This window comes from Staurois parvus, unplaced genomic scaffold (genome assembly GCF_062004578.1).
Source record: "Staurois parvus isolate SC_StPar_1 unplaced genomic scaffold, SC_StPar_1.0 ptg000445l, whole genome shotgun sequence".
Taxonomy (NCBI): domain Eukaryota; kingdom Metazoa; phylum Chordata; class Amphibia; order Anura; family Ranidae; genus Staurois; species Staurois parvus.
The window spans coordinates 5,759,305-5,882,287 of record NW_028318241.1 but is presented as its reverse complement, the minus strand read 5'-3'; the positions used below and the strand labels follow the sequence as shown (position 1 = coordinate 5,882,287).

The 122,983-nt window shown below is 43.3% G+C and overlaps 1 long non-coding RNA gene across 1 annotated transcript; it reads left to right on the top strand.

The window, feature by feature from the left end:
• The first annotated feature begins 1,312 nt into the window (after positions 1–1,312).
• On the top strand, positions 1,313–71,946 carry LOC149453642 (uncharacterized). Its single transcript, XR_016314413.1, has 3 exons — positions 1,313–1,430; positions 11,690–11,841; positions 71,566–71,946. It is a non-coding gene; the product is annotated as an uncharacterized LOC149453642 (long non-coding RNA).
• Positions 71,947–122,983: the final 51,037 nt, after the last annotated feature.

Here is a 122,983-nt window from a genome sequence, read left to right as displayed (position 1 = left end):
GGGCCCTGGTGAATGGCAGCCTGGGACTTAGACTCCGCGCCCTGAGGGACTTCGGTCTGTGGGTGGTGGTTGTCGTCAGCCAGTGCGTTACATTGTTAGGCCTGCCTGTCCGTTCCTCGGCTCCTGCCCTGACACCTCCACAAAGATGGCGGTGGCTATAGACAGAATGGGCTACAGGATAATAAACTGAAGAAAATGTAAGAACAATTACATGACTCTCTGGATTATCCCCATGTGTTTAACTACTTCCCATCCGGCCCACAGTCGATAAACAGCCAGACAGGAGAGCTGCCGATGCGGGTGGATGTTTCTAAATGTCCCCTCGCATCCATTGCCTGTGCACACTCCCTGTGAGCTCCTTCGTACACAGCGGAGCACCGATTGCTGTACGGGAACTCTGTGTGAGGTCCGATCATGTGATCACTGATTGGCCAATCAGTGATCACATGAATAGTAGTAAGCAAGATGTCACTTTCTGACATCATTGCTTACTACTTGTGAAATCTGAGAATGATAACAGAAATCACATGGTACAAGGCTATTCACAACAGCCTTGTACCATGTGACAAGCTGTGACCAATCACAGCTCGCACAGTATTTCTCAATGGCTGCAGGAATGCAGCCAGAGAGAAGGAGACATGATTGCTTTTACACCCATAAAGGCTGTATAAGCAATCAGTGTAAAAAAAGAAAAAAAAAAATCTTCATCACCCCCCACAAGTAGTACAGTGTCACTATGGTGAGACACTGTACTGCTAGGGTGACAGTATGTAAAAAAACCCACAAAAAACATAAATAATAATATTAAAAAAAAAAAAAATTTAAAGAAAAAATTTGAAAAAATTTAATTTTTGGTTAGAAACTAATTTGGGTTTTTTTTTCACTAAAAAGATAGATGAATACATTTTGGCCAAGATTTATGAAGAAAGATTATTTATTTGTACAATTTTATAAGAAAAACACTTTTTTTCAACATTTTTGGACTTTTTCATTTAACAAATAAAAATCCCAGTGGTGAATAAATACCACCAAAATAAAGTTTTATCTATACTAAAAAATTGATATGGGTACAGTGTTGCATGACCGCGCAATTGTCATTCAAAGTGTGATAGCACTGAAAGCTGAAAATTGGCCTGGACAGGAAGGGGGTGAAAGTCTCCGGACCTGAAGTGTTTAAAGGTGCATTTAATTCTGGTATTATGCTTTTAGTGGCTTAGTTGTATTGCATCTAAAGTGGGTTTAGGAGGTGGATTAAATAATAGAATCACTGCTTCCAGGCAGCAAGGTACCATGGGATATGTAGTCCTTAGAAGCTAAAAGCAAACAGCCGAGGAGAAAGAAGCTGCAAAGCATGCAGGAAATCCAGGAAGCTGTGGAAAGAGATGACCAGCAGACAGGAAAAACACACAACATAAATGGAGATTTTTCAGGTAATTTTTTATTGGATTGTCAAAAATAACACATTTTTGTATTGTTATTAAAATGCTGATGTTCTAAAATAAAAGTGTATGCTGTGTCCATAGATTTTTTTTTAAACTAACCACTTGACCTCCGGAAGGTTTTACCCCCATTCATGACCAGAGCATTTGCTATTCAGCACTGTGCTACTTTAACTGGCAATTGCTTGGTCATGCAACACTGCACAGAAATGATTTTCTTTTCTTTATTTTTTTCACACAAATAGAACTTTTGATTTGATCACCACTGGATTTTTTTGTTTTTTTAAATAAAAAAAACCCAACAAATTTAGAAAAAATATCTCAAATTTTCTACTTTCTGCTATAAAACATATCTAATAAAATGGGATTTCTTCATAGTGTGCATTAATTGGTTTGCATTAAAGTTATAGCGTCTACAAACTATGGTATATATACTGAAATTTACACAGGTTTTACTTTCTGACTGCCTATCACATTTCTTGAGGTGCTAAAATACCAGACTGTGATAGTGTTGAGGGCAATCAAAGGGTTAAGTGTGGATGGATATAGTGTGGTGGGAAATCTGACTGTAGCTGGGAGGGACACTAAGTGACACTAATACAGTTCTCAGTAAACAAATATTTACACTGTACTAATGCCAATGGTGACAGGACAGTGAAAGGGTTAATTGGAGGGTGACCAAAGGATTAAATGTGCCTAACCAGGAGTTTGCAAGTGTAAATGTGCTGATTTTACTTACACAGGTCTGGCTTCTTCTCTCTGAGAACAGAGAGAGAAGAACCAGCCAGAACCTGTGTCTGTGTTTACTAACAATGACACAGATGATGCTGTGATTTGCTACAGCTGATCAGCAGGTCCAGGGCACAGGGCACAAATCATTGGCCAGGCCATGCTGCCAAACTTGTGCTGTAGCGAATCGCAGCACAGATGGGGCGGGAGGCACACGTGCCTTATACCCAGTAGAGTTTGAACACACGCATGCATGTAATCCAGCTCAGCTGCAATGCCTGCCCGCAGTATATTTACATCCACAAGTGGTTAAATCCTTCCATTTTTATTAAATACCTTATTTTAGACCAAGCAATGTCATCACTGGGTCCCTGTGCTTCTTTATACAATGCAGGGAGATCATGGCTGGTGGGAGGGGCCAGCAGGGTGCTATACATAGTTTCCCGAAGATGTCACAACACCCTACCTCAGTACTCAGTTAGCCCTGCAGTGTGCTGGCTTTTGGGAGCAGTGATGCAAACATAAAAATGCCTACATGGGTGTCAGTCTGGAGGAGTGTATGCTCTTAGTCAGGCTGTATTTGCAAGTAGGTAACGCCTACATGTGATGATGAGCCTTTACAACTGCAAGAACTCAAATCCAGGCTAGCGGTGCGGGTAGGGCGCACACGCCTCCTACCCGGAAATGCAAAATCATATATATATACATGATTTTGCGCACCCCTGTCGCCCTGTACAGTATATTTACTATAGGGCAGCAGGAAAGTGGTTAAAGTTGTTGTAAACCTCAGATATGAAATATAAACAAAACATATGCCTCTATAGTGCAGACTTGTCTCAGTCCAGAGCACTAAGTACCATTTCTATCTGCAGCTTCATTCCTCTTCTATCAGCATCAGTCGCGTATGACACGTTTTCCTGACACCAAGGCAAAAAGATGACAGGAGGGACCTCCAGCACTGGCCTATAATTGACAGCCTCAGCTCTGTTCCTGTATGCTGTGTGCTGTTCCTTCTCTTTAATCAGCTCTCTGCCCCCTGCTTTCTGGAAGCTCAGACAAGCGCTATAAATTCTGCACTTTAAACATACAGTCGTGGCCAAAATGATTGGCACCCCTTCCTTTCTGTCAGACAATGCACCACTTCGCACAGAAAATTGTTCCAATTACAAATGTTTTGGCATGACACAAAAAAGTGGAGGAACAAAAATCCAAATCTGACACATTCCACGCAAAACTCCAAAAATGGACTGGACAAAATTATTGGTACCTTCTCAAAATTGTAAGAAATAATTGCATTCCATAGTTACATAGTTAGTCTGGCTGAAAAAAGACAATAGTCCATCTAGTTCAATCATAGAAAAAAAAAAGTTATAATCCTATACCCACAGTTGATCCAGAGGAAGGCAAAAAAACCCAGCAAAGCATGATCCAATTTGCACCTGCTGGGAAAAAAATTCCTTCCTGATCCGCCAAGAGGCAATCGGATATTCCCTGGATCAACTTTACCTATAAATGTTAGTATCCAGCTATATTCTGTGCATCTAAGAAACAATCCAGGACTTTTTTTTAAAGCAATCCACTGAGCTGGCCAGAACCAACTCTTGAGAAAGTCTATTCTACATTTTTACAGCTCTCACTGTGAAGAAACCTTTCTGTGTTTGGAGATTAAATTTATTTTCCTCCAGACGTAAAGAGTGCCCCCTTGTCCTCTCTGATGACCTCAGGGTGAATAGCTCTACACCAAGTTCACTATATGAACCACTGATGTATTTATACATGTTGATCATATCCCCCCTTAATCTCCTCTTCTCAAGAGAGAATAAATTCAATTCCTCTAATCTTTCCTCATAGCTGAGCTCCTCCATGACTCCTATCAGTTTGGTTGCCCTTCTCTGTACTTTCTCCAGTTCCCCAAAGTTCTTTTTGTGAATTGGTGCCCAAAACTGAACTGTATATTCCAGATGAGGTGTTAGCGGGGTAATATGATATCTCTCTCTCTGTATTTCAATGGTTTTTATTAATTTTAAACAGTATAAAACAGAGGCAACAAAACACGCCCACGCAGGGGCTATCAATTGCACTGATAAAAAAAGCAAAATAGAAAAACCAGTGCTCTAACGCCAACAAGGCAAAAGGTACGCCCATGCAGGGGCTGTCAATGGCACATAAGTTACAATAACATTAATGTAAGTCTGACTATAACAAATAAAGGCAGCTGTCCACTGTCACACCGAAAACAAACAGAGAAAGGAAAAAAACAAAAAACAAAAACAAAGAGCAGGGGTCCAAAAGCGCCAATACCGAACGCCATTACATCCCCAGACTAGCCGGGGGGAACGTGGGAAAGGCATATTGCAACCACGGCTCCCATATTTTCAAAAATTTACGTTAGGAGTCATTTCAGATACTCGACATCTGTTCGTTGAGCATCATAGTCGTCATACGATCCCACACCCCCTGAAGAGGGACAAACGGACTCTTCCAGGCCTGAGCAATTTTTCTAGTGGCTGATAAAAACAAATAGGAAGCCAACTTCTGCTGGTGAGCCAAGAGGCCCGGTATGGGGCAATGAAGCAAGGCATACCGAGCATCCCGGCGTATGGAGAGATGGAACAAGGTGAAAAGGAGGCCAAACACACGAGACCAAAAACGAAACAGTCTCGGGCATGACCACCAGATATGCAATACATCGCCACGATGGCCACAACCCCGAAAACATTGATCAATACAGGCACTGTTAACCTGGGCCAAACGAGCCGGAACCCAATACCAACGAAACAATACCTTATAGGCTGCCTCCAGCGTGGTCGTATTGAATGAGCATTTAGCTATGAGTGACCAGGCCTTATTCCAGTCCTCTGGATCCACAGCCACTCCCAGGTCACGCTCCCATTGAACAACATATGAAAGAGAAGTATGCGACGAAAGTCTGTTCAGAGCTGCATAAAGAAGGGATATAAGGCCCGGGGCACCTGGACGCTGCTGGCAAAGCTGTTCAAAGGCAGATTTCTGGTACGGGAAAGCAGAAGTGCCCCGCAGCGAGAGCAGCCAGTGCCGCAATTGAAGGTATCGGAAAAATTCCGCCGGGGGAACATCTCGGGACTCCCGAAGAGAATTCCAGGTGGGGAAGGAACGAAAAATCAAAAAGTGTCACACCTGCAAAAAACAATTAGCCACCCACCAAGAAAACACCCTTGGGTGATCTAAACCCGGTGGGAAAAGAGGGTTGTTAATAATTGGGAGCAAAGGCAGAAAGGGTGACATCAGGCCACTGGAGTAACGTACCGAGTCCCAGACTTGTAAGCCATGGAGCAACATTGGACTCAGTGCCATAGGGTGCAGGGCAGGGGGAAGTCATAGAAGCGTCGACGGTGCAATAGGGGCACAATTAGGTAGTTCCAGCAGGACCCAGAGAGGAACGTCAGAGGAAGCGTGCAACATAGACAGCGGGGCAATCTGGCTCGCCTGATAATACTTAGTTACATTAGGCACCCCAAGACCACCCTGGAGTCTATGAGCAAAGAGCGTATTTCTGGAGATTCTGGGGTGCTTATTGGCCCAGATAAAACTCATAAACTTCGCCTGAAGCAACCGAAGAAAATCAGGGGGAACCCACACTGGGAGGGTGCAAAAATAATAGGAACGCATAAGAGAAGATAGAGAGCTAAGCAATGGATAATAATTTGCAGCAAACAGGGAGTCATAGGTGGGGGTCAAGCGAATAACTAAGTATTCAAGAGAAGAGGGAGCCCATTTGTAAGGCAAGTGGGATTGTAGGCACGAAACCAAATCTGAAGCCAAAGTAATATTGAGAGCGACAGTCTTATTCAAGTTAATACGGAGACCCGAAATCAAGGAGAAGCGCTCAAGAACCCATTGCAAATTAGGAAGCGTCGTCAGAGGATTAGTAAGAGTCAAGAGGGCATCGTCCACAAAAAAGTTCAGCTTAAACTCCTGTCCCGCGTATGGAACCCCCATACATTGCAATCGGTCCGGAGCGCTAAAGCCAGCGGCTCAAGCGCCAGGGCAAAGAGCGCCGGGGACAGGGGGCAACCCTGTCTCATCCCTCGCCCAATAGGAAAGGTATCCGAGAAATACCCAGCGTATTTAACGGAGGCCGAATGAGAAGAATACAAGGCTTGAATCCAAGAAAGAATAGAATCCCCAAAACCCCAACGAGACAGCACAAACCGCAGATATTTTCAGGATAGAGAATCAAAGGCTTTATATATGTCTAAGGACACTAAGAATCCCGGGATTTTCTGCTGTTGCAGAAAATGTATAAGATGGACCACCTTACGAACGTTATCACCTGCCTGCCTCCCAGGGTCGAACCCTACTTGGTCCCTGTGGACCAGGCTACGCAAGTATTTATTGATGCGAAAACTAAGGATCTTGCCCAATATCTTCAGGTCTTCATTAAGAAGAGAAATGGGCCGGAAGGCTTGCGGTTCCTATACATCATCGGTCGTCTTAGGAATCATGGAGATATGCGCTCTAAGCACATCTGGAGAGGGCAAGGAGCCCTGTCGTAACTCATTAAAACAGTCAGCCAAAAAGGGCGCCAACAGGGCTGAAAATTTCTTATAATAGAGACCGGAGAAGCCGTTGGGACCTGGGGCCGCTGTGGACCGTAAAGATTTGATAGCTTGGAGCACTTCCGGTACGGTGACTCTGGCGTTGAGGGCCACCTGTGCTGCCTTGGATAATCCAGGAAGTTGGAGATCTTGAAAGAATGCCTTTGCTTGAGCCACAGGGAAGGGATCTGGTTTAGCGTAGAGGCGCGAAAGGAAGTCTGAGAAACGGAAAACAATCTGCTGGGGATTAGAAGTACAGCCACTTGTGGGAAGTCGCAGTCGGATTGGTTTATGGGGTTTCCCCATAGAATTGAGTTTCCTGGCCACCATTGGACCTGGCTTATTAGCACAGGAATAAAATTTGTGTTTGGTCCAACGCAGGGCCCGTTCCGCCTCCGAAGAGGGAAGTAGATCCAACTCTGCCACCAGAGCGTCCCGAGCGCGTTTATGCGCCGCGGATGGAGATGACTTCCAACGAGCATCTGCAGAGGCCAGGAGAGAATGAAGCTCAAAATAGTCGGCGCTCCAGCTCCCGCTTCCAGACCACCGCCAGTTGTATAACATGACCCTGCACCGTGGCCTTATGCACCTCCCATAGTGGCACTGCCGAAGAGACCGATACTGAGTTTTCCGTGAGGTATGTTCGTAAAAAAAATTCTATTTGTTGGCAGGTAGTCTGAGTGGTCAATAAAAAGTCATTGATGCGCCAATGAAAAGGGCGCCAGTCTGACCCAGAAAGGGCAAGGAGGAGTACCAAGGGATCATGGTCCGACCAGGGTGAGGAGGGAATAGTTATCTGCCAGACCAAGGGAAGCTGCTGAACATGCATGAATATATGGTCAATTCTACAAAAACTGTCATGTGGATTGGAATAGAATGTAAAGTCGTGTTCAGTTGGGTGAAGTTCCCTCCAGACGTCCGCTATCCCCGCCGTCCGCAAGAGAGAGCGCATACATTCCTCCAGCACTAAGTCATGACAAGGGGCCGCCCCCCGTGCGTAGCGCCTATCCAATGTGGAATCCAAGGTAACATTTGAATCCCCCAAAACAAGAAGACCCTTGGAGTGTCGGGAAACAATGGTGCAAAGATGCGAAAAGAATTTATGCTGAAAACGATTAGGCGAAGAGACAAAAGTAACCTCCTGGTCCCAGAGGGTGCCTTGCAGAAGCAAATACCTGCCCATGGGATCTGCTATATTCCGAGCACAGACAAAAGGGAGATTGCGTTTGAAAGCTATCAGTACACCCCGACGCTTCTCAGGAGCCAAGGCCGTGTAAAAGGTGGGATAGTGAGGTGAAAGATAATGTGGTGCGGAGGACTGAGAAAACCTGGTCTCTTGTAAACATACCACATCAATTTGTTGCGATTTGAGGTGATGAAACACTTTAGCCAGCTTCTGAGGCGAATTGAAGCCTTGCACATTTTGTGAATGTATATTCAAAAGGGGCGAGTCCATGGCGGCATCAGCGCAACACGCTCAGCAGAAAAAGCATAAAGCAGCCAACAATTTCCACTCCCAATGGCGATCGGACCATGGCATCCCAGAACCCTGCATAAAACAAAAACAAGAGAAAAAAAAAAACAAATAAAAAATAAAAGGACACAAAAAGTATATACAACAGTGCAATCGTGTCATGCCAATGGTGACGTGCATCTTACACTTGAAGGATACCAGTTAGGGGTGGCTCTACCATCGGACACATGGCTGCAAATTGAAACATAAAAAACATAAGCCCTCAGGGGGCAAAAAGGCAATAAGGCAATGAACATAATAGAACGAAGTCTCAGGAGCGAGAACCTCCGTTATGACCTCCCCATAGAAACCCGGAGAACCATGGGGGCCAACCCCCTCCCACCCAATCGGGCCTACCAGGTCAACCTCCCACCCTGGAGCCTGAGGGAACCATCACCCTATGCCAGCAACGAAGACCCGAATAACATTACTCGGACCCAAAATAGGCTGTGGCAGCAGAAAGTCATAATCCTTAAATCCAGGAGGAGACCCCCCCCCAACCAGGGATGGAACCCAAGGGAGCAAGCTGGATCAGACCCAACCTGGAAAGCTAACAAACCGGGAAAGCCCTAAGGGCCAAACTCACGGTTCCGTCAGAGAAGTCCATCTGTGAAACGATACGTGGGAGGTCCAAGATGCATCTTTAGCCCGGAGAAGAGCAGGAAGGACTTGATCGTGGAGGGGTCTGAGGGAGGGCCCTCTTCCTGTTGGACGACCGCTCCCGGATGTGGCCCGGAGAAAGCGGCCTCGCCGGGGATCCAGATGAATGAGCTGGGCTCTGATCAGCAGCTTCCGGCGAAAGAAGGTGTAAAGATTCCAGGAGAGAATGGGCCTCCTCCGGCATAGCAACAGAGTGACTGCGGCCCTGGTAGTTGAAGGTGAGGCAGAACGGAAAGCCCCAGGCATATTTAACACTGCGTTTCACCAGGACCGAAGTGAAGGGCTTCAACTGGCGGCGCTTCTGAAGAGTGGTCTCGGAGAGGTCCGCGAAGAGCTAGTAGCGATGCCCCTGGAAGCTGAGATCAGGGTTGTTTCTGGCCACCAAGAGGATAGTTTCCTTAGTGCGGTAGTAAGTAAACTTGATGATAATGTCCCTCGGGGGCCCATCAGGTCGTCTGGGGCCCAATACACGATGTATGCGGTCAAATTCGAGCCGGTCAATGGGAATAGCGGGCGTCAGCTCCTGAAAAAGAGCAGTAGCAGTGGAAGTGAGATCAGTGACCGTTTCCAGGATACCCCTTAACCGCAAATTGCTACGGCGGGAACGGTTTTCAAAATCCTCAACCGGAAGCAGCGCATCTGCCAATTCTTTCTTGAGGTCGCACAAATCCTGTTCGTGATTTTCAATGACCGTGGCCGCAGCGTCCATTTTATCTTCGAGATCGTTCGTCCGGTTACCCAACTCCCGAATTTCCCGACGGTCGGCCAGCTTGGAGGTAGCGGAGGACAATTCCGACTGCAGCATGAGTTTGAAGCGGTGCAGGAGCTCAGCATCCCGCAAGGATGGAGTGGGAGACTGCTGGGATGTCTCTGATGTCAGGTCTTCCATACCACCAGGATCGGCCCACCCGCGGGTAGCGACGGCGGGGGACCCAAAATCGAGGCCGAGGCTTCATTCGTGGCCTCCGGCGGGAGCCACAAACTCGCGGCCGGGGTCCTGGAAGCCTCCGGCTGCCGGCCCAAAAGCGAGGCCGCAGCTTCAGCCGCGACCTCCAGTGGGTAGGCTGGAAATTCCGGCACGGCCCGCCGGGTGCTGGAGGCGCGGGCGGCCGGCGTTTTCTTGCCCATCGGGGTATTGGAACGACAAGGGGCTAGGGAGAAAGCAGGGGGACCCCCCCTGAGGGTCAGAAATCGGCTGATGTGTCCGGCGGCCGAGGAAGATATCTAAAAGGCAGCCATCCTGGCTGCTGCTCACGAGCGCCCCCCGATATCTTTCTCTCTGGAGTCTATACCTCTTTTAATACAAGAGAGGATTTTGCTCGCTTTAGAAGCTGCAGCTTGGCATTGCATGCCATTATTAAGCTTGTGATCTACCAGAATCCCCAGATCCTTCTCCACCATTGATTCCCCCAGTTGTACCCCCCCTAGTATGTATGATACATGCATATTCTTAACCCCCAAGTGCATAACCTTACATTTATCAACATTAAATCTCATTTGCCACATAGTTGCCCAATTACACAGCGCATTGAGGTCGGCTTGTAAGTTGAAGACATCCTGTAAGGACGTTATTTCATTGCACAGCTTGGTGTCATCTGCAAAGACTGAAATGGGATTTTTAATCTCTTCTCTCTAAATACGATCTTTTAGCCAGTTTTCTATCCATTTACATATGGATATTTCCAAGCCCGTAGACTTTACCTTACAAATTAGCCGTGTGTGGGGAACTGTTTTAAACGCTTTTGCAAAATCCAAGTATACCACTTTCACTGCCACCCCTCTGTCCAAGTATACAATGTCCCTGGCCACCCCTCTGTCCAAGGTTTTGCTCACTCCCTCATAAAAAGAAATCAGATTTGTTTGACAACTTCTGACTTTCATGAATCCATGCTGTCTGTTGCTTAAAATATTTTTATCCAGCAAGAACTCATCTACAGTATGTGTTTTTTTATTAAACTCTCCAGTATCTTCCCAACTATAGAAGTTAAATTAACAGGTCTGTAATTAGTTGGTAAAGATTTTGACACCTTTTTAAATATTGGCACCACATTGGCCCTATGCCAATCAAGTGGTACTATGCCAGTCATTAAAAAGTCCCTAAATATTAGAAACAATGGCTTTGGAATGACAGAGCTCAATTTTTTAAGGACTCGTGGGTGTATGCCATCCAGTCCAGGTGTTTTATTCACCTTTATTCTGTCTAAATATTTTTGGATCATATCAATTGTGAGCCAATGTGGATCATCTGGAGCTGTGTCAATACCTTGCCCATTATGGACAACAGCTCCCCCATGCTCATTTGTATATACAGAGCTGAAGAAGGTATTACATAAATTTGCCTTCTCTTTGTCCCCAGTCACCCACTCTAGATTATTTTGTAAAGGGCCTACATGCTTGGACTGGACCTTTTTACTATTAATATATTTGAAGAATTTTTTGGGGTTGGTCCTGCTATCTTTTGCAATCTGTCGTTTGTTTTCAATTTTTTCAGACTTTATTTACTTTTTGCATATTCTGTTATATTCTTTGTAATGTTTAAACGATTATAGTGTTCCTTCATTTTTATATTGAATTAAAGCTCTTTTCTTATTATCTATAGCCTTTTTAATTTTGGCCGTAAGCCACATAGGTTTGATTTTTAGCCTTTTAAAGTTGTTGCCCATGGGAATATATTTTGCAGTGTGTTCCAAGTTTGTGATACTCCGATAATTTGTAATTAAACTCACCTGCATCAATTAACAGATCTTAATGTTCCTGTGCCCCCTGTGTAGAACATTGTCAAGAAATTTAGAACAGAAAGGCACTAATCTCCCTGGACGTGGACAAAATAGAAAAACTTGTTCAAAGATTGCAACGAAGGACTGTTCGAATGGTGGATAAAGAACCTCGATCAACTTCCAGACAAATTCAAGCTAACCTTCAGGTACAGAGTACAACAGTGTCAGCTCTCACTATATGTCATTATCTGAATGAAAGGGACTTTATAGTAGGAGACCCAAGAGGACCCTACTGCTGACACAGAAATATAAAAAGCCAGATTGGCGTTTGCAAAAACCTACCTAAGGAAGCCAAAATCCTTTTGCCAGTCACTTCACTTGGTATATATAAGGGTTTACAACCACTGTAAAGGGGTTATCTCACTTGTCCTGTCTGCTTACCAGAAGAGCTGCCACCAGGGGCTTTGGTGTTCAGCCATTTCCAGCCAGCTTTGATGTCTTGACAATCTTTAGATTTTGCATCAAATCCTTTACTAGTGGTGACAAGGACGAGTGACCACTATCCTTGATGTACAGAATTAGATTCCATTCTTTTTATAGATTAGAATATTGGTAGTTTTGGGGCTTTAGCTAGCACAGAAGCTTTGTGCAGTAGATGAATGCTCGAATGAAAGTGATGGTTTTTCAGCAGGAAAGCCGAGTGTCAGGGCTCCCAGGTATGACCAGAGGTGTGTGACTGAAGCAGGGAAACGCAGACCTCAGATATGTTATAAACAATATAATTTATTAACACTAACAGTACAAACATAAACGCAGTGCAATACTAAAACATAATACAGTGCAAACAAACCAAACCAAACCACCCACAGATAACAGTATATACAAGCAAGCGTCGTCAGGCAGGCCGGGTCAATATCAATTGGGCAGGTAGGTACAGGGGGAGCAAGCGGAGAATGGTCGGGGTCACAGGCCAGGTTCAGCAGGTAGCAAGCAGCATAGTACAGAGGGTCAGACAGAGGGATGGTCCGGGTCACAAGCCAGGGATCAGAACAGGTAGCAAGCAGCGTAGTACAGAGGGTCAGACAGAGGAATGGTCAGGGTCACAAGCCAGGATCAGAGCAGGAGAAGTCAGCAAAGGAACAGAAACAGGATGCAGGACAGATACAGGGCCCAGGACAAACACAACACCAAGGCAGAGTCTGTGGGTCTGGCCATCCCTTAAATACCCCAGCATCATCAGTTACAGGTGTTAGCTGGCTGCAAAGTTGAGTCTCTGATTGCAGGGAACACCCGCTGGCCAGCCCTGGTACTGCAGATCAAAAGGCAGGTGAGTCCCACCATTGCTGGCCAGTCCATTCCTAACAGTACCCCCCCCTCAAGGAGCGGCCTCAGGACGCTCCAAACAGTCCTAGCTGGGCAAAATGTTCCACCGCCCGGGTCTGGCAACTGGCGGGATATCAAAGACTGGCACACCGGGCAGGACTCCGGGCAGCGGCACACCGGGCTGGACTCCGGGCAGAGGCACATCGAGCAGAGGCACACCGGGCAGAGGCACACCGGGCAGGACTCCGGGCAGAGGCACACCGGGCAGGACTCCGGGCAGAGGCACATCGGGCAGGACTCCAGGCAGAGGCACATCGGGCAGGACTCCAGGCAGAGGCACATCGGGCAGGACTCCAGGCAGAGGCACATCGGGCAGGACTCCGGGCAGAGGCACATCGGGCAGGACTCCGGGCAGAGGCACATCGGGCAGGATTCCGGGCAGAGGCACATCGGGCAGGACTCCGGGCAGAGGCACATCGGATTACCAGGCGAAGCAGCAGGCAGCGGGCCCCCGGGCGGGGCGGCAGGCACCGGGCCCCCGGGCGGGGCGGCAGGCACCGGGCCCCCGGGCGGGGCGGCAGGCACCGGGCCCCCGGGCGGAGCGGCAGGCACCGGGCCCCCGGGCGGAGCGGCAGGCACCGGGCCCCCGGGCGGAGCGGCAGGCACCGGGCCCCCGGGCGGAGCGGCAGGCACCGGGCCCCCGGGCGGGGCGACAGGCACCGGGCCCCCAGGCGGGGCGACAGGCACCGGGCCCCCAGGCGGGGCGACAGGCATCGGGCCCCCAGGCGGGGCGACAGGCATCGTGCCCCCAGGCGGGGCGACAGGCATCGTGCCCCCAGGCGGAGCGGCGGGCGCCGGACCCCCAGGCGGGGCGACAGGCCTCGGGCCCCCAGGCGGGGCGACAGGCCTCGGGCCCCCAGGCGGGGCGACAGGCCTCGGGCCCCCAGGCGGGGCGACAGGCCTCGGGCCCCCAGGCGGGGCGACAGGCCTCGGGCCCCCAGGCGGGGCGACAGGCCTCGGGCCCCCAGGCGGGGCGACAGGCATCGGGCCCCCAGGCGGGGCGACAGGCATCGGGCCCCCAGGCGGGGCGACAGGCATCGGGCCCCCAGGCGGGGCGGCGGGCGCCGGACCCCCAGGCGGAGCGACAGGTCTCGGGCCCTCAGGCGGAGCGGCGGGCGCCGGACCTCCAGATGGAGCGATAGGTCTCGGGCCCTCAGGCGGAGCGGCGGGCGCCGGACCCCCAGGTGGAGCGACAGGTCTCGGGCCCTCAGGCGGAGCGGCAGGCGCCGGACCCCCAGGAGGAGCGACAGGTCTCGGGCCCTCAGGCGGAGCGGCGGGCGCCGGACCCCCAGATGGAGCGACAGGTCTCGGGCCCTCAGGCGGAGCGGCGGGCGCCAGACCCCCAGGTGGAGCGACAGGTCTCGGGCCCTCAGACGGAGCGGCGGGCGCCGGACCCCCAGATGGAGCGACAGGTCTCGGGCCCTTAGGCGGAACGACAGGTCTCGGGCCCCCAGGCGGGGCGGCGGGCACCGAGTCACCAGGCACAACAGTGGGCTCCGAGTCAACTGGGATGACCGCTGGCACTGGGTCAGACATTGGATCGTCTGGCTGGACAGCGGGCATCGGGTCACCAGGCATCAGGTCATTTGGCTCGACAGCGGGCACCGCGTCATCTGGCAAGGCAGTGGGCTCCGAGTCAACTGGTATGACCGCGGGCACTGGGTCAGACATTGGATCGTCTGACTGGACAGCGGGCACTGGGTCACCAGGCATCAGGTCATTTGGCTCGACAGCGGGCACCGCGTCATCTGGCAAGGCAGTGGGCTCCGAGTCAACAGGCACGACAGTGAGCACCGGGGCATCAGGTACCGGATTGTCTGGCTCGACAGCGGGCATCGGGTCACCAGGTATGACAGCGGGCACTGGGTCACCAGGCATCAGGTCATTTGGCTCGACAGCGGGCACCGCGTCATCTGGCAAGGCAGTGGGCTCCGAGTCAACAGGCACGATAGTGAGCACCGGGGCATCAGGTACCGGATTGTCTGGCTCGACAGCGGGCATCGGGTCACCAGGTATGACAGCGGGCACTGGGTCACCAGGCATCAGGTCATCTGGCAAGGCAGTGGGCACCGCGTCACCAGGCATTGGATCGTCTGGCTCGACAGCGGGCATCGGGTCACCAGGTATGACAGCGGGCACTGGGTCACCAGGCATCAGGTCATTTGGCTTGCCAGCGGGCACCGCGTCATCTGGCAAGGCAGTGGGCACCGGGTCACCAGGTATGACAGCGGGCTCTGAGTCAATTGGCACGACAGCGGGCACTGGATCAGGTACCGGATCATCTGGATCAACAGCGGGCATCGAGTCAACTGGCCTAATAGGATCGTCGGGCTGGATCAGTTCATCCTGCTGAGTAGCGGCATCAGGCTGAATGCAGGCATCAGGCTGAGGAGAGGCTTCAGGCTGAGGAGAGGCATCAGGCTGAAGAGGGGCATCCGGCTGAAGAGGGGCATCCGGCTGAAGAGGGGCATCCGGCTGAAGAGGGGCATCCGGCTGAAGAGGGGCATCCGGCTGAAGAGAGGCATCCGGCTGAAGAGAGGCATCCGGCTGAAGAGAGGCATCCGGCTGAAGAGAGGCTTCAGGCTGAGTAGAGGCTTCAGGCTGGTTCACCGGTTTGGATACTGGCAGGATGGTATTGGTTGGAAAGAATTTTCGCTTTTTTCTGGTTTTAATTACTGGAGCACTGCAAGTAAACGCAGGTCTGCAAACGAATGGAGCAGCTGGAGACAGAGAAAAACTGGAGGATGGAACAGGAGAGGGAGCAGTTGCTACAGAGGGCTTTTTTACAGGGTTAAAGGCAGGATAGGTGCAGCGAGTGGGAATAGGGTACTGACATGCGGTAGATAGCCAAGTATACTGGGCTGTAACTGGAGGAGCTGGTGGGAATACAGGAGTAGAGTTAGAAACAGGACTGGGTTTTTGTAAGCTGACTGAGGCTGGGTGCAACAAGTCTGTCCATGTCTGCAGTATGGGTTGAACAAAGCTGAGCTTACACAAAGTCTGTCTGGTCAATGACTGCACTGCGTTTATACAATCTTGCAGTGTCTGTGGTGAACATGTGGAATAACGCTCCAGAAAGTAACCCACATCATCCTCTAATAACCACACCAGGGACTCTACCTGGTCTGCACTAAATGGTGGCAAAAATTCATCCCTGCATTCGGGGGAACCAGATGAAACCAACTCTGCACAAACCTCAATCAATGGCTGCACCTCAGAGAACACTGTGCCCTGATCTACTAGAACATGAGCGAGCCGTATACATTCTAGCAATTCATCCCGGGTATACTCCTTCAGAGTTTGATAAGCATACTCCCTGTCATCAAACACTAGCAGATATAAATACTCAACCTCATCAAGATCCATCCTTCCCATCAACAAGCCAAGATGGCTTCCCTGTGCAGCCACTTCTGGTCAGGATTGGCCTTGGTGTAATGTCAGGGCTCCCAGGTATGACCAGAGGTGTGTGACTGAAGCAGGGAAACGCAGACCTCAGATATGTTATAAACAATATAATTTATTAACACTAACAGTACAAACATAAACGCAGTGCAATACTAAAACATAATACAGTGCAAACAAACCAAACCAAACCACCCACAGATAACAGTATATACAAGCAAGCGTCGTCAGGCAGGCCGGGTCAATATCAATTGGGCAGGTAGGTACAGGGGGAGCAAGCGGAGAATGGTCGGGGTCACAGGCCAGGTTCAGCAGGTAGCAAGCAGCATAGTACAGAGGGTCAGACAGAGGGATGGTCCGGGTCACAAGCCAGGGATCAGAACAGGTAGCAAGCAGCGCAGTACAGAGGGTCAGACAGAGGAATGGTCAGGGTCACAAGCCAGGATCAGAGCAGGAGAAGTCAGCAAAGGAACAGAAACAGGATGCAGGACAGATACAGGGCCCAGGACAAACACAACACCAAGGCAGAGTCTGTGGGTCTGGCCATCCCTTAAATACCCCAGCATCATCAGTTACAGGTGTTAGCTGGCTGCAAAGTTGAGTCTCTGATTGCAGGGAACACCCGCTGGCCAGCCCTGGTACTGCAGATCAAAAGGCAGGTGAGTCCCACCATTGCTGGCCAGTCCATTCCTAACACCGAGTCCCCTGAGCCAGTTTAAAGTGGTAGTAAACCTGGTCATTCCCAAAAAATAAACTTTTCCCCTGCAAGACAATGTCACGTGAAACTTACCTTAAAACAAAGCCCTCCAGCATCGCGCTGTCACCGTTGACAGGGTTTCCATCTTCACTCAGTCCTTCTCCCGGGTTCGCGGGCTCTGGCAACTTGAATGGCTGATCCACGATGATGTCACTCCCTTGCATGCACTCGGGAGTCGCTTTCTATGGCCCACAGCTCTGAAGGAATGGGCATATCGTTTCTTCAGAGTGCATGCACTGGTATTGCTGTATGGGTGCGTGCATGTTTAGGAGATATTTACAGTAACTGTAAGGAAAAATGTCTTATTAACTGGCACCCATTTTGTATAATGTCTCCATTTTATATGTGTGAACAAGTTAGTTTCCTTTTTACATGTCACTTGTAACAACTCTTTGTTTCATGAATTCAGTTTCTATTCTGTAGAAACGGAACTGCCTTATATGGTGGTCTTCTGTCATTTGTAGTTGCTATCTTTCTTATTAAGAGTACAATATTTAATTGGTCATTACAATATTTCATTGGTCATTCTGACCTTGTAAACACTGCAAGTACACATTAAACTTTCAGAGATTTAGCTTGCACATTTCGGTGTTTGGAGCTTCATTTCTCCTGAGCTCAGAGGCTGGAAATATCCGAGGACATATAAAGGGCTACTGACATAGGTTGAATCCTTGCAGTACCTACAGGTAAGCCTTATTATAGGCTTACCTGTAAGTACAAGTTAAAAAACAGACTTTACTACCACTTTAAATTGACCTTTTCAGGTTACAAAAAATCAAGTTCAAAGGTACCCAGTCGAAAAGCTTCTCTGACAGCCTGTATCTCCTGTCTTCCCCATGTATTCCTTGACTGCAGTCAGAAGTTCCAGAAGTGTAATGTCCACCCTTATACGCTGTGGTTCCTTTCTCAAACCCCAACATCATTACTAATTTAGTGGATTGAGGGTCAGAGGATGGAACCATGGCATGTCAACAGAACAGTCGAAGGCTAAACAGTTTTACCAAGGTCACAGTAACGGTATACATAAAAGGTAGGGGACTTGAGTCGACAGCAAAGTGGGTATATAAGCTCATAGATTTCAGAGACTTTTGATCTTAATCTTACTGTAACCTGATAGCCTCACTTTGAATTCTAATTTTTGTTTCACTGGTGTGCTCCCTTAACAAATCCCTCCATGAATGTAAAAATCTAAAGTACCGGTATATTCTACTCTAGTAGCAGATAAATTATTATAATCCTCTTCTATCAATAAAGCTGTATATCACAAAACAACACACGATCTGTTTTCAAATGCTGCCAAGTATGATGTATGCATCTCATATCCTTAAATCCTTACATATATGATATATTATTTACTAACCTGAGCTCATTCGTATTATTAGACATTTAGCTCACTGATTACTCATTTGTTTGTACACCTTCGTGTGTTGTGATTTAAATCTGGAGGGATTAGTTGCCAAGTAAAACTGATTAAAGCTATAATCACCCTTAGAGAATAACTTGAGAATTAAAAAATGGCAGATTGGCTCCCACAGCGAGTGTATTCCCATTGCTGCGTTCATTGCCGTAGGCTATGTGATCTTTTCTCAGGTTCTAAGTTCACCAGTGTGCCAAGTTACTGCAAGGAATAATATTCAACAGAGGCCAGAAAACAGTATGCACAGTTTATACTCACCTATATTTCTCTGTAACTCATACCAAAATCTGTCTGTACATTTGCAACCCTGGTGCAATGTAAAAAGAAATGATATGCAGTCTAAATCTTTGGGCACATGAAGAGCTTTGGGTATTGCTGCTATCTGAGACTTCCTGGGCCCACTGGTTGCTGTGATTCCCACAATGCCATGTCAATACTCTGTTCTATAGTGAAGTAGCAACCAGCTGGAGGAGCCCGAGTGGGAACCAACACAGGGGATGTGCTATCCAACACACTCATGACTGCCATTGCTCATAGCTGGGAACTGGTGTATTGAATAGTGCCCCCACTGGGGGCTGTGATTCCCCCTGCCATGTCACTACTGTGTTCCTTAGTGATGGAGCAACCAGTGGGAGGAACCCCGCTGGGAGCCACCACTCGGGATGTGTTAGCAAGCGCACTCGTGACTGTCATTGCTCAGAGCTTTTTGAAAGAGTTCAAAGATTTAGCACAGTGCAGACTGGAAAGGTAAGTATAAAACTGAGGTTCCTTGTCTTGAATGGCTTTGTATTTAATGCATCTTATTACCCCAATGTTTGCCTTCACTTGGCTGCACTGCTAGCAAAATCCTCATTGACAGAAGTGCTGTGTAATATTGAGCCACCACTCGATAAAAACATGAAACGACAGATATAAGGAGACTACCAATGTCAAACCACTTTCTACCCTATTCAAAATATAACATCAAACTTCATAGATTTTCTAAATAAACAATATGTGACCACTACGATTTATATTCCAGAACTACTTCATAGACTTGAGCTTTGTAAGTAATGTAGAAGCATTTTTGAAGTGCGGCATATTTAAAGATTGGAACTATTTTAAAGACTGGAAATATGCCATGGAGACCTAGTCTATAAATATGTTGCATTACTAGACTTTTTAAAGAAGAGTTTCTGTTCAGAGGTCTTAGTCAATGCCAAAAGCAAGTTCTGCTTGGCGCTAGGTCAAGAGACAAGAAGCATGAGGAAAGATCTCACAAAGAGGAGATTTGTATGATATTTCTTTTGTGATTCAGTCTCGCCAGCTAGGATTTATTATTCTTTTCTTTAGTACATTCCCAAAAAGGAAGAACATATAACATGAGAAATAACTGCTATTATATTCTAAAAAAAGCAGGATCCCTTTCTGGGAAATTAACCAGCATATGGGGAGGTGCAGCGTGGTTCGGCAGTAGTAGTCCGGTTGTAATCAAACTTGACACTTGTATTGAATAGAATGCCAAACTGCAAACACCCTGGGTATGAGAGAGCCGCTATGGAAAACACTCACCTGTCTAGTCTGGTCCCAAAGAGGGAAGGCTTCTTAGGAGATTGCAAATCCATAATCTGTCCCTTCTTGTCAGGAACCTTTTTCTGCCGCTAATTGCTTTCCCTGACAGATGAGGTATCTCTCCCTACTCTACGCACTTCACCAAAAGCATGCCAAAGCCCAGGGGCTCCTGGAATATGTATGTAGAATACTGAGCTTTGAGACATGTTGACGGGATAAAGATGCTCCTCGGTCTTTTGGTTCCTTTGGTGGACCCTATTGGCACTTGCGAGCACCCTCCGTGGTCTCTGCTGTTCCTTTCTTGCTTACGTCTTCCGTTTCCACCCTGTAGTTCTTTCTCTGTTCCTTCTTTCCATTTCCTCTCCCCCCTCCCTTCCCCTTTTTTTTTTACTTTTCTCTCTGCATCCTTACTGGGGCTGCGGTGGTTAAGTGCTCCCATCGGACAAGTGCAGGATGGATGACCTGGGGTTACACTTTTGAAAGTAACTATTTTGATTCATAATGGGACCTTGCAGGTCATGTTTTCTCATTGTCTTCCAGTCCCCACTGAAGCTCTTGGTCACTGGCCTATTTATTCTCAGTGCCGACCCTACTGACCCCAGTGACTTTATTATGTATGGGGTTTTTTTTCTGCCCATTCTCTGCTTACCCTTCTGTCATGCTAGTCTATATTTGAGTTGTACCTTTATTTCTATTCCCCCCCTTGCCACGAGTTGTTGGGGTACTTGTTTTGATTATTATTATATTACATTTTTAAATTATTATATTAAAATTTGTATTTTGAAAACTTATTTTTTCAATAAAAATAGATTGAACATAATGCCCGAGGGCAGGAGCTTATGAAGACCCTACTGATCCATGATGGTCACATGGATGCAGCACACCCAACCAGCATGGTGCTCCATGACTCAGGAAACTACAGACAAACCAGGACAAATCAGACTGTGGCAGCAGTCATTTGAGTGCCCCCCTACAGTGGAGTAAACAGATTGTACCTGCCCACACTCCCCCTCTCTTTAAGAGATGCTGTCCTCGGCATTGCAGCATAATAAAACAGCAACAACTAAATGATTGGGAGGTGAAGGCAGAACCAATAAACACAGTCAAAGAACAGTCCACAATTAGGTCACACAGGGTGGCGGTTCCCTTGGTCTTGAGCAGAGATACTTAACAGAGGAACATTGTCAGGTAGTGACTCGGGAGCCACAGGTGGCAGGGGGTCATCCACATCTTCTGATTTCCCTTCACTTGAGCCCCACACGGGGTCTTGCAACGCAGGGCTTGACAAATTTGCTATGGATCTAGGAGCCAGCTAAAAACTTTAGGAGCCATTTTTTGTAATCACTTTCCTACTGGTTACTTTCTCTCCCTTCTTGCCCAGGCCAATTTTCAACTTTCAGCGCTGTCACACTTTAAGCCCTGGTCCACATATGTGCGATCGTGCGGGCCACAATTTGCATGGGTATAAGAGCCCATTCATTTGAATGGACTCCCGTGCCCATGGTACTTAGGGAAGAAGTCCCTGCACTACTTTGGAAATCGCAGCCCGCACGGGAACCTAGGTTCCCAGTACAGTTACTATTTCCAGTGCGGACAGCATGCCACTAGAATTAATGGCACCCGCCTGCGGGTCCCGCATTCTTCTGTGTGGGTGGTGCGGCTGCAGGTATTTGTGCGGGTCCTGCAGCGGCAACACCCGCATAGATGTGAACCGAGGGTAAAGGACAATTGCGTTGTCATGCAAAACTGTACCCAAATTAAATTTGTATCTTTTTTTGAGACAGATAGAGATTTCTTTAATCGTATTAAATCACCACTGGGGTTTTTATTTGTGACTAAATACATGAAGAAAAGACTGAAAATTAAAAAAAAAAAAAAAAAACCCCTTTTTCTTCAAATAAGTAATTTTTCTTCATTGATGTTCGGTGATGAGGCTGCACTGATGAGGCTGCACTGATGGGGCCACTGATGAGGCTGCCCTGATAGGGCCACTGATGAGGCTGCACTGATGGGGCACTGAGTAGGCTGCACTGATGGGGCCACTGATGAGGCTGCCCTGATAGGGCCACTGATGAGGCTGCACTGATGGGGCACTGAGTAGGCTGCACTGATGGGGCCACTGATGAGGCTGCACTGACCCACCTCTCCTACTAATGTACAGCCCTGCATCTCCCCTAACCCACCCTTCACATTCCTGCCACTCTCCTCCTTTAACCCGCACTCACAGTGCCACTCCTCCCTACGTCCCAGTCTCACACACGTGCCAGTGACACCTGCAGCGTTGCGCCTGGCTGTGCTCCCCTATGCTATACCACTGGGGCTGACAATAGCCTGGGCGCCATGCCGTATTTTCTAGTCACCATGGCGACCTGGCTCCCAGAATTTGTTGAGCCCTGTTCCAACGGGTCAGTACTGTCTGCAGAACTGAAATGGGTAGCTGGCATGCCTGGGCTCTCGACATCATAGCTAGTAGCCTCAATGCTCTGGGGGTTCAGAGACTCAAGCACTAGAGGCGGCAGAAATCAGTCAGTGGAGGCCTCATGCCGTGGTGGACGGTCAGCAGAGCTGAATGCTTCCTGTTCATCAGCGGGTCTCCTGGAGCAATCACCACCCAGTGCACAAGGTCTCAGCATGTTTAGGTGCAACTGCTTGGGCCCCGCATAAGGAAAGGTTGCCCCACTACCGGTACAGGGTGCACTCCCATTTTGGTTTCAGCTGCTGCCTCAGGTGCATTTGGTGTTCTTTACCAACACCTGGTCCAGATGTTTAACATGATCTTCGAGTGTTTTGGAAAAGATGATATCATCAAGGTAGATTAGCACAGTCTCCAAGACATCTTTCCATTAGACACTGGAAGGTGCTGGGGGAATTTCTGAGGCCAACGGGCATCTAATTGAACCCAAACAGTCCCAAAGGTGTAATGAAAGTTCTTGGACTGGGACTTGCCAGTAGCCACTACCCAGGTCGAGGGTAGAAAAGAACTTGACTTGTCCCAGGGCCATCAACAATTCTTCTACCTGAGGTAGGGAGTAGGCATCCCGGTGAGTGCAGGCATTGAGTTTGCGATAGTCCACACAGAACTGTAGGCCACCGTCTTTCTTTCACACCAGGATGACTGGGGCAGCACAGGGACTCCAACTCTCCCAGATCACTCTGCTTTGCAGCATGTTATGGAGCAAATCCTTAACCTCCTGGCATAGTGCTGGGGGAATGTGACAATACCACTCCCAATGACCAGTGTATCCCCCATATTGATTGGGTGGTCAATGGCCTTGGTGAACCCATAGTCCTCTGGGCTGGTAGCAAACACTAGGAGGTAATTCTCTAGTGATTGGTGGAGCAGTCTCTGTTGTGGTAAGGAAAAGTCTTTGAAAGGAATGTTCAGCTGTTCCAGTAGTGACTTGTACTGAGCTTCAGGATTCTATAGCTGCCTGCAGAGGGGTACTTACAGGTTTCACCCCTAGTTGGGCCTCAAAGTGGCAGTGGAGAGGAACAGTGTAGAGGTCAGTGAGGACGGCATGCCTGGGTAATGCAATCGATGCGGTACCCAAATTTATTAGTTGTACTAAGACGTACCCCCAGTGGACCTTAGACAAGGTGCAGCTCATTAGCCACTCTCCTGGTGTCATGGGGTCCTTGCTGCGCTTGAGCATGGCAGTAGCCATATTAAAACCTCATCTGGAATATGCAGTTCAGTTTTGGGCACCAATTCACAAAAAAAAATTGGGGAACTTGAGAAAATACAGAAAAGGGCAACTAAACTGATACGAGGCATGGAAGAGATCAGCTATAAGAAAAAATTAGAGGAACTGAATTTATTCTCTCTTGAGAAGTGAAGATTAAAGGGGGATATGATCAACATGTATAAATACATCAGTGGTTTGTATAGTGAACTCGGTGTAGAGCTATTCACCCTGAGGTCATCACAGAGGACAAGGGGGGCGCTCTTTACATCTGGAGGAAAAGAAATTTAATCTCCAAACACGGAAAGTTTTCTTCGCAGTGAAAGCTGTGAAAATGTGGAATAGACTCCCTCAAGAGTTGGTTCTGGCCAGCTCAGTGGATTGCTTCAAAAAAGGCCTGGATTGTTTCTTAGATACACAGAATATAACTCTCGGGGGATCAGGAAGGATTTTTTTTCCCAGCAGGAGCAAATTGGATCCTTTGCAGGGTTTTTTCCCTTCCTCTGGATCAACTGTGGTGTAGGATTAGAACTTTTTTTTTTTTTTTTATATGGTTGAACTGGATGGACTTTTGTTTTTTTTCAGCCAGACTAACTATGTAGCTATGTAGTAGCCCCCAGTAACTTCCTGTGGGCCCCAACGGGAAATGACCAGGCCACCACTTGAAAGGGTGCTAGCAGTAGCTTTTGCTTAGGAGGCTTGCAGACCACCCTGTTCCAGTTGTTTCTTTGCTGCCTGCTGTTGGACCTCACAGGTCTGGAGTGCTCTGAGGCACACTGCTTGCAAACCAGAGCTTCAGGCCTGTCGGCCGGAACGTTTGTGTTTGGCCAGCAGGCAAGGTAAGTCCAAGTCTTTCCAAACATCTATGCCCAACACAACAGGGGTTGACTTCCTCTCCAGACTGTGGCTGCACTTGTTTGAGCTCTCTCTACAGTGGAGTAAGCAAACTGCAACCGCCTGCAAGTATTATAATCAGTAATAAAGTAGGTAATCGGAAGCAAAGGAACTAATACAACCAGCATATAACATAGGTTTATTTTAAATGTTTGTACTATATGTAGCTGCATGGCAGTATGCAAGCGTAATAAAAGTACATAGGTTAAATGCACAAACAAGTATCATCAAAAAAGGCCTGGTGTCATTGTGTACATATACCTGGGTATATACTGTATATTTATTAATAAAGATACCTCTAAATGAATGTTGCAGCAAAGTTCAATTGCAGGGGCCCCTGAGGTTGATCGCAATGCATTGTCTGTCTTTGTGTCAGAGAGCCGAAGGCTAGATCAGCAACAATAGGTAGATCCTCCAACTGTTGTCCAACCAGCCTGGAACACAGATTCTAACCAACAGAACCTGTATTGTGTAACTGGAGCTGAGAATTGGCATATATTCTTTGCCTATTAGTCCCTAGTAATTTTCTAATCTGTCATGCAACCGGACCACGAACTGCCAGAAGTGGCCATTGGATGCCTAACTTGGCTGCTATAGCCTATGCCGAATGTTGGACTTTTTTCCCTTATTTATAAGTGATCACATATCCTCTGATCTCAGCTGCATAGAGAGGTGAGGGTGGAGAAACTACAGAACACTGGTCTTCCCAGTGAATGGCTGTGCAGGGAAGGGGCCTGTCAGCGCAAGTCTGATCATTGAAGGAGAGCATGCTGAGTTCCCAGCACAGCCAGAAACCTGAACACGCTGTGCTCTGTTGCCTAGTGTGGTCAGTTTTTAATATGAAAGCAGAAGGACTGGCAGAAACACCAGGTATTCCACACAAAGGAAGCAATACAAAGAAAACAGGGTACTTTTTCATCCTAGAATATGGTACAGCAGGCACATATCAGGAATATTAAATACTGAGTTGATATAACTATTAGAACATAGGAATGCTTGCCTAATAGTCTCTGCTTCTGGCCAGGGTGAAATACAGGAGCACCTGTGTGTACAAGGTCATGTGGCTGAATTCTCTGTGTCTACGTCCTGGAAATTCCCCTTTATATAATATCACCGTCCTCCAATCGCAGTTTCTGACCCAGCTAGCTTTTTTTCACAAATACAGACAGTAGAGGGCAGCAGACCCCTATGAAGGTTGCAAAGATTGTTTAGCTCTAGGTTTTTGTTCAACTACTTGCTCTCCGGAGGATTTACCCCCGCCCCCCCTCCCCCCGTTAATTACCATGCCATTTTTTGGTCTTCGGCACTGTGCTATTTCAACTGGTAATTGCGCTGTCAATGCTGTACTCAAACGAACTTTGTGTCCTTGTTTCACACAAATAGAGCTTTCTTTTGGTGGTATTTGATCACCAATGGGTTTTTTATTTTTTGGGATATAAATGAATAAAGACCGTAAATTTTGGAAACAAACTATTTTTTACTGTTGGTTATAAAAAATATGTAGTAAACTCAAAGTTAGCTATAAATGTAGACCAAAATGTATTCTTCTACATGTCTTTTGTAAAAAAAAAAAGTCCCAATACATGTATATTAATTTGTTTGTGTGAAAGTTATAACGTCTACCAACTATGGTATATTTATGGAATTTACGCAGCTTTTACTTTCTGACTGCCACACATGATCACATTTCTTGAGGTACTAAAATGCCAGGACAGTACAAAACCCCCCCAAATGACCCTTTTTTGGAAAGTAGACACCCCAAGGAATGTGCTGAGAGGCATTTTCAGTTCATGGAACATTTTACTTTTTGCTAAAAATTTTTGGAAAATTAAATGTTTTTTTTTTACACAAAATTGTCAGATATAATTTTTGAAAAAAGAAAAGAAATAATACATTTTCATTTTCTTTCTTCATTTTCCAAAAACTTTTGGCAACAAATGAGATCTGCAAAATACTCACCATGCCTCTTAACAAACACCTTGGAGTGTTTACTTTTCAAAAAGGGGTCATTTGTGTGTGTGGGGGTGCTTCTAATATCCTGGCATTTCAGGGACAACATTAGAAGCTTACGCCACACATCGCCTACTCATCTAAACGCTTGAAAACCAAGCATTTTCTGACACTTTTTGTTTACAAGAAAAATTGTTGGGTGTTGAAATTTTTTATGTCACAGTATTTGTGCAGTGATTTTTAAAACGCAAATTTTTGGGAAAAATACACTTTTTAGAATTTTAAAGCACAAAAACACAATATATTGCCCAATTGTTTGATGGAACGGTGACAAATTACGTACATTTGTAATTTCCATGGGCAATGCTTTAAAAGCCTTTACAGGTCACCATTTTATATTTACACAGATCTAGTGCTAGAGTTACTGCCTTCTATCTGACATTCGCGATGGCACCTCACATGGATGGTGCAATCTCTGTTTACATACCACCATGGGACCACCGCTTGCTTTTGCCTTTGCACGCAAGCACGGGGATGAAAGTGGGGGTGAATTTTTTTTAAATTATTTATTTTGCTTTTTTTAAATTATTTTTACACTGTCTCTTTCATTTTTTTTGATCACTTTTATTGTTATCACAGGGAATGTAAATATCCCTAGTGATAGCAATAGGCAGTGACAGGTCTTCTTTTCTGCAAAATCTGGGGTCTATTAGACTCTAGATCTCTCTTCTGCCCTTAAAGCATCTGATAACATCAAGATCGGTGTGATCAGATGCTTTTCCAATTTCAAAATGGCACTGTTTATATCTGGCAAAACGCAACTGATGAAATGCTCGTAGCTTCCGGTCTTTTAGACCATAGAGATGATTGGAGACATTCCAGTCTCTTATTAGCTCTATTGTCAGCCAATGGAAGTGCCAGCTGCATTTTTGGGTTCCCCAGTGGGACGGGAGAGCCCAAGAAAACCTTGAAACGTGTCGGAAGGGCGGGGGAGTCTGCTTTACTGCTTGTAAAAGCGATCCAGCAGTTAATTAGCAGCTAGGATTGTTTTTATATGAAAGCCGACCGCCAGTTGAAAGAAAATATACAAGGATGATGCCTGTAACTGCAGGAATCATCCCGGTATAACTACTCAAAGTCCAGCGATGTACCAGTACGTTGCTGGTACTTGTTGGGCATATATCTAACAGCAGAGAAAACAGGCATATGATGAATTGGGACTGTGGACCAATATGACCGCAATTAATTATTTTTTGTATTGCTCATGTTGAGAGTTAGGCCCAAAAAAGTTTTAAATTCAGAAACTGTGATAGGTTTTGCATGCGAATTGTCTGGCAAGAGCTAAATTTCAGAGGGCGGTGATGTATTGTGCGTATAAATTGCTTAGGCCCACAATCAATTGATACAAAAACATAGCAGAGGGGTTAAACGACAGTTCTGGCAGTGAACGGGGCTGATCCTACTAACACTGCATTTTTGGGGACACTATACAAAGGAGGCACTAGTATAGTTCTGTTGGTGATCAGTATATTGATCTGTACAAACATTATACTAGTAATGGCGGTGATCAGTGACCTCTAGTGTGAATGTGATAGTGTGCGGGCAATCTAATGCTAGCTGACCCTGGCTGGGAGGAGCGCTAACTGACCCTGACACTATCTGACGTTGCTAGTGGCAGTAACACAGTGATCAGTGAAAAATTCTACAGGTGAAACTCGAAAAATTAGAATATCGTGCAAAAGTTAATTTATTTCAGTAATGCAACTTAAAAGGTGAAACTAATATATGAGATAGACTCATTACATGCAAAGCAAGATAGTTCAAGCCGTGATTTGTCATCATTGTGATGATTATAGCTTACAGCTCATGAAAACCCCAAATCCACAATCTCAGAAAATTAGAATATTACATGCAATCAATAAAACAAGGATTGTACATAGAACAATATCGGACCTCTGAAAAGTATAAGCATGCATATGTACTCAGTACTTGGTTTGGGCCCCTTTTGCAGCAATTACTGTCTCAATGTGGCGTGGCATGGAAACTATCAGCCTGTGGCACTGCTGAGGTGTTATGGAAGACCAGGATGCTTCAAAAGCGGCCTAGCATGAAGTGCTCAAAAATCACCTGGTAGACGGCTGCGTTGACCCTGGATTTAATGTACAGTGGACCAACACCAGCAGATGACATGGCTCCACATATCAACACAGACTGTGGAAACTTCACAATGGACTTCAAGCATCTTGCAGTGTGTGCCTCTCCATTCTTCCTCCATACTCTGGGTCCTTGGTTTCCAAATGAGATGCAAAAGTTGCTCTCATCAGAAAAGAGGACTTTGGACCACTGAGCAACAGACCAGGTCTGTTTTTCTTTAGCCCAGGTAAGACGCTTCTGACGTTGTTTGTTGTTCAGGAGCGGCTTGACAAGAGGAATACATTTGAAGCCCATGTCCAGGATCCGTCTGTGTGTGGTGGCTCTTGATGCACTGACTCCAGCCTCGGTCCACTCCTTGTGAAAGTCCCCAACACTTGTGAATGGCCTTTTCCTGACAATTCTCTCCAGGCTGTGGTCATCCCCGCTGCTTGTGCACCTTTTTCTTCCACACTTTTCCCTTCCACATAACTTTCTATTAATGCGATTTGATACAGCACTTTAGGAACATCCAACTTCTTTTGCAATTAACTTTTGAGGCTTTCCCTCCTTATGGAGGGTGTCAATGATGGTTTTCTGCACAACTGTCAGGTCAGCAGTCTTTCCCATGATTGTGATTCCTACTGAACCAGGCTGGGAGACCATTTAAAGGTTCAGGAACTATTTGCAGGTGTTATGGCTTAATTAGCTGATTAGAGTGGGACACTTTGAGCCTAGAATATTGCACCTTTTCACAATATTCTAATTTTCTAAGATTGTGGATTTGGGGTTTTAATGAGCTGTAAGCCATAATCATCACAATTATGACAAATCACAGCTTGAACTATCTTGCTTTGCATGTAATGAGTCTATCTCATATATTAGTTTCACCTTTTAAATTGCATTACTGAAATAAATGAACTTTTGCGTGATATTCAAATTTTTCGAGTTTCACCTGTATATACTGACACTGTACTAATGGCACTGGCTGGGTGATGGGTACATCGCTGGTCCTGTAGCTGTCGCTCGTCCGCAGTACATTGCGGGTGGCCTGAAAGTGGTTAAACAGGCAATGGATGCTGGTCTGTTTTTCTTGAGTTTTTGGGGTTGATTTACTAAGGGCAAACAGGCTGTTTATTTTGCAAGTGAAGTTCCACTTTACAAGTGACTTTGCACCAGAGCTTACTGAATGCGGTGATGTTCTGCTGAACACCATCATTCAATCATTTGCATGCACAAAATGCCTATTTTTCTGCATGCGATTGGGTATTCTGTGCAAAGTGAAACTTTACCGCATTCACTAAACTCTGGGGCAAATTTCCTTGCAAAGCTAACAGCCTATTTGTCTTTAATAAATCAATTACTTATCCTATCTGAATTCATTTGCCATGACTATGCTCTCAAATTGCACAGAACCACTTGAAGGGTGTGATGTCTATAAAAGTACTAGAGAGCAGCATCAAAACAAAATGGGTGAGGTGACAAACAATCCCACAATCTGGGCATAAATTGCTGTACTTCCCCTATCATATGTGATTCCTATATCATCAGTGCCACCAATTGGCCATAATGCAGTATTTCCCTGAGAAATACCTCAATCAAGAAAAAAATGAATTATTGCCACTAGATGATGCTGACAAAAAAGGAATAGAGGAAGTATTTTATTTTTTCCCCTAATTGTGCAAATGTTTATCACATCTGTACAATTAACGTTTTATACATCGACCACTAAGAGTATTCAGGTGTGTTAGGTTCTGCATTCTATGTGTCTCTTGTAAGATGGAAACACAATCTCTCTTGGTCAAGGCTGCTGCTGAATAGCAACAGAATTACTGATACTAGTAATGGCACACTTTTTATGTAAAGAAATATTGCTATTGGATTTGCATATGTGTTTATGAGGTTTTGATTTGCCTCTTGCTCTCCTTTAATGTCGGATTTGTAGATTACCACTTTAGATGATGCTATTCTAACAAACATAAAAGATCTAGAGTTCTGCTACAGACATTCAGGGCATAGAGGCTCTTTTATATCTCTCTAGCTGGGCATGTTTGGAATGATGCCTTTCACATCAATGACATGTTGTATGATCCCAGGAGATTAGAGAAGCTAAACAAGGTCATGTCTAGTCAGCATTTAAATAGACAGGCAGGACATACCAGCAGCAGAAGTTTCTGAATGTTATCCTACACTTCATTCATTTTTTGTCTGCAGAGAATCTTCTGGGGCTTTGAGTTGTGTATTACTTTTTTTTCTTAAAGGGAAACTACAGTAGGTTTTAAGTATATGTTTGGTTTATTATTGTAATATTTATTAGAAAATAAATATTCCTTTTTTCTGTTTCTATGGAGCTGAATTACCAATAGACCAATATTCAAAGAGACTGAGCAGTTGCTACAGAACTTGGTAAATGAGGTAAAGTTTTACTTTACAAAGAATACCCAATCACATGAAAAGAAAAAAAAAACAGTATTTTTGCTTACACGTGATTGGAAGAATGAAGTCAGCAGAGCTTCCCCTCAATCACTAATCTCTGGAGCAACTGCACTTGCAAAGTTCAGCATCTATTTGCCTTTAGTAAATCAACCTCTATTTGTTGTTCCATATTCTAATGGTAGTATATCATATAACGATGTGTAAATTCTCTTTCTAATGGTTATTTCTAAATGACTATTATTTCCTGCATAAAGCAAACCTGTAAGTTCAAGCTACAGCAAAATAAAGCAGGAGCCCTTAGTGGCAACACATTCTGTTAGCTTAGCACAGCCTTTCTCAGCCTTTATAGCACAGAGGAACCCTTGAACTAATGTTCCAGTTTAAGGGAACCCCTGCTAATAATGTATCCACAACTTATGATGTTGTGATGGTTAGTGAGCAGAATGCCCCACTAAACATGTGTAGGCAGGTGCATACAATGTTCCTTGTGTATTGCATTCAAGTTGCTGTTTGGTAATGTAGGGGTTACAGGTTGTGGTGTGCCTGCTGTTTGGCCTGTGAAGTTTCCCATAGCAGAGGTATTTAAGCAAGAACATGTTGGGCCAGAGAGTGTTTGGAGACTGGTTATGGAAATGAGAAGGACCAGACATGATGTAGTGTTGCATCTCAGTGGGGTACCTCTCAGCAGGACTTTAGAAGGAAACTTAGTCAGCCGAATTACCTTTGGTTGGGAGCCATTACAAGCTAAATAGGCCAGATCCTGCCAAATGTTAAAGAGGAACGTTATCACCTTGAGACTGGTTACATTGCTATGTACGCATCTCACAGAAGTGAGTACATCCCTCACATTTTTGTAAATATTTTATTATATCTTTTCATGTGACAACACTGAAGAAATGACACTTTGCTACAATGTGACGTAGCGAGTGTACAGCTTGTATAACATGTAAATTTGCTGTCCCCTCAAAATAACTCAAAACACAGCCATTAATGTCTAAACCGCTGGCAACAAAAGTGAGTACACCTCTAAGTGAAAATGTCCAAATTGGGCCCAAAGTGTCAATATTTTGTGTGGCCACCATTATTTTTCAGCACTGCCTTAACCCTCTTGGGCATGGAGTTCACCAGAGCTTCACAGGTTGCCACTGGAGTCCTCTTCCACTCCATGATTACATGACGGAGCTGGTGGATGTTAGAGACCTTGCTCCTCCACTATCCATTTAAGGATGCCCCACAGATGCTCAATAGGGTTTAGGTCTGGAGAGATGCTTGGCCAGTCCATCACTTTTACTCTCAGCTTCTTTAGCAAGGCAGTGGTCATCTTGGAGGTGTGCTTGGGGTTGTTATCATGTTGGAATACTGCCCTGCGGCCCAGTCTCTGAAAGGAGGGGATCATGCTCTGCTTCAGTATGTCACAGTACATGTTGGCATTCATGGTTCCCTCAATGAACTGTAGCGCCACAGTGCCGGCAGCACTCATTCAGCCCCAGACCACGACACTCCCACCACCATGCTTGACTGTAGGCAAGACACACTTGTCTTTGTACTCCTCACCTGGTTGCCGCCACACACGCTTGACACCATCTGAACCAAATAGGTTTATCTTGGTCTCATCAGACCACAGGACATGGTTCCAGTAATCCATGTACTTAGTCTGCTTGTCGTCAGCAAACTGCGGACTTTCTTGTGCATCATGTTTAGAAGAGGCTTCCTTCTGGGAAAACAGCCATGCAGACCAATTTTTTTTTTTTTTTTACTTTTTATTTCATACTTATACAAACAACATTAAATCATCTTTCAAAATATACTTTTTTCTTTTCTCCCCTAAATGAATACATACATTCTATAACCCCTCCGTCTCCCACCAACCACCCATCCCTGCCCATCCCCCCATCATTGTCTTATCTTTCCCTATCTGTATCCATTTCTCCATAACTTGTTATTCTGACCAATCTCATCGTGATTTCTTAGGCTACCTCCTTTACTTTAATTAGTTCTGTATAAGATTCTGCGGTTTTAAAATTTAACCAAACACTCCATATTCATTAAAATATTACCATCATATCCTCTTCTAAACTTCTCAGTTCTTCCATTCTGAAAATGCCTTCCACTCTATCTATCTGTTTAGTATTGCACTGCGTTTATGTTTGTATTGTTAGTGTTAATAAATTACATTGTTAATCACATATCTGAAGTCTGCGTTTCCCTGCTTCAGTCACACACCTCTGGTCATACCTGGGAGCCCTGACTTTACACCAAGGCCAATCCTGACCAGAAGTGGCTGCACAGGGAAGCCATCTTGGCTTGTTGATGGGAAGGATGGATCTGGATGAGGTTGCGTATTTATATCTGCTAGTGTTTGATGACAGGGAGTATGCTTATCAAACTCTGAAGGAGTATCCCCGGGATGAACTGCTAGAATGTATACGGCTCGCTCATGTTCTAGTAGATCAGGGCACAGAGTTCTCTGAGGTGCAGCCTTTGATTGAGGTTTGTGCAGAGTTGGTTTCATCTGGTTCCCCCGAATGCAGGGATGAATTTTTGCCACCATTTAGTGCAGACCAGGTAGAGTCCCTGGTGTGGTTATTAGAGGATGATGTGGGTTACTTTCTGGAGCGTTATTCCACATGTTCACCACAGACACTAAGAGATTGTATAAACGCAGTGCAGTCATTGACCAGACAGGCTTTGTGTAAGCTCAGCTTTGTTCAACCCATACTGCAGACATGGACAGACTTGTTGCACCCAGCCTCAGTCAGCTTACAAAGACCCAGTCCTGCTTCTAACTCTTCTCCTGTATTCCCACCAGCTCCTCCAGTTACAGCCCAGTATACTTGGCTATCTACCGCATGTCAGTACCCTGTTCCCACTCGCTGCACCTATCCTGCCTTTAACCCTGTAAAAAAGCCCTCTGTAGCAACTGCTCCCTCTCCTGTTCCATCCTCCAGTTCTTCTCTGTCTCCAGCTGCTCCATTCGTTTGCAGACCTGCGTTTACTTGCAGTGCTCCAGTAGTTAAAACCAGAAAAAAGCGAAAATTCTTTCCAACCAATACCATCCTGCCAGTATCCAAACCGGTGAGCCTGCCTTCCGTGGTTCAGCCTGAAGCCTCTACTCGGCCTGAAGCCTCTACTCGGCCTGATGCCTGTACGCGGCCTGATGCCTCTACTCGGCCTGATGCCTCTACTCGGCCTGATGCCTCTACTCGGCCTGAAGCCTCTACTCGGCCTGAAGCCTCTACTCGGCCTGATGCCTCTACTCGGCCTGATGCCTCTACTCGGCCTGAAGCCTCTACTCGGCCTGAAGCCTCTACTCGGCCTGATGCCTCTACTCGGCCTGAAGCCTCTACTCGGCCTGAAGCCTCTACTCAGCCGGACGCCGGCATTCAGCCTGATGCCTCTACCCAGCATGATGAACTGATCCAGCCTGACGATCCTATTAGGCCAGTTGACTCGATGCCCGCTGTTGATCCAGATGATCCGGTACCTGATCCGGTGCCCGCTGTCGTGCCAATTGACTCAGAGCCCGCTGTCGTACCTGGTGACTCGGTGCCCACTGCCTTGCCAGATGACGCGGTGCCCGCTGGCGAGCCAAATGACCTGATGCCTGGTGACCCAGTGCCCGCTGTCATACCTGGTGACCCGATGCCCGCTGTCGAGCCAGACGATCCAATGCCTGGTGACCCGGTGCCCACTGCCTTGCCAGATGACGCGGTGCCCGCTGGCAAGCCAAATGACCTGATGCCTGGTGACCCAGTGCCCGCTGTCATACCTGGTGACCCGATGCCTGCTGTCGAGCCAGACAATCCGGTACCTGATGACCCGGTGCCCACTGTCGTGCCTGTTGACTCGGAGCCCACTGCCTTGCCAGATGACGCGGTGCCCGCTGTCGAGCCAAATGACCTGATGCCTGGTGACCCGATGCCCGCTGTCCAGCCAGACGATTCAATGTCTGCCCCAGTGCCCGCGGTCATGCCAGTTGACTCGGAACCCACTGCCTTGCCAGATGACGCGGTGCTCGCTGTCAAGCCAAATGACTTGATGCCTGGTGACCCGATGCCCGCTGTCCAGTCAGACGATCCAATGTCTGACCCAGTGCCCGCGGTCATACCAGTTGACTCGGAGCCCACTGCCTTGCCAGATGACGCGGTGCCCGCGGTCGAGCCAAATGACCTGATGCCTGGTGACCCGATGCCCGCTGTCCGGTCAGACGATCCAATGTCTGACCCAGTGCCCGCGGTCATACCAGTTGACTCGGAGCCCACTGCCTTGCCAGATGACACGGTGCCCGCTGTCGAGCCAAATGACCTGATGCCTGGTGACCCGATGCCCGCTGTCCAGCCAGACGATCCAATGTCTGACCTAGTGCCAGCGGTCATGCCAGTTGACTCGGAGCCCACTGTCGTGCCTGGTGACTCGGTGCCCGCTGCTCCGCCTGGGGGCCCGAGACCTGTCGCTCCGCCTGGGGGTCCAGCGCCCGCCGCTCCACCTGGGGGTCCGGCGCCCGCCGCCCCGCCTGGGGGCCCGAGACCTGTCGCTCCGCCTGAGGGCCCGAGACCTGTCGCACCGCCTGGGGGTCCGGCGCCCGCCGCTCCGCCTGGGGGCCCGAGACCTGTCGCTCCACCTGGGGGTCCGGCGCCCGCCGCTCCGCCTGAGGGGCCCGATGCCTGTCGCCCCGCCTGGGGGCCCGATGCCTGTCGCCCCGCCTGGGGGCCCGAGGCCTGTCGCTCCATCTGGGGGCCCGAGGCCTGTCGCCCCGCCCGGGGGCCCGGTGCCTGCCGCTTCGCCTGGTAGCCCGATGTGCCTCTGCCCGGGGTCCTGCCCGATGTGCCTCTGCCCGGAGTCCTGCCCGATGTGCCTCTGCCCGGAGTCCTGCCCGATGTGCCTCTGCACGGAGTCCAGCCCGATGTGCCTCTGCCCGGTGTGCCTCTGCCCGGAGTCCAGCCCGATGTGCCTCTGCCCGGAGTCCAGCCCGATGTGCCTCTGCCCGGAGTCCAGCCCGATGTGCCTCTGCCCGGAGTCCAGCCCGATGTGCCTCTGCCCGGAGTCCAGCCCGATGTGCCTCTGCCCGGTGTGGCTCTGCCCGGTGTGCCTCTGCCCGGAGTCCAGCCCGATGTGCCTCTGCCCGGTGTACCGCTGCCCGGAGTCCTGCCCGGTGTGCCAGTCTTTGATATCCCGCCAGTTACCAGACCCGGGCGGTGGAACATTTTTCCCAGCTAGGACTGTTTGGAGCGTCCTGAGGCCGCTCCTTGAGGGGGGGGTACTGTCAGGAATGGACTGGCCAGCAATGGTGGGACTCACCTGCCTTTTGATCTGCAGTACCAGGGCTGGCCAGCGGGTGCTCCCAGCAATCAGAGACTCAACCTTTCAGCCAGCTAACACCTGGAACTGATGATACTGGTGTATTTAAGGGATGGCCAGACTTGCAGACTCTGCCTTGGTGTTGTGTTTGTCCTGGGCCCTGTATCTGTCCTGCATCCTGTTTCTGTTCCTTTGCTACCTGTTCTGATCCCTGGCTTGTGACCCTGACCATCCCTCTGCCTGACCCTCTGTACTCCGCTGCTTGCTACCTGTTCTGATCCCTGGCTTGTGACCCTGACCACCCCTCTGCCTGACCCTCTGTACTACGCTGCTTGCTACCTGCTGAACCTGGCCTGTGACCCCGACCATTCTCCGCTTGCTCCCCCTGTACCTACCTGCCCAATTGATATTGACTCGGCCTGCCTGACGACGCTTGCTTGTATGTACTGTTATCTGTGGGTGGTTGGTTGGGTTTGTTTGCACTGTATTATGTTTAGTATTGCACTGCGTTTATGTTTGTATTGTTAGTGTTAATAAATTACATTGTTAATCACATATCTGAAGTCTGCGTTTCCCTGCTTCAGTCACACACCTCTGGTCATACCTGGGAGCCCTGACACTATCCAATCCACCACTCTCGTAACCTCTGCCACTAACCAAAATTTTGGTATCAAACCCTTTGCTGCACTGATTAAATGGTACAATACTTTATTCCTGTTTACTTCCACCATGGGCTCAGAATAGTAGAATAAGCATTTCAGTGGGTCCCCTTGAATATCTAACCCACATATTTCCTTGATATAATACGCTATTTCCCTCCAATAAACCTGTATCCTCGGGCAACTCCACCAGATGTGTTCCATATTACTCCACATCCTCTCTAGCACCATGGGGAGCTTTTCCCCTTGCTGCTTATGGGTTATACTCGGTGTTAAATACCATCTCGCCAAGCATTTGTAGTTCATCTCTACTGTGCACATGTTTATTACCTTGTGTGTTAGGTTCAAAATACTTTCCCTTTGCTGAGGGTTGATTTTTATTCCTAGTTCCCTTTCCCATTTACTTAAATATCCAGGGGGCTCTACATCATCTAAGTCCACAAGGATTTTATATATCCTAGAGGTGATGTGTTTTGGGCTTAATTCAGCATTCATTAGTTTTTCAAACAGGTTCATTTCTCCTACATCCCTAAATGGTTGTGGTAAATTTGCAACGAAATGAGACAACTGGTTATACTTCCATTCATCTATTCTAACAAATCCTTATTCTTTTTTAAATTCTGAAACATGCATAATCCCCTCTTTTATAATATCTTTCAAGCGTGTGTTTTTATCCTTTATCTATCTTCCACTTATTTTACCATTTCCTGGTGCACAAAAATCTGTTCCCACTAGTGGTATCAATAGTGAATTAAATTCCCATTTTTCCTTATTGTGTAATCTGTCCCATGTATCCAACACTATCCTAGTCAATTTACCCGTTTCTACATCTAATGTACGAAACCCGTGAGGTATCCAAATAATTTTATCTAATTGTGATTTACTTAATTCCCCTGCTATCTTTACCCAACTTTTCCCTTGTGAATTAAAAAACCAATCTATCACCCGTGACAATATTACAGCTGTATAATACTTCTTTATATTCGGTAACCCCAGTCCTCCATTTGCTTTTACTCTGCATAACACTTAATAACTAATCCTAGGCCTCTTATTTGCCCATATGAACTTAGTAATCATCTTTCTAATTATTAGAATTATACAGAATTTTTGGGAGTATCACCATCTTGACTAAATTAATTCTTCCAATCCATGATGCCCCCCCTTTTACTAGTCTTTTCAGCTCGTCTTTTATTTCATTTATCAGGGGAATATAGTTTATTTGGTATATGCTTTTTACTGAAGTCGTTAATTTTATTCCAAGATATCCTATTTCGTTTTTCCTCCAGGAAAAAGGGAACACATTTTGTAATCTTTGCTTTTCTGTGACTGCAAGATTGATATTTAGGATTTCTGATTTAACCAGGTTTATCTTCAAGTTTAATACTCTTCCATATTGTTTTAGTTCTTTTATTAAGTTGGGCAAAGTTGTCCTAGGGTTAGCCACGTAGAACAGCATGTCGTCTGCATAAGCAGCGACTTTGTGTTCCATATCTCCTATTTTTAACCCTTTTATGTCATTACTTTTCCTCATCCTCTCCAGTAGTGGTTCTAATGACAACACGAACAACATGGGGAAGAGGGGGCAACCCTGCCTAGTTCCATTATTTATCCTGAAAAACTGGGATAAGGTTCCATTTACCTTTACCGCCGCCGATGGGTTCTTATATAATCCTTTTATCCAATTCATCATTTTAGGTCCCACCCCCGATTTTTCAAGCGTGTCAAACATAAACCCCAGTTGACAATGTCAAATGCCTTTTCCGCATCGATCAACAATAAGATCGCAGATGTTTTTTCCTTTTTAGCTTTTTGTACCAACTTCAAAGATCTCAGACCATTGTCCATCCCCTCTCTCCCTGGTATAAAACCCACCTTATCTAAATGCACCCATTCGGACATCAGATCCTTCAACCTTGCAGCCAGTACTTTTGCGTACAATTTGGTATCAACGTTTAGCAATGAAATCGGCCTATAGCTTGCACACTGAGAACTATCCTTCCCGTCCTTCAAAATGAGGGTGATATAAGCCTTGAGGGATTCTTCCCTCATTTCTACTCCCTCTCCTATCACATTCATATAGTTACATATTTTGGGAACCAATATCTCTTTAAATTTTTTTCAGGTATCTTAATGTATACCCATCTGGCCCAGGACTCTTACCTACTTTCGTATTTTTTAAAGCAACTTTAATTTCCTTGGGGGTGTTCAGGTTTTTGAGATTTTCTAGTTTTTCCTTTGCTATATTTGGGAGCTCCACCTCACTTAAATAGTCCTGTATTCTTTTCTCCTCCTCCTCTTCACTTCCCCCATACTTATCCTTTCTTACATTATAAAGTTCACTATAGTAATTATGAAACCTCCTAGCAATATCAGATGTTTTAATCAAATTCTCTCCCTTCCCATCACTAATTTTTTCAATAAAATTCCTCGCCTGTTTATTCCTGAGTCTTCTCATTAAATATTTTCCTTATTTATTCCCCCATTGATATCTTTCTTTAGCCATTCTATTAAATATCCTCCTAGAATCCTGTTCCATCAGTTCTTTCAACTCATCCCTTTTTTGTATTATCTTCTGATAATTATCCATCCCCTTTTCCTTTTTGTGAGTTTGTTCCAGTTTTTGTAGCTCTTCTATGGCCTGTTTTATTTTTTTTCCCCCTTTCCTTCTTCTCTATGCCTATGGAAATCAATATTCCTCTGATGTAAGCTTTATGTGACTCCCACACTATTGCCTCTGACATTCCCTCGGTCTCATTTATCTAAAAAAATTGTTCCATTTCCCTTTTTATTCTCTTCTCCTCATCAGGATCCTGTAAAAGCGAATCATTCAAGATAATGTTTTATCTTCTCCACTCCCCATTTGAAACCTCATTGTGACTGGGGCATGATCTGATAATGACATAACTTCAATCTTAGATCCTTTTACTATCTCCAACTGTCTATGCTCCACCATTATATAATCCAATCTTGCATATGTACCATGGGCATGTGAGAAGAAGGTGTAATCGTTTTCCCTCGGATGGTTTATCCTCCACAAATCAACCAACTGATATCTATACAACACCCCCTTGAAAGACTTAAGACTCCACTCTCCTTCTCTCCTCCCCTCAGATGACACATCCCATCTGGGATCCAAACATAGATTAAAATCCCCCACATCGACCATGTTCCCCTTTTTAAACTCCATGAGTTTCCTTAATGTCCCTTCCAAAAATCCCGCTGGATTTTTATTTGGGCAATATATTTTAGCGAGTGTATATTCCTTTCCTAATAATTTCTCCCTGATAAACAAGAATCGACTTTCCAAATCTTCCATTCTATCCTAAAATTGGAAATCAACTTTTGCTGAAAAACCAATTGCTACTCCTTTTGCCCCCTTTACAGGTGAATCCGCATATATCCATGTTTGATAATGCTTTGAATATAATTTCACATTTATATTTCTAGTTAGGTGAGTCTCTTGGAAGAATATTATGTCTATTGAGTATTGCTGGACCTCACTCAAAATCTTATGTCTTTTGCTGGATGAGTTTAACCCTATCACATTAGAGGTCATAAACTTAATCTCATTCATACCCTCTGTTCTTTTTTTCATCTGTTCCTTTTGCTTCCTTTCCACTTGAATACAGATAATTACTATTAAACCCCTTCTCTACCCCATCTCCTCCCACCCCCACCCCCCAACCCCCCTCCCCTTCCCCCCTCCCCAACCCTCCCCTCCTCCTTCTCCTCCACCCCACCCCCCAACCCCCCACCCCTCTGGCTAATCATAAGCCTAAGAATTTGACTAGAAGTATTCCCCCTAGCAATTCCTTGATTGGTGTGAGACTCGCACCATGACCACCTCCCTTTCATCTGTATAGATGACATCTCTAATTGTCAAATAGTCATGCGCTGAGCCTACCGGACTGCCAGCCTGCTCTAATCCTCCCCTATCCCCTTAATCATCAGCACAAGGGGATATAAACCAATGAGGAACTACAAAATTCTAATGCGGCCCAGTGGGCCACTGGACGGAGAGGGTGGAACGAACCCCCCCCAAGCGCCAGGGGTGGGGGGCCTCTATGTATCCCCACCCCTCCCCCCATCTCTATCCCATAGCCCCTTCCCAGCATTCACTTCTAAGATCTACCTCCTATTTACTAATTACCCTCTACCAATTGCCCTCTAACTGGGGCCCGGGTGTCTCTTTCTCTAATCCCCTCAAACCACCCCTCTATGTTAACTTTCTGTAAGTCCAATTTTTCACAAAAGTCATTGTAGTCTTCTGGGAATCTCAATCTTGCCGATCTTCCATCTCTCCATCGACCAAACAAGAAGGAAATCTCCAACTATATCTGACATTTTTCTCTCTCACATGGATTAGAAGGGGTTTAAGGGCTCTCCTTCTAGCCAATGTCTCTGGGGAAATATCAGCATAAATTTGTATGACTGAATCTTTAAATTTTATTTCCGGAAAATCCTGCAACCCTTTCCAAATCTGGTCCCGATCTCCAATATCCTGAAATCTGGCTATCACATCTCTGGGTCTTTCTGCTGATATACCCTTTGGCCTTCTGACCCTATATACTCTGTCCATTTTTATACCATCTGTTGCCGGTCTTCCCATAATTGGGTTGCAAATTCTTTTCATTTTCCCCAGCAAGTCTTCCTCTTGTCCGAAATACCTCTAAACCTCAAATTAGTCCTTCTACTGCGGTTCTCCTGATCTTCCATTTTAAATAATACTTCTCTCATTTCTAATCGCTTCTCTTCTATTTGCATTTCTAATCTCTCAATTTTTAGTGTGTGTTCCTCTACTCTTTTCTCTGACTCCTCCAAATGGGACAGTACATGACCCAGATCGCCTCGGAGGTTCTCGATCACCTTCTTCACAACCATCTCCAATTTCGTGAACATTTCTATCAAATCCTTTTTTGAAAGGGTATGTACTGAGGACCCTTCCTATTCCACTTTTCTTTGTTCCCCTCTCCTCTCTGAAATTGGGTTTCCTTTTCTTGGACCTCCTCCATATTACCAAGTGACAGTCTTGATTGATCACCTCTCATGTTTATAGAGCACTCGCCCTGGTTATCTTGATTTTGCGATTCTGGACTTTTTTCCCCCTGTGCCGGCATATTTTTTTTATCGTAAGGGAGTTTGCACTTGCTTGGGGTGTTTTAGGGCCACCCCATTTAGTTGGTTTACTTCTCATTTTCTTTATAGGATTCCAGTTTAATTACTTATTTGTTATTTTGGACTGGGGTAGGCCTTCTATATATATATAATATAAGTCTACTATATAAGACTAACTTGGATCATCTGTATTGAATTTGCGTAAATCTGCTATATACAGCTAATACGTGTCTGCTGTATAGTACTTGAATTAAGTCAGCAATATATAACTTGATGCAGATCAGCTGTATACAATTTGATGTGCGTCTACTATTTAAAGTTTTGTGCAGATCTACTATGTAACACTAGACGGAATTCCACTGTATAGACCTTGGTGCAGGCCACTTGTTTGGACTTCCATATGAATCTGTTGTTTGGAGCTCAGTGTGGGTCTGCTGCGTTGTATTTAACAAGAGCTTGCTATTTATGGCTTAGTACAGGTCTGCTGTATAAATTTTGGTGTGAGTCTGCTGTTTGGAGCTACAGTATGTGCGGATCCACTGCATAACATTTGGCGTCAGTCAGCTGTATAGAGCTTGTTACAGGTACGCTGTACATACTTTGGTATAGATCTACATTTAAAAGCTTGATGTGGGTCTACTGTATGGTTCTTGACAAGCATCAGATGTAATTAAATATCAGTAATTAGACTTCCACCTGCACCAACCGACATTGGTAATACAGTTCTCAAACAAATGTACCCAGTGTGCTGGGAAATGTCTGCAGCAACCCTTAATCACCCTACACCAGGAAATCTGCACCAACCTTTTTGTATATGTTTTATTTTATATGCCCGGTGGAATACGAGATAAATTTGGGAACTGACCATATGTCCCCAGGCTCCGGTCCCACTGCTGCTGCTCCCTTCCCTTTCTAACCTGTGACCGTCAGTCCTCCGGTCCTCAGGCAGTATCCGGGGCAGCTGTGGGTCCTTCCGTATCTCTCCAGGTCCTTGCTTCTTCTCTCTCCTTCCTCAGCCACTTCCCCTAGCACACCAGCTCCAGACTCACATGGGAGCGGACTCTCACTCCTCTCCCCCAGCACACCAACACCGCTCCCTTGCCGCACCACCATCCTCCACCGCTTCGGATCAGATGACACCTGGGTTCCGTGTCCTCTCACTCCAGGGAAGGGTAAGCTGTTTCTGCACTTAGGGCACAACACCTCATACTCCTTCTAGCAGGCCGGCGCCAGTAGCCTCCCAGCCATGCTGCTACGGCTTCCTGCTGCGGCTCCTCCCATGCAGACCAATTTGATGCAGTGTGCGGCGTATGGTCTGAGCACTGAGAGGCTGACCCCCCACCCCTTCAACCTCTGCAGCAATGCAGGCAGCACACATACAGTTGTGTTCAAAATAATAGCAGTCAGACATCACTAACCTGATCAATCACTGTTTTTGGTAGAAATTATATTTCTACATGGTAAATAATTTACTAGCAGGTGTAGTAGAGTAATAGAAATCCAACAGACCCAACAGTCATGACATGCATGCTGCTGATTCTGTGTAATTGAATCACTAATTGAAAGGGGCATGTTCAAAATAATAGCAGTGTGGAGTTCTATTAGTGAGGTCATTCATTCTTTGAAAAACAGGTGGTAATTATTGCCCTTATTTAAGGAAGGAAGGCAGCAAATGTTGTACATGCTGGTTACAGTGCATTTCTCTCAGAAATTCTAAGGAAAATGGGTCGTTCCAGACATTGTTCAGAAGAACAGCGTACCTTGATTAAAAAGTTGATTGGAGAGGGGAAAACATATAAAGAAGTGCAGAAAATGATAGGCTGCTCAGCTAAAATGATCGCAAATGCTTTAAAATGGCAACCAAAACCTGAAAGACATGGAAGAAAGCGAAAAACTACCATTCGAATGGATAGAAGAATAGCCAAAAAAGGCAAGGACTCAGCCAACAATCGGCTCCAGGAAGATCAAAGAAGGTCTAAAGCTACCTGTGAGTACTGTTACAATTAGAAGACGCCTATGTGAAGCCAAGCTATCTGCAAGAAGCCCCGCAAAGTCCCACTGTTGAAAAACAGACGTGCTGAAGAGGTTACAATTTGCCAAAGAGCACATTGACTGGCCTAAAGAGAAATGGCGCAACATTTTGTGGACTGATGAAAGTAAGATTGTTCTTTTTGGGTCTAGTGGCCGGAGACAGTTTGTCAGACGACCCCCAAACACTGAATTCAAGCCACAGTACACTGTGAAGACAGTGAAGCATGGTTGAGCAAGCATCATGATATGGGGATCTTTCTCATACTATGGTGTTGGGCCCATTTATCGCATTCCAGGAATCATGGATCAGTTTGAATACATCAGAATACTTGAAGAGGTCATGCTGCCTTATGCTGAAGAGGAAATGCCCTTGAAATGGGCCTTCCAACAAGACAACGACCCCAAACACACCAGTAAACGTGCAACATCTTGGTTCCAGAACAACAAGATTAACGTTATGGAGTGGCCAGCCCAATCCCCGGATCTTAATCCAATAGAAAACTTGTGGGGTGACATCAAAAATGCAGTTTCTGAGGCAAAACCAAGAAATAGAGAACTGTGGAATGTAGTCCAATCATCCTGGGCTGGAATACCTGTTCACAGGTGACAGAAGTTGGTTGACTCCATGCAACACAGATGTACAGCAGTTCTTAGAAACAGTGCTTATACAACTAAATATTAATTAAGTGATTCAAAGGAAAGCAAAATCTTCAAACATTTTTCAGTTTATATAGTGAATGTTTGAGTTTGTAAAGAAGAATACAAACACTGCTATTTTTTTGAACAGTCTAATATTCACTTTTCTTCAATTTTTTTAGAGGAACAACACAAATTTGATCTATTTTTCTTCATGTTTTGATTTGGAATAGAATGTGTAGTGTTCCCAATGCATTTGTGTGTATGGAAATAAAAGCTATTAGAAAGATTTTGAGCTTTATTCACTTTATTCAACACACTGCTATTATTTTGAACACAACTGTATGTCTATTTTCCAAAGACAACCTCTGGATATGACGCTGCACACGTGCACTCAGCTGCTTTGGTCAACCATGGCGAGGCCTGTTCTGAGTGGAACCTGTCCTGTTAAACCACTGTATGGTCTTGGCCACCGTGCTGCAGCTCAGTTTCAGGGTCTTGGCAATCTTCTTATAGCCTAGGCCATCTTTATGTAGAGCAACAATTCATTTTTTCAGATCCTCAGAGAGTTCTTTGCCATGAGGTGCCATGTTGAACTTCCTGTGACCAGTAAGAGAGTGAGAGCGATAACACCAAATTTAACACACCTGCTCTCCATTAACACCTGAGACCTTGTAACACTAACGAGTCACATGATACCAGGGAGGGAAAATGACTAAAGCCCGCTGTCAGCTGACATCACTCAGAGGTTTCAGACTGGGGAAAGATCCCGACTTCAAAGTCACTGAGGGCCTGAGCTAGCCACTCCCTCCCCCTCCACAGCCCAGAGCTCCAGTAAGCACTGGGGGGCAGAGGAGACAGCTATGACTGACAGTCCCACTCTCTGCCCAGAGTTGCTGTGAGAACTCAGCGATCAGCTGTCATGTGATCACCCTTAGAGCCGGTGGCAGACAGATGCAGGATTGGATTGATGCTGCATCCTCCTAGGTAAGTATAATGGGGAAAAAAAATAAAAAGCCATTCTTCTCTTTTAAGTGAATGTTCTGGTCTGATTTAATGGGAGTGCCGAGTGAGAGTGAAATACTACAGCATAATGGGACTGGAAACAAAGTGTACACCTTCATGTAACCTCATGGGTAACAGGCAATGACAAGTAAAAGGAAGGAGAAGCAGCCAGTTCAGTTGAGGAGGCAGTGATAGCTGATAACAGAGGTTCTGTCAGAGGGGTGGATTGGTGGCTGTATGGACTGCCTGTCTAGCAGCAGGGACTCTGAGTCAGGACATAGCAGAACAATCCTATGAAGAGGGCTTGGACCACAAGTGCGCAAAGCCTTGCGAAGTATACAGCAAAGTGACATTCCTGAGTTCGGGGAAGGAAAATGCTCTCTTATGTGTGGGGGACCAGAAAGTGTGGACCTGTTGCTGGTGGTGTCTGTGCCTAAAACCAGAGAAACTGAGCCTGCGCAGAGACCGGGGTGCCATTGCTGAGTCTGTTTTAGTCAAGGACTGAATCGTCCAGTGCTTATCTGTTCCTGTCCTAATTTATGACGCTAGCTTTGGAATGTGCGCACATTGGAAGAGACTCACGCTGACACACAAGTTCAGTCTATGAATACTTCTAGTTTATTATAATGAGAAAGTGAGCTTATATATGCAAAATGATGCAAGAGTCATGTGAGAACAGCATAAGCATTATATTAGTCTTTGATTGGTCATTTCCACACGAAAACAATCTCCGTCATGGTATAGGTGTGATCTTCTTCCTTATCTTATAGGAAAACAACATTCCTTTGTTACAAGTTGGCACGGTGGGAGGGGGTCTGTGTGTGTGTGAGCAGACATTTCTTAAGCAAAGATTTCTTATAGTACCACACAACATATGTATTAAAGTATAAAAGTAAATATTTATAAAACTTATAGAAATAGCGTATATATATATATATATATATATATATATATATATATATATATATATATTCAATAGGAAACGAAATAGGCATTTTGCCAAATCCATCCCAAGTCTATGCAGAAATCAGAGGGTGAAAAACCAGTATGCTAAGGACTGGAGTCTCTCTGGGTGAATTCAGGAGTGGGCTAACACCTGGACAGCAGAACTAAAGTGGCTGTAGTGTTGGCATTAGTGAGAGGCCACTGTTGCCATAGACCTGTTGCTGGTAGCAGAGACTAAGCACATAGGGACTGGCCATCCATCTAGCGGCATTTACCACTGCATGCAGACTTTACTGGGACTGCACTGTAGCTGGCTTGAAAACTAGGGCAAAAGACTGTCTCCTTAGATAGCCGCTTTACAATAACCTTACATGTTGTAAGAGGTACCTCTGTGGGAAGCCCTGAACTCTATTGTAGCCATTCATACAGAGTGCAGTCTAAGCAGTATAGTGTACTGGTTGCAGAAGAGTTATTGCTCTGTTGATTACCAATGCTGTTACTGTTATTCATGCTATTGCTTAATGCTGATTTGTTGATGTTGATGTTGATGTAGATTTGTGATTTGTAGGTACATATCAATCCAACCATATACAGTTGCAAGAAAAAGTATGTGAACCCCTTGGGATTACGTGGAGTTTTGCATGAATTGGGCATAAAATGTGCTCTGAACGTCATCTAAGTCACAACAATAGAAGAACACAGTCTGCTGAACATAATACTACACAAACATTAGCTGTTGCCATGGTTTAATTGCACATAACATGTAAACATTCACAGTGCAGGGAGGAAAAAGTATGTGAGGCCCTAGCTTAATGACTTCTCCCAGAGCTAATTGGAGCCAGGAGTGAGCCAACCTTGACTCCAATCAGTGTGATGATATTGGATGTGTTGCTGACAGCTGTCCTGCCCTTAAAAAACACACACCTGTTTTGGGTTTACTGGTTTCAAGAAGCACTGTCTGATGTGAACCATGCCTCGCAGAAAAGAGCTCTCAGAAGACCTACGATCAAGAATTGTTGACTTGCATGAAGCTGGAAAGGGTTACAAAAGTATCTCCAAAAGCCTTGATGTTCATGTGTCCATGGTAAGACAGACTGCCTACAAATGGAGAAAGTTTAGCACTGTTGCTACTCTCCCTAGGCATGGTCGTCCTGTAAAAATGACTGCAAGAGCACAGCGCAGAATGCTGCATGAGGTAAAGAAGAATCCCAGAGTGTCAGCTAAAGACCTACAGAAATCTCTGGCACATGCTAACATTTTTGTTGACACATCTACAATAAGGAAAACATTAAACAAGAATGGAGTACATGGGAGGACACCACGGAGGAAGCCATTGCTGTCCAAAAAGAATATTGCAGCACGTTAGAAGTTTGCAAAAGAGCACCTGGATGTTCCACAGCACTACTGGCAAAATATACTGTGGACAGATGAAACCAAGATTGAGTTGTTTGGGAAGAACACACAACACTATGTGTGGAGAAAAAAAGGCACAGCACACCAACATCAAAACCTCATCCCCACTGTGAAACATGGCGGAGGGAGCATCATGGTTTGGGGCTGCTTTGCTGCCTCAGGGCCTGGACGGATTGTTGTCATTGATGGGAAAATGAATTCCAGAGTTTATCAAGACATTTTGCAGGAAAACGTACGACCATCTGTCCGCCAAGCTGAAGCAGAGGATGGGTGATGCAACAGGACAATGACCCAAAGCATACAAGTAATTCAACAAAACAATGGCTGCAACAGCACAGAATACGCCTTCTGGAATGGCCCAGTCAGAGTCCTGACCTCAACCCGATTGAAATGCTGTGGCATGACCTTAAGAGAGCGATTCACACCAGACATCCCAAGAATATTGCTACACTGAAACAGTTTTGTGAAGAGGAGTGGTCCAAAATGACTCCAGATCGTTGTGCAGGTCTGATCTGCAACTACAGGAAACGTTTGGTTGAGATTATTGCTGCCAAAGGAGGGTCAACCAGTTATTAAGTCCAAAGGTTCACATACTTTTTCCTCCCTGCACTGTGAATGTTTACATGTTATGTGCAATTAAACCATGGCAACATCTAATGTTTGTGTAGTATTATGTTCAGCAGACTGTGTTCTTCTATTGTTGTGACTTAGATGATGTTCAGAGCACATTTTATGCCCAATTCATGCAAAACTCCACGTAATCCCAAGGGGTTCACATACTTTTTCTTGCAACTGTAGATCCCTATTCTAAGCTGTTATAATATATTGGCTTAATTGTCTAGAAAATTGTGTTAGACCTACTCTCTGCTAATTCATTTAACTACAGACGGCTATCTACTTTAACTTGTAGCAGTATATTGCATTCCTTGTTCAGTAACCAGTGTGGTGTTTGCTTCCTAATACTGAACCATAGTGTGTGCAGGATATTTACATTTGTGCTCTTAAAAGTAGTGCAATATCCTTTACTAAGCGGTTTCTGCATGCATACATCTACTGTTAACCTGGGGTGACATAGAAAACACCATCAGCTGTCAGTTGGTTTGGTTTAAAATATAATAGATTCCAAATTACCAGTCCTTATATGTGGTGGTTGCTTTAGTTTTAATTTTCAAGCTTAAAACATTTTCCATAAGAACAGAAATACCTGTTAATCTTGCCAATACTAATCTCCCCAACCCCCAATTTAATGGAGATGAACAAAGACAGACGTGTGTAGTCCAGGCTGCGTGATAATCATTCGTAGTGGAGAAATGAACGTGTAAGCAGGTTGCCTACTGTAGAGATCTTGTTATGGCTGCCCTAGCCAGGGGGAAGGGGTTAATGCTTTTGCTGCCTTCCTGGGCTAAGTTCACTGGCTTTTCTGGGTCCGGCCCACCTGTCCTGTGTGTTTACAAATAGGACAGGGGTTCGGATCTCAGAGCCCGGAGGGTCTCCAGTGAGTCACCTGAGAGTCTCCAGCTGAACTATGCTTGGGGAACCTCAATAAGGCTGACATGTAAAGGATCTGCTAGTACTTGTAGTCTGCTCTGAAGACACCGATTCATCAGAGCACCATCATCATGGATTACTACTCCTCTGGACTCGCCACTATTGGACTCTTCCTAGGTAGGTATGCTGGGGCAGCCACAGTTACAGTCAGTTGGGGAACAGACTTCTTAAACTAATATGCTGAAGTTTCTCAGTAAAGCCTTGGAAACATTGTCCTGCCTGGTCTGAAGTTATTCAAAAGGGGTGTATGAAAGTAATCAGCACACATACAGAGACATCTGGAGTTCAGGTCAGCTAAAGCACATTGGGGTATGAAGTCAGTCTCTGCAAGAGTTAACATGGTACAGAGGAGAGCAAGCAGTTGTCAGGAGTAACTAGAGACAAGTAACCTGTGTAAGCAGTTTGTCGTGGAGCATGAAACCTCTGCTAGGTGAAGCATACTCTGACAGCAAGGGTGGTCACTGCATTGGGCTCCCTCCCCAGAAGTCTGTCTCCGATAGCAATGGGAGCAGATCAGTGTCACAGAGGCTTTTGGCCTAGCCACCAGATATGGGACAGTAAGAGGAACAAAAAAATTGCATGAGGTCCACGATATGTGCACAACAGGACCCCATTCTGTGACTGGGAGTGAGGTGACAGAGATATGCTGGACAGGTGGAGTGAGCATAGGCTTGGCGTGTCCCTCCTAAATGGCAACAATTAGAGTTAAGGCAGGGGTGTATTTGCCACAAGGCAAACTAGGCATTTGCCTAGGGCTGCATTTTTCAGGGGGGGGCAGCACTGCCTCTTGGAAGAAGGATTGAAAGAAGGGACACACGCTGCATGGGGACCTGGTGGGCTCCGAGAGATGCTGTGGGTTTCATGACAATGTATGCACAGCCCAACTCTCATTCCTGGGGATGTCTGGAGCTGTGAAGGTGAGTGTCTTTCTCTCTCTCGCCATGGGGGATGGTGGCTGGTTTATGGGGGGCAGTGGTAGTGGAAGGCTCGGGTGGAGGACAGGGGTGCTCTTGGTTAATCAATGTCAGGCTCTTTCTGCGGGGGGAGGAAGGGGGTGGGGGGCGCTAATTTTTTGTTACCTTGGGCAGCACAAAACCTGAATACACCACTGGTCATACCCTCTAAACTTCCCTCCTGCACATAGTGCCCACTGTCACACACTCCCTTCTCACTGCACTACACTCTCCTGTACATACTGTGTGTTGTTACACTCCCCTGACTCCTGTCCTGCACATGCTGCTCTGTCATACCCTCCACACTCCTCTCCTCTACATACTGCTAGCTGTCATACCCTCTACACTACTCACTTGCACATACTGCCCTCTGTCATACCCTCCACACTCCTCTCCTCTACATACTGCTAGCTGTCATACCCTCTACACTACTCGCACAAACTGCTGTCTGTCATACCCTCCACACTCCTCTCCTCTACATACTGCCAGCTGTCATACCCTCTACACTACTCACTTGCACATACTGCCCTCTGTCATACCCTCCACACTCCTCTCCTCTACATAGTGCACACTGTCATGTCCTTCACACTCCTCTCCTGGATATACTGGGCATTAAGACACCTGTTTTATAGTTGTTATACTGTATCTAGAACTTTGATCATTCTTGAACAGGCACAACTTTTAAAGTACTGTATTACTGTAGTACTGTAATAATTATTAAAAATACGGTCAAAATTGAGCCTTGAGATACACATACAGCTTGTAGTTTACCTGCTCAGGGCTCCGTTTATCATCTAGGCATTGCCATTTTTGTCAGTAACCTGGGAACCCCTATTTCCAACCTGTTTGTAATGCTGGAGAGGTTTTCCCCAAACATACCCACTGTACCGCCTAGCTGTCTTTAACATACATAAATCCTTTTATATCAGAGAGGTCGTCCTAATAGGTTTTCTTTGCTGGCAATAAGATTTCATCCTTGGAATACATCAAAGAGAAATGATGCTGCACAATTACAGAGAAAACCCAGTGATATAGACAAAATTTTCTCATTTTAGCACAGCTGCAGTGTTAAATAGATAGCATTCAGACTAGGTTCACATCTCCGAGTTCCTACAGGCCGTGTTTTGTGTGGGCACGAGAGCCCATTTATTTGAATGGACTCCCGTGCCCTGGGACTTGCAGGAAAGACGTCCCTGCACTTCTCTGGAAAACGCAGCCCGCACGGGAACCTCGGTTCCCTGTACAGTTGCGATTTCCAGTGTGGGTATTAATGGCACCCACCCGCGGGTCCACATTCTTTTGTGCAGTTGGTCGGATTTTTGTGCGAATCTGCAGCGGCACCACACGCACAGATGTGAACCAGGGGTAACAGTTCACTAACTGCTTTTACCTGTTGCTCTTTAAAGTTGGGATTAGTTAAATAACAGGCCATGGGGTGGTCTTCTTGACTTGTGGCTGGGTGTCAGGCCCATCTCTATATTTGTGTCTCTGATTAACTTTCTGTTCTGGACACTGGTAATAATTGATAATAGTCTATGGATTGTAAATCTGAATTGGCTTACTTCCCACTTTTTTACCCTGACCTGGCTCTGGGCCATGATATGTCTTAGCACTTGTATAAATGGGAAAATGCAGCATACTTTCAGATCCATCCAGCTTGTATGTGCCATGTGTTTGGGATGCAAGAACTCTATGTAAGTTCCTTCTGAGATGCTTCTGGACTACTTTTACTCTGACCACCTTGTAGCCTGCTCTAAAACACTTTTGCATTCTATCTGACTTTTATGAGCAGCCCTGGCTCAAACGAATGGCTATGTACACAATCCTTTATGTTCATTTGTTATCAGTGCTGCTGGCCCCAGCTCTTGAAAACCAAAAATTTAACCATGGAGATCAGTGATGCTCTGCTGATCATGTGGGTGCCGCTCCTCTTTTAACAGAATTTTGTGATAATCGTCCAAGCTATGCCCTATCTCTCTATAGTGCAGACACTCCTATTATCAGCTTGATTTGAAAATGTATCCAGGATGTATTAGATGATGAATATTTTTGTTAATAATGTATATGGTGCAGGGGCGGACTGACCATTTGGAAACTCGGGCACTGCCCGAGGGCCCAGGGTCAGTAGGGGGCCCCATGAGATGACCCTGGTACCTTTTTCATAGGCTTTTTTGAGTTTGGGCAAGGACACAGGGGCCCCATGATCCCCTATTGCCCGGGGGCCCCATGAGTTGTCAGTCCGCCCCTGATATGGTGTTGACTAATATTAAACACTTTCACAGATAATGTTAGAACATTTTGTGGACAGGACCAAAAGTTGAATATTCTTTAAAACAATGCAGAATATCCAGTATTTGTCAATGAGGGCTTGTTCACACTTGGCTAAATGTCTAACTCTTACCAAATGCTGCTATAGCTTTAGTATAGGCATTGGATTGGTGTTAATAAGCTTTAGTATAGGAGTTAGACTGCCTTTTAACAAGCATTAAAAACACACCCCAAACGTCCTATGTGCAATTTTGAAGCGTTTTATAAGCATTTGACAAGTGTTAAAACCTCACCACAAACTAAATAAACTGTATTGTTATTAACGTGCCGCAAACGCCTGCCAGTGTGTTTGAAGAGCATCACCATAGACTTCAATGGGAGGCGTTGAAAGCCTTCAAACTCCTCCTGACTTGATATGAGGCTTCAATTTTGAAGCAACACGATGCTAACGCTTCATGTTTTGATAACGTGAACAGTGCAGTGTGCTGCCCATAGTATCATTTTCATTGGCGCTTGAGGGGCATTAAAAACACCCCTCAAATGCCTCTTTTCCATGCCAGTGTGAACTAGGCCTAACTATGAATGAAACCTTTCACACCGGTCCCTTTCCTAGAAGTATTTTATAATCTAATCTTCTCTGCGCAGTCACACAAGCACACACGTGCGCTAATGGTGTCAGTGGATTCAGTGGGCAGTCAGAGATTCACCTATATCTGCCAGCCAGACCCTGAACAAAGAAGTCCAGCTTAGGGAGAACAGGGGATAAAAAAAAGGATTGTCCAAATGTTTTCTAGCCCGTGTAAACACTACTTCATACTAGCTGAAGGCCAGCAGTGTCTGCAGTTATGGTAGTAGAACATACCAACTCCATGCAGATCGTGGATTGTGCTCCTATTAGGAGGTGAACCACAGCCCCAAAACTGCAGTGCCACTATGCTTGCTATTCCACTGTATAAAGTAGGATTTTAGAAAATAATACATAGCACAATTTTAAAATAGGAATTGTATTTTTCGTAAAGAGGAACTATACTCTGTCAATAAACATTAACTACTTTTAATCCTTAACTGCTTACCCGCCGCCGTATAGCAGATATACTGCTACACGGCAGCACGGGTGTGCAAAATCACGTATATACATGTGATTTTGCATTTCAGGATAGGGGATGCGCATGCCCTTCCTGTGCCCCCGTTCACGGCTGTGGATGTCAATCACCAGGTCCCAGCTGGTGATTACCCGCCGGCGCCTGGTGATTACCGACAATCACCGACAGGGAGGAAGACTGTTTTGTTTACAAACAGTTTTCCTCCCTGTCAGCTCGGGCACACTGCTCGGGATGGCTGTGCACAGCATAGCCATCCCGATCAGTGTGCTTACAGTGAAGCACACCCCCCCGCCCCCTAGTAAAACACTCCCTACACACAGTTAACCCTTTGATCGCCCCTCACATTAACCCCTTCCTGCCCAGTAGCACCGATCACTGTATTGGTGTCACTGGGGATGCCAGTGACACCAAGTTAGTTCCCCCCACCCCCAGTGTCAGAATGCCTGCCGCAGTCCTGCTAAAAGTCGCTAATCGCCGTCATTACTAGTAGGAAAAAAAAATACCAGTATCTATACCGCCATTTGTAAATGTTAGAACTTTCATGTAAACCAATTGATTTACACTTATTGGGATTTTTTTTTAGCAAAGACATGTAGCAGAATACACTTTGGTCTAAATCTATGATGAAATTTGATTTTTAAATTTTTTTTACTGGACATGTTTAACCACTTCCAGGCCGGACACTTTCACCCCCTTCCTGTCCAGGCCATTTTCAGCTTTCAGTGCTATCACACTTTGAATGACAATTGCACGGTCATGCAACACTGTACCCATATGAATTGTTTAGCATTTTTTTGAGACAGATAAAGCTTTATTTTGGTGGTATTTATTCACCACTGGGATTTTTATTTTTTTTGCTATGTAAATTAAAATGTCCAGAAATTTTTTAAAAAAGTGTTTTTCTTATAAAATTTTGCAAATAAATAATATTTCATCATAAATCTTGGCCAAAATTTATTCCGTTATATTTTTAGTAAATAAAATAACCCAAATTAGTTTATAACCAAAAATTATTATTTTTAAACATTTTTTTTACATTTTTTAATATTATTTTTTATGTATTATTTTTTTTTGTACATACTGTCACCCTAGCAGTACAGTGTCACCATGGTGACACTGTACTACTTGTGGGGGGTGATGAATTTTTTTTTTTTTACACTGATTGCTTTTACACCCATAAAGGATGTAAAAGCAATCATTTCTCCTTCTCTGTAGCTGCATTCTTGCAGCCATTGAGAACTACTGAGTGAGCTGTGATTGGTCACAGCTTGTCACATGGTACATGGCTGTTGTGAATAGCCTTGTACCATGTGACCTCTGTGATCATTCACAGATTTCACATGTAGTAAGCAAGGATGTCACAAGTGACATCTTGCTTACTACTCTGCATGTGATCACTGATTGGCCAACCAGTGATCACATGATCAGGACCTCGTACAGAGGTCCCGTCCAACGATCGGTGTTCCACTGTGCACCGGATCGTGGTGCTGCACACTCCCAGGGAGCGCACACAAGCAGGGTGCAGGGAGGCCGTTTATAAACGGCCACCCGACCCTGCACTGCCACCGTCCGACTGTTTATATACAACGGCCGGATGGGAGGTGGTTAATAACAAAAAGTGAAAAATATTTTTTTCTCAAAATTGTCGGTCTTTTTTTGCTTATAACGCAAAAAAAAACCACATAGGCGATCAAATACCACAGAAAGAAAGCTCAATTTGTGGGCCCCTAATCAGTCCCTAACCCTCAAGGAGCGTACAATCTAAGGTCCCTCACTCACATTTATACATACACATACTAGGGCCAATTTTAGACAGGATCCAATTAACATACCAGCATGTCTTTGGAGTACGGGAGGAAACCAGAGCACCCGGAGGAAACCCACGCAGGCACAGGGAGAACATGCAAACTCCAGGCAGGTGGTGCCGTGGTTGGGATTCGAACCAACTACCCTAGTACTACCAGGCAGAAGTGCTAACCATTTAGCCACTGTGCTGCCCACAATTTAGTTCCCCTTTAATGCCCTATTGAGCTTTCAGTTTAAACCAGGTAAATATATATTCTTACAATGTATCTGCTTTAAAAGGTAACCAAATCATGAGCTTGGTAAATCTGTCCCCTGCAAGCATGCAGCAGGGTAAGACCGTGGTGCTCAGTGTGCGAGCAGTGGTCTTTCTGCAGAGGTGCAAAATGCTCCCTGCTAAGTCAGACCCATAGGACTGCTTTTATCAAAGGTTACACTCCTTGCTGATTGGAAAACTCTGGTTGGGACTCAACAGGGGATGTGTTGGACCTCTGCAGAGAGACCACTGCTTGCTTACATAGAGCAAAGGTCCTTCTCTAGAGCATGCTGGCAGGGGACTACCTTTTCTCCTCATGCTGTGGCTGCTTTTCTAAAAAAAAAGCTTTAAGACTTTAAATACTTTTTGTTTTGATGGTCCCAGAATTTATTCAGCTGATTTAAGCTAAAAGTTTAGCGGGTATAAATAGGCTAGTAACTTCTTATTTACATTTTTCTGATGTTACTGGCACCACTATACCCTGATTTATTATGATCTTCCTATTCTGAGTGCACAAAAAAAACAATAAGATACAGGGGATTATGTTCATTCATGGACCAAAAAAAATTTAATGAGCTTAAGTATTCTACCATATATGCTTCACTTGAAAGTATGGGGGGGGGGTGCAACACCTCCCACACCGCTGCCTTTCAAATTGAAAATTCCTAGACACAAAAGACTCAACCCACAGGACTTCTGCAGACAAACAATCAGCCTGCAGTGCTCCACTAGGCACAAGGGCTTTGGCAAGAAGCCCTTTAATATCATTAAAGTGTTTATAAAAAAAATGTTCATTTTTGGCCATCTTTTTTCAAGGCCAGGCATCCACCCCCATGTCTGCAATGGAATGTGTTAATAATTTGCTTTGTGGAGATGAAAGGCTCTTTGATAGAGGAAGCATAAACAGATTTCACTCTGTCCAGCGGTTAAGATCCCACAAGAGAAGCTCTACAGGGCTCTGTAGTACAGTTACTGGATAATAGATATACACATATATCCCAACAGTTCCATTTAATGACTTTGCTCTTTGCTCATTTTGTTGTTCGCTCTTCATCGTGATACAGTGGTAAGGGAAGGACTTTATTTAGTATTATGATACGGAAAGCAATGTGGTACTATCCTAGCTATGTGCATCCTAAGCGTGGGGTGCCCCCAACGTGGATATTCACCTTCTTGTAACACAGACGGCACTAGGCCGGTAAAGTTAACCCTTTGCATTTTTAAATTATTATTATTATACAGTATATATAAAGCGCCAATGGTTCGCTCAGCGCTGTACATTACAAAGGGGGACAGAACATGTGACAGAACAATACCAATACAATGCAAAACATGAGGGGATCGAGGGCCCTGCTCTTTCGAGCTTACAATCTAGGAGGGAGGGGATAGTGGTACAGGAGGAGATAGCTGTGGGGGATGGAGTGGTAGGAAGAGTGGAGGAGGTCGGCAGGTTAGCAGGGGGTGGGGTAGGCTTCCCTGAAGAGATGGGTTTCCAGGGTGCGCCTAAAGGAGAGGAGAGTAGATGATAATCTGATGGGTTGGGGCAGGGAGTTCCAGAGGATGGGTGACACCCTGGAGAAGTCCTGGACCTGTTCTTTTCCAGGATCTCCTTAAGTGACACACTATAAAAAAAAGCTGCTTCCCTTTCCTAGAAGCTGGCTAAGCTGTGGAGCAGCTGAGTGGCTGTTCGATTAGAACTTTCTCCCCTTCTGCAGGCTAAAGCAGCATGCTCACTAAATAGTGCTTTGTGTGTTGCAGGCTTCTGACGTACAGCTGGAAACAGCAAATCAAAAGTTGGATCTATGCAGTATCTACTGTATTTTATAAGCACAGTTTCAGTTTAGGCAGGATTCAATTCTGAACTAATTTTCTTTAGACAATCAAAAATTTTGTGCGTTTTATTATCCAATGGTGCCACCATTGCTTTCGAAATTTGACCAACCAAGCCTTCAATTTTACCTTATGTTGCTACAGAAAAGAATTTTTGTGGCTGGCAATCTTCTTCCAGGTCACAGCTCATGCTCATTTCTTTTTTGATTATATTTCTCGCACGATTCTCCCATCATTAATTAGAAATTTGGTTGCTTTTCAAAAAATTTCCAACATGCCCGGTCACTCAAATTCAATGGCTACGCAAAAATCAGCTGATGCTGCAGCCCACCAAAGGTGCAAAATTCAAACTAAAAATTCTTAGTTATGATTTTCAAAGGAAAATTCTTTCAGAATTCAAGTCATGTATGGTTTACATTAGGCTATGTTCACACTAGCTTTGTCAGCAGGCGTCAGACAGGTGTTTGGGAAGAGTTTTCAACGCTTCTCAAACGCCTATGAAAATTCTGCACATGTTCACACTGAAGCGTTAGCATCACGTCGCAAATCTGACACCTCATGTTCAAGGGCGGACTGACCAATTGGAAACTCGGGCACTGCCCGAGGGCCCGGGGTCAGTAGGGGGCCCCATGAGATGCCCCTGGTACCTTTTTCAAAGGGTTTTTTGAGTTTAGGCAAGGACACAGGGGCTCCATGATCCCCTATTGCCCAGGGGCCCCATGAGTTGTCAGTCCGGCCCTACTCATGTTGAGTCAGGAGGAGTTGAAGCCTCCCATTCAAGTCTATGGTGACGCTCCTCAAACCCCTGGCAGGTGTTTGCGGGGTGTTTGCAAGGGGTTTGCGAGGCATTTAGGATGCACATAGCTAGGATAGTACCACATTGCTTTCCGTATCATAATATTAAATAAAGTCCTTCCCATACCACTGAATAACGATGAAGAGCAAACAACAAAATGAGCAAAGAGCAATACCATTTAACTTCATTATAGGCGTTTGTGGTGCGGTTTTAACGACTGCCAAACGCCTCAAAAACGCGCATAGGGCGTTTGGGGAGCATTTGATGAGCGTTTCAAGAGTGTTAAAACACTTCCCAAACGCCTGTCTAATGCCTGTCAAACACTATAGGGGTGTTTGGGAAGAGTTAAAAATAAGTCATTGATCAGCTCACCTGGTCTTTCAATTAATTCCTAACTTTCAGTGGATGGTGAACATTAGTACTCCCTCCAGTCATAGGAATAGTAGAAATATGAAATGTTTGTCAGTCCTTGAAAATAAGCAACCATCGATTAACATCATATCGGGATAAAACAAACATCACCGCTAATGCCATTTGGCCAATCCTTAAAGGATAAGTTCACGTATTGAAAAACAAAAATGCCCATTTTTTTGCAGGTAAAAAAATGTGCATTTATTTTTTTTTGGAGCCTGGAAAGCATTGCACAGTGATCAGCAGATCGCTGGTGCCATGCAGGACTCCTGCAAACTCTCAGTGTATCTGTGTGCCCATACATCCCATACAGGCAAGCAGGTAAAGTCTGACAGGAAGACCCAATGATCTATCACAGCACTCAGCAGCGCCGTGGTAGTTTATTGAGAACTACAAGCCAACAAACTTTGCAGCTTTAGTTGTGTAAGTTGTTGTAGTTGCGACTTGTGGCTCGTTCATTCACAGAACACACAGCCATGCTGTTTTCAAAAACTGACAGCTAGTATGAGGAACTTCTCCCCGTACTGCTGTCACAGGGAGGGGGGGATCAGGCAGCAGTGGGAACATGTTACATGTTCCACCCCAAAAAAAAAGTGGAACATCTAACATGTTCTCAAAAGTGAACTTTCCTTTAACCACACAAAGATGCCACATTCTCACTTCCTCCTAGATTGTCAGTCAGACAAATAAAAAATGGAAATGAATTAGCTTAGGAGAAATAAGAAAAACATATCACAAATATAAAAAATTCAAGATACCATACAAAGCATTATAAATAATGTAGCGCCCCTCTAGGTAGCTAGGGGGAGCTAGGTAGGTTTTCAGCTAGAGGCTGGATAGCAGCTTGGTGTGAGTCAGCCTGAGATAAGTCAGCCAGGTTCAATTTAGTTCAGGGCTGAGGGCTCTGCAGGTCAGTTCACTGATATCTCCTCCTTCTTTTGAAGCTTGAGAAGTTTCTAGAAGGCAGTGGGTGGGGGTGAGGAGGGGGCTGATCTGCATACTCAGGGGATTCTGACCAATGCCCAAGCAGGAGGCTTGGCAAGCGGTCAGGGCAGCCCTTAAGTATGGGAGAGCCTGGGAGAAGTGGATAGTGTTGGGTGGAAGATGGTTGTGTTTGAGCCGTTTCTGCATTGCGTTGTTTCACCTGCATTTTTGATGGGGTTTTTTTTTCTTTTTTTTTTTTAGTTTTCTTGTTGCTAGGCAGATAACAAAATGCATCATAAATGCACTACATGCTTTTCTGTAGTCTGAAGTCTATAGAACCAAAAATGCAACTATACTTGATTACATGATGTAATGTTGCACTCTGATGGCGACGCCTAATGTAAGGCGGCACACTGATGGGCACACCCTATTCGGACCTCGGCCAGAAGAAATTTTAGTGCCTGGACCACCTTGAATTTTAATTCGATACCTCTGTCCTAGGGGGATCTCTCAGTAGTTCCCTCCTACTCTAGAGTTGTTCAATGTACTTTGACAATCCCCATCTCCGTCCCTCACTGTTTAACCACTTGCCCTCCTGAGAATTTACCCCCCTTCCTGACCAGGCCATTTATTGCATTATGGCGCTGTGTTACTATAACTGACAATTGCCCGGTCATGCAATGCTGCACCCAAATTAAATTTACATCCTTTTTTCCCCAAGAATTGAGTTTTCTTTCGGTGGTATTTGATCACCTGTGCATTTTTTATTTTTTGCACTATAAAAAAAAAAATAGACTGACAATTTTGAGAAAAAAACTATATTTTTGACTTTTTGCAATTAAACATGTCCAGTAAAAAAATATAAAAAATCTAATTTTGTCATAACTTTAAAATGTATTCTGCTACATGTCTTTGCTACAAAAAATCCCAATACGTGTAAATTAATTGGTTTACGTGAAAGTTATAGCGTTTACAAATGGCAGTATATATACTGGGATTTTTATTTTTACTAGTAATAGTGGCAATCACCGACTTATAGCGGGACTGTGGCGAGCATTCTGGGACTGGGAGGAACTGACTTGGTGTCACTGACATCCCCAGTGACATCAATACAGTGATAAGTGCTAAAAAAAAGCACTGACACTGTATTAATGGCACGGGGAAAGAAGAGGTTAACATGAGGGACGATCAAAGGGTTAACTGTGTGCAGGGAGTATTTTACTAAGGGGCAGTGTCTGTGTGCTTCACTGTAATCACACTGCTCTGGATGGCTGTGCTGTGCACAGCCATCCAGAGCAGTGTGCCCGAGCTGACAGGGAGGAGAACTGTTAGTTAATAAAACAGTTCTCCTCCCTGTCAGAGATCTTTGCAAATCACCGAGATCTTCGAGTAACCACCAGCTGGGACCTGGTGATTGACAGCCACGGCCACGAATGGCGCACCCTACCCGGAAATGCAAAATCAGCATGAGCTTATAATGGGTCCAAATACATACACCTGGTCAGTGACTCGCTAGGTAGAGAAGGAAGGAGGAAAGAGAGTCTCAAAGCACTCTGTAAACCTGTCATTAGCAGCAATGATATCCTGATAGAATCCTGCTAAAGCTGGCCATACGCTGTTACTTTTTGTCATTTATATAGTAGGCTGAACACAAATGTAATGGCTGAAGGAATTCCCCCCACCAACACATTATGTTCCCACACTGGTACCTAGAGTTGTCAAAACACACTGATCAGCAGCTGCAGCCTAGAGGCTGTAGCCACTGATCGAGAACAGGTTTCAACAAGTCCCTTCAAAAGAAGTTGATCCAACGACTGACTTCTGTAGAGCAAGGACAGACATACACTGATCAAAATTCGGTCAGTCCCTGCTGAACCGACTGAATTTCAATCTGTGTATGGCCAGTTTAAGTCTGCATGTATAAGTGAAATGACTGTCAAAGTTGAAGTGCCTCCAATTAAATGTAGGCTTTAATCTTTTCACAATTCAGAATAATGTTTGATTCTGCCTGTTGCTGGGGAGTGTTTTCTAACAGATAGAGCAAGAAGAAAAACACATTGTTATGAATTATGAGCGTTTACTTCATCCTGGCAAATCACTAGAAGATTAATTGCCAGTGATATAGGCTAAGGAAGGAGATAAATATCCTGGGAACCCATCTAGACGTATCCTTAGCCTCCCAGGCTTGTCTTTGAGAGCATGTAGTATTAGATGGATACTTAGCCTCCCAGGCTGGTCTTTGAGAGCATGCAGTATTAGATGGATACTTAGCCTCCCAGGCTGGTCTTTGAGAGCATGAAGTATTAGATGGATACTTAGCCTCCCAGGCTGGTCTTTGAGAGCATGCAGTATTAGATGGATACTTAGCCTCCCAGGCTGGTCTTTGAGAGCATGCAGTATTAGATGGATACTTAGCCTCCCAGGCTGGTCTTTGAGAGCATGCAGTATTAGATGGATACTTAGCCTCCCAGGCTGGTCTTTGAGAGTATGCAGTATTAGAGGGATACTTAGCCTCCCAGCTTGTCTTTGAGAGCATGTAGTATTAGATGGATACTTAGCCTCCCAGGCTGGTCTTTGAGAGTATGCAGTATTAGATGGATACTTAGCCTCCCAGCTTGTCTTTGAGAGCATGTAGTATTAGATGGATACTTAGCCTCCCAGGCTGGTCTTTGAGAGTATGCAGTATTAGAGGGATACTTAGCCTCCCAGCTTGTCTTTGAGAGCATGTAGTACTAGATGGATACTTAGCCTCCCAGCTTGTCTTTGAGAGCATGTAGTACTAGATGGATACTTAGCCTCCCAGCTTGTCTTTCAGAGAATGTAGTATTAGATGGATACTTAGTTTCCCAGGCTTTTCTTTGAGAGCATGTAGTACTAGATGGATACTTGGCGTCCCAGCTTGTCTTTGAGAGTATGCAGTATTAGATGGATACTTAGCCTCCCAAGCTTGTCTTTGAGAGCATGTAGTATTAGATGGATACTTAGCCTCCCAAGCTTGTCTTTGAGAGTATGTAGTATTAGATGGATACTTAGCCTCCCAGGCTTGTCTTTGAGAGTATGCAGTATTAGATGGATACTTAGACTCCCAGGCTTGTCTTTGAGAGCATGCAGTATTAGATGGATACTTAGCCTCCCAGGCTTGTCTTTGGGAGTATGCAGTATTAGATGGATACTTGGCCTTCCAGGCTTGTCTTTGAGAGCATGTAGTACTAGATGGATACTTAGCCTCCCAAGCTTGTCTTTGAGAGTATGCAGTATTAGATGGATACTTAGCCTCCCATGCTTGTCTTTGAGAGCATGCAGTATTAGATGGATACTTAGGCTTTCAGGCTTGTCCTGGAGAGGATGTGGTGTTAGATGGTCCTTTACCCTCCCAGGTTTACCTTGGTAAGCACATGCTGCTAGATAGGTCTTTGCCTCCTGGTCCCTGCTCCTAATTCCCTAGGAGTGGAAGTGTGCCTATGCTAGGGCCTGGAAGACAAGACATTGGCTGATAAAGGGGAGCACCTTCATGAAGTTCACTCAAGTCTATTGTTGGGCTCAGCTTAAAGGCACACTATTCAAGATTGCTCAGCTTAAATACACAGCCTACAGGACAGGCTAATGTTACTTTTTTGGCAAAGGGAACACTACATTGCTATTTTTAGGGTATCATGTAGTCCCCAACTGTCTTTCCTGGTCTTTTAAGGAAATAGAATCTTCAAGCAAGGAAGAGCACAATGATGGCAGAGTAAAGTCATTCAACTGGTTGCCACTGATGGGTTAGTGAATACTTAGGGGCAACAGTAAGTTAGTGCAATGGCAGTTAGGCCAGGGGGGGGGACCAAGTTTTATCTCCCTAGGTAATTATTGCTACTTAAATTATTCAAAATATAAAACTATCCTGGGGTGCAGTAAAGAGACTGTGGGGTTGATTTACTAAAGGTAAATATACTGTGCACTGCAAATGCAGTTGCTTTATATCCAAGGGGAAGCTCTGAAGTGAGGCAAAGCTCTGCTGATTTCTTTCATCCAATCATATGGAAGCAAAAATTATGTTTTTTTTATATTTTCCTTGCATGTTCCCCTCAGATCTAGAGCAACTGTATTTTCAGTACTCTTCCAAGTGCACTTGGAGTGCACAGCCTATTCGCCTTTAGTAAGTCAACCCGTGTCTGATCCCTTTGCTTTGCAATGTTTCTATAATATGTTCTGAGCAGAAATCCTGAGGGAAGATTATAAACTGAGATGTAACACAGAGCTGCAATTACATTGAATATTAATGAATTAATAAACTAATCTGCACATGTTCCTGAACTTTAACTTCCCTTCTTACACAGAATATCTAAGCATGTGAAAACAACCCAAAGCAAAATGTCAGGAATAATATTTCTGAATAAAATTATTCTGCTGCGATACTGAAACAAATGTCACATTAGCTCCCTATTATGCAGTATTTCTGACTCTGTAATATATTCAAATTCATGCAACAGGACAATAACTGGCATTGAGCACAGAAACGCACAAAGTCATAGCATGACAAAAGGCACACAGCGAGATAGCGGGCCCATAGCCAGTGTGTTACTGAGAAAGTACAGTAACGCTGAACAAAACCGCTAGGGTTTTTTTTTCTTTACAGATGGCAGGGTTTCACTAACTTTTCACCAGGTGTGGTTTAAAACTGAATAGTTTAGGAATTTGGCGCTGAGAGGAGATAATAGCCAAATGGTATTAAAAGATAAATTAATAAAACACATGAATAAGAAACATATAAAATCAGTCCATAAAGTCCATGGTATTAACACTAGTGGTAGCAGCTCCCCATAGAGTGAAGCAGACTCTAAGAAAAACACAAGGGGGTGCCAACAAAGAAGAAATGTAATAAGGCGTTGATAATATGCCCTCAAGAGGGCCAGTATAGGGGCTGATGGTGTCCAGTGATGCCCGGGTCCCAGGAGAGAGTAGTGCATGATGGATTGTCGGCAGTGTCAGCGGTGGACGCCGTGACAGGTGCCGTAACCAGCGTGGAAAGCATGGAAGTCCGGAACCAGAGGGCAACCAATAGGAGATGCGAGGATGGGTCAGGTGATGAGTCAGGTGACGCGTTTCAAAGCTTCCGTTTTTTCTTTTAACCTGATTTAACCTGATTGGACAATGGGGCAGTCAATCTTTTATGGGGAATTATGTGGGTGGGGCGGATGCGGCTCAACCGATTCAGTCAACTTACACAGAAACGATTCATAGATTTTTACAGAAAATGTATTGTACAAGAGGATAGCGACATACAGAAAAAGATATATTGATTATAATAAAAAAGGCATATTAACATATGAATCTTATGAGAAGAGAATCATAATGAAAATCAATCTAGGTCACAGGGGTGGGCAACTGTGGCCCTCCAGCTGTTGTAGAACTACAAGTCCCATGAGGCATTGCAAAACTGACAGTTACAAGCATGACTCCCAAAGGCAGAGGCATGATGGAACTTGTAGTTCTCCAACAGCTGGAGGGCCACAGTTGCCCACCCCTGATCTAGAAGAACCGATTAGCAATATGCATAATAGCAACCAATGATTGATAGCACAGAACATAGCAGATCATAATAATTAGGATAAATTCTAATAGAATAATAACCAAAAGCAATATGAAAAAAACATAAAAAAATCATAAAAAAGGATCTACATATGGGATCAGCACCCAAATCATTGGGTAAATGATGCTAGTGTGTATGTGTGTGTGTGTGTATATATATATATATATATATACATATAAATATATATACATATAAAATGAGAACATTAAAAGAGTTTTAAAAACTAAGCAATTATAAATTATTAATATTGTGTGTAGGTGTGTAAGAATGGGACTTAGTTTATACAGTTAGATATAGATTGATCGTGTGAACAACAGAGATAATAATAAGAGACTGAAATTATAGAATAGTATGAACCTCAATCTCTTCATTTAACCCTTTTGGGGCTAACGTGTCCAACGTATGAATCCAAAAAGTTTCTTGTCTACATAATAATTGAAAGTGTTCTGCTGTGGAGTATTTATCATGGAATCAATTAGAGGTAAGCTCTAACGAGCAGGGCCCTCTGTTTCCTCTTGTACCAAATTGTATTGTAACTGTAATGTCTACCTTAATTTTGTAAAGCGCTGAGCAAACTGTTGGCGCTATATAAATCTTGTATAATAATAATAATTATCCATACCTGGAGGCCAAGGTTCAATTTATGGTGGTACTCGGAAAAGTGGTGGGGAACACTGTGTTTTGGATTAGCATCCTGCACAAAACGTTGGTGCTCTCCGAACCTCTTTCTAAGCATTCTATTGGTACGGCCGATGTATAGCAAACCACAGGGACAGGAGAGATAGTATACCACATAGGTCGAGGAACAATTGAAAAAGGAATTAATGGTGAAAGTTCTCCCAATGGAGTGGAAGGTTTTTTCGCTATGGGCGACATGTGGACAGGTTAGATATAACGGTTTGTTACATCAAAATATATCTGTTAATGGGATAAGGGTAAGTTGTTTCAAGATAGTGTTTTTATTGAGAGTTTTGATTTTGCTGGGTGCGATTTTGTTCTTGACACTGATCGCCCTTCTATAGGCAAATTTAGGTTGAGATGGGATAGAGGATATGAGATGTGGATCCTGGGATAGAATGGATCAATGTTTTTTGAAAACATATTCCATTATTTTATATGTTGACTGATACTGGGTCACAAATCTGATGGTGGATTCCTGAATACCCTTGGAAGTGACTGGTTCATCTGTTAAATCTGTTTAATAAAAAGAGTAGGCCACAGCGATTAGATTCAAGGGTTATCCTTTATCAAGAAATGTATTCTTGAGGGCAATACTTTTTTGTTTATAGTCCTCCAATTTAGTGCAGTTACATCTTAAGCGATGAAATTGGCTTTTTGTTACATTGCGGACCCACCCAGGGTGATGACAGCTGGAGAAATGGAGAAAGAAATTGCCTGCTGTCAGTTCGTTGTAATTTTTGGCAATAATGATGGAATTCAAATGAGTGAGTTGCAGATCAAGAAAACACAAAGAAATTGAATCTACCACAGAGGTGAACGCTAAACCAAAAGTGTTGGAATTGCAGAAGCAAACAAATTCTTGTATATGGGATTGGGGGCCATCCCAGATGATGATAATATCATCAATATATATTGGCCGTAAAAGACTAGATGTTCCTTGTAGGGATTGTCATTCCAAATATATTGATGTTCCCAGAGGCCCATTGTTAGATTAGCATAGCTCGGAGCAAAATGTGCTCCCATAGCTGTGCCTCATGTTTGTAAATAATAGTCTCCATCAAAAAGAAAATAGTTATGTTCCAAACAAAACTTGATGGCTGCAAGAATGAAATCGGGTGTGTTCTGTGACCACTTTGTCCTTTGAACACAGATGATCACAGATCGTGGTAAAAGGCCAATCATGGAAGCCCTTTACCATGTTATCAGCTGTGTCCAGTCACAGCTGATCACATTGTAAACAGACTTGACGGTTATCGACAGTCTTTTCCTCACGCGCTGTGACAGCCTGAGGAAAGGAGAGCTGGTAACCAGCAATTCTGACCAGGAAAATTCACACTGATAACCATCAGTGCCCTGATTATCGGTGCAGCCCCATCAGTGTCCGTCAGTGCCCATCAGTGCTGTCTATGAATGCCCATCAGTGCAGCCTATCAGTGCTTCCATCAGTGCTGCCTATGTATTCCCATCACTATCCCCTATGAGTGCCTCCTCGTCAGTGCCCATCAGTTAAAAAAGTTTAGTAAAAAAAAACTTTTTAAAGTGTAAAAAATGAATGTTCCACCAAAGCACACCCCCCCCACATGCACAAATATAAATGCATGGCTCTGGGGCGCCTACACATGAACATGTTGATTACGTTAGATGTTATAAATTGCTGTGCACTCAGGAGTGAGAGCAATAATTCTAGGGCCATTATTCATGGTTAAAGTGGTTATAAACTTCAGACATGAAATATGAACAAGGCATATCCCTCTATAGTGTGTACTTTCTCAATCTAGAGCACTAAGTGCTATTTCTGTCTGCTGCCTCGTTCCTCTGCTATCAGCCGGAATCACTTCTGACAAGTTATCCTGACACCAAGAAAAAAAAGGTGACAGGGGAAGGACCTCCAGCTGATTGACAGCCTCAGCTTTGCTCCTGTGTGCTGTGTGAAGGGGGGGGGGTCTCTTTCCTCCAATCAGCTCTCAGAGCTCTCCTCACTGATCTATGCAATTTTATGTAATTTTAAATTAAATTCTATGAAGGTTTAGCTCTCCACCCCCTGCTTTTCAGAACTGAGAGATCCTGTGTAAATTCTGCACTTTGAATAGATATAGGAAACAGACAGCTTTAGATAAACAGGTACAACTTATGTAGGTAGATTTGTTTTACCTCTATGTATCACCTGAGGGTAGTCACTTCATTGGTTCTATATGAGGGTTTGCAACCACTTTAACTCCAACCTGATAACATGTACGTTTGTCACCATTTCACAGACGCAAGCAATTTTAAGGCTTAACATGTTGGGTATCTGTTTAGTCGGCATTGCCTCATCTTTTATAATTTGCCAAAAACTTGGGTAATATGTTACTTTTATGTGTCCTGAAATGTTGTGTTTCAAACCCAAAAAGACATAAAAGGTTTGAACTACCACTATTTTACTCTCTAGGATGTCTGAAGAACCTTTAAAGGGCCAGTTCATGAAGGCTGGAAAGGTTTAATAATACACAACATTCCCGCCACCAGTGAGTCTAATGTTTGCTGCTCCCACCCCTGGAATCCTCAGCATCCAACACTTCTGGTTGTGTTGGATGCCTGTGTCTCCCACGCTGTGGTTCCATCCGCCACCCACTAGGTCACTAGGGTGTCCTTCAGAACTACAGGGGCAGACTTGTAAAATAGCAGCCATCAGGTGGAGTATGTGCAAAGCTTTGCACTAAATTTTTAACTTTCAGGTAAAAATGACAATGATAATTTACATAAAATACACAGATGTCTCATTTTAAAATACCTGCTGCTGAAACACAAATGGAAGCAGTAAATGTCCAAAGAAAAAAACAAGTAGCTTGTATAAGTTTTTTAATCTGTGATTCACTGTTTGGAAGAGAAAATAATGTCCCATAATGCTTTCAGCCTGCACAATACAGAGGTTGTGCCTTTTGGTCTGTCCTTCTTTTTTGATTGTGAGTTGCCACAATGCTCACAATGATTGTTGTACATCCCCTTCACATCAGCAGGGAGCAACTTCCTCTAATTAAAGTAAAGTAGATGTGGAGAGGACTGAGTGTTGGATGGATCTATGGTAAATATAATGGCTGTTATGTTGTCCAGAACAATACATAATAATCAGAGACAGGCGTCATTCTCTGCTGTAAGCTAAAGGCTTTATGAGAAATTTTTTATGCAATCAAACAGCAGGCACAAGTAAATGCTTTTTTCACTTTACTAATGTACAGTGAAGGAAATATGTGTTTGATCCCCTGCTGATTTTGAATGTTTGCCCACTCACAAAGAAATGATCAGTCTAAAAATCGAATGGTAGGTGTATTGTAACACTGAGAGACAGAATAGCAAAACATTCAAAAGAAATGCATGTCTAACAAATTATGTACTGATTTGCATGTTCATGTGGGAAATAAGTATTTGATCGCCTTCACAAAACACGACTTAGTACTTGGTGGCAAATCCCTTGTTGGCAATCACAGAGGTCAGATTGTCAACAAAGTGATATTTGATTGCTAATCAAATATCACTCTGTATTCATTTTATGTCTGCCTGGAGTGCAGTTTTAAAAGTGAAAAGACTTGCCTGTAAATCAAAGAAATAGTGAGTGAAGCACACATCTTTGCTTGCAATTGTAAACTTCAGCAATCACAAAAGTGGGTCTAAAGCCCCACATTTTTTTTCACGTTTTGGAGTGAATATGTTAAGGTTAAAATCTGTTTTAAGATTTGATTGTTGTCCGTGTCCCTCACTGGGGAGAAAAACCCTCTCTATTTGGCTTGGTATGTATTCTTGCTGATGGGAAATCCAAAATTTAACAATTGTCACCAGAACAGAAGGTGGAGGGAAATCTTCTAATGGGGATACCTGTTACTGGGACAATTAAGAGTGGATTCCCCCTCACTATTGAGAAATTTCCACTCACTTACTTTTGGATCTTTATTAAGTACAGGAAGTGAACTGACAACTCTCTAACAAACCACCGAACTTGTAGCTCAAGATATGGAGTGAAGACTAACAATACAGTACAATAAAGATACCCATAGGCCTAGGAGGTTGGCCAGACTTACAAACACAGTCTAATTACCTTCAGGTAACAGAATTAGGGGGTCAATACTTAAAAATTACAACTTGGTGTAGCCAGGTTCAATTTTGCTGCTATGAAGAGGAATGGGGGATGATCAGGAGATGAACATCGTTGGCAGACTTACACCATTTACCTCATAAGGGACTAATAGTAATCACAGCAAAGTATCTCATAGACAGGGTCCACTAGGGATGGGTGAAACTGAGACTTTCCATTTTCCTTGGTGAGAATTGGGTGATTTTGATGAAGCCAGAGGGAAAGGCCGAATTAATGTGGGCACAATAGGCTTTAAATGGCTCTTGAGAGTCAAAGTTCAACTATCCTGGACCAGACCTTGTGTCAAATTATCCCCTCATAAGCCTCATTGTTGAGCATTTTTGCTTATGGAAAATTTCACCAATGGTGAGATTGATATCTTTGAGGTGAGTTCACTCTATTCATCCCTAGTTGATTCCAGCAGGGTCCTGAGGGCTGCCTTCACCTCTGATTCACGTGATCCAATAGATGTATTTGGATGGGCATGATCCTCGCTCAGTGCAATTTGTTGCTAGTGATTGCTGCACATAGGGAACAATGGAGTGCAGCATGCAGTAGCGATTATTTGCTAATGGTAGCCCAGTTCCTCATTTTTGTGCAACTGATTGCTGCTACATCTAGTTGCATAAGTAGCGATCACTATCGATTAATCACAGGCAATTGCAGGCCATTTTAGTAGCACAATTGCACAAACAAAAATTGTCAACGTATACCCAGCCCTTCCCTGGAGAAGCCTGACAAAAGAAAATAGTATAACAAAAGCTCATTGGCCTAATGCACTTCCCACGCTAATAGGTTATTCTCATTTTCAGAGTAGCTAGAAGATAATTAAACACAACTCTTTGCCTTAGTGTCGGTTTAGGTCGTAGATGACGGTAATTAACAGTTTATAACTTTCAACAAATTTAATTGTGAGATAGAATGATTTACAGTTTTGTTTTTAACCAATCATACCGTGCTGTTTCTTTCCAACAGGTGTGCTGAAACCACCAACAAAGGCAGCCTTTGTTCTTCTGATTTCGCATTATGAACTCTTGCCGAAAGCACTGACGGAGACATGAGTTATTTAAATTATGAAAGAAAAGGGCAGACATCGGCATGGTAGTTAAGAGGTCAATGTTTCTATAGTTTGAACTTTTGCAAAAAAAAAAAAAAAACGATAGGCGTGAATAAGTACACTATGTAGAAATATATTCTTGGTGAAACTCAATGCAAAATGAACCAAAAATCTCCAAATGTTGTACATATGCAATGTAACTGCTAGCTAGATATAAGTTAACATTAGGTGTTATCATGCAATAGTTCATACTTGCCTAAAGATTAAAAAAAAACACTTGTTATGCATGAAGATAGACAAAAAAAATAACAAAACACGATAAATTCTTAATAAAGTATTCTTTACAGTGTGTCTCTTTTTCCATAATTTTTAGCATGTGATGGCTTCAGTATAGCTCTTACTTCGTATTGTAATGTTCGCTTAGAAGTAACTGAAACCAAAAGCCTTGGAGGATTGAGGCTATGTAAATTAGTTTTCCAAATTGCTATTATTATTTCATGAAGATAACTACAAAGCAATAAAATATAAATGACCCAGTGGGCAGCAGTAAAATGCCTGTCAATCTACTTTTCCCCGTCCCTGAAGAGAAGTGGCAACCTCTTCCCATCACCAGTTTTCATGCTGGAGTCATGGAATATTTTGACCTGAATAAATCACATTTTATTAGCACAAGTCCTAATTTCAGTTTTCTGCCTGTCTGGCCTGTATTTCTCCTCAGAGAGACTGCAAAACAAGAATGGTTATTCACACTAAATAGTTTATTTTTCCATGGTAAAAAATTGGAAATGATTTATGTTGAGATATATTATTAGGTTATCTTAACATCATGGTATTCAATAGAATACAACATTTTACATGGTAGCTTCAAAACAACAGCAATAAATACATGCATATTCTAATCCAGACATACATACAGTATTTATGCACTAATATACAAACATGTATACCTTACATACCCAATAAAATATAATGGCCATTGCAAATAATACACATATATTAAAAATAATACAAATATTATACATGTTAATAAGAATAAGGATACTTATACGAGGTGGTATCAAAATGTTTCGAGACTAGTAATGTTCCACACCAACAGATGGCAGCACAAGGCTGCACGCACAGTCACAGGGAGCACTGACCTTCATAAGTCAGTGTTCCAAAAGGCATCGTCCTGTGTACATCGGGAGCTGTGCAACTGGTGCTATTCTGACCACATGCGTTACCATGTCTGCTATTTCATCATGGACAGCAAGTTAGAACGAAGAGCAAACATGAAATTATGAGTGAAACTGGGCAAATCTGCCACAGAGACATTTGACATGATTTGGCACGTTTACGGCGATGCTGCAATGAATCGTTCAAGATGTTTTGAGTGGCAGCGCACTTCAAGAGAACATCACTGAAAGACGACGAGAAATCAGGAAGACCTTCCACAAGCTCAACCTCTGAAAATGCCTGAAAAGTGTGCATTAGCTTTAGCCTAGCTAAAGTCTTTCTCTCTTTTGCTTCCTATACCTACGCGGTCTTTGTTGCTTCTCTGGTAAGATGGTAATAATTCCAGTGGGTTCCACTGAGTGTAGGATCTCTGGGGTTATAAAGTTTGGACTTGTTGGAGTTTGATCTCTAACACTCATCAATTCGTCACATCCATGACATATATAATATATATGTATATTAGCTACCTGTTTTCAAGAGCACCAAGCTGCTGTGCCTGTCAGGGGAAAGGGAAATACACACTTATGCCACACCTTAAGCCATACTGTTTGCTACCACTTTGGAAATGACACTACATGGCCAAAAGTTTGTGGACACTTGACCATCACACCCATTTGAACTTGTTGATTATCTGAACTGCATTACAGTTGGTCCAACGGGGTCCCGCAGGGACCAATCATCAAAGAGGATGGGAGTATCATGGAACATATTGAGAGAGAGCCACGCTGCCCAAGCACCACCAGAGAGAGAGACTGAGCCACTGCTGGGGTACAGATGTGCTACACTACTGACCGGAGTCGCCAGAGCAACCCAGAGTGAGCGAACGTCCAGCCGGAGGGATCATTGCTGCAGTTTCGCTGAGTCTCGTGTGAGGGTCTGTAGGTCATTATCCACTACCGCTCCTAGGGACTGAGCCATTAGGAACTACCTAGCCAGCTACTCCGTAGCTTGAATATTGCCTGTAGGCCTCATTGACTGACTTAACGTGTGCTAACAAATTCAAACATGTTTGCTGCCAAAGAGTCAGGAATAAAGACTACCCCTAACCATAGCTGCCTCAAAACCCTATCCTGTTTGCTAATTAAAAAGGTATCATACCCCTGTCCATTCATTTGATTGCATTCAAAACTATTACTTGGGAAAAGCTTTCACCTGCTGTGTGTGCAATCCTGTTCAAACTGACATTTCTTCTACTCCGTACCAATAGATTGTATGTTTACCACTAAACTGGTGTGTGTCTATTTACTGATAATAGCCCACAGTCAGGGGTAAAGGTATAATTTGCTTGGAGTTGAGAACAGAGGACCCAAACTTGCCAGGCAGCTCCTTAGGGGGTGGCACTACATGTATATTAATTTTAAGCAAAGCCAAACTTTAGAAATACCAGTTGGGGTGGTTTGGGTATTTTTGTGTCCCTCATCTAGCAGGATTCTTTAGAACCTGTACCTGCCATTTTTTGGTGTCTGGTGCACAAGGAAGGGTAAGTCCACCCATATCTGGGCAGCACAGTGGCTAAATGGTTAGCACTTCTGCCTGGCAGTACTAGGGTCGTTGGTTCGAATCCCAGCCACAGCACCTCCTGGAGTTTGCATGTTCTCCCTGTGCCTGCGTGGGTTTCCTCTGCGTACTCTGGTTTCCTCCAACACTCCAAAGACATGCTGGTAGGTTAATTGGATACTGTCTAAATTGGCCCTAGTATGTGTATGTATGAATGTGAGTTAGGGACCTTAGATTGTACACCCCTTGAGGGTTAGGGACAGATGCGAATGTACAATATATATGTAAAGCGCTGCGTAAATTGATGGCGCTATATAAGTACCTGAAATAAATAAAAAATATTTAGGCTGTAACATGAAACATGGTCACATTCCTCAGCCCCCCACCCTCAAACTGCCTTACACTTGTACCTGAATCACAAGGTTCTTCTTCCCACTGTATTCTGCATCCTTTTGAATTTAGTGGGGCTGTGTGCGGCTCCATCCACAAAGCCATATCATCCATTCACAGAGATATAAAAATCTCATATGCTACTATGGCATAGGGACTTGGAGATCTCAACAGAGCACATTTGCAGTGACATCACTGTACTTGTAGTCCAATGATTACGGCCCCAAAATGGTAGGCCTGTACCTCTGTAAATACAGTACCCAAATCTAAGGGAAATGTTTTCAGGAGCATGTGCATTGGATACGTGATGACCTGATTGTGGCTGCAACGCTCTGCAGGCACCAATGGAGAAAATAAAAAATAAATGCCCAATTTTTCTTTTACCAATATGGGTACATTTAATAATTTTTTCCTAAAAATTAGGTTTACTGCATGTCCCTGAAGAGGACACACATCCATGATCTCACATTAGAAGAAAGAAGTGTATCCTTAGATTGCAGAAAGGGTTCTTTACTGTTAGGTCAGTTAAATAAAAAAGTGGAAAGCCTTTCCCAAGAAAGTGGCAGTAGCTAAGAGTGTTGAGAACTTCAAAAAGCTTTTAGATGTCTTCCTCAGAAAGAAGAATATATGGGGCTATAGGATTTGTTTGAGAATAAAAATCACACATGAATACACACATAGGTTAACCTGGAAGGACCTGTGTCTTTTTTTTCAGCCTTCTAAACTATTTTGAACTATGTTAAAAGGTGGACTATGCCTTTAAGTCCGATGGCTCATTGTACAGTACAGTACACAAGCACTCACCAAAGTATTTTTTCACATTGTATTAATTTAGTATAAAAGCGGTCTGCTGAGTCGATCTACATGTTGTTTGCCTTTTCTGAGGAAGTGGCATACTCCAGGCTAAAATTAGGCATTTAAACATGAACACTAGATGTGTGTTTGCTGCCAGAGCTTGCATGTAGTAAAGATTTAAGTGCCTATTTCTTTTCTTTTGTACATTGTTTCAAATAAATATTTATTACAAAAATAACAAAACAAATATAACATGCAATATTTTTAGAGTTGTATCTTTTCCAAGTCAAGTAAGAACACTAAGCTTCAATGAAAATAAAAAAAAACTGAGACAAAACAATGGAAATGTTTTTTGCACAACCACTACATTGAATGTTTTAGAACTGCACCAGCCGGACTTACTATCCTGATGGAGATCAGTGGAAAATCCTCATCCTTACTGTATTCTTCCATAGAAGGACATGTAGTCGCTCTGCTACACTGGAAACCTCAGGCAAAGCAAACCAGATGGGTGCTTATATATTTGTGCTTATATACATGTTTGTACAGCTTGCCAAGTTATTTTTCCATTTGTAGTAGCAGGAAATCTATAGCATATGTTGAATCAAAGTTGATTTGATTCAGATATTGAAATGCTAAAATACCATTTTGTTTTCTATTGTGGGATATACTTCATTATAATTATGTATTTTCCTAAAAATATAATTTAAACATTGAGCCTAAATATGGCAATATGTAACTGGTTTATGCAGAAGGAAATAATTAAATAACTAATGAGCCCCTGGCGACTGACTCCATTCCCTCTCTATTTCACTCTCTCCTTCTGGTCAAGGAGGATGTGTTGTACTTAGGGGCATGTCGGCATCATCTGCTGGCAGATATATGGCAGGACATCCCTGATGTCAGCCAACACTAGACATAAAACATGCATTGACACAGTGCCTGAGGTGTCTGTCACTTTCAGCTTTTTGGGAAATGTTTCTATAAATATCATGATCTTGATTAGGTACATCAACAGTATGACATAATAATAGGCTACCCTGTACTTCCTAGTTATCAGAAGCACATAAATGTCCAAAGGTGATTCCACCACTAGGGATATTTTCCTGGGTTTCACTTGTGCAGTTAATACATAAGGCCAGTATCCTCTGTTGAATAGATAGTTGAGCTCAAAATCCTAGTGAGGCATTACCAATATCACAAATAGTTGGAGAAAAACAATCTATATGTAACCTAGACTATAGCTGATAACTGCTGCAGAACCTCTTCCTTCGTTGCTGCTGTATTATCCTTCTGCTGCATGGACATGGTTAAACTGAATATTCATTAATGCAGAAGTGCAGCAGACATTTTTAAGAGAGATCAATTTGCAATTCTCATCTATGGAGTGTATCCAATGTAGGGGGCAAACACTTTGGCTGGGTTTGGGTTGATCCTGAAAGGACAGTGTTTGGCTACTGCAACAAAGCAGGAGGGTCTACAGGCTGCTGAGAAGAAGAGAGAGGGCAGTCTTAAAGCTGAAAATGTGTGTGGGGAAAAGACTGAGCTGCTGCTGCTGCTGGCTGAACAGATCCCTGCCATAGCTGACCACAACCAGGTGAGAACTCAGAGAAGCAAAGAGCCATAGAATCTTCTTCCTGAGAGGATAAAAGATGTGATTTGGATGCCTAGTAAGATCAGACTGTACTAGAGAGCACCCCAACCACTTGTAAGAAACAAAAAGATGGACTGCCTAAGCAGGACTGAGAGACATCACAGTAATTCCTATCCATGTTGGATGACTTGAACTGAATCAGGGCAAGTGTCCAGTAACCCAAAAGAGAGTGCCCTGGGTCTGGTAAGAGAATAACATTGCACAAGTTAATTTGTTTTCTGCTGGGAACTGTTGTACTTTTGTCAAGGTCTTCAATTCTGCCAAGGTTTTTTTTCTCTTTTTCATCATTCACTGGCCAATGGGATAGAATGAGGATTGTTATAACAAATTAGGACTGTCTTTATCTACTGTTGCTAGGTAACAAGCAGATCAGTTCTGTTAATTAGTGGTAGTCAGAACACTGCAGATGTTTAACCATAACTCTCAGAGTAAAGTGATTGTCTAATTGATTGTATTAGTACACCGGCTAATCCTATCAACTTTTGGGCTATGCTTGGCCTAGTAAATTATTTTAAATACCTCAAGGTGTGTTGGTAAGTGCTGGGTGAGTGAGGTGTGCCATCTTCAAGTGCGCAGAGAAATTACAAGACAATTCAGCGGCTCCTCTGGGGGTAGCACTATATAAAAGATGGTCATCAGGTATACCTCTAGTGTACTAGGCTAAATAGCCAAAAAGTAATGAACAAAAAAACATTGCACTCACAAACGTTTCATGTAACACGGGCCCATCAAGATTTCAGCATTAGAGGTATTTTCAAAAATGCTCTGGTGTAAAACACACTACCCACTGGATTTTCATGCTCAATACAATGTGCCCTTTAGGGTTGAAATACAAATTGGATATTAGTACAATTATATAGATCAGGGTTTCTCAACCAGGGTTCCATGGAACCCTAGGGTTCCTCCAGAGGTTGCTGGGGGTTCCTTGAGCAACAAGCAATATCTGCCTCTCAGATAGGTTCCCGCTGACACCATTGATATGTTTAGCTATCTACAAGGGGGTAATTCCTCTCAATGACCACAAATGTAAGGAACATTCTTCCTACTGACCATCACACGAATGTATCAAGAGCTGTAGATACAGTAATTTTTAGCAGGGGTTCCCCGAGACAAAAAATTCATTTCATGGGTTCCTCTGTGTTGAAAAGGTTGAGAAAGGCTGATATAGATTATATTTAGCATTAAAATTCCAAAAAGTTTCTTTTTTCCAAAAAAATTGCATTTGAAAACCCACTGCACAAATACTGTGTAACAAGAAAAATTACAACACCCACCAATTTAATCTTATAGGCCTCTACTTTAAAAATATATAATGTTTGGAGGTTCTAAAAAATGTTCTAGAAAAAAATGCTGATTGTTACATCTAAACAAAAAGTGCCAGAAAAGGCCTGGTCTTAAAGTGGATATACACCAGGGCTGGTGCTAGACTATTTTGCGCCCTAGGCAACACCAGCTACTTGTACCCCCCCAAAAAAAAAAAAAAAATGTAATAGAACAGCTTGTATGCAGTGGCATAGCGTGGGTTTTCAGTGCCTAGGGCAAGGCAAGTAATTTGCGCCCCTAACCCATGGACTGTTAACACTCCCCGAGTCCCTTCCACTAGTACAGTATTAAATTGTGGCTGCAGAAATACTGAGGGTTCCTCCACTCACAGCCTGAGCCTCAGATTGGCAGCCTTTTCTTTTATTATTGGTTGAATCCGAGATATCTCTTTGACCACAGTAGTCAAAGAGATATCATCTCAAATTCAACCTACAATAAAAGGCTGCGAGCTGTGAGCAGCTAATCAGAGGCTCAGGCTGTAAATAATGAGAAACCCTTATATACAGCAGAGCAAGCAGCCAATAATAACGTAAGGTAGGGGGAATTAAAGAAGAGATACCTGGGGAAGGGGGGAGGAGAGGGGAGGCCCTTCTTTCCTCATATTTTTACCCCCCCCCCCACCTGGAACCACGGGGGTTAAAAGGGCTCAGGATGTAAATGAAGAGGACTACAATTTCCAGTGCAACGTTTACTTTTGGGTTTAATACTGCTTTAAGTGGATAAAGTTATAAAAGTAATCCTGTTATACATCACATCTATAGGTAGATGATGGGAAGGAAGCAGTTTAATAAACAGGGTCTGGACACAGTGACAGTGCTTACTCACTTGGGTGGTCCCTGGGGGCTCATTGGCTCAGTCAGTGCTGGCTGTGCTCTGTTATAATGTAACAGAGACACACAGTGGTGTGACAAGTTCAGGCATGCTGGAGGTGGATGGACTAGTAAGGAGATCCCTTTCTTTCAGGACAGCTGCACCTCCCAAGCCAACTGTCATGTGGACATTGAGAAGAGGGAATGATCCAGAGGATGGAACTGTCATCAGAGAAGGGGGAGGAGAGGAGCAGGTGGATGGAGCCACAGGTTTTCCAGGGGCTCCAGGAGGGGAGGGGGATGGGAACTAATTTCTGCACCCCTCAAAATGTTGCACCTGGGGCGACTGCATAGGCTGCCCCCCCCATGCCACTGCCTGTGTGTTATCTGGTGCACCTCTGCCACCTTCTAGTCGCTGAGCTCCCTACACCTGGAGATACCTGATCTGATGGTTGGGAAGAGAGGGAGAAAGGGTCGGGGATTGGGCCAGGGGAGCACACAGGGGCAGCAGAAGGAAGAGGAAGCTGGACAGGAGGGGTAGCATTTACTAGAACTGTTCACCTATATTTTTCTTGAATGTCGACGGGAGAAAGAGAAGACAACATTCAGCTGCTACAAGAGGAAAATACTTGTGAACGGTTCTAGTAAATGCTACCCCCCCTGTCTAGGGAGGGTGCACTGGTCCCCTGAAGATATACCTCTGTTCTGATTAACGTGTCCAGGTTTCAGGCGGACTGAAACTTGGACACATGATTCAAAACCTGTCCAGGTGAATTCCAGACAGGTCTCCCCAGCTCCTGTGGAAGTAGAAGTCCAGCAGAAGCTGTTGGGGCACGCTGGGAGTTCTGGTTCCACAACAGCTGGTGGGTGACAGGCCCACTTTGCAGCTCATAGCCTGCCCCCAGCTCCCACTCTGGCAATGAAGATAGCCCATGGCCAGGTCTTCCTCCGCACATCTGTCACAGCATCTTCACACTGGCCCTGGACAGCAGTGATGTACGTGTGCAGAGCAGAAATATGTCCCTTGGGAGCGAGGCATGGGCATCTGAGTTGCCAGCCAGCTGCTGCCCAGGAACAGGAGGGAGTGCAGGTCACCGGGGAGAGCAGCACTGGCCAGTGCATGGTAGTGGGAATCCTGGGGAAGCTCCACCACAGAGACCTCCACAACTCCTCAGTCCAGGTTGAATAATGTGGCAGGGAGAGCAATCATAGGAACAATGCCCTGTGTGTCTTTCCCTCCAGCAGCTGAAAGCCAGCAGGAGAGGAGACACAGGGCATTGTTCCTATGATTGCTCCCCCCACACCGATCCCCCTCTCTGTCTTGCTCACAACTGGTTTTCCCTACTGTTCAGGCCCAATGTGTGCCCGGGCAGCCTACAGGAGGACTGTGTTACCCACCTATTGGCAGCCCTGAGCAGCAGCGATCAGGACACCAGAGCACCCTCCCTTCCAGCCAGGGTGATGAGCTGGGATCTGCCAGAGACTTCCTAGACAATAGTCCTACACTGGTCCTGTGCCCCCAGGACTCGGAGATGGACACTGACTCTGGGAGCCTGAATTGCGACTAGGAGGAGCAAGGGGTGAGGCAAGGGTTGGCTGCGCGCTAGGCAGGAGTGTGCCCTAGGCGACAGCCTAGTTTGCCTAGTGGGAGCACCAGCCCTGATATTCTGGCTCCTTCTCTCCACTCCCTCTTTCTGTAGGGGTCCCTCAAGGTTCTGTCCTTGGACCCCTTCTCTTCTCCATCTACACCTCCTCCCTTGGTCACTTGATAAACTCCCATGGCTTCAAGTACCATCTCTATGCTGATGACACACAATCTATCTTTATACTCCTCATCTCACCCCTTCAGTCTCCTCTGGCATACTACCCTACAAAGTGACATGCCAGCATGGATGTCACTCCACTTCCTCAAACTCAATCTTTCCAAAACTGAGCTCTTAGTGTTCCCCCCAGCCCGTGCCCCCTTCCCTGACTTCTCCATCAAGACCAATAATACAACCATCAGTTCCTCCCCTCATGCCAGGGTACTAGGTGTAATCCTAGACTCCCATCTGTCCTTCCAGCCTCAAATCCAAATCATGTAGACTTCACCTCTGTAACATCTCCAAGATACGCCCGTTTTTAACCTCGGAAACTACTAAGCAACTTATTCACTCCCTTGTTATATCCCGCCTTGACTATTGCAACGCCTTCCTCATTGGTCTACCTCATCGCAGGCTATACCCTCTTCAGTCTATCATGAATGGTGCTGCCAGACTCATCCACCATACTAACCGTTCTGTATCTGCCACCCCTCTCTGCCAATCCCTCCACTGGCTTCCAATTGCCCAATGGATAAAATTCAAAACATTAACAATAACATATAAAGCCATATATAACTCTGCCCCAAATTACATCACCAATATTGTCTCCAAATATCACCCAAACCGTACTCTCTGCTCCTTGCAAGACCTCCTGCTCTCTAGCTCCCTCGTCTCCTCCTCCCATGCTCATCTCCAGGACTTCTCCAGAGCTTCCCCATCCTCTGGAACTCTCTACCCCAATTTATCAGACTATCGCCTACTCTGCTCACTTTTAGGCGATCTCTAAAAACCTATCTCTTCAGGGAAGCCTATCCTGCCCTCAGCTAATAATGGAATCTTCTACTCCTCCTACCAGTCCATCCCCCACAGTTACTACCTTTTGTACCACTAGCCCTCCCTCTTAGATTGTAAGCTCCAAGGATCAGGGCCCTCCTAACCCTCTTGTATTGAACTGTATTGTTGCTGTATTGTCTCCAGGTATATTTTAAAGTGCTGAGCAAACTGTTGGTGCTATATAAATCCTGTATAATAATAATAATGATGTATGTATACATTACTTACTAACAGTGTGATGTGTCCCTTATGCTGCTGTCTCCTGGTTTCCTTGAAATCTTCTCTGTCCTCCCAACACCCACTGCAGTAATTCTTATCTCTTCCAATAAGACAAAAATGTTAACTACCCTTATAATGTAAAACTAAAGATTGGAGTGAAGCTTTAACTTCTAATCTTAACAATAATACACTAATGAAAATATATGCATAACCCAATGCCACCACCAGAACACTAATTTATTTAATGAGAATGTTCCACAACTGTATTGACAACCACAATCTCAGCAAAATCTGAAACTGCGATTCCACCCATTCCTTTATTTTAAATTTTATATTGTTTTATTAACCATGCTGAGCTTTTCACAGACAGCCTGGTGTCGGAGTTGGAATTTTATATGTCACACTGTGATAATACCTGATGAAAAGTGCTTCTGAAGTCAATTCTTTAACATAGTACATTTTCCCATAGCTGACTTGTTTACTAGCTATAGTAAAAGTAATGCATGTGTTAGCAGAAATGTTAATACTGTTAATGAGCTGGGAAGGAGCGTGATAAACATAATTTTCCAGAGCCTGGAAGCCATACTGGTTTGGCAGGTTACATCTGGATAGCTTGCCAAGTTTGCTATTAGATACAAAAATACTTCCAGCCACTGTAGGTGTTATATGGTTCTCTGGCTTTGAATTAAAGTGGCAAGCTCGTCAGAAGGGGAAATGTGTTTTAAATCTGGTATATTAGCCAATATATATATACAGTTGTGTTCAAAATAATAGCAGTGTGTTGAAAAAAGTGATTAAAGCTCAAAATCCTTCTAATAGCTTTTATTTCCATACACACAAATGCATTGGGAACACTACACATTCTATTCCAAATCAAAACATGAAGAAAAATATATCAAATTTGTGTTGTTCCTCTAAAAAATGTGAAGAAAAGTGAATATTAGACTGTTCAAAAAAATAGCAGTGTTTGTATTCTTCTTTACAAACTCAAACATTCACTATATAAACTGAAAAATGTTTGAAGATTTTGCTTTCCTTTGAATCACTTATTGAATATTTAGTTGTATAAGCGCTGTTTCTGAGAACTGCTGTACATCTGTGTTGCATGGAGTCAACCAACTTCTGGCACCTGCGAACAGGTATGCCAGCCCAGGATGATTGGACTACATTCCACAGTTCTTCTCTATTTCTTGGTTTTGCCTCAGAAACTGCATTTTTGATGTCACCCCACAAGTTTTCTATTGGATTAAGATCTGGGGATTGGGCTGGCCACTCCATAACGTCAATCTTGTTGGTCTGGAACCAAGATGTCGCCCGTTTACTGGTGTGTTTGGGGTCGTTGTCTTGTTGGAACACCCATTTCAAGAGCATTTCCTCTTCAGCATAAGGCAGCATGACCTCTTCAAGTATTCTGATGTATTCAAACGGATCCATGATCCCTGGTATGCGATAAATAGGCCCAACACCGTACTATGAGAAACATCCCCATATCACGATGCTTGCGCAACCATGCTTCACTGTCTTCACAGTGTACTGTGGCTTAAGTTCAGTGTATGAGGGTCATCTGACAAACTGTCTCCGGCCACTAGACCCAAAAAGAACAATCTTACTTTCATCAGTCCACAAAATGTTGCGCCATTTCTCTTTAGGCCAGTCAATGTGTTCTTTGGCAAATTGTAACCTCTTCAGCACGTCTTTTTTTCAAAAGTGGGACTTTGCGGGGGCTTCTTGCAGATAGCTTGGCTTCACACGGGCGTCTTCTAATTGTAACAGTACTCACAGGTAGCTTTAGACCTTCTTTGATCTTCCTGGAGCTGATTGTTGGCTGAGTCCTTGCCATTTTGGCTATTCTTCTATCCATTCGAATGGTAGTTTTTCGCTTTCTTCCACGTCTTTCAGGTTTTGGTTGCCATTTTAAAGTACTTGCGATCATTTTAGCTGAGCAGCCTATCATTTTCTGCACTTCTTTATATGTTTTCCCCTCTCCAATCAACTTTTTAATCAAGGTACGCTGTTCTTCTGAACAATGTCTGGAATGACCCATTTTCCTCAGAATTTCAGAGAGAAATGCACTGTAACCAGCATGTACAACATTTGCTGCATTCCTTCCTTAAATAAGGGCAATAACTGCCACCTGTTTTTCAAAGAATGAATGACCTCACTAACAGAACTCCACACTGCTATTATTTTGAACATGCCCCTTTCACTTAGTGATTCAATTACACAGAATCAGTAGCATGCATGTCATGGCTGTTGGGTCTGTTGGATTTCTATTACTCTACTACACCTGCTAGTAAATTATTTGCCATGTAGAAGTATCATTTCTACCAAAAACAGTGATTGATCAGGTTAGTGATGTCTGACTGCTATTATTTTGAACACAACTGTATATATATATATATATATATATATATATATTGTGAGAACTCGCATTAAATGGTAGAGCTTTTTTAAAGCACACAGCAACTCGCTTATTCTTTTTAAGGGCCTTTTTGCCTAATTTTATTTAATAGAAAGTTCCATAGCATAAGTTTCCCACGCAGGGGTGTTCACCATCAAAACAAATGAAACCATTCAGCCTCCTGGCTCTCTTTATTAGCCCTGCTGGTTAGCAGTACCTCTATTTATGTGGGTCTCCCAGACCCCTGGTTACTCCCAGCACACAGCATTGGACTCCTTGAATGCACAGCTAGCAGCACCTTGCTGCTCTGGCTCCCACCTCTCCTAGGTGGAGCCCTCTTGACTCCTGAGCAATAACCTCCTGTCTGCCGGGGTGGAGCCCAGAACCCTAGTCAGGTTGTTTTTTAAAGCCCTGCACACACCTGTACAATTAGTGTGCTGGTGGTTCATAAAATATGGACCCAGGATTGGAGATTTCATCCCTCCCAGATCACTTTGAAATCTCCAGGCTCCAGATCCCAAAACAGACTTTACGAATAAATGAGGAAACTGAAAAGCCAGGTTCCTCTGACTTAAATAAACCCTCTGGAGCCCCTCAACCTGTATGGTTGAGAATCCAGGGTTATAAGCTTTATTTTGACTGTCGCAGGATACCGCACTGCCACAATATACAGTGAGGAACAGAAGTATTTGAACACCCTGCGGTTTTGCAAGTTCTTCCACTTAGAAATTATGGAGTTGTCTGAAATTCACATTGTATGTGCATTCCCACTCTGAGAGACAGAATTAAAAAAAAATTCAGGAAATCACATTGTATGATTTTTAAAGAATTTTTTTTTCTTGTACTGCTGAACATAAGTATTTGAACACCTGAGAAAATCAGTGTTAATATTTGGTACAGAAGCCTTTGTTTGCAATTACAGAGGTCAAACGTTTCCTGTAGTTCTTGACCAGGTTTGCACACACTGCAACAGGGATTTTGGCCCACTCCTCCACACAGATCTCCTCTAGATCTGTCAGGTTTCTGGGCTGTCGCTGAGCAACACAGAGTTTCAGCTCCCTCCAAAGATGTTCTATTGGATTTAGGTCTGGAGACTGGCTAGGCCACTCAAGAACCTTGATAAGCTTCTTACGGAGCCACTCCTTGGTTATCCTGGCTGTGTGCTTCGGGTCGTTGTCATGTTGGAAGACCCAGCCGCTACCCATCTTCAATGCTCTGACTGAGGGAAGGAGGTTGTTGCTCAAAATCTCACAATAAATGGCCCCATTCAACCTCTCCTTAATACAGTGCAGTTGTCCTGTCCCCTTCGCAGAAAAGCACCCCCAAAGCATGATGTTACCACCCCCATGCTTCACAGTAGGGATGGTGTTCTTGGGATGCAACTCATCCTTCTTTTTCCTCCAAACACGACGAGTGAAGTTTAGACCAAAAAGTTCTACTTTGGTCTCATCTGACCACATGACTTTCTCCCATGCCTTATCTGGATCATCCAAATGGTCATTGGCAAACTTCAGAAGGGCCTGGACATGTGATGACTTGAGCAAGGGGACCTTCCGTGCAATGCATGATTTGAAACCCTGACGGCGTAGTGTTCTACCGACAGTGACCTTTGAAACTGTGGTCCCAGCTCTCTTCATGTCATTGACCAGCTCCTCCCTTGTAGTTCTGGGCTGATTCCTCACCTTTCTTATCATCAGTGGTACCCCACGAGGTGAGATCTTGCATGGAGCCCCAGTCCGAGGGAGACTGACAGTTGTCTTTAGCCTCTTCGTTTTCTAACAATTGCTCCAACAGTTGATCTATTTTCACCAAACTGCTTGGCAATTGCCCCATAGCCCTTTCCAGCCTTGTGGAGGTCCACAATTTTATCTCTGGTGTCTTTTGACAGCTCTTTGGTCTTGCCCATGGTAGTAGTTGGCGTCTGACTGACTGTTAGGTGGACAGGTGTCTTTAAAGAGCTCAGACAGGTGCTACTAAGTTAGATTAATGAGTGGAGTAGACGTGGACTTTTTAAAGGCACATTAACAGGTCTTTGAGAGCCAGAATTCTTGCTGTTTCTTAGGTGTTCAAATACTTATGTTCAGCAGTGCAAGACAAATAAATTCTTTACAAATCATACAATGTGATTTCCTGAATTGTTTTTAAAATTCTGTCTCTCAGAGTAGGAATGCACCTACAATGTGAATTTCAGACCCCTCCATGATTTCTAAGTGGGAGAACTTGCAAAATCGCAGGGTGTTCAAATACTTTTATTCCTCACTGTATATACACACACAATATGTTGTACTTCCAATGTATGTTTTTTTCTGCTCAGCCTTACCTGAGATTTACACAGCCCAACCAAACATAGTTACATAGTTTAGTATGGTTGAAAAAAGACACAAATCCATCTAGTTCAACCAATAAAATGGAAACAAATTATACAATCCTATATCCACAGTTGATCCAGAGGAAGACAAAAACTCCAATAAAGTATGATCCAGTTTTCAACAGTAAATCCCCCAAAAGGCAATCAGATATTTCCTGGATCAACTTTACCTATAAATATTAGTATCCAGTTATATTGTGTATATTTAGGAAAGAATCCAGACCATTTTTAAAACAATCTACTGAGCTGACCAGAACAAGCTGTTGAGGGAGTCTATTCCATATTTTCTCAGCTCTTACTGTGAAGACGCTTTTCCATGTTTGGAGATTAAATCTCTTTTCCTCCAGACGTAAACAATGTCCCCTTGTCCTCTGTGATTACCTTAAAGTGAATAACTCTACACTGAGTTCACTATATCAACCACTGATGTATTTATACATGTTGATCATATCCCCCCTTAATCTCCTCTTCTCAAGAGACAATAAATTCAGTTCCTCTAATCTTTCCTCATACCTGAGCTCCTCCATGCTGCTGATCCTTCTCTGTGCTTTTTCCAGTTCCCTGATATTCTTTTTGTGAATTGGTGTCCAAAACTGAACTGTATATTCCAGATGAGGTATTACTAATGAGTTGTACCGGAGTAATATGATATCTCTCTCTGGAGTCTATACCTCTTTTAATACAAGAGAGGATTTTGCTCGCTTTAGAAACCGCAGCTTGGCATTGCATGCCGTTATTAAGCTTGTGATCTACCAGAACCCCCAGATCCTTCTCCACCATTGATTCCCCCAGTTGTACTCCCCCCTAGTATGTATGATGCATGCATATTCTTAGCCCCCAAGTGCATAACCTTACATTTATCAACATTAAACCTCATTTGCCACATAGTTGCCCAAATAAACAGTGCATTGAGGTCGGCTTGTAAATTGGAGACATCCTGTAAGGACGTTATTCCACTGTACAGCTTGGTGTCATCTGCAAAGACTGAAATGGTACTTTTAATCCCAGACCCTATATCATTTATAAATACAGTATATTAAAAATTAAGGGTCCCGACTCTGAACCTTGGGGTACACCACTAACAACCCTAGACCATTCAGAGTCATTAACCACTACTCTCCGAATACGATCTTTTAGCCAGCTTTCTATCCATTTACTAATTGACTTCTCCAAATCTGTAGACTTTGCCTTACACATTAGCCTTGTGTGTGGGAACCGTGTCAAACGCTTTTTCAAAATCCAAGTATACCACATCCACAGCCACCCCTCTGTCCAAGGTTTTGCTCACCTTCTCAGAAAAAGAAAACAGATTTGTCTTGACAACTTCTGTCTTTCATGAATCCATGCTGTCTGTTACTTAAAATATTTTTTTCCAGCAAGAACTCATCTATGTGCTCTTTTATTAAACTCTCCAGTATCTTCCTAACTATAGAAGTTAAACTAACAGGTCTATAATTACTGGGTAATACTATTACTTTAAATATAGGCACCGCATTGGCCCTATTCCAATCCACGGGTACTATGCCAGTCATTAAAGAGTCTCTAAATATTAGAAACAATGGCTTTGAAATGACAGAGCTCAATTCTTTTAGGACCCGTAGGTGTATGCCATCTGGTCCAGTTGCTTTATTCACCTTTATTTTGTCTATATATTTAGTGACCGTATACATTTTGAGCCAATGTGGACCATTTGGGGCAGTATCATTATCATTACCATTATGGACACCCCCATGCTCTTTTGTATACACAGAGCTGAAGAAGGTATTTAATAAATTTACCTTCTCTTTGTCCCCAGTCACCCACTTCAGATTATTTTGTAAATGGCCTACATGCTTAGACCTGACCTTTTTTACTATTAATATATTTGAAATTTTTTTGTTCTACTTTCTTTTGCAATCTGTCGTTCTGAATTTTTGTGTCCTTGATTTCCTTTTTACATATTCTGTTATATACTTTGTAACATAGGTTATATTTTCAGACTTAATACATTTATTGTCCATGGGAATATATTTTGCACTGAGTTCACATACAGTCTTTGTGAAGTATTCATATTTCTGTTCTGTGTTCTTCGATGCCAATATTTCCTCCCAGTCTAATACAGGCCATACATGGGTCGAATTCTGAACAAATCTTCTTTAGAAAATAGGAAATTTCATTCATTTTATAGACCGATGGTGCCACCATTGATTTCGAAATTGAACCAACCAAGCCTTCAATTTCACCTCATGTTGCTACAGAAAATAATTTTTTTCTTTCCAGGTCATTTCTTGTTCGCTTATATATCCTGCACATTTCTTCCATCATTGATTCAAAATTCGTTCATTTTTAAAAAACTTTCCCACATGCCGATCACTCAAATTCGATGGTCACATTTCTGTGACCCACTAATGGTGCGAAATTCGAACGAAAATTCTTAGAAAAAATTTTCTAAAGAAAATTCTTTCAGGATTCAACCCATGTATGGCTGGTTTAAGTCTTGCAAAGCAGCCCTCATCCTTGGAAAATCTGCTCTCTTAAAGTTGAGTGATTTTATTTTCCAGGATATGCTTGTTGTTTACAGCTTACGTTAAATTAAACCATGTTATGGTCACTGCTACCCAGATGTTCTTTTATATTATTATACAGGATTTATATAGCACCAACAGTTTGCGCGGCGCTTTATATGAACATTAGTAATATGCTCTGCATGGTTTGAGATTACCAGATCCAGCAGAGCATAATTTCTAGTTGGTGCCTCTATGAACTGTAACATAAAATTGTCCTTTAATAGGTTTAGAAATGTTTGCCCTTTAACTGTTCCAGCTGTGCCAATACTCCAATTAATATCAGAGTAGTTAAACTCCCCCATTATTATCACTGTGCCAGTCCTTGCAGCTCTTTCGATCTGTGCAAGGAGCTGAGTCTCCACCTCCTCATTAACACTTGGTGGCCACCCATAGAGCTTTAGCGTCATCACATTTTCTATCAACTAGGTCCTCTTTCACATATGCTTTGAAATCACTTTTCACATAGAGACAGACACCGCCACTTTTACGTTTTACCCTGTCTGTCCGAAAAAGAGCATATTTAGGAATATTAATAGCCCAGTCATGTGAGGAATGAAGCCAAGATTCAGTATTATCAACTAAATCAACTAAATCATAGTACTCTTTGTGTACCAAAGCTTCCAAATCGCTTAATTTGCTTGGCAGACTTCTGGCATTGGTTAACAAACACTTTAATCCATTGTCACTTTTTGTTCTTGTGATTTGCATATCTTATTTAGTAGTACAAATAGTAATATAATTTCCAATGGTTGTTTGTAACATGGGAACCTTCTTATCACCTGCCATAACACTACCCCCATCTATCCTCCATTATTGTCTGACCCCTAACTGATCAGTCTGCCCCACTGAATTCTAGTTCCCCCCTCAATCCTAGTTTAACCCCTTGACGCTGGCGCCTCCCAGCCCTTTAGGGGTTTGTGATGCCGGAAGGGGGGCGGGGTTTAGGGTCATGTGACCCCTGTGACTGGCTGTCACAGCGGTCACATGATCATAAAACCTTTTAGTGAGGTGCCGGTAAATGTGCCAGGAGTGCACAGTGCGCGCGCTTTCAGCATTTGTTCGTTTACATTGGGTACACAAATATGCAGCCTCTCAGCGTCAAGGGCCAGCTGCCAAGAGGTCGCATATTTGTGTACCATCGGCACCAAGGAGTTAAATACTCCTCCAGCCTTCCCATAAACTTCTCCCCAAGCAAAGCAGACCCCCTTTCATTTAGGTGCAAACAATATTTAGCATATAGGTTGTACCCCAATGAAAAGTCAGCCCAGTGCTCTAGAAACCTAAATCCTTCTTACACCAGGAATGTGATCATCACACTCCTGACAAAGGGGTCCTGTGCAGCTCCAAAATTGTTTCTGTGATCATTCTTCAATAAAGATTTGGACCTAATTGGATAATCTGTGATGTGCTGGTGATTATATGTATATTTGATCTACAATTTTTCCAGTTCCAGCTGGTTGTTGCTACTGCACCCGCTACTCCTAAAACCTTATCCAGGAACATTGATGTTACTATATACGAGCAGTGTACAGAATGCCTCCAGATTGCCAAACTTCATTGAGGTGTATTACTGGCCAGATCACCAGGTAAAAACAAAAGAAAGAAGCCTAAAAAAAAAGAAAACTCATGCAGCCACCACATCTAATGACTGGTGAGCTGCAAAACATTACATTTTTGGTTTTGGATTTAATACCACTTTAAGATACCACTTACCACTTTAAGATAAGAATTGGAAGGGTTAGAGAGATTCTTTCAGAAAACACAGGACCAGGGAAAGTTCTGAATTTCCTGGAATATTAACATTTTTTGCACTTATAAAACAGAAATAATGTTTTTAACAGACCAAAAGGGAGCAATTAAGAGAAATTCACTGTTTACACATGCTTTGGGACAGTCCAAAAAGTTTCAGATTACAGCACTAGGATTTTTTAGACTTTGATTTCACTCTTTTACCCTAAATGTTCTTTATGTCTTCAAAACAGATTTAGAAATTCAAGCAGAGCTCCAGTCATGCAAAAAATTAAAGTCAAGAGCTACAAAAACTATAGCTGCTGACTTTTTAAAAACAGACACTCACCTGATCCTCAATCCAGTGTTGTCCTCATTACAGCTGGTTTCATTGACCATCCTCTCTCCCCGGTGACGTCATCTTAATCATCTTAAGTGTGGGCACCCAGCTGGGACAGCTGGCAGCTTCCCAGCCAGGAGGACACTTCATGTGCGATTAGCGCTGCGCCTTGTGAATGGTCCCGTAGTCTTCTGAGACCTGTCAAGTGTCCCAGAAGACTACGGGGAGGGAGGAGGAGGACAACTTCCACTTCTGACCACCTAGGCAATCACTGCAGAAGTGGGGGCGGGTACCTGTCAAGATCCGGTACCTGCTCCCCAAAGGTGCCAATCCTTAACGGCTAGTGGGGGACGAGGCCTTAAAGTGGAACTTCCCCTTTTGGGTGGTGCTCCACTTTAAACAAAGGTTTCGAATTTTCATAGATCTAAAATCCACAGGTAGGGTGTAATGCCTAATAGCACCATGTATGCTCAATTACTCATGTGTAGCTACATGTAACTTACTTTTTACCAAAAGCATGGGTCATCTTGTGCTTATACATTTCTACCTACCAAGGCTTTCCCTATGTTTTCCCTGTAACATTGTGTTGGATATTAAAGGAGCCGTGTTTACATCAGAACATTCTACTTGTACATTTCCCTTGATGACCTGCTTAACACATTTATCTCAGTGGCAGATAAATCTCAGCCACTTCCTCAGTTTGGTGGAAGTAAACAAAGAGTCTTGTGCCTTCTTCTTGTTTTACACAGCTTGACCCTAGGTTGCAGATTGGGTAAATTGTGTCTTGGTGAAAAGAGGAAGAAAAGCCAAGAGTGCAAGAATAGGATCTCTGTTTTCCTCAAGTTGCCCTGCGACCATGTTCATTGGCAGATGAACACAAAGCTAACACAAAGAGTGCACAAGTGAGCACAAAAGGAGTCTAGTAAGTCCAGCAAGAGATTGGCAAGTCCGTAAAAAGCAAGTGGATGGATCACCTGAATGTAGTTAATTTTTTGGGCTGAGTGAAAATGTTTCCAGTTAACAAGCTCTGCATATTGCTAGGACACAAAATCCTTGTGGTACAAGTTTTCTGCCATTTGGTTGGCTGTACAGCCATGGATTAAATTAAACCCACAGGACTGCCTCCCTCACTAAATATGTCTAAAACTATTTAAAAAGAGGATTTATGCACAGTCCATAACCACCAATGCCTGTGTTGCAGGTCATAAAATAAAAATAAACTTTTTTTCTATATGTATGGAAATGTGTTTTTATGTGTTCTAATGTTAAGATAGCCATCACAAAGTAAGTGGCCATGTGTCTGCAGAAGCACTGCTACCCGCGTCTTACCTGTGTTGAAGAACATGAATAATGGTTGACATAGTAATATGGGTCACAACTCATGTTGCTGTACCAACCAAAGCAGACATTTTGGAAATCAAACTTCTCTGCTAAGGTTTGTGCTGTCTAGTTGTTGGAGGTTCATAATGTATTGTATGGGCAAGTTCAACTTGTGCTCTATTGAGCTGGAATTCCATAATGTTTTGTATTAAGGTTTCACCAATACTGGTATCGGTGATGCTGCCAATATTTATTTATTTCAGGTACTTATATAGCACCGTCAATTTATGCAGTGCTTTACATATATATTGTACATTCACATCAGTCCCTAACCCTCAAGGGGCGTACAATCTAAAATCCCTAACTTACATTCATGCATACCTACCAGGATCCAATTAACATTCAGCATACCATGCATACCTACCAGGATCCAATTAACCTACCAGCATGTCTTTGGAGTGTGGGAGGAAGCCGGAGTACCTAGAGGAGACCCACACAGGCACAGGGAAAACATGCAAACGCCAGGCAGGTGGTGCCGTGGTTGGGATTCGAACCAACGACCCTAGTATTGCCAGGCAGAAGTGCTAACCATTTAACCACTGTGCTGCCCCAATACTAAGCATTTGCATAAGTACTCATGCGCCAATGCTCCAATACCTGAAACCGGTACCTTCATGATATGATCTGAGTCAATACAAAATTAATAGGCTCAAATTGCACTGCAAAAAGTCGCATGTGATGTAAACAAAAATGTGGTGCAATTCCTGTCCGAATCACCTGCTGTTTCTCTACAGGTGCAGTGCAATTTGAGTCATTCATTTTCTATTGCTCAAATCACACTGCAAACCACACTGCACAAGCAGGGAAACTGCATGTGATTTGGACAGGAATCACACCACATTCCTGTTCAAATCACATGCGATTCTTTGCAGTGTGACTTCAGCCTATTAATTTTTTTATGTGCAAAAATCGCACTGCAAAGGTATCGGTAATTGATGTTAGTGAGTACTTGAGCACAAATATCAGTACTTGTACTCACAGATTAAAAAATGGTATTGGTGCAACCCTATTTTGTAAGATTTCCTCTGTTCAGGTTTGGGCTTTCTAGAGATGGAACTACAGAATGCTTTTTATTGGCTTTCCTGGTCAATTTTGTTGCCTCCAGATTTGGAACTTTGTAATGCTTTGTAAGGACTTCTTTGCTTAGGCTCCTGCCTTCTGGAGCTGGTAGAAAAATACCAATTGCTCCATCAAGTCTTGATTTTTTTTTGTATTTATATACAAAAAATAGATCTACATTTGTCCCATACATGTTAAAGTTAACATATGGTTGACTCACTACCTCTGCTGGAAGTCTTTTCCAAATGTCAGTACTCTTTTGTGAATAAAATGCTTTGAAAGGTTAGTTTTGAACTTTCCTCCTCCTAGTTTTAAATCATGTCCCCATGACTGGCTACCCATGTGTCCCCTCAACACACCTGTTAATTCTGGCTGTAGTTCCAGGGCAAAGGGCAAATTATATGTGGGAGGTACAGCCAGCAAAAAGCCCACCCCCTCTTTAAGTCGAGCGATCTGCCACTATTTTCAATGAATAATCAGTGTTGCTTGTTCCTTTGTAATAGTACAAGATTACTCAGAATTTTGGCTCTGTGTAAAGTATCTGCCAATGCCCTGTGTGTGTTCAAACAGAAGCAGATACATTTTTTTTTATTCCAAACTGTTTTTATTGAAAATTGAAGTTGAGTACATGAGTAGATAACAGGGCATGAAACAATCTTACAGATGGGTACAAATAGAAATGTACATTGCATGTATACATCAAACACAGTAGGATTACATCTTTAAGAGCCCTTTATTGTGGATATTGAATATTGGGTCAATCAAGATTTTACAGAGTAAGGAGAAATTAAGTAAAAGAAATAAAAGTCAGAAAAAGAAAAGGAAGAAAAGAAGAACAGAACACTCAACAAGAACAACAATAGCAGTTGCAGGTGAGCCACCAGGTCCTATCTCAACAATCAACTAGCCGTAATGTATCATATTTGCAAAAAGTCTGTTCATTATCAATCTTGGAGGGGCCATTCCGGATGTATCTAACCAGCTCTGCCAGATAAGCTCAAGTTTATGTGGGGCACTACGGTGATGATAGGTAATTTGCTCCCATAAAAGGAGAGAATTAACATATTCCATCCAGCATTGTTTAGAAGGTATTGTACTAGACAGCCAGTATCTAGCTATTATTTTTCGCGCTAAATTCAATTGACGGGAAATCATAATATAGACACCCGGGGAGTACATCTCAGGGTCCAGCGCTCCCAGTAGACACACTAATGGATCCAAAGGGATGGGAGTCTGGGCAAGGGAAGACACAATCCACAGAACATCCCCCAATATCTTGCTAATTTTGGACATCTCCAAATCATGTGAATAAAGTCCCCTCTTTGTGCCATACACTTTGGGCATAATGGTGTATATATCCTGCCCCACTCAAACAATCTAACTGGCGTTCGGTGTGCCCTGTGAAGGAAAAATTGTTGCAGAAGCAGATACATTACACAAAGCTTCAACTCTGAGTGGTCTTTTACTATTATGAATGAACAAGCAGAGCTGATCATTCATTCATAACAGTGACAGATCACTCAGAACTGTGGCTCTTTGTTTCTATCAGTGGTTGCTTTGACACAAACACAGCCCAGCTGATGGATCACATAGCACTACAGGAGAGAAAAACCTGTTCGACCACACTGTTTGGAAACAGATTTGATCAGGACAAAGTGCTATATGCATTTGGTGCCATCAACAGTTAAATATCATTAAATGGTTTTTAGTTCTGATTGAATGCACTTTTTTTTAATCTCACCCATATCAGCAAACTTTGTCCCTTTGATATCTAAAACTTTTACTTTTGTATATGATTTTTCAGTTTTTCTTCTGATATCAAACCAGATGATCGCTAGAACCCAAGTTTTTGCCCACTTCAACTTCAAATAATTAATTCCCATTTGTGAAAAATAATCAGTTTGGGCAGAGCGACCCTTAACATTTACAGAAATCTAAACCTGAACTGTTTGCAAGTAATCAGTGTAAGTGGTAACAAAACAATTGAAATTCTCTTGCCAAACTACTACCGAGCTGGAACATGGAGATACATTCCTGGAACAGATACAATGTACAACTGAGATTTTAGCATTGTGTTCTTTCAGGCATTTCTAATCTGGGATGGTTCCTTTGAAAAATGTTTGCTGTCATATGGTGTTAAAACAATAGCACCCCTCTGAATTAAAGACTCATTACTCCTACCATTCTCTGCCATACAGTAAAAGAGGAAATGCTAGGAATGTGTGCACATACTTGAATAGTGTCAGATTCTAGGGAGGGTATTCACAATACAAAGGATTTATTGCCATCACAAATATTTATTTATTAGTTACAGGTACTTATATAGCACCATCAATTTACGCAGCACTTTACATATGTATTGTACATTCAGATCAGTCCCTAACCCTCAAGGGGTGTACAATCTAATCAGTCCCTAACTCACAATCATACATGCACATATTAAGGCCAATTTAGACAGGATCCAATTCACCTACCAGCATGTCTTTGGAGCGTGGGATGAAACCTGAGTACCTGGAGGAAACTCATGCAGGCACAGGGAGAACGTGTAAACTCCAGGCAGGTGGTGCCATCGTTGAGATTCAAACAAACAACCCTAGTACTGCCAGGCGGAAGTGCTAACCATTTAGCCACTGTGCTGCCCCAATACTAAGCATTTGCATGAGTACTCATGCTGCCATGGATGTAATGCTGGTAATTATCAGGCAATATCCAAAGAGAAATATATTTGTCTTATATACAGTATGTGTGTATTCCTGATATTTTCTGCTGATTTTCATAAAATACATAGAGCAAGAGTCCCTAGCCTGCAGTCTTGGAGCTTACTGTTCACTCAGATATTCACAGGCATTGCTGGGAAAATTTTAGGTGGAAACCAAGAAATTAAATCATTTAGCAACACACTATCACTGGAGTAAGGTTTAAAGGTCCATAAAGTTGAATTCAATATATTTTAAAACCAGGATCCAGAAGAAGGAAGAGCGAAAATCCAAGCAGGGTAGGATTGTATTTCACCCAGAAGGAACTGAGGCAGACAAGACGAGGAGATACAAACTCTTTTCACTAGCTGCAATCTTGGCATTCATCCTACAGCCCATTGGTAGCCATTGTAAAAAGCATTGATGCCAGAGGCATAGCTAGAAATCAGACACTTAACTGCTATAACTTTTCGTACACATGAACTGAGAATGGGTGAACAGGTGTTTCAGTGAATAGCTGGCCACAACACCACTTCAAACATTCACTTAGAGGACATTTATCAACACAGAGAAAACGCTCTTTGAGTTTGTAAGTGTTACTTTCCAATAAATAAATCACAATCTCCACAATGCTATAAAACAATACTAGATGATAAGTGAATCTGCAGGGCTGAGAAATAGGGATCGAATGGTTCGTTGGATCAGTACTAGAGAGTGCATAGATTTCAATATGAGGTAAATCCATTTTCCAGGAGGTTTATAAGACTATCAATAGGGTCAGCTTGTGGTTGCTGTGCATGTAGCTGTATTTACCATAATGGCACAGGTGAGCCAGTGATTATGGCAGGCAAGCCATTGAGGTAGCACCAATCTCGAAATCTAGATTGTTGTTTTTTGTATTTTGTTTCCCTCTTCTTGTCACTTGTGTTGCAGAAATTGTAAAGTCCTGTTGTTCTTAGGGGCCATTAATAACAGGCGCCTGACTCCATGTCCCATGCAGGTCCGTTTGTTCCCGGCCGAGTGTCCCAATGAACTGCTGGTAAGAGGATGCACACAACACCCTCGCCTTTCTGAAAACAGAGATCTGCATGGGGCATGCATATATATATCACACCAACATAAAGATCAGTAAAAATAATATTTCTATTTTAAAGTGATTCTAAAGACTTTTTACAAAAGTAAAAACACGTTATATTTATCTGCTCTGTTTAATGGTTTTGCATAGAACAGCCCTTATCCTGTTCTTCAAGGGTGCATGACTGGTGCTCCTGGCCCCTTGCTATGGGGGCACTCATGTGTGCTCGCTTCTGAGCTGGCTGTGTGTGTCCACAAGACACACAGAGAGCAGCTTGGCCCTGCCGCTTGCTTGCCCCTCACTTGCTGTGATTGAGAGCAGCAGGAGCCAATGGCTCCTGCTGCAGTGTCTGAGCCAATGAGGAAGGAAAGAGCCGAGAGATCCTGTGCTCTTGTGCACATTGCTGAATCGAGATGAAGCTCAGCCAAGTATTAGGTGGGGTTTGGGGGGGGTTGCTTTCAGAAGATTTATTCACTTTAATGCATAGAATTCATTAAAGTAAGAAAACTGCCTTTAGAACAACTTGAAATACAAGTGTAGCTAGTGTTTTATACATTGTTTAAAAATAGGTTACTCAATAACAGGGGCGGACTGACAACTCATGGGGCCACCGGGCAATAGGGGATCATGGGGCTCCTGTGCCCTTGCCCAAACTCAAAAAAGCCTATGAAAAAGGTACCAGGGGCATCTCATGGGGCCCCCTACTGACCCCGGGCCCTCGGGCAGTGCCCGAGTTTCCAAATGGTCAGTCCGCCCCTGCTCAATAATCAATAAGGGATCAGAAGTTCTTGTATTTGTCTGGCAAACATTCAATTTATGTGGAGTGTACAAATGGCAATGGTGTTTGGAAGAGACCCTTTGAAGGCAGTAGGAAAATGTAGATAGTGTTTGCTATGTGTGTATACACTGCAAACTCCTGGTTAAGAAAAACACGTATCTTCAATTTTTTTTCTTTTATTGTAGAGAAAACATTAGATACAAATACTGTCGAATAGCCTGGCCTTGCTATCTACACTAAGAGACAAGATAGCGAGGTTGTTTTATACATTAATTACTATTACACTTGTAGACATTTGTGGCTCAATTCAACAGAAGAACTTTAGAGGGCAGGGATACAGGAGATGTAACAAGGATGAAATCATTCTCCTTTTTATTATTTTAAGGCCTGTGGTCTGTACGGTAGAACAATAGCTTTGCGTATTCCATATTATATACAGTATAATAGTGCATTCTTGCAATGTTTCCTTCTAAAATCACGACACAAAAGGGTGCCATCATTCACATGTTCCTAGGGTCGCATCTTTAAATGGGCCTAGGGGACTTATCTGAGCCTTTTCCTCATTCTTACAGAATAATGCAACTTTCTAGGGCTTACGAGCTACACAGGTCAAGCTGCCAGATACACTAAATAACTACAGTCAATTTGATTCCTGCTTAGATATAAATGTCAGAATTTAATTAAGTATGTGCAATTATATGCAAAGGAGCAAAAACCAAAGTCTTTGTACATGGGGGGACACCACTGATTGACTGACAATGACATTAGTTTGGCATGTAATACTGTGTTTAGGTGTTGGGAGATTTTCAGCATGGTAGGAGGTTCAACATTGCATTTTTGGTATTTAATAGGTCAGGGTTTTTTCATATAGATTAGATCAGTGGTCTCCAAACTGGATGCGGCCCTTTGCTTGTCTATATCTGGCCCTTGGGGCACTGTTCCTCCCACTGATACAAGACATTATTCCTTCCGCTGACAGGAATAATGAGGCACTATTCCTCCCACTGGCCCTGATGACTGGGCATTATTCCTCCTACTGACACCAATGATGGGGTGCAATTTCTTCCACTACCAATGATGGGGTACTATTCCTATTCACCCCAACGTCAATCCCCCCTAAAGTCTGAAGGATAGCAAACTGGCCCTTTGTTTAGAATGTTTGGAGACCCTTGAGATAGACAGACTTCTTAGATCTGGGGTACACAACCTGTTTGAGAAGCAATTTCTATGTAGGGTATACCTCATTCATGCAAGCGCTCATACAGATTTAAGGACTACATTTTGTTCAGATGCCTATTAACCTATTAGTACAACATATGTTTTTAGATTGTGGGGAAAAATTTGTTGTTGTGTATGCAAACCCTACCAAAGGACTTCTCTTATTTGTCCCATTAATACCCATTATATATGCCATTGAAAGTGTTGTGATATACAGTCAGGTCCATAAATATTGGGACATCGACACAATTCTAACATTTTTGGCTCTATACACCACCACAATGGATTTGAAATGAAACAAACAAGATGTGCTTTAACTGCAGACTGTCAGCTTTAATTTGAGGGTATTTACATCCAAATCAGGTGAACGGTGTAGGAATTACAACAGTTTGCATATGTGCCTCCCACTTATTAAGGGACCAAAAGTAATGGGACAATTGGCTTCTCAGCCCTTCCATGGCCAGGTGTGTGTTATTTCCTCATTATCCCAATTACAATGAGCAGATACAAGGTCCAGAGTTCATTTCAAGTGTGCTATTTGCATTTGGAATCTGTTGCTGTCAACTCTCAAGATGAGATCCAAAGAGCTGTCACTATCAGTGAAGCAAGCCATCATTAGGCTGAAAAAACAAAACAAACCCATCAGAGAGATAGCAAAAACATTAGGCGTGGCCAAAACAACTGTTTGGAACATTCTTAAAAAGAAGGAATGCATCGGTGAGCTCAGCAACACCAAAAGACCCGGAAGACCACGGAAAACAACTGTGGTGGATGACCGAAGAATTCTTTCCCTGGTGAAGAAAACACCCTTCACAACAGTTGGCCAGATCAAGAACACTCTCCAGGAGGTAGGTGTATGTGTGTCAAAGTCAATAATCAAGAGAAGACTTCACCAGAGTGAATACAGAAGGTTCACCACAAGATGTAAACCATTGGTGAGCCTCAAAAACAGGAAGGCCAGATTAGAGTTTGCCAAACGACATCTAAAAAAGCCTTCAAAGTTCTGGAACAACATCCTATGGACAGATGAGACCAAGATCAACTTGTACCAGAGTGATGGGAAGAGAGAGTATGGAGAAGGAAAGGAACTGCTCATGATCCTAAGCATACCACCTCATCAGTGAAGCATGGTGGTGGTAGTGTCATGGCGTGGGCATGTATGGCTGCCAATGGAACTGGTTCTCTTGTATTTATTGATGATGTGACTGCTGACAAAAGCAGCAGGATGAATTCTGAAGTGTTTTGGCCAATATTATCTGCTCATATTCAGCCAAATGCTTCAGAACTCATTGGACGCCGCTTCACAGTGCAGATGGACAATGACCCAAAGCATACTGCAAAAGCAACCAAAGAGTTTTTTAAGGGAAAGAAGTGGAATATTATGCAATGGCCAAGTCAATCACCTGACCTGAATCTGATTGAGCATGCATATCACTTGCTGAAGACAAAACTGAAGGGAAAATGCCCCAAGAACAAGCAGGAACTGAAGATAGTTGCAGTAGAGGCCTGGCAGAGCATCACCAGGGATGAAACCCAGCGTCTGGTGATGTCTATGCATTCCAGACTTCAGGCTGTAATTGACTGCAAAGGATTTGCAACCAAGTATTAAAAAGTGAAAGTTTGATTTATGATTATTATTCTGTCCCATTACTTTTGGTTCCTTAATAAGTGGGAGGCACATATGCAAACTGTTGTATTTCCTACACCGTTCACCTGATTTGGATGTAAATACCCTCAAATTAAAGCTGACAGTCTGCAGTTAAAGCACATCTTGTTCGTTTCATTTCAAATCCATTGTGGTGGTGTATAGAGCCAAAAATGTTAGAATTGTGTCGATGTCCCAATATTTATGGACCTGTCTGTATCTGGTAAGTGCAAAAAAATACCTGTTGATCCTGCCAGTGATGCAGTGATCCTGTAATTTCCAGTGCTCTTTGCCTGTGCTGCACCAAAATCCCAATCTGTGTTATCATCCCTGCCTAGTTCAGCTCTGTGGTTTACAGAATACCCCTTGTAGGTTATTGAAATCATGATAGGAGGTGTTCTGTGGTCCATATATATTTCTTGTCCTAATGTGACAACACTGCTCCTCCATACATACAGTACACTGAATAAGTGTTGTCTCCCTAGAACAGGAAGTTACTGTCAGGAAAACCAGATGAACCAAGCCTGAAAAAAGGAAACCCATGCAAACATCTAAGAACTTGTAGGCTGCAATATAACATTTTTTGTTCTTGGTTTAGAAGGGCACCTATAACTCTCATAAACTTTAGTGGTGTGATCTTGTAGTTGGATGTTTTGGCTGTCTCTGCATTCAACCACAGTAAGGCCTCCCTCATCCTCTGGCAGTCTGCCTAATAAATGGAAGACCATTTCAATGAAAAAGTGAGACTCCTTACAGTAGGTGGGTGGATCTGTGACTCAGAAACAGTGATCTTGCCACCAAGCTCAACAGCATCCATCCAATATGGAACATCAGTTTTTGGTGAGCTAAGATTTTAGGCTTTTGAGATTGCAAAATAGACTTCCATGTCCTTATTGCAAAACAAATACATGCAAAAAAAAAATCACAATTACCCAAGAAATGTTATAGAAATGTAGCACGGAAGGAAGTGTTTTCTGAGCCACAATTTACTAGAAGTTCAAAAATAAAGATCAGCTACAGGAACTGATTATCTACATGTGAACTAAATAAAACCATCAGCATTAACCGTAACACTTGATATTATTCTGAGAGGCATAACAAAGACTCCCAGAAGCCAGTTCAGCTCACATCTATATAACAGAACAGGGAGGGAGAATAGGAAATTCTGCATAGGAGATTTGGGTTGAAAAGAGTTGTTGTGCCTGTGAGGCAAGGCAGTAAGTATGTTGTAATCAGATACTTGATGTCTGCTAGAATGACCTTGAACTCATTCCAGATCAGGGTCAACTCACAGTCTACTAAGTGGTTTCCTGAGCTCCAGTGAAATATAGTGACCATGTGCTGACAGGATACCATCCTACAGATGCAGGCTTCTCTCTACATTAAAGGGGGCTCTAAAAACAGTTATAGTGGCTAATTTAGTTTGATGTAAATTAACCTTTGGCTACCTTAGGGTACCTGTTGCACTTCGACCTCATTACTATGAATTCTAAAACTGACTTTTCTGAGTCTAAAGTTTGGGGTTTTTTCCTCAAAGGTGTTTCAACTTGAACATGGTGACCTTGGTCGAAAAATTGCAACAAAAATGCAAAAGTAGAAAAAAAAATTGAGGTTTTCCTCTTTAACAAACGCAACAACATGGTCAGGATTGTAGTAATGCAGTCTTGCAATGTTTACTGATTGGACATTTTGGGTGTAGAAATGAGTATGCCAATTATCAAATAAAAAACAGTAATTGCAGGTATCATTTCTGTAGTGTGCAGGATGTGAAGGAGGGTTCTGGACGGTCATCAGTCTAATTACATATTTTGAATACAAATGACAATCACCTGGACTGTGTATGGATAATCTTCAACTACAAGGAATAAGAATAATAGCCATTTTATGGGTTGTCTTTTGACCACAGCTAAAATAAGAGGATGCTGAGGTTGGGTGTGTGGAAAAGGTTTTTCCTCATAGATACTTTATATCTAAATTTTAATGGTGCTCATTTTTAGCTACTGTTTTTGTGACTAAAAGAATAGAAATATTCTAGTACAGTGTAGCTGAAGTTGAGTGACAAAGAAGAGGAATTCCCTCCCCTCCCCGTGTCGTAAGTTGTGTTTCTCACTGACTGACCCAATGAATCCACCATTGTCCAACTGTGACCTGCCAATCTGTAGTGGTAGGTCAGATTCCATGCGGCCATCTTCCTCTGTGCTGTCACTGGGAGCTGATTCTTCCTGGTTCAGGTAGCCAGCTACCTCATGAAGATTCTCCAAATTCACTTTCTTCAGCCACAGGTTCATCCTCCCCAAGCTGCTCTATTGAATCTGATGCCTTCCAGGATATGTGATATGCATATCACGGCAGGCTTCTAGATCAAAGGAAATTGCATGGAGGCAGGGGGGTGGGCCAGAGCATAAAAAAGTTAAATTTTTAGTGAGGAGGGGGGGTGGATAACAGTGTAAAGTGCATTATGGGAATGAAGGTTCGCTTTAATTTCTTAAAGTAAACCTATGCTAAGTCTATGCAGAGTAATGTAAAAGTTACCTCCTCCCTCCCCAGCTGCATATATTTACCATATACTTAATCCATTTAACACCTATGAATCTCCATCAGCTCATCCCCGACAGCTGTTACCTTTTGTATCACTTGACCCTCCCTCTTAGATTGTAAGCTCTAATGAGCAGGGCCCTCTGATTCCTCTTCTACCAAATTGTATTGTAACTGTAATGTCTACCTTCATTTTGTAAAGCGCTGAGCAAACTGTTGGCGCTGTATAATTATAATAATACAGAATATACCTGGTTCTTCCAGGTATGGAGGAGTGGGTTCTAGGTTTTAGTGCTGATGCTTTGTGATTGGTCCAGCACTGTCACATGGAAACAGGGAGGCAGTTATCAGCTGTGTGTAAGCTCTCTCTGAGTGCCTCAAAGCTTACTTAGGACCATCTTTCTTCCCACTTTAACGCTTCTTCTAGCAGTGAGGAGGTAAAGGAAAGGTGATTAAGTATTGCTGGGGAGGGGGGCATTAATGGCAACTTGTAGCTTTGCCCTACATAGATAAAGCACAAGTCAATAAAGATTCCAAAAAGTTATATTTTCAAACTAAATTCTACTGGCGTGTGGCCAGTTGTTATCTCCTGTTGAAGGTTTTCCAGCATTTATAGCAGGCACTGAGCGTGCAATCAGAGCAAGAAAGACCTACCTGATATTTATTTATTTATTTTAGGTACTTATATAGCGCCGTCAATTTACGCAGCACTTTACATATCCATTGTACATTCACATCAGGCCCTCATGGGGCGCACAATCTAAGGTATAATTTTATTAGTGTTTTTTTTCTGGTTATAGTACTTTTTTTTAAATAAATAGCCCTTTTTTTTTTAAATAAATGTATTTTTAAGATTTCTACATTTGGCTAGCGTTCTCCTTTAACATCATCTATTTTTCTTCAGAGTTTGTCTTGAGGTGAGGCTGGCTGGTACATTTAACTCACATGATGATCAAAAGACTGCTTGGAATAAGGTTACCTAAGGGCTTGGTTCTGAAGAACAGGAAAACGTAATGGACAAAATGAAAATCCCAGCAATTTTTCAATAATTAACACCACGGCTGTTGCTGACAGTTCAAATTACTGTCTGGAGTCATTGGGGCATTTGCTGCATAACCATCTGCGTGCTATTAAAGCCTTCTTTATAGGCTCTATGTTAAAATTAAAACATGTTGGCAGCCAAGCTGCAAGGTTAATGTGTAACCCATAGGAGCCAACAGTGTATAAATGCTGGCGTTGAGAAAGCAGCTATTAAGAGAAGAGCATATATCACAAGATCGGGTCATGATAATCCTGTGACTGTCTGTAAGAAGATGGGTGTGTGCATGACTACTGTGTGCCAGGAAGAGACTGCTCATGTTTGTTTTCTAAGTCAAGTTGTCTCACAAAGGTCTGACACCCATGGCAGGCTGGGTGAAAGCTGTGATTTGCTTCCTTTCTCACTGTGAATTCAGACACTGAAGTAAATCCATCATAAACCTGAGCCATTTAAGCTAAGCATATGATGAAAAGCGCAAAAGATTAAAAGTGTAAAAACCACATGTCAAAATAATCTGTAGATCCAAAGTTATAGATAGCTGATTGTGTATGCAAATGTTGACTGTTGCTGGAGAAGTTAGGCTTGGTCTCATTCTTCTTCTTGCCTAGTGGTCCCTTAGAGTGATCCTGTCTCAAAATAAATATATACATTAAAATAAAATAAATAAAAAAGATTTATTACTTCACTTTACAACAGATGATGTGTTTTGGTCCAATTCCAGGCAAAAATGAACCCCCTTCTAACACCCCCCCCCCCACTACTCATTCAGACATTTTTTTCAGGGTGGATAAAAATCAATGATTTTTTTTTAAAAAATCTAAAAAATCTGATTTTTTTTATTTAAATCTGATTTTTTTGTATAAAATGCTTTTTGAGGAAAATATATTACCATCCAAAGGTTATTCCATCATGAAATAAAGATTAGTTTTTTAATTATGTAGAATAAGGCTGTATATGTTTAATTTTTTTGGTAAATAAATTCCATTAATCCATTCACAATGTCATGCTCTTCCAGAGGTTTTTGTAAGATTATTGGGCAGTTTCTCTGCCTACAAGATATTATCACAGATGCTTGGTTTACTTTTGCAGTTCTCAAAACTGAATTTGACTCAGCGGAGATCACATGCCTCTTCTTCACAGCAAAAATGTTATAACATGAACAGAGTTAAGAAAAAGACCTTAATCCTAACTTCTACAAACCTATGAATACAGAATCAACCCCTTCAGTGCTAAGTTTCAAGAAGTTCAGTGAATAGAATAGAAACAATATTTTTCTGATTGGAGTGGAATAGATCTGCACAAGAAGAAAGTGAAACTAAGTGTGAGGAGGAAGGGGCTGACAGTCCAAGTTTCTTAAAATATATATATTTTGTTTAGCCAAATTAGTTAACAAACATGGATGTTTGTTTAAGCAAATACCATATGCTGTAATGTTATTGTTTCAGATGAATAAATCTATTTAAATTGTTATTATTAAGGTAATGATTATTTTTCTCCTTCCTAAGTACAACAGAAAAGTTGTCCAAATATGAATGATTAACCTATTAAACTGGGGATAAAAAAAACTAACATGAAAAGTTGTTATTCTAAAAATCTTCATCTACTTGCATATTAAAGTTATACCAGCAAGAATTAGTCTATGTAGAAAACTATGATTTAAATCAAGCCTTACTGACTAGTGATTTAAATCGTGATTTAAATCAGTTTGATTTAAATCAAATCCACCCTGATTTTTTTACCTACCTTTGGGAGCAGGGATATACTTACCTATGTCTACTGTCCATGCCCCGGTGTTTCCAGGTGCAGGGGACTGGTAATCTAGCACTGCGGATGTGCTTGAGTTGAGTGGTTCCCACAACTGCTCTTCTATCAACATCATCCTCTTTGAGATCTTGAGAGGACCCCACCACTGGAAAGCCAATAGGAAGTGTCCACATCACACAGGCAGTGCATTGAACACCCAAAATAAAAACTCAATCTCTTGCATAAAGAAGTAGTGCTGAGACTAACTCCACATGACCATAGATTTAGGTAAGTAAAAATTGTATAGTCACCTCAGGAGTCACTAGATTGTTGCCAACATCCCATGACAGTGTGTAAATAGATATTCCCCAAAGAAAAAGTATATAGGACTTTTCAAGCAACATAAAACATGGATATAAAAAAACATAATTTTATTATTACAAATGTAAAAACATTACATCATCTAGAGCAGTGGTTCTCAACCTTTTTTCAGTCAAGGCACCCTTTAAAATTATGGACAGTCCTGAGGCACCCTTTAAAATTATGGACAGTCCCGAGGCACCCTTTATATTATGGACAGTCCCAAGGCATCCTTTAAAATTATGGACAGTCCCAAGGCACCCCATTCTAAAATGGGGGCCTCTAGACTGTCCATAATTTTAAACTGTCACCCCATTCTAAAATGTGAAAACTATCCTAATAGTTTTATATAATGCAACAACATCCACACATGTAGGACACCCAACATTAGAGGTGATTTATTCTTCCAAAGCAAATGCACTTTTGCACACTGGTACTGACTAGTATTCCAATGTTTCTCTTCTCCCTCGGTTTTTCTTCATCACTGAGCCAATGTGACCCCAGCACTGATGGAGAGAGGAAGGGGAGGGTCAAACTAGTATGCTGTGCAGGCAGCTGACATCCTCCTTATCAACTGATGATGTCATTGGTTGTCAGGACGTCAGCGGCTAGTCGGTAGTAATGGTACACAATGAAAACATGTGGCTTTGTGTAAATAAAAGGCAGGCTTGTTCCACCTACTGGCTTGTATACATGTTTTGGGCAATCTCTATACATTTTGCCAAGGCACCCCTGAAGAAACCTCAAGGCACCTCAGGGTGCCTGGGCACCCTGGTTGAGAAAGGCTGATCTAGAGACTCAAAACTATTAAAATTTAAAAACAGTGGCTGAGTACATCTTACAAATTACAAAAGTTGATCAAAATATGTGGACATATATCCTCCGTTGGACAGTGAGGAGGCGGCAAAGCTTCTCTGCCTGGCAATCCCATGGACATGTCTGGGTTTGGCGCTTGCCAGGAGAATGGTACTTGCCTGACTGCATTGTGCCAAGTGTAAAGTTTGCTGGAGGGGCGATTATGGTGTGGGGTTATTTTCCAGGGCTTGGGCTTGGCCCCTTAGTTTCAGGGAAGGGAACTCTTAAGGCGTCAGCATGCCAAGCTCCCAACTTTGTAGGAAAAGTTTGGAGATGGCCCCTTCCTGTTCCAACATGACTGCGCACCTGTGCACAAAGCAAGGTCCATGAATGAGTGAGTTTGGGGTAGAGTTCTGACCTCAACCCGATAGAACACCTCTGGGATGAAATAGAGTAGAGACTGCCAGCCAGGCCTTCTTGTCTGACATCAGTGCCTGACCAAACAAATGCGTTTCTGGAATAATGGTGAAACATTCTCATAGACACACTCCTTGTGAAAAGCCTTCCCAGAAGAGTTAAAGATATTATAGCTGCAAAGGGTGGGCCGACTCAATATTGAACCCTATGGACTAAGACTGGGATGCCATTAAAGTTCATGTGCGTGTAAAGGCAGGCGTCCAGGGGCGGAGTGACCATTTGGAAACTGCCCGAGGGCCTGGGGTCAGTAGGGGGCCCCATGAGATGCCCCTGGTACCTTTTTCATAGACTTTTTTGAGTTTGGGCAAGGACACAGGGGCCTTATGATCCCCTGTTGCCCGGGGGCCCCATGAGTTGTCAGTCCGCCCCTGCAGGTGTCCCAATACTTTTGGCAATATAGTGTATCTTGGGTATCTTGCTGTTGCATTCATACCGCCTCCTCACTGTCCAATGGAGGATATATGTCCACATATTTTGATCAACTTTTGTAATTTGTAAGATGTACTCAGCCACTGCTTTTGAATTTTAATGGTTTTGGGTCTCTAGATGATGTAATGTTTTTAAATTTGTAATAATAAAATTCTGTTTTTTTTTATACCCTTGTTTTATGTTGCCTGAAAAGTCCAATATACTTTTCCTTTGGGGAATATCTATTTAGGTAAGTAAAAGAAACATTTAGGTAGGATTTTTTATGGCAGCATTTAATTAGAGGGTGTTGGTGGAGGGGGTGCATGTCTGTGCGGAAGCCAGGAGAGTAGTTTTAAATCTTCATTCTCCAAGAAAGCTCCCAGCACCACTGCTATACTACACAATCAGGTGTGTCAGATAGTGGTTCCCTTGCTGGGCACTGTGGCTCCTTCAGCTGGCTGCTTTGTCCCTACAGAACACAGTAATGTCTGTTTTGCAATATCTTGTCTGTAAATATTTTATTGCACTGTGTTTCATTTCATTAAAAATTATATTTTAAATAGCTAAACTGAATCTCTAAATTCTCTAAATTAGAAATTTAGAAATTGCCTTTGTGAGGACTATCACATTTTAAAACATTATTACATTCCTGTCTGGTTGTTACAGCAAGTATCACAGACAATTCAGATTTGATAGAGCAGATGCTCTGAATAGTGCATGTTTCCACTAACATGTAGTGGTGGCTACTGTTTGTGTGTGTGTAAAGGGTTAGCTGTAGTCTTAACCTACCCTAGCGGAATCCACTTTCAATATGCTGACATTTAGATTGCTGTCCCATGAGCTGGAAAATTGAGACACCTGTTCCAGTGACAATGTCAATGTCTGTGTCCCCAGTGGGACACAGACAGGAAAAAACTAACAGCGGTACTGACCATTCCTTACCACATCCAAAACTAAAAATCCTAGAGATCCTAGAGATACACATTAAGGGTAGACTCCAGCCAAAACTGAAAATTAAGCCTTGAGAAGAAGAAAGTGAGTACAGGCTACCTGTTCACTACTTACATTTTTCATTCAGGTATTGGTGTCTAACTGATTGGCATCTTCTCATTCTCCAGTGTAATCACTACATATAAATGTAACACACAGGACAAATAATTATGGAACAGGGGCGGACTGACCATTTAGGCACTCGGGCACTGCCTGAGGGCCCAGGGTCACTAGGGGGCCCCATGAGATGCCCCTGGTACCTTTCATAGGCTTTTTTAGGTGTGGTTTGAGTGTGGGCAAGGACACAGGGGCCCCATGATTTCCTATTGCCCGGGGGCCCCATGAGTTGTCAGTCCGCCACTGTTTCGGAATATGAACAGAGTTGAGATGTAGCAAAGTGCAATTTCAGGTCAAATAAAACCAGGCCTACAGATGTATATTGCTCCTAGATAATTTTATGACATATTTTTTATGACATGTCTGCATTAGGAGTCTCTGGCTCAATGGAGCTTCCAACAGCTATTACAACCAAGCTCATTTGTTGGAATACAGTGATCATGTATTTTGTGCAACAACGTCAGTATTCAGTGGAGATATATTCTTCAGTCAGTAGAAGGCAGTGTTTATAAGTTTGTAGTTGCATCTATGGTACTGTATACTCTATGACTTTTCTCTGTAATAAAGTTTCCTGTTTCCTGGTTGCAGAAAGCACTTGTGGACTGTATGTTGTGTAGGGCTATATACAGATTTTCTAACTTCCTTAACTGGCTTGTGCATATCCTGGCCAAGATGTTTTAGCATTCCATTGAAGCTGGTCTGCTTTGTGTTAGTGCATCCTGAACTTGTTTTTTTTATTTTTTGGTGTGTACCTTTTTTGCTTCCTAACACAGACATGAGATGTAAATGTGTGACTGTCCCTGCTATCAACTTGACTATTTTGTGGAAAGTCAAATTTAATTATCATCACAGATGCTTTGAGTCCTGATTTAAATGTGTATTTCACATTCCCCAAAGTTACATTTTGGGCCCAATCCTGTTCATGGTTGAGCAAATGGATTCACCCAGAATATTGGCAATCACTGTGAGACAACCAGTCTTCTCATCACTAATAAATACTAAAATGTAAAAGGCCCACCTTGAATATATCCCAGCATCATCACAGGTAAAGGAGGTCTTTCCACAAATTTGGGCCTAAGTAAGCCTTATATGCCACATACTTTTTTTTTTTTTTTTTTTTTTTTAGTATTTTCTTTTATCAGTCATGAACAATAAACCTGTGTTACATCCAAAAAACATGTTAGCTTTTTCCAGTAAGTAGTTACTGTCTCTTTCAAACATTAACTCAATATTTATTTATCCCAAAGATTGGTATGTGTGAAAGTCAATATTTTTGCACAGGAATGTCAATGTTACAACACTTCCTATCTGTTAAAATTGTAATGAATCCAGCTTTTTTTTTGCTTTTGTGATTTTTTTCTTTATTGTTTTTTTTCCTGGAGAAGAACAAAGAGTCTACTCTTTGACAACAGCAGAGCCAATGCCCCCCTCTTTTGCTCTTGCTCATATTACTGTCATCCCCAAAAAGGACAAAGACCCTGCTGAATGCATGAGTTACAGACCTATTTCCCTACTAAACACAGACATACAATTGGTGCAAAAATACTGGCTAACCGATTCAGGCCCTAACTCTCTGATATCATTGGCCCGGAACAAGTTGGTTTTATGCCGGTTAGGGAAGCATGTGACAATATTGTCAAGGCCCTCAACCTGATTTATAGGGCGCGTGCTGAGGGCTTCGAAGGCCTTCTCCTCTCTACTGATGCGGAGAAGGCCTTCGATCGTGTATCTTGGGATTTCATGTTTGCTACGCGTGCGCACATTGGGTTGGCACCTAACATGCTGAACTGGATTGCTGCTCTGTACCAAAACCCCACGGCTAAGATCAATGTCAATGGCACCCTCTCTGACACAATTACTATTAAGAATGGAACGAGACAGGGTTGTCCTCTGTCTCCTCTTCTGTTCATTCTCACTCTTGAACCCTTCATTTGGCTGGTTCAGCAAAATGAGGCGATTCATGGCTTTCAAATTAACAATAAGACTTATAAAACAGCTGCATACGCGGATGACCTGCTATTTTTCATATCTCAACCCAACATATCTGTACCTAACCTTTTGAGCTTATTTAATCACTACCATTTTCTCTCGAATTTGAAAATTAATTACTCTAAATCCGAGGCTTTGAATTTGACCGTAAGCCCTTCTTCCTTAGACCTCATTAAGTGAAGTTGCTCTTTCAAGTGGGTCCCTATAGCCCTAAAATATTTGGGCATCTGGCTTACTCCAGATCTGGAGGATTTATACACACAAAAGTTTGTCCCCTTATTACGCAAGATTCGGAACGATCTCAAAATTTGGCACGCAAAAACCTTCTCCTGGTTTGGCAGAGCAGCAATCATCAAAATTAATATTCTTCCTTGGATACTGTATTGTATGAATGCTCTCCCTATTAGGCTCCCTTCCATCTTTTTTTAAGCAATTACAACAGGCTCAGAGGGCCTTTATGTGGGCCAATAAAAAAACGTGGATTCGATTTCAGCTAATCATGCGCACTAAAGGTTCCGGGCGTATGGGGTTGCCAGACTTTAAAAAGTACTATTAAGCTACTCACATTACCAGAATCATAGACTGGAATTGTCATTCCACACATAAACACTGGGTTTCCCATGAAAGCTCCTACTCTTCAGCTCCTTTAAGACTCTCACCATGGATGTCAATGTCTACCCAAGCATTTGTTGGCTCATCCCCTAATTGGTGCAACTTTAGATGCATATCATGATCTTGCGAAGGTTGAGGGTTTTGTTTGTGCTCCAGGTCCCCTCACCCCCATTGCTGACAACCCTGAGTTTCCCCCTGCGTTGGAGTGTGGAGTGATTCCATTGCACGGGTCGGGCCTGCCTTTGTTGGCGACTCACTGTTTTAAGCGAGGGGGGGTTAGGTCCAAAGGTGAGCTTCAGGAGATTTGTGGTCAGGCTTCTCTTCCATACTGGACTTATTTTCAAATACACAATTACTTGACGAACCACAGACAGAAGGCAGCCTTTTCCAGACCTCTTACGACCCTAGAAACGCTATGTCTGAAAGGGAAACCCATTGACAAAACTACCTCTTTGGCCTATTCTTGGCTTCAAAACAATCCCTCTGCCACCCCCAACAATTTTCGGCTAGGTTGGGAATCAGCCTTTCAGGCAGAGTTCTCCGATGACCAGTGGAGTAAAGCTTGCATCTTTGTTCACAAATGCTCCATTAGCACCAGGACTCAAGAAACCTCCTAAAATTGTTAATGCGTTGGTACGCTACGCCGGACAGGTTAAAGAGGTGGTTCCCAAAAACGTCAGGCTTGTGCTGGTGCTGTGAGTCAGCTGAGGGATCCTTGTTTCATGTTTGGTGGTAAGGCCCATGGCTCAAGCCATTTTTGGATGATGTTCGAGAGCTGATCTACTCTATTACGGGGACTGCATTGCCATTAACCCCTGAATGTTGCCTCCTTCATATTTCTGAGTATTCCCTGAAATTGTAAAAGAAATACTTGGTGCCGCACCTTTTTAATGCGGCTAAGTCCTTAATTCCCAGGCACACACAGACATGTACATACACATACACACACAGAAACATGTACACACACGCACAGAGACACATGTACACACACACACATACAGACACATGTGCATACACACACAGGCACGTACAGACTTGCATACACACAGATACATGTACATACACAGAAATACACACACACAGACACATGTACACATGTATATACACACAGACACATGTACATACATACACAGACACATGTACATACATACACAGACACATGTACACACATACACAGACACATGTACACACAGACACATGTACGTACATACACACAGACACATGTACACACACATACATGTACATACACGCAGACACATGTAGAGATACACACATGTACATACACACAGACACATGTACAATTGTACATGCATACACAGACACACACAGACACACACACATGTACACGTACACGTACACACACACACACACACACACCATAAAAATGTGCAGTACTTCGTTGTTCACTCACAGGTCCGGGCACTGCACTCTAGGAGGAGGCAGAGAGCACAGCACACACTCCTTCTTTGCTTTCACTGCGCTCAGCTATTGAGCAGTCTGACGGCTCCCAGTACCAATGACAGATCCGACCTGAGCTCCGAGCCTGCTCAGCAAGACGGCCCTGGGGGACACATTCGCCCCCACCATAATTTCCACTCGCCATTGGTGAGCAGGCGAGTTGAAATTTCAAGCCCTGCCATAAACCCTATTTACTTGCTACTTCTATAAGCACTGATGCATCAATAGTTATAAAATGGAACACTGTCTAAAACAATTTTTGTTTTGAATAGAATTGGGAAGGGTTAGAACATCTGTCAGCTTGTTATTGTTTTCTGTGTCTCCAGTGGGAGAGATTTCCCCTCACTTCCTGTTCTGAAGACATTACAGGAAGTAAGAAACAATCTTCCTAAAATGAGAGGAAAACTCTCCTTTGAAAGTTGACATCAGGACATGTGTCCCCAGTGGAAGGTTTCTACTCACAGTTGAGTTGTCATTGCTGTTTTAGTGATTTTTATTTTTTTGTTTTAACAAAAATATATGGAATGATACATTTTAGCTACCAACTAGAATTCTGAAGCTGGGCTTCCTCTATGTAAATTCTAATGAACTTGTTTAACTAGTTCATATGGGCTAGATAAACAGGAACAGTTGGCAGGAAATGGGGGAGCAGAAAAGGAGATAACACAGCCATGTGCCCAACAGAAGGGAAGAGTCTGGAAAAAGATCTGGGTAGAAAGAAGAGGCCATAATAAGAAGAAGACCTGAGTAGAAGGAAGGTCTCTTGCCTATGGGACCTTCACAAGACCAAAGAAGGAACTTCACCTGGGGATGACACTAAATCTACACCAGAAGAGCACCTGGTTTCCTGCAATTGCTCGAGTAGAGCCTAGAGTTCGTTCTGTTTGTTACAGAAATCACAAACTATAACCCAAGCTACGTAACTTTATAATGTATGCTTATTGCATACAGACAGACCATTTTCAATGCTTACTTGCTAGGAAGGATAGAAAATGTGTGCATTTGAGTGTTGTAAGCATATTTGTAATGCTGTATGCTGTGTATCATTTCCCAACATTTGTAAGCAGTTGGTATGTACGACTTTACTGTTTAGTGAAAGCACATGAATATGTTACAGAGGGTCTCTACTTCATTGCTTTGCCTCAAAGTAACCTAAAAGATACAAGAAAAAAAAACTCTCATTACAGTGCCAACTGTAACATTTTGGATTTTCCTCCAGTTCCTGTCCTTGTGACGACTTCCATCTGGAAGTGTGGTAAAATTCCCAGAGAGGGTCAAATAATAAGGAACATACACAATCAGTAGCTCTGACCCAGGGGACTGAGAATAGGAAATGGAAACCTGATTGGAGCACCATGGATTTACTAATGACAAGATTTATGGATATTTGTTAAACAGGAGGAGAAAAAAATAAATTATTATTATTATATAGTATTTATAAAGCGCCGATAGTTCGCTCAGCGCTGTACATTACAAAGGGGGACAGAACATGTGACAATAACAATACCAATACAATGCAAAACATGAGGGGATTGAGGGCCCTGCTCTTTCGAGCTTACAATCTAGGAGGGAGGGGATAGTGGTACAGGAGGAGATAGCTGTGGGGGATGGAGTGGTAGGACGAGTGGAGGAGGTTGGCAAGTTAGCAGGGGGTGGGGTAGGCTTCCCTGAAGAGATGGGTTTTCAGGGTGCGCCTAAAGGAGAGGAGAGTAGGTGATAATCTGATGGGTTGGGGCAGGGAGTTCCAGAGGATGGGTGACACCCTGGAGAAGTCCTGGAGGCGGGCATGGGAGGAGGAGACCAGGGAACTAGAGAGAAGGAGGTCTTGTGAGGAGCGGAGTGTGCGCGTTGGGTGGTACTTGGATATTAGGTCAGTGATGTAGTTCGGGGCAGTATGGTGGACGGCTTTGTACGTCAGTGTTAGGATTTTAAATTTGATCCGTTGTGCAGTCGGAAGCCAGTGGAGGGATTGGCAGAGGGGGGTGGCGGAGATGGAGTCTGGCTGCCGTATTCAAAATGCTGGTTAATTAAGATTTTATCCATAAATCAGTCCTATACACCTTTTGTATGAATCCATGTAACCTCCCGTAACCTAAAATGTCCACTAACATGGAACTGTGGACAGTAGCATTAGATTGATATAAAAATGTTTGTTTTCAAAAATGGATACTTTTACATGTATTTTGAGCTACATTTTTTTTATTTCAGCTTTACACGCCCATGAAAAACACTCCATTATTTTGACAGGTTATAAGAATGTTTTTGTTTTCTGAAGTATATTTTTGCTTTCAGAGCATTGTTCTTGAATTGGCACTGTACAATAAATATCACTTAAGTGCCCTTTCAGATTCCACATTGACATTCGTACCACGACAAGCTGCACAGAGAAATATGAAATGAAGTGTGTTTGTTTCCCAGCCACTGACCCGTGAGTTGAGCAGTCAGGTTATTCTGCCTGAAAAACATAAAGTGGTCATTTCTGCCCAAAGCATAAACAAGTAGACACAGCCATCGGCTACAGCTGCTTAGGTTAGGAGTTCGCTCCCTCAATGGCCTTACACTGAACTATCTTTTGGCAACAATGTGACATCGAATATAATGACACCGCCAAGTACAACTAACTGTAATCAATCATTGCGTGGTTTCATGTGATTTTTTTCCCTTTTTTTGCAGACCACCTTCCCTGGCTAACATCCAAAGGGTGGTGCAAAGAAAAATGGCGCTTAAAGATGAACTCCAGACTATGCACATGGAAAATATTTGTGGAAGCTGTTTTACCTGCAAAAGGGGTAGTATATTTGTCCATCCACTTATGAGATATCCATATTCATCAGACAGTAGAAACAGCTTGGTGATTTGATTTAGCCTAACCCTAGGTTCACACCTATGCAGTTTTCATTTGATCTGTTTCCATAGTGCGTTTTGTGTTGCGTTTTGCATTTCTGCACTTGTGTTTTTGATGCGTTTTTTTCTGGTTGCTGGGAAGATTTAGGCTCCCTGTACACTGCAGCTGATAAACTCACGTTTAGGAGCTTTTCTGCTTTTTTTTCAGCAGCCCCTGAACTCTCCCTAATGTTTTCCTATGTGTCCATGTACACATCATCGTTTACAGGCAGTTGAGTTTACATTTTTTTTTTAACGCACCAAATTTGCGTTCAGGAGTAGATTTTATCAGCGACAAACGCTTGTAAATGTGGCTAAGTGTGTTTATAAGCATTTGCATTCGGACATTTTTTTTAACTCTTCCATTTCCAGATGCTGTCCAGAGTCTTTTTTCATCATGAAAAATGCATGCAAAGCGTTTTCCCGGTACTCAAATGGACCTGGTACACCATAGTTTGAGGCTTCGCATTAAAGAAAATATGTTACACTGCTGCAATAATTTCTGCACAGAAACAAGCTGGAATACATCCAACACCACAAAAAAAAGATAAAAAAGACAGCTAATTTTAACACATGCTGCTCTCTCTGCTTCTGCTCTCTATTTCTCTCAAAATGTCTGAAATAGTTAATTTTTTTACTGTTTTTCAGTACATTTTTGGCATTTTGAAAGGTCTCCTGAGGTTATCTTTAAAAAAAACACTTCTAAATGCAAACACGGTATGCAAACGCGGCTATACAGACGTTTTTTAACCTATGTTTTCCAGCAGTCAGTTTCCATCATTCAGAAGTGTCCCGTGTACATGGAGCTTTAACCCTCCTGGCAGTATTCCTGAGTGTAGCTCGGGGTAAAGTTTCAGTACCACAAGCGGTAACCCCGAGCTACACTTGGCTTACCATGCAGCTCTGCTCTGGGATCCCTCGATTACTTACCTTGTCCTGCGCTCCCGCGATGTCCCTCCTGCAGTGTCCCCTGTAATGTCCTCCGGCGGATGCCGGCATCTGTCATCTGGGTTCCATCCCCTGTGAGCTTTGGGACGTATGGGGACGGAGTCGCGGGAAATTTGAAAATGACAAAAAGTGACATTCGCTAAATTCACTAAAATCAGTGATAATGATTCGTGGGGAAATTCGTCATCAAACACTGAAAACGATTTTGCGACTTTGCTCAGTGATGTGCGAACTTGGCACTCTATTTCAAATTTCAGTGTTTTTGGTTTGACTATATTATTGAATTACATTTATTATTATATTATTATTTTTTATGATTATTTATTAAATTATAATTTATGATTTCGTGTTTCAAATTGTAACATACCCGGGATGTTTACTAGACTCTTGTTCGGACAGATTTCAGTGAGTTATTCCTAAAAATGACAGGCCTACAATAAAAAAAATACATATTTGCATGCCAAAAAATGTACTGCTTTGAGCACAAAAATATGGACATAACCAGACCGCTAGGGAGGTTAAAACAAAACACAATAAAAACACAGCAACCATTGAAGTCTATAGAACAAAAATGCAACTTTTTGTTTTAAAAAAAGTCACTTACCCTTTTCAAAAAATGCACCGGGTGAAAACCTGGAGATGTGAGCCTGTCCCATAGGAAATCATATTAAATGAACAGTAGTGCGTTTCTGCAAAACGCTGCGGAAAAAACACTTAAGTGTGAACCTGGGGTAAAACAATACTACCTGCTAAGCTTCTTACTCCTTGCCTGTGACTGGACAGGGAAAGAGCAGCAGCACTGCGATAAGTCATCCCTCTTTACAGTCCGCTCTCTCTTTATTATATATCATGTCAGATGCTGCACCAGGTTTACCTACTTCCCTACCGGGCCAATTCTGACATTCATCTCCTACATGTAAAAATCAGTACTTTTTTGCTCGAAAACTACCAAACATTATATATTTTTTAGCAGAGGCCCTAGTAAATAAAATGGTGGTGTTGCAATTTTTTATGTCACATGGTATTTAAGCAGCGGTTTTTCAAACAATTAAAAAAGAAATACACTTTAACCACTTACCCCCCTTCCTGACTAGGCCATTTTTAGTGATACAGCTCTGCGTTATTTTAACTGACAATTGCATGGTCATGCAACGCTGTACATAAATGAAATTGATGTAATTTTTTCCCACAAATAGAGTTTTCTTTCAGTGGTATTTGATCACCTCTGCGGTTTTTTATTTTTTTGCGTTATAAACAAAAAAAAGACCAAAAAAACAAACAAACAATATTTTTTACTTTTTGCTATAAAACATCCACAAAAATTTTTTAAACCAAATTTCTTCATCAGGGGCGGACTGACCATTTGGAAACTCGGGCACTGCCCAAGGGCCCGGGGTCAGTAGGGGGCCCCATGAGATGCCCCTGGTACCTTTTTCATAGGCTTTTTTGAGTTTGGGCAAGGACACAGGGGCCCCATGATCCCCTATTGCCCGGGAGCCCCATGAGTTGTCAGTCTGCCCCTGTTCTTCATAAATTTAGGCCTAAATGCATTCTGCTACATGTCTTTGCTAAAAAGAATCCCAATATGTGTAAATTAACTGGTTTACGTGAAGGTTATAACGTCTACAAATGGCTGTATATATCCTGTATTTTTTTTTTATACTAGTAATGGCGGCGATCAGCAACTTATAGTGGGGCTGCAGGACTGCGGTGGGCATTCTGACACTGGGTGGGAACTGACTAACTGCCACTGACATCCCCAGTGACACTAATACAGTGATTAGTGCTAATAATAAGCACTGACACTGTACTAATAGCAGTGGGCAGGAAAGGGTTAACAATTGGGGCGATCAAAGGGTTAACAGTGTGCTGTGTGTGTTTTACTGTGTGCACTGTGTTGTGTTTTATTAGGGAGTCATGCTGTTTTGTGTTCCTCTGCTGAACAGAGATACAAAGCAGCATGTCCATGCTGACAGGGGTGAGACCTCTGTTGTCTACACACCGGTCTCTCTCCTGTCAGCTTTCCCCAATGATCGCCGAGCGCTGGTCGGGACCCAGTGATTGACATCTCTAGCCACCAATAGCCGTGGCACGGGTAGGGTGGTGTGCCCTCTTACCTTGCAATGCAAATCCCATATATATATATATATATGTGATTTTGCACAGCCATGCCGCCCTGTAGCAGTACTTTTGCTATAGGGCGGAGGGCAAGTTTTAATTAATTTTATTGCACACAAACACTATATAATACCTAATTTTTTGTTAAAATATAAAAGATGATGTTATGCAGAGTAAATAGATACCTAACAAGCTTTAAAACTGCATACGCTTGTGAAACAGCACCAAACTACGGTAACTAAAATTCTCCATAGGTGATGCTTTAAAAGCCATTACAGGTTATCTGTCAGGGATGCAGGCATCCAGCAAGGGTGATCAGATCAATGGGCTGTACCTTAAGGAATCAGGACTGAATAGGGTTACAATAGGTTTATTAACCTCCCTGGCGGTATTCCCGAGTGTAGCTCGGGGTAAACTTTCAGTACCAGAAGCGGTAACCCTGAGCTACACTCGGGAATACCATGCAGCGCTGCTCCGGGATCCCTTATGCACTTACCTTGTCCTCTGCTCCCGCGATGTCCCTCCTGCAGTGTCCCCGACCATCTCCTCCGACCAATGCCGACATCCGTCTTCCGGGTTCTGTTCCCTGCGAGCGTCGGGACGTACGGGGACGGAACCGGCAGGAAATTCAAACATTTTAAAAGTGACATTCACCAAATACACTAAAATCACATAGTAAAACATTACTGTATCAAACCATTTCACATACATTTTGTCCCGAGTGCTTTGTCCTGTGCCCTGCCTGCATTTTTACTGTTCTTTCTGCCTGGAAACTGAGAAACGTCCATGGTGTCCAAAAAGCGTCCCTTTAAGTCAAAAGCGGTTTTAGACCGGATAGAGAACAGCGATAGTAAATCAGAACCACTTGCAGAATTGAGTGATAATGATTAGTGGGGAAATTCGTCATCAGACACTGAAAACGATTTTGCGACTTTGCTCAGTGATGTGCGAACTTGGCGCTATATTTCAAATTTCAGTGTTTTTGGTTTGATTACATTATTGAATTTAATTTTTTATTATTGTATTATTATTTATGAATATTTATTATATTATAATTTATGATTTCGTGTTTCAAATTTTATCATACCCGGGATGTTTACTAGACTCTTGTTCAGACAAATTTCAGTGAGTTATTCGTAAAAATTACAGGCCTACAATAAAAAAACAACATATTTCCATGCAAAAAAATTTACCACTTTGAGCACAGAAATATTGACATAATCATACCGCTAGGGAGGTTAAGGGTCCTTTCACATGGGCATTCCGGGTTTTTTTTTCATCAGTTCAGTCACGTTTTTCAAAGAAAAAACGGATCAGTTTACATCAGTTTTTTTTGTCAGTTTCTCCATCAGTTTTTTACATCCTTTACCAATGCAAAAACTGACTATATGTCCGTTTACATCCATATTTTTGTCTGTTCCTTTTTTTTTAACAGAAGAAAAATAGGGTTTTCTTCTGTTCAAAAAAACGGATGTTAACCACATTCCTGCTGCCCTATAGCAGATATACTGTTACTTTTGAGTGGAACTCCGCTTTAAAATTAACCGGTTCCCTGCTGATCTATACCAGAACTACTGCTACAGGGCGGCAGGGGTGCGCAAAATCATGTATATATACGTGATTTTGCATTTCCGAGTAGGGGGGCACGCCCTACCCGCGCCGAAAATCGTGGCCCCGGGTGTCAATCACCAGGTCCCGGATGGTGATTACTCATTGCCCCCTGGTGATTTCCGAGCATCTCTAATGGGGAGGAGAACTGTTTGTAAACAAAACAGTTCTCTTCCCTGTCAACTCGTGCATGCTGCTTTGCATGGCTGTGCATAGTACAGCTATGGAAAGCAGTGTGCTTACAGTGAAGCACAAACACAGCCCACATAGTGAAACAGCACACAGTTAACCCTTTGATCACCCCACATGTTAACCCCTTCCTGCCCAGTGCCATTAGTGCAGTGTCAGTGCAAAAAATAAAAAACGCACAGGCAATCAAATACCACCGAAAGAAAGCTCTATTCGTGGGGAAAAAAGGGTGTAAATTTCATTTGGGTGCAGCGTTGCATGACCGCGCAATTGTCAGTTAAAGTAACGCAGAGCCTCAACCCAAAAAATGGCCTAGTCAGGAAGCGGGGTAAATCCTCAGGAGGGCAAGTGGTTAACGGACGTGGACAATAATGTCATCCATTTACATCTGCTAGTCCATAGAAATACATGGGTGTCCGTTTTTCATCTGTAAACGAACAGATGAAAAACGGAAATACGGAACGCAGCAAAAATGCACTACATGCTTTTCTGCAGCCTTTCCATTGAAGTCTATAGAACCAAAAACGCAACTTGTTGCGTCCAAAATAGTCCCTGACCCTTTCTAAAAAACGCACGGGTGAAAACACAGAGATGTGAACGTGTCCCATAGGAAATCATGATAAATGGACTGTAGTGTGTTTCCACAAAGTGCTGCGTAAAATGCTTCGGTGTGAACCTAGGGTAAGTGAATTTAAAGTGTTACTAAGCCCACAACAGTAAAATCATCCTGTATATGCAGTAAAGCATGCTTTTTATGCTCACTGTGGACCCTAAGGGGTTAATCGTCTGCATTGTGTAAAAAGGCTGTTTGATCCTTTCTTTTCTGCTTCTCCTCTTGTTGAAATGACCACCTGATACAGACTGAATCTGTAGTCACATGCACATGCTCAGTTTGGTGTGTATTGCTAGAGAGGTTTTTTTTTTTCCTTGTGTTCAGCACAGGGCCAATCAGCGTTGTCCAGACAGAGGTCAGGGGTTTCACATCCTCTTAGAGCAGAAAGAAAACTCCTCCTACAATCTTTAACCAATGCTCTGCTGAAGTCACAAGACTGCTCTAACTGCTGATGAGAAAAAGTATTTAGCAGTTTATATGTATTAAAATAATTGCATTTCCATGTTCTGTGTACTGTGGGAGACCAGATATAGTGAATGCAGGGTCCAGGGTAACACTTTAATTACCACCTTAATCAGTCACAGAACCTGTGTAAATAATAGGTGTTCGGTTTTAAAGGGATGAAGTGACAACCCTAATCTAAACCCCAAAACAAAATGTATATGTATTATAGTTTGCCTTT